The following is a 144,179-nucleotide window of genomic DNA, read 5'->3' as shown; positions in this document are numbered from 1 at the left end:
CTTCTAGGATTTTTATGGTTTCAGGCCTCACATTTATGTCTTTAATACATTTTGAGTTTATTTCTGTGTACGGTGTAAGAAAGTGGATCAGTTTCATTCTTTTGCATGTAGTTGTCCAGTTTTCCCAGCACCATTAATTGAAAAGACTGTCTTTTCTCTATTGTATATTCTTGCTTCCTTTGAAATAGATTAATTGACCACGGAAGCATGGGTTTGTTTCTGGGTTCTCTATTATATTCTAATGATCTATGTGCTTATTTTGTGCCAGTACTATACTGTTTTGATTACTACAGCTTTGTAGTATGTCTTAAAATGCAGAATTGTGATATTTTGTTCTTCTTTCTCAAGATTGCTTTGGCTATTCAGGGGTTTTTTGTGTTTCTATACAAATTTTGGTATGATCTGTTCTAGTTTTATGAAAAATGCAGCTGGTATTTTGATAAGGATTGCACTGAATTTGTAGATCACTTTGGGTAGTATGTAAATTTTAACAATATTGGTTCATTCAGTCCATGAGCATGGATTATCTTTCCATTTGTTCATGTGGTCTTCAATTTCTTTCATTAATGCTTCATAGTTTTCAGAGTACAGATTTTAACCTGCTGTTTAAGTTTATTCCTAGGTATTTTATTCTTTTTGGTACAACAGTAAATGGAATTGTTCTTTCAATTTCTCTTTTTCCTACTTCACCATTAGTGTATGGAAATGCTCCTGTTTTATGGGTATTGATTTTTTTACCCTGCAGCCTTACTGAATTCACCTATCAGTTCTAGTAGGTTTGGGGAGAAGTCTTTAGGGTTTTCTATATGCAGTATCATGTCATCTGCAAATAGAGACAGTTTAACTTCTTCCTTACCAATACAGATACCTTTTATTTCTTTTTCTAGTCTGACTGCTGTGGCTAGGATTTCCAGTCCTATGTTGAATAAAAGTGGTGAGAGCAGACATCCTTGACTTTTTCCTGATTTTATAGATAAAGCTTTCAGTTTTTTACCATTGAGTATGATGTAAAGTGTGGGCTTTTCTTATGTGGGCTTTTTCTTTTGTGGGCTTTTATTATGTTGTTGTATGTTCCCTCTAAACCCACTTTTTGAGAGTTTTTGTCATAAATTGATGTTGAATTTTATCAAATGCTTTTTCTGTAGCTATTGAGATGATCATATGATTTTTACCCATTGTTCTCTTGATATGATGTATCATATAGATTAGCAAATATTGAACCATCCTTACATCCTCAGAATAAATCTTACTTGAATGTGGTGAATGATACTTTTAATATACTGTTGAATGTGGTTTGCTTATATTTTGTTGAGGATTTTTGTATCTATATTCATCAGAAATATTGGCTGGTAGTTTTGTGTGTATGTGTGTGGTGTCTTTTTCTGGTTTTGGTATGATAGTAATACTGACCTCATAAAATGCATTTGGAAGCCTTCTTTCTCATTCTATATTCGGAATAGTTTGAGTAGAATAGGTATTAACTGTTCTTTAAATGTTTGGTAGAATTCATCTGTGAAGGCATCTGGTCTTGGAATTTTTTTTGGTAGTTTTTTGACTACAAGTTCAATTTTATTACAAGTAATTGGTCTGTTCAGGCTTTCTATATTTTCTTAATTCACTTTTAGAACATTGTACATTTTCTAGGAATGAATCCATTTCTTCTAGGTTATCCAGTTGTTGACATACAATTTTTCATAGTATCTATGTATATAATCTTTGTGGTATTAGTCATTACTTCTCCTCTTTCATTTCTGATTTTATTTATTTTTGTCCTTTGTCTTTTTTCTTGATGCATCTGGATAATGGTTTATCAATTTTGTTTACCTTTTAAAAGAACCAGCTCTTGGCTTCACTAATCTTTTCTATTGTTTTTTAGTCTCTATTGTCATTTATTTCTGTTCTGATCTTTAATATTTCCTTCCGTCTACTCACCTTGTCTTTGTTCTTTTTCTAATTCCTTTATAAAGTTAGATTTTTTTATAAAGTTAGATTTTTTTATTTGAGTTTTATCTTATTTCTTGAGGTAGGCCCATATCACCATATACTTCCCTCTTAGAATTGCTTTCACTATGTTATAACTATTTTGGACCACTGTGTTTTCATTTTCATTTGTCTCCAGGTGTTTTTTATTTCTACTGTGATTTCATCATTAACCCCCTGGTTACTTAGCAGCATGCTGTTCAGCCTCCATGTATTTGTTTCTTTTCCAGGTTTTCTCTGTGACTGATTTCTTGTTTCATACCATTGTAGTCAGGAAACAATGCATAATATGATTTCAATCTCAAATTTATTGAGACTTGTTTTGTGACCTAACATGCGATCAATTCAGGAGATTGTTCCATGTGCACTTGAAAAGAATGTGTATTCTGTTGTTCTTGAATGGAATGTTTTGTATATAAAAGTTATGTCCATTTGGTCTAATGTGTCATTCAAAGACACTGTTGCATTATTGATATTCTGCCTGGATGATCTACCCATTAATGTAAGTGGGGTGTTAAAGTTCCCTATTATTATTGTAACCACCAATTTCACCCTTTATGTCCATTAATATGCGCCTTATGTATTTAGTTGCTCCAATGTTGGGTGCATAGATATTTATAATTATTATATCCTCTTGTTGGATTGATCCCTGACACTACAATTTTTTTAACATGATATAGTTCAGAACATTTAAAAATCAGAGAATTTCACATAAAAGTTCAGATGCATAGCTTTCCTTGAAAAATAAGCCTAGGGGAGCATGGGTGGCTCAGCCTGGCTCGGCTCAGGTCATGAATCCATAGTTCGTGAGACTGAGCCCAGTGTTGGTCTCTGTGCTGACAGCATAGAACCTGCTTGGGATTCTCTTTCTCTCTCTCTCTCTGCTCCTCCCCCTTGCTCACTCGTGCTCTCTGTCTCTGTCTCTCTCTCTCTCAAAATAAACTTAAAAACAAAAAGGAAAAATAAGCTTAAATAACGAGAAAAAAAATCAGTAACAAAACACCAAAAAATGACAGTGGCTACTCAGTGGGCATCCCATTTCAGTCATGCATGTCCTATTATATTTGTTGATATCTACTCCGGACCTCCCTGCCTCACTTACTATAGTGCTTGCCTGACCTTGCAAAGCATTTTGCCTACAGGACTCAACCAAAGGGAATATAAACCATAACAAGAGTTAAATTGGACTTAGAACATATCACTTTTCCCTGGTATAAAGGTGAGTCACTGACTTAAGAGTGTCCCTTTCTCATCAGGAGAAACAGATTTATTTTTGAGGCAACTCTGACTCTTTAAGCCAACTTAAGAGCCAACTCTGACTCTTTAAGACTGAAGTAGACTGGGAAGGTCTGTACTCCCAGAAACAAAGCTTCAGTCTTCAAAATTTCTTCTGACTCTCAAAGTAGGCATGCCCTCCACAGGAGCTCTCCTTACCTGCCAGCCTATCAATGATCTCTAAGATGATACTCATACTAACCCCATAGATAAGGCAACTGTATCAGGCTTGTCCTCATGCTTGGGATGATACTAACTTGCATGATAAGAAGACAAACCAAGATCCCCCAGTGCTCCAGTGCCCTTAATGCAAAGGTGTGAAGTATTAGGAGCTTACCAAGTTTGTACTGTGAGGCAGAGAAAAAAACCCAAACTCCTTATGATTGAGAACATAGAAAAACACACAGAGAGAATTCAGTGTAAAATTCAGAACAGAAGAGACAATAATGGATAACTTGGTGTATTAGTCACCAGTTTGGACCGCTATAATAACAAATTAGTACAGACTGAGTGGCTTAAACATTTATTTCTTACAGTTCTGAAGAGTGGGAAGCCCAAGATCAAGGTGAACCAGATCTGGTGTCTGGTGAGAGCCTGCTTCTTGATTTGCAGATAAGTATTTCTGGTTCTATCTTCACATGGCAGAGGGCAATGAGGGAGCAAGAAAGCTCTCTTATAAGGGCACTAATCTCATTCATGAGGGCTCTACCATCATGACCTAATTACCTCCCAAAGGCCTCACCTCCTAATATCATCACATTGCAGGTTAGGATTTCAACATATGAATTTGGAAAGGACACAAACATTCAGTCCATAACAATGGGTGACAGATCTGATCATTGTATCTGGTGATGATAAATGTCCTGATCACAGACAAACATTAAGGACAGAGGGCCGAAGTAAATGAGATCATTATCTCCAGCTGACTCAGAATAGAAACACTGTTGTCCCAAGACAGGGGCTAAGCACTGAGGAATCACTGCAGGTAATACCTAAGGGGAGGCTGAGTCAGATTTCATGGACAACATGTTCTTCTGAGCCACAGGGCTAAACATTTCTATCTGGCTCCCTATAAAAATCTTAAGATTCAGAGCGAATAGAAAAAAAATATTTTTATTGATTTGAAATTCATCCATGTATGGAGACCCAAAACATTGTTTAAGGCAAAGAAAAAAAGAATATTCTGTTTTTGAATAATTCAATTATACTTTTATACTCCTTTGTTCACTGATAACCTGACTTCTGATTTTAAATTTGCTATTTTATAGGTAAGGTTTTTTTAAATTTTGTGATGGCTTTAATATATTTTAATAATTTAAAAAATTTTTATGTTAGAGAGAAAGAGAGAGAGTGAGAAAGAGAGCAGGGGAGCGAGGCAAAGGGAGAGACAGAGATTCCCAAGCAGACTCTGGGCTCAGCACAGAGCCCAATGTCATGCTTGATTCCACAGCCATGATGAGATCATGACCTGAGCTAAAATAAAGAGTCAGATGCTCAACCAACTTAGCCACTCAAGTGCCTCTAACAACTTTTTAAAAAGCAAACCTACAAGAAAGAAATCACAAGTGTCACTTAGTCACATTCCCAGGAATGAAACAGTCTAACCAAATAAAACCTAAGTATACCACCACCACCTCTCTATCCTCAGCTTTCCCCAACTCACAAGTTACATTTCTATCTGTATTTGTTAATTATAGGTATGAGGCACACAGCGCCATGTAATTTTGAGTATAATTAATTCTATCTTTTTATGAGTGAAATATGTAAAACATTTTATATTAAAACAGAGATTTGCCATACTCATGATGAGTAAAAATGTTAATTTACCTTAATCAGTATGCCTGAATCCTTATTCTTCTCTCTCATCTTAGAAATAAAGATAATATAAAATTTCTTTTAAGTAGTTGTGGATTCTTTGCCTAATCTGCATCTCCACCATTTCCCAATCAGATTACTCTTTCCTTTCCTCTTCACACACATACTCTAATCTCATAATTTTAATTTTATGTAGCAATAAGTTTTACACATACTAGGTATCAGCATAATAAAAACTAGGCATATAGAGAAAAATAAAACACCATATATTCCTCAAGAACTTCATAATCTGGTAAAAGAGATATTTAAGTTAAAACATTTTGTGCATTCATTTATTTATTTTCTCAACAACCAATAACTGAATGCCTTAAACATATCTCTCATTGTGCTGGAGATGGGGGAAAAACACCATGGGTTGACACCATGGTGCTTATAATCTAGCTGGAGTGGGGGTGTGACAGACAGCAAATACATAGATATAATTGTGTAATTAAAGTTGAGTAAAGTTTTTTGAAAGTAAATAGCATGTTCTAAAGACAATATAGTGACTCATTCAGAAATGGACATCAAAAGAGGTCAAGAAGACACACACACAAACACACACACAAAAAAAAATCAAAAGAAAATCAGGAGAGCCAAGGGAAGAGAGAGTTTCAATGAAGAGAAGTCAATTCTGGCAAAAAGTATTTTGCACAACTGAGAAGTGTTTTTTCACATGTCTCTCTGGATAGGAGACTGGGGAGTGTCATGGAAGACGTCTCAGAGGAGGATATTCTTGAATAGAACCTTAATGCATGTAGGAGTCTGTCAAAGTGAAAAGTGATATATACTGCATTCCCAGAAAGGAGAAGACATATAAAAGCATGGAAGTATGAATAAGCATGACACAGTTAGGTAATAGAAGTTCTTTCCACAAAGCTGAGACATAAGTTCTATAGTGAGAAGAGGCAGTATCCTAAATAATGACAATGAATAGGAGGTCTTGAATGCCATGGAAAGGAATTTGAACTTTATCTGATAGACAATCAAGTAATTTCATTTCATATGGACAAATATCTGACCAGATTTGTACTTTAAAAATGTCACTCTGATTATAAAGGAGTAATAAGAAGGGTGAGAATTTGGGCAAAAGAAAACATAGGAGGACATTGCACTCATAACTTAGTAACAATATGTAGGATGACAAAAGCCTGGTATGATCCATTAGAGTAATTCATACGTGAATTTATAAAGTTTAAAGTTATGGTGGTGGCAGTTAAACCAGAAGGAAACAAAAGACCCAATAATAGAATATGCTCAAGATATTTCAGAAAAATTTAAAAAGGGGCAGAGCAAAGATGGCTATAGGACTTATGATAGGATTCCATTTATTTGGACCAGAAATTCCTTTTATTTAAAATGAATAAATCAAATGGAGATATAGAAGAAATATTTACATCTTCAAAACTGGGGCTTGAGAAAGAAAATAAGCTTGAGGTTCCTATTTTTAGAACCATCCATTTAGCAAGTTCAGTTGGAATCTTTAAAAGTGCATGAAGGAAAGCAATGTAGAAGCCTTCCTAAGTAAAAACTTTAGAGCTACAAATGCAGAAAATTCAATACTAGTCTATAGCTACAGCCTACATTTTGAGGCAAGGAAGACAAGACTACTAAGGAATACTGTATGTTGAAACGACATACAAGAAAGGACTAGATCCAGAACACTAACATGCCATGAAAAACATCTGGGTCATTTCAGAGTTGGTTTATTAGTTTCAGGTTGGCATATCATGGAAACTCCAGATTCTGTTATTCCCTGCAGAGTGTTGCATTTTTGGTTTGTGTTTTGCTTTTCCAGTTTCCTTGGCTACTACAAAGTAGTAAGCTGAGGTAGTTTCCTTGGTTAAACTCAAACTGCAAACTCTGTCTCTTGGTTAACATCTCAAATCTAGTTCAGATCTTTTGTCCTTAGCTGACCTATTTGGAATATGTCCATTGCATGAATATTTCAGGGGTCATCCAGAGATCTTGCAGAGAGTTTACACATGAAGCTCCTCGTTTCTGACTCTCCATTTTCCAGGATTCCTTTGTCATTTTTCAGCAGCAGTGACTGCCTTGAATTCTGTATTCTAATTCTTCAGTTCCAGCCTCTCAGACATCTCCAAAATTAGATGATTTCTAGGTTTCTCCTCACTTTTACAGTGATATTCTGAACACAGCTTAGTAAAAATGACCTAATTTAAATACCATTCTTGGGATACCTGGGTAGTTCAGACTGTTGAGCATCCGACTCTTGATTTCAGCTTAAGTCATGATCCAGTGTCGTGGGACCAAGCCCTATGTTGGGCTCTGTGCTGAGCATGGAGACTGCTGAAGATTCTCTCTCTCCCTCTGCTCCTCTCCCCTGCTTGTTCTCTCTCTCTCTGTCTCTCTCTCTCTGTCTCTCTCATAAAATAAGAATAAAAAACACCATTCTTAAGAAAATTTCTGATTAATACAAAACATAATGAGCTATTACCTCCCTTACACACAACAGACTATTTTAATTCATGCTACTCAAGACCGTATTCACATTTAAGTACCCATTGGTTCCTTTTAAGCTTCAGATCAATTAAAATCATATTTTCCTTTTGTTTTTGTTCTTCACAAAGCAGTTCATAAATTAAGACTTGTCAGTTGAAAGAACATCAACATAAGCTTCCTCTACTATCTAAATATGTAATTTACTTAGCACATGACCTAAAACAATCCACATAATTTCAATGTTTTTGTTATAGACTTATTTATTCATTCATATTTATTCTTGCAGCAAATATTTTTAAAATATATTTTTTTTCAACGTTTTTTAATTTATTTTTGGGACAGAGAGAGACAGAGCATGAACGGGGGAGGGGCAGAGAGAGAGGGGGACACAGAATCGGAAACAGGCTCCAGGCTCCGAGCCATCAGCCCAGAGCCTGACGCGGGGCTCGAACTCACGGACCGCGAGATCGTGACCTGGCTGAAGTCGGACGCTTAACCGACTGCGCCACCCAGGCGCCCCTAAAATATTTTTTATGTTTATTTATTTTTGAGAGAGAGAGAGAGAGACAAAGCATGAGCAAGAGCAGGGGAGGAGCAGACAGAGAGGGAGACATAGAATTCGAAGCAGGCTCCAGGCTCTAGGCTGTCAGCACACAGCTCGATGCGGGGCTCTGACTCTCAAACCGTGAGATCACGACTTGAACCTAAATCAGATGCTTAACCAACTGAGCCACCCAGGTGCCCCCATTCTTGCAGCAAATATTTATTGAAATCCTCTCAGGCACTTGAGAAACAGTAAACATTACTGATAAATTACTCTTCTTATTTGGGATGCTAAATTATACATAGGTAAACAAGTGATAACATGAGATAACACATCTACAAAATATACTAATTCAAAGGAATATATGCACATTTATGTGCATGATTATCTACAGTAGCCAAATTATGAAAATAGCCCGTGTCCACTGACTGATAAATGGATTAAAATATTATATATATATAATATTCCATTATATTTCATTATATATAATTCCATATATATGACATTATATATTACATATAAATATATTATGTAATAGATAGATAGATAGATGAAATGGGATAGTAGTCAGCCACAAAAATGAAAGAATGAAATCTTGCCATTTGCATCAACATAGATGGAGCTAAAGAGTATTATTCTTTTTGTTTGTTTGTTTTATTTTATTATATTTATTGATGATTGTATTTCTTTTTTTTTAATATATGAAATTTATTGTCAAATTGGTTTCCATACAACACCCAGTGCTCATCCCAAAAGGTGCCCTCCTCATACCCATCACCCACCCTCCCCTCCCTCCCACCTCCCATCAACCTTCAGTTTGTTCTCAGTTTTTAACAGTCTCTTATGCTTTGGCTCTCTCCCACTCTAACCTTTTTTTTTTTTCCTTCCCCTCCCCCATGGGTTTCTGTTAAGTTTCTCAGGATCCACATAAGAGTGAAACCATATGGTATCTGTCTTTCTCTGTATGGCTTATTTCCCTTAGCATCACACTCTCCAGTTTCATCCATGTTGCTACAAAGGGCCATATTTCGTTCTTTCTCATTGCCATGTAGTATTCCATTGTGTATATAAACCACAATTTCTTTATCCATTCATCAGTTGATGGACATTTAGGCTCTTTCCATAATTTGGCTATTGTTGAGAGTGCTGCTATAAACATTGGGGTACAAGTGCCCCTATGCATCAGTACTCCTGTATCCCTTGGATAAATTCCTAGCAGTGCTATTGCTGGGTCATAGGATAGGTCTATTTTTAATTTTCTGAGGAACTTCCACACTGCTTTCCAGAGTGGCTGCACCAATTTGCATTCCCACCAACAGTGCAAGAGGGGTCCCGTTTCTCCACATCCTCTCCAGCATCTATAGTCTCCTGATTTGTTCATTTTGGCCACTCTGACTGGCGTGAGGTGATATCTGAGTGTGGTTTTGATTTGTATTTCCCTGATAAGGAGCGACGTTGAGAATCTTTTCATGTGCCTGTTGGCCATCTGGATGTCTTCTTTAGAGAAGTGTCTATTCATGTTTTCTGCCCATTTCTTCACTGGGTTATTTGTTTTTCGGGTGTGGAGTTTGGTGAGCTCTTTATAGATTTTGGCTACTAGCCCTTTGTCCGATATGTCATTTGTGAATATCTTTTCCCATTCCGTTGGTTGCCTTTTAGTTTTGTTGATTGTTTCCTTTGCAATGTAGAAGCTTTTTATCTTCATGAAGTCCCAATAGTTCATTTTTGCTTTTAATTACCTTGCCTTTGGAGATGTGTCAAGTAAGAAATTGCTGCAGCTGAGGTCAGAGAGGTTTTTTTCCTGCTTTCTCCTCTAGGGTTTTGATGGTTTCCTGTCTCACATTCAGGTCCTTTATCCATTTTGAGTTTATTTTTGTGAATGGTGTGAGAAAGTGGTCTAGTTTCAACCTTCTGCATGTTGCTGTCCAGTTCTCCCAGCACCATTTGTTAAAGAGACTGTCTTTTTTCCATTGGATGTTCTTTCCTGCTTTGTCAAAGATTAGTTGGCCATAAGTTTGTGGGTCTAGTTCTGGGGTTTCTATTCTATTGCATTGGTCTATGTGTCTGTTTTTGTGCCAATACCGTGCTGTCTTGATGATTACAGCTTTGTAGTAGAGGCTAAAGTCTGGGATTGTGATGCCTCCTGCTTTGGTCTTCTTCTTCAAAATTACTCTGGCTATTCGGGGCCTTTTGTGGTTCCATATGAATTTTAGAATTGCTTGTTCTAGTTTCGAGAAGAATGCTGGTGCAATTTTGATTGGGATTGCATTGAATGTGTAGATAGCTTTGGGTAGTATTGACATTTTGACAATATTTATTCTTCCAATCCATGAGCAGGGAATGTCTTTCCATTTCTTTATATCTTCTTCAATTACCTTCATAAGCTTTCTATAGTTTTCAGCATACAGATCTTTTACATCTTTGGTTAGATTTATTCCTAGGTATTTTATGCTTCTTGGTGCAATTGTGAATGGGATCAGTTTCTTTATTTGTCTTTCTGTTGCTTCATTGTTAGTGTATAAGAATGCAACTGATTTCTGTACATTGGTTTTGTATCCTGCAACTTTGCTGAATTCATGTATCAGTTCTAGCAGACTTTTGGTGGAGTCTATCAGATTTTCCATGTATAATATCATGTCATCTGTGAAAAGTGAAAGCTTGACTTCATCTTTGCCAATTTTGATGCCTTTGATTTCCTTTTGTTGTCTGATTGTTGATGCTAGAACTTCCAACACTATGTTAAACAACAGCGGTGAGAGTGGGCATCCCTGTCGTGTTCCTGATCTCGGGGAAAAAGCTCTCAGTTTTTCCCCATTGAGGATGATGTTAGCTGTGGGCTTTTCATAAATGGCTTTTATGATGTGTAAGTATGTTCCTTCTATCCCGACTTTCTCAAGGGTTTTTATTAAGAAAGGGTGCTGGATTTTGTCAAAGGCCTTTTCTGCATCGATTGACAGGATCATATGGTTCTTATCTTTTCTTTTATTAATGTGATGTATCACGTTGATTGATTTGCAAATGTTGAACCAGCCCTGCATCCCAGGAATGAATCCCACTTTAGCATGGTGGATAATTCTTTTTATATGCCGTTGAATTCGATTTGCTAGTATCTTATTGAGAATTTTTGCATCCATATTCATCAGGGATATTGGCCTATAGTTCTCTTTTTTTTACTGGGTCTCTGTCTGGTTTAGGAATCAAAGTAATACTGGCTTCATAGAATGAGTCTGGAAGTTTTCCTTCCCTTTCTATTTCTTGGAATAGCTTGAGAAGGATAGGTATTATCTCTGCTTTAAACGTCTGGTAGAACTCCCCTGAGAAGCCATCTGGTCCTGGACTCTTATTTGTTGGGAGATTTTTGATAACCGATTTAATTTCTTCGCTGGTTATGGGTCTGTTCAAGCTTTCTATTTCCTCCTGATTGAGTTTTGGAAGAGTGTGGGTGTTTAGGAATTTGTCCATTTCTTCCAGGTTGTCCAATTTGTTGGCATATAATTTTTCATAGTATTCCCTGATAATTGTTTGTATCTCTGAGGGATTGGTTGTAATAATTCCATTTTCATTCATGATTTTATCTATTTGGGTCAAAATAAGTCAGAGAAAGACAAATGCCATATGATTTCACTCATATGAAAGGGACAAAAAAGAGAGAGAGATGCAAACCAAGCAACAGACTCAATTATAGAAAACTAACTGATGGTTATCAGAGGGGAGGGTTATCAGAGGGGAGTGGGTAGGAGAATGGGTTAAATAGGTGATGGAGATTAAGGGGTTCATTTGTTGTGACGAGCACAGGGTGTTGTATGGAAGTGTTGAATCATTGTACTGTACACTTGAAACAAAGATTAGAAATACTAAAAAGTTCAGGGGCCCCTGAGTGGCTCAGTCAGTTAAGTGACTTTGGCTCAGGCCATGATCTCACACTTTGTTAGTTCGAGCCCCGCATCGGGCTCTGTGCTGCCAGCTCAGAGCCTGGAACCTGCTTCAGATTCTGTGTTTCCTTCTGTCTCTGCCTGCCCCCTGCTCACACTCTGTCTCTCTCTGTCTCTCAATAACAAATAAACGTTAACAATTTTTTTTAAAAGAAATACTGAAAAATTCAAAGTTAGAAAAAAAATCATGTGTCACTTTAGTAAATTCCTTCAATCTGCCAGAATGCACTAGGAACCCAATTGTTTGGGTATTTTAAATCATGAAAAAATCAACCCATTTAATTTTTGCGTCATAGACAATGTTTTTTCATCTCACCATAATTATATCATCAGAGAATTTATTCAATAATATTGTCTACTTGTTGAAATATTTTCTCCATGTTTTAACCAAAGAAATTTCCACTGCTTTGAGGTTTATCTCATTGAATTTCCCTTATTTATCTTTTCTATCTCCCCTTAATCTAAGTGACAACACACACATATATATGTACGCATACTAGTAAAGTAGATGAAAAATCCCCAGGAGTGGGCGCATAATAGTCATTCTCCGCCCATCCCCCAAGGTACCAAGTGTTAAAAACATCTCACACATAATAGGGAGGCAATAAATGTTAGTTGAATTATTAAATAACATGATTAAGCAATTCTTTAAAAAATGTGCAAAATTCAAATGGCCAAGGAAGAAGGAATTAATTTTAAAACATCAGATAAATGAAAGCATTTTAGCAAACTGTTAGCATCCTGTACAGCTGGAGTGCTTTCTACATGAGTAATAGCCACAACATTATCATTCCTTAAAAATACAATGTATAACATCAAATTCTTGGTGGGGAGACATCCATTACAGATCTCAGTGATACAATTTATTTCATGATGCATATGATAGTTCTTTGGATAGTATCTAGTAAGCATATATCTTTATATACTTGCCCATTAAATTTTACCTACGGGAAAGGAAATAATTCTGTATAGAAGAGAAAGATCCTCTTACTAAGCCCTCATTTACTCCTTGCCAGAGATGCCAAGAGGTCAATTTAAAGAACAGACCTTCCTAAGATGCTTCTTGATGCCATACATTTTAACCAGTTTATCACATCTTCATAATAAATAACATGCTATTTTATATCATCCTCTAATCATTAGTTGTAGAGATACACCATTTGAGAAAGAAAACATTTCCATTCTGTTTGAATTTGTCTCTGTTAAATGTCATTTTTAAATACAAGCATACATATACACAGTTCATCCTAAAAGAGAACAATATTCAGTAAGCAAAATGAAGAAATTTTATAGCTACTTACCACATTTCGAAGAAATGCACCCTAGGTGAAGAGAGAGAGAGAAAGAGAGGGAAACCATAAGAGATTCATAATGATAGAGAACAAAAGGAGGGTTGAGAGAGGGAGGTGAGTGGGGGGATGGGCTAGATGGGCAATAGGGTTTAAGGAGAGCATTTGTTATGATGAGTTCTGGGTGTTATACATAAGTGATGAACCACCGAATTCAACTCCTGAAACCAATATTGCACTGTATGTTAACTAACTACAATTTAAATAAAAATTTGAAGAAAAAAGGAAGGAAAAAGGAAATGCACCCATTTGATACAATAAACAGCGCATAAGATAGGCATTCCCTAGATAGAGAACATGGCACACTTCATTATATATTTTAGTAAATGATAAAAGTAAAAGTGCTTGGATATATGCCCGTTAGGTTGGTTACCTTTTTACCTTTTCTCTGTGTCGACTAAATAATCCCTATTCTTCTCTCTTTTCCTACCATAATATTTTAATCTTCTTAGTACACCTCATGTCTAAATTTCTTAAATCTTTAGAATTATGGTGTCAAACTGGGCACAGAGCTTCAGTAACAGGTGTTTGCTAAGTGCTGGCTTTCCTGAGACGATTATCATACTGTGCTTACATGCTGTTCTCAAGTCCACGAATCCCAAGTTTATACTCACTTATAAATGAAAGTAATGCAAAAATTTCTACTTCTTCTAGTAGGAAGGAAAATCAATGAAAATATTTCACAATCTCTTAGCTTCCTTAACAGACTGAAATAAAATGTTTGCCACAACAATATTCATAAGAAGCACTGTCATTTTAGAAAATACATATGCAAACATCAAGCACTCTTAGGCCAGGCCCATATGCCTGCAGCTTTGGACATTTGCACATTAATTCTAGGGCACATCACTAAGGACTAAGATTATATTTTTATCATCATGGCTGAATTCTCATGATGGTTATAGGAGAGGAAGAAAACAACCTCCAAAGAGTCATTCTGACACATTCTGAGAAGCATATATTTTACTCACTAAAGTAAAAATATTATTTCAGTGTCTGTAAAATATTTGGGGGAAGCTCTGAGAGGAAAATCAGTCATGTTGTAACCAAAAAATAAGGTTAGAGGGTAAGAAAATAAAGATAACACATGAATAAAGAAAATGTATCTTTTTGCCTATTATCTCTAAGCTGGGTCTAACAAAAAGGCAATGATTCAATTGAGAAAATAAATTATTGTTTTAATAAGGCATGATCATTGACTTATGAGAGATTAAATTTGACCCTCTATGACCCAGTGTCATAGGCAATCATTTAACAAAATCCTTTCCCCTGCTCCATAAGAATTTGACCTTGTTTAGCTTTCTAGCTTTGTTTCCCTAGGAGCCAGATAAGGGTAGGCTATAAACTCTGTTACCAGTCAATATTGATTAGAGCAGAAATGGTCCCTGATTGGTAGATCTCATGTGGACTAGGAGGAACTGCAAAGAAATGATCATTCCAGATGCAGACACCCCATGAAGACACACGATTTGGGCTCCCTTGAGTATAGTGACTCTTCTGTGCATACATGGCTCTCTAACTGACCCTGGAAGCCAGCCCTTGGAGATAATACAAGATATTTTGGCTCTTGAGGAAAATGAAACTTCTAAGTACAGAAGGCTCTGGAACTTTAACCAACGTGAATCTTATCTCCTTGTATGTGACCTGGAGAAAATGACTTCTGGTTGTGTCCATGAATGTTTTCTTTAGAAATGTCTAACTCTGCTCTATTAGCAATATGTGATTCCTTTCCTATATCATTTTCATTAGATTGGTGCCAAATATGGTATATGGAATGGTCCTAGGAATCTCAATGTTTATTCAAGTAACCCCTCAAACTTATATATGCAATTATAATCACTGTACACTGAAAAATGTCATAGATATAATGTGCTCAGGTCTCCAACTTTGAATAAATGTGCCATTTTAAAAGATCTAATATGATACATCTCTTTCCTTACATATATTTTTGTAACTTGTCACTAGTAGCATACCAATGGTGAGTACATTGTCTTTAGAGAATTAAAATACAATGATAAAATCAGCTCGTTTGCTTTTTATGATCACCATGTATCCAGAAATCTAAACAATTTTAATGACAAAATATTGCCTACAGACACTAATTGCTCCCACTTTGATACCTTTGGTACATGTCATGAAAGTGGCATTTAGCTTTCAAGGGGATTTTTATAAATCTAACAAGAGTCAGAATCCAGGATCCTAGGTAGGCTTATATTGCCAAGTGATTAGCGACCAAAAGGATAATCACTAGAAGAGTCATTTCCTTCTTGCAATTACACCCTTTTCTCTTTCCATCCCTTTGCATGAAGCACTTTCCAAGGAGTCTAAAACAAATACCAAAGTGCAATGACTTGCCCCTCCATCAACACTACCAACACTAGTACTTTATAGATGAGGTAAGCCAGAGAAGAGACCAGCCAGTGTGGTTTAGGCAGGTCTTAGAAAACGAGGAAACACTCACTCTTTAAAATGTGTTGGCCTATACTTGGCATTTAATGAAAAAAAAAATAATAATCACAAGAAAATGGTACATATGCTAAGTAATCCAAAAATCACCTAGGTATGCATGCAATCACCTAGCCAAGGTATAAAGGTAAAGTTCTCTAACTGCCACCTACACATTATCTGCCTTTAACTGCCTAATCCATGAATTGCCTTCAATTCTAATGTAAACACAGCAGGAAAATCAAAACAACACATATTAGTTAGAGCAATGGGGTCCCCTCAAAAACTCTCCAAAGAGGAAGGAAAAAACATTGCTTACAATTTAAAACAAAACCTCTTTATGTCTACCCAGATTGGTTTGACCACTGTGCCAGTGAGCTATGGAGCCCACTTCCACTATCTATAACTCCAGGCTGATATCTATGACATTCAGTGGGATTTGGTCAAAATGCTCTCAGGATCCCTCCCTGTCTCTCAAAGTCAGTGGTGTTTTAACTCATTTGAATTGTTGGCTATAAGTAGAAGCTTGAAAACTAAAGAACTCTTTAGTAAATTCATCCCTAATCTTGGAAAAACAAATCACAAATCATACCATGGTTTGGTAATTGTTTTTCTATCTTTTTTTTTTCATGTTTATTTATTTTTGAGAGAGACAGAGCGTGAGTGGGGCAGGGGCAGAGAGAAAGGGAGACAGAATCCAGAGCAGGCTCCAGGCTCTGAGCAAGCTGTCAGCACAGAGCCTGATGCGGGGCTCGAACTCAAAAACCATGAGATCATGACCTGAGCCGAAGTTGGATGCTTAACCAACTGAGCCACCCAGGTGCCCCGTTTTTCTTTCTAACTTTAAAAATGCTTTTTGCATTGTGAATATGCCCTCTCCAAGCTTACTCTTCTCAATTTTTTTAAGAAGCCACTGAAATCTCTTATCCCACAACTTAATTATGCTTCTGTAAGCAATATAAGTAAGTTAGAAATTCCCTTTCTCTCCATTTAACTTAATCAAAAGTTACTTCTTCAATAAAGATTCCCAGTGTTATGGTAAGCAGCTTTATGAATCAAAGAAAAGTTGAGAGAAATCCAACCACTTCTTGGATACAATCAGCAAGGGGCACTGTCAATAAGTGTCAAGCTAATAGAATTGCTTTAAATCTTGGATAAATTAAGGTAAAGCCACATAATTTCAGATATACAAGTGATTCCCTAGTGGGATGAAATTTTTTGTAGGCAAGATCAGAGATCAATGACAACCAGCTACTTTAAATACAATTTCATTCCATTCTCATTAAATGTTCCTATAAATGCCTTTTCACCAATGGTGAAAATTAGTTTCTGGGAGATCCTAATTCCATATGTAAGTGTTTATTTAAAGTACAATTCCTTTTATTTATAATTTGTAAAACCGAGAAGAATTTTCTGTTCCTGGGAGGAAACATTACCTAATATATTATGCTTCTAAGCAACCAGCTCAAAAAAGAAACAAAAAGCTTTGAAACAAGATGATATATTAGACTGTAGTCACCAAGAAAAAAATGCCATTGTAACATTCAAGGAAAATATATAATTATCACACATTAGCAGCAGGATCGAAGTGTATATTACAGTTCTCTACATATGATAGGACATTTGTATTCCTGTGAGCTTGATGGGAAATGGAAGGAGGAATGGGAATCGTGCCTAAAAAATATTAAAAATCAGTGAAGAAAATATAATTTGTACTTAAAAAAAAGAAACTTCAAGATAAAATTGAATATGTAAAATAGAGAAACAGTGCAAGGAACACACTCTGAGACCTGTCTTTACCTAAATGTTTGGTATCCAGAATATTCTGTTAGGTTCCATAATTGGGACTGATGAAGAATGCTTCACATTATGAACATGGTATAGTTCTCTTGAGTCTATTATTCATTCCTGATGCCCTAATATGAATGTATCTAGAATAGCAGAGAGGGTATATAGGCTTTGGAGCCAGATAGAAATGAGTTTAAATTATGCCTCGAGCATTTACTATACATGAGAACATAAGCGATCCCTTAACTTCTCTGAGCTTTTGTCGCTTCTCATTTTTAGACCTAATTTCATTCAGAAGGTGTCAAGGCAGAATTAAATATAATAGTATATTCAAGGGGCACCTGGGTGGCTCAATTTGTTGAGGGTCCAACTCTTGATTTTGGCTCAGGTCATGATCCCAGGGTCATGGATCGAGCCCTGCATTGGGATCCCTCACTGAGCATGGAGCCTGCTGAAGATTCTCTCTCTCTCTTTCTCAATCTGCCCCTCTCCCCAGCTCACACACACTCTCTCGCTAAAATTAAAAAAAAGAAAGAAAGAAAAAGAAAATTAGTATATTCAAATATCTATGAAGGGACTCATATTAAATGCTAGGGCAGTCACAACTGGATAGAAATAAACTAGAAATCTATTGTCTCACAGTTCTGGAGACAAAAAGTCCATAATTGAGGTATCAGCAGGGCTGCACCTCTCCTCCCCCTGACCCCACTACAGGCTCTTGATCTTCTAGCTTCTTTCTGTAGCTTCCTTCTGGCAGCTTCAGGTGTTCCTTGGTTTGTGACTACATCACTCCAAATTCTGCCTCCTTGTAAACATGACCTTCTACTCTATATCTTCCAGGCTGGTCTCTTTTGAGGGCATTTGTGATTGGATATAGGGCCCACCTGAATAATCCAGGATGCTCTCATCTTGATATCTTTAACTTTATTACATCTGCAATGACCTTATTTTGAAATAAGGTCACGTTCACAACTTTTGGAACATAGACATATCTTTTGGTGGACCACCCTATAGCCTACTATGAGACCCAAAACATAAAAATGCTCAATAAATGTCAGATTTTTCCTAAAAATATATATAATGCATAAATTTACAGATTTGTAAGATAAGCTTGAGCAAGATAAGGAGGGATGAATAGGACTCTGGTATTAAAATTAGTCCTCATATGATGAAGATCACTGTTTTTCTAAGATTAAAATATTTATATAATTTGTAAAATTTTTTTTTATATCCACCCATCTAAGTTCACTTTTCTCCAGAATAGTTCTAGAGGAGCCATGCCTTCCCATTTACTATTACATCTCAAAGCCCTAACCGAATGCCTGGCACTTAGTAGGAATGCAATAAATATTAATACATAAATAAATGAAAAGAAACCAAGGCCTGTCTTACAAGTAGCTGGGGTAGAGCCAGGTTTACAAAGTTGTTGTTCTAATCACTGCTACTATCACTGAAAGAATGTTTTGTTGATGTTAGTTTGTTTTTATTACAAACAAATTGAACCACACATTAGCACTGTAAGAAAGTATCCAGAGGAATTCATTCTGTGGTTTGACTTGGAACCAGAATGTGGCTTATCAGTCATTGATGGATCCTGATCACTGACAAAGCCTTATGGTTTTGAGTAGGTATACTGAATAAATCAAAAGATTTCTTGCAAGATAAGGCTGGTGTTCAAAATATGTCATGAGCCCTTGCAGACAGGATTATTTCAAAAAGGAGCTTATGTGGTAGGATTTGGGAAGCATCCTACCAAAATGTATCTTCTGCCTTCTAGAAGTTTCACTGGAACTTAGTCCTTTAGGTTAAGATGACATTATATCTTTTTTAAAATCTCCATTAAAATGCAAATACTCCTTGGGAGGGCATCATATTTTAAGTTATTTATTAGTATATACAAGTATATTAATATAAACTATTGTGGCATTTTGCTAGATATTGTGAAGTCTATGGTGATAAACCAAGGCCTTGCACTGAAGAAGTCTGTGGTCCCGTGGGAGAGACAAGATCTGTACAACTAAATCTAATTCAAGACATAAAGCATTAAGATCCAAAGTAAAAGTACCAGTTGTTACAGGAACACAGGGTAGCAAGCTATTAATTCGAGAGAAGGAAGGAAGGAAGGAAGGAAGGAAGGAAGGAAGGAAGGAAGGAAGGAAGGAAGGAAAGAAAGAAAGAAAGAAAGAAAGAAAGAAAGAAAGAAAGAAAGAAAGAAAGAAAGAAAAGTAGAATTTGAATGGGATTTCAAAAAAACTGGGTGGGTATTGACAAGGAAAAATGTAGGAAAGGCCATTAAGAGGCTGGGCAAAGTAGGAAGAAGAGAATGTTCCAAATACCAAGAAAAATGGGGACAGGGAGAAACTGCACAGAGGGGCACACAGTTTTCTAGGCATCCCCATCTCAAGTATTTATCATGCTTCCAGCATTGCCTATAATTTCTTAAGCAGAATGATATTGGATTTGGGGGTGGAGGTCCCTGAGGGATAGTCAGAGAAAGAATGTTTGGAAGAGAGAGGTTCAGGAAGACCAACTCAAAGCTGAATATTGTGACCAAGAAGGCAATCCTCTAAACACATTTCCATTCATTCCTAGACTTCTGAACTGATCTTAGAAGCCACCCAGGGGATAGGGCCTGGCATGAGTACCCTCTACTGAGTGGCTTCTCCTCAGCCAGCCAGCTCAGAACCTCACCTAGCCTCTTCTCTCTTTTCTCATGGCCACCTATTCTCTTGAAAGATGCTCCTCCAAGCCACTCTCCAGATCCAGCAATACCTCCACCCCACCATTTTTTCTCTTTCTCTTTTCTTGCTCCTCTTCATGCTACTGCCCAAGACCTTTCTTCTTCATTTTCCTTCATACTCTTGTGCTAAGTTGATTTATCTGTATTTGGTCCAGGAGGTAGGAAGACACTGCTATTAAAAGTCCTTAAAAAAAGACCAAGTCAGTTGCTCCCAAATATTTACATAGGAAAAATGGTGTATTTAACTGACTTGGTGAGGAAAAAAAAATTATGTTTGCTTAACTGGGGAAATTGCTTCTTCAGTGCAATGCATTTCCATGGCCTAATAAAGGATTAACAGCACACCTACTGTGGAAGTACCTTTTAAAAGCCTCAACCTATGCCTGTAAACTCTAAATTGCTGTTTTCAAGTGTCTACTTCCTGCTGAGCTGCTTTTGTTCTTTTCATGAAGCTTCCCTGATCTATTATGACTGCTGCGTGCTTCTAATTTTCCTGAGCATACAGTCATTTCTAAGGATGACTTCATACATCTTATATAGGGCTTTTAAAACCATTTGTGAAGAAAAGTGAGTATTTAAGAGCAAAATGCATTTCTGAGGGTCTCCAATAATGGGAGTGATCTCTTAATTAGACATTTCCTTTGCTATTAGGGATAAGATTCTTTTGTAAGCCTGTCTTTTCCCATTGTTGTTCAAGTTCAAAGATGGAAATTAGTGATTTCCTGAAGATTCATGCTACCCCTCATTAAATAGGAGATTATTGAGAGGTAGGCATATTTTGGGCCTTGATCATTTTGGACATTTTTGACCAACATGAGTACATCGATGTAACAATGAGTTTACTTTTTCCAGTTCATAAAAACTTGAAATAGTTATATATTTAAAAAATGTTATTTTCCTACCCTAAATGAAACCTTATTTTTTTCTTTTACTTCAGGAGAATTTTAGGTAACCAAAAAAAAGCTCCTTCACCTTCACTTTTAGAGTCTCTTTTCCCTAACAGTTTTCTTTCATTAATAACATTAGAATAATTTTTATCCCTACCTTTGTCCAGCAATAAAACAAAGAATTAAGAATAGCTCTTTTTAAAAGTATAGTTGACACCCATGTGACATCAGTCTCAGGTGTACAACAGGGATTAAATGCTGTATGTTACGCTATGCTTACCACAAGGGTAGCTACAGTATCATGGACTGTATTCCCTATGCTGTGCCTTTTATCTCCATGACTTATTCACTCCATAACTGAACGTCTGTATCTCTCACTCCCTTTCACCCAGCCCCCAGCCCCCTTCCCTCTGGCAACCATCAGCTTGAACTCAGTATTTATGGAAGAATAGCTTCTGTATTTTGTTTTCTTTTGTTTCAAAGGTGTAGCAGTTGCTAGAACTGCCTCTGCCATTACGGTCTGTATTATAATTTATATTGTAATGTTCTTTGTTAAAGGAGGAAGGCAAGGTTAAGCTTCTCCTGGAAAGGAGAATTGAAACAACAAGGACTGCTTACATGCAGCTTGTGAGAGATGATATAGAAAAGATAATTTTTCTTTTCTTTATATCTCAGTCTAAATTTCATTCTTACAAATGAAATCCCAAAATGCTTAGCAAATGGAAACTTCCCAGCTGTAAGGCTTGAGTTAAACTTATCCAAATTCATGGCCTTCTAAGATAATTCAAAAATAAACAGTCACCTCACTGATCTATTATGACCTATACCACTTCACAAATCCAGGCACTTGATCCACCAATGGATGAACTTTGCCCGATCTATAGTCCTGGCTAGAAGGCCAAAGGTAATAAAGAAATCTGTATGACACTACCATTTTGCCCCTGTGTGAGATAACAATGAAAGCTTCTAAATATTTATTTCTCCTAAATTAAAAAATTAAAGATGAAAATACTGCAAGATAATATCAAAGGCAATGAAGCAGTCAGGTAATGGCCTGGGCCAGATTTGGGGTAAACATTTATTCATCGCTACTCTCACAGAAAATGTGCCTGGTGCCTGAACTCCCTGAGCCATGTGGGCCTGACCATCTGAACAAGCCTCTTCAGTCATAAGGTCAGAACTTAACCTGATTACACCTTTAGGCTAATTTCTTTTTAATGTGGTTATAGAACAGGCTTTTGGAAAAATTAGTCCATTTGTTGGCCACTGAGTACAGAAGATGTGCATTGGCAGAGTTAGAAGGAGACAGCTCAAGGGTGTTCCAAGACTGGTTTTGCCATGTTCTAAGTCTGTGACCTTGGGAAAGATAATTTTAAAAAGTCACATGCAGAAGTTAATTCATGGTATTCTCTGCATTACTAAAGATACCAACTATTGAATTGTATTCAAGTCATTTAATTATTCAGTGTACCCAAAATAATACTGCTCAGAGTCATTCTGAGCATTAAACAGGGAAGAATAGATGAGGAGGTGACTGGTAAAATACACAGGAGCATACATGGGTCGATATGGCCCTCATATTGCCCATTAACAAATAAACATTTCACATGAGAAACCATTTTTTCCACCTCAGTAAGGTAAACAGTATGGTCCTAAAATGTGTATTTGGAAAACCACTAGGGAATTATTTTTAAAGCAAATCATTCTTTTACAACATCACAAATACCTTCCTACTACTCAAGCTATTATATTAAAATGGACAAGTCTGAAATAAAAGTACACATGCCAGGCCCTTGCTGTACAACTTTGTAATACCTCTGACTAAATGTTAGAGTATATTTTCCAACGACTTTGGGCTTGGCCATGTTTCTGCTTTGTAAATAACACACAATACCACTTAATATTCCCTTCACCTACACATGAGAGCATCTGTTTCTCTGTGGCCTTATCAAAACTTGACATATCACATTCATTAATTTTAACAAATCTGGTAAATAGAAAATCATGTTATTTTAACTTGCCTTGACTTTCATATACATATTGAACATGTGTATTTATGCTTCCATTGAAAATCTTTTTCATATCATTTCCCCTATACTTTACTGGATGCAATCTTTTTGTTTATATCTACAAAAATTATATTTTAAATACTCTTTACTATAACAACTCAACTGTTGTTCAATTTATCCCACTGAAAATTACATTCTTGAGAATGTAAAGATTATATATATATATATATATATATATATATATGTACAAGTTGTTCACAATAGTATAATTTAAAATAATTCGAAAAAATTCTTTGAGGGAGAAGTAATGGGAGGAAGTCCTGTATTTTCTTGCTCTTATCACAATGATAAACATATTCTTTCACAGTTTTTAAACTTAAAAGTTTAGACTGGCAAAAGAAAACTAAAACAACACAATCAGAAAGAAAAAAACACTACTAGCATTTCTACTGTTGAACAGCCTTTCTATTCTACCCATATGTGTATCAGTATGTATTTTTATACTGCATCATTTTGCAACCTACATGTTTCATTTAACAATATATAATGATAATTTTTCTGATGTTAATAGTCTTCTACAACATCATTTTTAAAGGATTTTCTTTATTTTATTATTATTATTTTTTTAATGTTCACTTCTGAGAGAGAGACCGAGAGAGTGTGAGCAGGGGAGGGCAGAGAGAGTGAGACAGCTCTCACAGAGCCCAACACTGGACTGGAACTCATAAACCGCAAGATCATGACCTGAGCCGAAGTTGGACGCTTAACTAACTGAGCCACCCAGGTGCCCCTACAACATTATTTTCAATGTCTATAAAATTTTCCTTTGTACTGTAATGTATTTAGCTAATCCTTTCTTTCAGGCATTTATGTTTTTCCTACTTTTTCACTATACTAAATAGTGCTTTAATAAATATTTATATTGCCATAGCTTTATGTACTTATTTAATTGTTCTTTTTACTAACCTTTACTTTCAAATATATTATTGTAAATAAAAGAATCATCAAAGCTTCATCCACAATATCAATTGTTTCCCTCATACTTTGGGCACAAACCTGAGGCTAATGGGATGATTTTTGATGCTCTACTTATTACAGGAAAAAAATTAACGGTGAAAAAAGAAATACATACACATTTCCCAGGACTTCCATCCAAATTATCCTAAAAAGTACATTCCCAAATCAGGCAGGCAAGGTTATTATTAAATACATTTCAAACCCATGTTTGAGCTAATATACTGGTTGTGGCCAAATTTATAACCTACCAAAATTCTGCTTTGTGAACTTCATGTAAATTATATATAATAGGTTAAACCATAAGAAATTGCCATTTTTTGACAATTACAGGCCTATGAAATGAAAATATATTGCTAGCTCTTGTATGTAATATAATAATCTATTTCTTTTTCTAAAAATGAAAGTCATTTATTGAATATTTATAGTGATGGTTAGCTATCCCTGATTTTATGTTTTGGGTTTAATTTATAGGTTTATATATTACTGAAACCTGAATAAGAAATATGATTTTGAACTCTAATATTGTTTATGGGAAAACAGGTTTCACAGCATTATTGATTTCTAGGAACACATTCCAGCAAAATGGTAATTTCTAGAAGCTATAGAAGAAGAAATGATCAAAATTGGGTCATTTTTCTCATTTGGTAAAACTATACAAAATTTAAGAATTATAGGACAAAGGATATTTGGGATCCTTTGTCCAATGTGGCTGAGCAGAAACTTTGTAAATATTGACTGATATGACTATTATATTTCACCTATGAGCTTTTCTCATTTTATAGGAAAAACTAATTAATAGAACTAAAATATTTATCTTAACTGGGTATTCTGTGCTTCTTTCACCAGAATTCTGAAATAGGACAACAAGCTTTCCCTTTTAACTGCTGTCTTCAGAGCATAATTTTATAAATGTGAATGATTTTAATATATATCTATATCTATATATTCTTTACTTGCACAGTACAGTTACCAAGGTAGAGACCAGCTCCTTGCATTTTAATTAAAAGAGAGAATAAAAGGAATGAATGCTGGAAAGAGAGTCACAAAGCAATATTACTTGGGTTCTCAAAGCACCACCATCCTAGAGTGGTAAGAGTTCTTGATTTCACCTCCAGAGCTCACTGGGGCAAAAATGACCAGCTTCCTGTAGAGATGAAGCAGAAACCCAGCTAGTCTATGTTCATGCTATTGCTGACACCAAAGCCTCCGTATCACTTCTTTCTGAAATGAGAGTATCCCAACCTAACAGAGTGACCAACTCACCTCATCCAGATATCTTTTGTTATACTTCTTGGTGTCCTCGCTTCCATTACAAGGTCTCTTCCAATTTTCCCAGGCCAAAGTAGATCCTCAAGTTGGCAGAGATGTCACATCTTGTCAGTGTTCTGCTTAGTCAGGGGGTGTCGACTTCAAACTTAGCCTGAACTCCAATTATTACACCAAAATTCCACAATATATGGGATCTAGAACTTAATATCAGAGTACAAGCTGAAAATCTCATATAGTCAATGTACAAACCTTTAAATACTAGCTCTCCTTCCATGTGGAGAGATGCTCACACTATCAGAGGCATGTGTGAGCCAAATTCAAAAAGGAATACAAAAGATAAAGTCTTCCATTGCGCACCGTGGTACATGCTCTTTGAATTTTAGTGATAGTGAATCTAGAAAGATCCATAAAAATTAAATTCTAAGTTTGACTTTCTAGTTTCTGTCATGTATGTGTAGTTGAATTTGAAAGTTTAATTTCTGTATTAATTAAGCGAGTCCCATGTCCTCACACAGATACATCCCAGGGGCAAAATTTAGCATATGAGCCACACAGTGTCTTCAGCCTCTAGTCCTCCATGCAAGAGTCAACCCTAACTGAGAATCTTGCTCCTCTCAAAGCAGATTCTTGGGATTATTTTTCTTCAAGATGGACTGGTAAAAGCCACTCCAGTCCACAAGATTAGCTTTAACAAATTTGAATTTCAAAAGAGAAGTCCCAGATCTTTTCCTCATTTAAATTTGTTGGTAGAAATAGAAGTGGTACAATTCCTGAACTTAAAACTATATAAGATCATCCAAGCTCCACATAGAGAAGAAAACGACTACCTAGATATTGAGTCTTCATTTGGGTCATTTTACTCTCATATAGAGAGTAACTGCTACATATAAATGTCATTCCATTTGTTTTCTTCCTCTAGGTGCTGTTCTGAAAAGGTATGAAAGTATGAACAGGAGCATGTCTGATGTCTAGAGGAGGGAACTGTATTAGCATTAATCACCACTATTTCTTCTTTGACAGTCTTATTTCCTACATACAAATCTATGTGAGAAATGATAAGAATCATTCCTATACTCAAACGGAAAACAACAAACAAGAAAACCAACAAATTTCTCCAAAGTTATTCTCTTTAATTTAAAAATAACCTATATTAGGGCACCTGGGTGGTTCAGTCGGTTGAACATCCGACTTTGGCTCAGGTCATGATCTCGCGGTTTGTGGGTTCGAGCCCTGTGTCAGGCTCTGTGTTGACAGCTTGCAGCCTGGAGCCTGCTTCAGATTCTGTGTCTCCCTCTCTCTCTGTCCCTCCCCCACTTGTGCTCTGTCTCTCTCTCTCTCTCTCTCTCTCTCTCTCAAAAATGCATAAACATTAAAAAAAATTTTAAATAATCTATATTAAACGGTTTCCACTACTTTGGGGACTCAAATGGTAATAATCTCAAACCGATGTCAGAGAAATGAGAAAATATTTGAGTTAGTAGAAGTATTTAGAGTGTCTTCTAACAATGGACATTATTTTGTTCTTTGTTTTAGTAATTTAAACTTAATAATTCAACCATCTTTGGATCGCCCATGATAATGATAATCTGAAAACCAATTCCCACATGGACAGCATTATTTTCCCAGTCTTACAGAATTCTTTACAGAAAATAAAAAAAGATATATGGAAACTTGTGCTACAATTGTATATTCAGCTACTTATCACTTTGTTCACAAGGTATTAGAAAAAGAAAATTTTTTTGAAATGCATCTTTTTACACTATTTACTCATCAGTAGGTTATTCCTTAACAAAGTACATGGCCATAACCCACATAACCTCCAGAAAAGCACAGAGTTGGAAGGTCGTATCATTGCTAAACTAAAACTATTCAATATATCAGTTTCAAATTTTAAAAATCTCAAAGAATATTCAAAAGAATCAATAAAACATAAAGTAGTAGAATTATGGAGCTATGAGAAGCCTTACATTTTTCTAAGAAAAATGTAAAAGCACTTAGTAAACTGTAAAGTACCATACAAATCTATAAAATGTGTGCTGTCCTCATCTATGTAAAGCCCCTCATTTTACAAGTAACAGAATAGAGAGATTGAGAGATTTAAAAGATTCTTCAAAAGCCTTTGCAATGCTATTCAGAAATCATTAGGACTATCAACACTCGTCCCCAGGCAAATTCCCATTAACTTTAATCCACAATTACTGGTCAAGCGTCAGCAGTTTTTCTAGCCATTTTCTTTTAAGTCAACAGCTGCATATATCACTAAACGAATCCAGAGAATATAAGAATGTGTATGTAATAGGCATTTTCCAAATTCCCCACAACTGCATATTTTCTCAAAAAGGCAATGAAAGACAAAACTTAAAGCATATTCTGTTTTTCTTAATGTAGCTCACCAAATTCTTTCAGGTTCTAATATATTATTTTCTTTTGTAACTGATAACATTTAGCTATTTAAACATACAGATACAACATTAACCTCTCACCCTGCAAGCTATTAAGAAAAGCTGTTTAGAGACAAAAAGGCAGCAGATTTTACCTTAAGAGTTCAACAAAAGCTGAGTTTAAGTAGTAAATGAAATTGTTGCTGTACTCCCTGGAGCAATGGCTTTCAAATATTTTATTCATGCATTTCTCTCTTTAAAAGAAGGCTTTCCATAAACCCAAGGAACATGAATGAACAAGGAACCTCTCTGAAATAGGAGTGGGAAGTCCTTAGCAGTGCAACCTTTGACAGGAGCTCCAGAGTATGAAAATCAACTTAGGAAATAAAGCCCCAACTCCCTAAACTGGCACTTTTGGTCCAGTCTAATTCAACTTTAACCCTGAGATTTAATAAACAAAGGATAAGACAGCAAGGTTTATCAGTCTCTCTGTGGGCAAATTAGCATATTAAAAATGTACAAACGCAACTGGGTGGTAACTAGGAATGGTAGAAAAAAAAATGTTAGGAAACAGAAGACTTTCTTTCTAGTTTATTCTATGTAACCTAGAGGGCGTGTCCAAATTTCTAGACCTCAGGTGACCCATTTGTCAAACATGAGGAGAGTATCATACTTTATCACGATACTGGATAAAATCATTTCTTCGTGTTATTTCACACCCTAAGATATATGAATCAATTCAACAAATATTTTTTTGAATGACTGTTTCATGCTAAGGCACAAAAGATATAATGATAGACAAGACAGACAAAATCTTTACATTCAAAGAGAACAAAGTCTAATGAAAGAGAAATTATAATAATTGATACTTGGTAATTCACTTGGGTCAGGACTGCAATGCTAGTGACAATCTGAAATTAGACTGATATATGGACTAGGCCATCTTCCTTACATTTCTCTGACCAGAGAACAATGGTCTTAGATTTTTAAGTGTCACAAAGCCACCCTCGCTGTGGGAATGGATCAATTTAGGCCACTGGAGTTGATTTTCCTACAAGGGAATAGGGATACTAAGCAATCAAAGCAATGTATAATCCATAGGCAGCTAATAAAGAAAGCCTGCCTGGAAGAAGTGATATCTAAACTGAAACCTAAAATATGAGAAGGAGGTACCTAACTGGGGTAGGGGCAGGAGCAGCTGGGCAAGAAGAGTCCTCAGCCCAGGCATAAGAAATAGTTTCAGCAAAGACCCAGAAGTGACAGAAAAGGAAGCATGCGGTAGGGGATAAGGTCACAGAAGAAAGCAGAGGCCAGATTATTCAGACTTCTGTGGACCTTGTCAGAGACAGTGGAGAGGTAAAGATGAGAGTGGAAATGTTTTAAGCATGAACAATATTCAATTTGATTTGCATTTTTAAAATATAGTTCTGTATTTAGTGTAAAGAGTAGAGATGAAGTATATATTGCAGACAGTGAAGCTCTATCTAGGAGGTTACTGCAGTAATACAGGATTGTGCAGTGGCATTGGGAAAAAAGAGGTGAAATTCAGATGAGTAGGAAGTAGTATTCATGGGAGGTGACTGGAGGTTCAGGGGGAACGAACTGAGAATGATACTGAGGTTTCTAGCTTGAGCCACTGGGTAAATGTGGTGTCATTTAAAAGTTAGAGAACTTCAAGGGAATAAACTTTCAAAAATAATAACTAACATATATATAGTTTTTACAATGTAAAATCACACATATTAACTCATTCATCCTCATCAACTCTATGAGACAGTTGTTATCTTTATCCCTCTTTATAGATGAGGAAACTGAGACACATAAAAGCTAAGTGACCTCCCCAAGCCCCACACCAGTAAGTAACCAAGTCTGAATTTGAACAATTTGGGAGCCAGGGAGTAGAAATAATCAGTTTTAGTCATGTGAATTTGAGTGATCTATGGGACATGCCAGAAGGAATTTGAACATATGGGTTTGAAGCTCTGGAGGGAGATTTGCAAGATTGGGAAGTAACTAAAACCATGGTAATGGACTATACAGCCCCATGCAAAAGAACCAAGAATAGCCCATTTAGGTTACATAAAAAATTAACAATAAGCATTTTATAGAGGTTAATGAAAGCAAAAGAGTAACATTAAGCAAATTAAACCTTGAGCCCATGCGTAAGCAGAAAAGAAAAACAAGGACTTTGAAATAAGAGTTCAACCCAGAATGGCTTGGGCATAAGACCACGGGCAGTACGGCCATATGTCAATGGAATCAGATCTAATGTCCATCCTCTCTGCAATAATTGGAGAGGATACAGAGGACTAAAAGTCCTCACCAAGCTAATAGGAGAAATTGTAAGTTTATATCAAGTCCCGATACATCAGCAGTACTGCACATAAATGATAGCTTAAGTTCATTATGTACTATTTTCATTTACTCACAACTACTGCATTTGGTCACTCCAAACTAATTGTTTTTCTGCCTCCCTAAAGTTCTAATTAAATAAATTCTGTTTTTTGATAGGGAGACCATAGCAGACAAGATTTTGTCCTCAGAGTGGAGAAATGCAGATTAACAGCACCCTTTAGCAATTATTGCTTATTGCATCAGTAATGCCCATTTTTATTTGTATATTCCAGGCACTAATTAGCACCATCCTATGCACTGAATAAGTTTTCACTAATTGCTTAGTTATAGCAGAACAGCTAGTAACTGCTACTGTGGATTTAGCCAGTCAAAATGCTAAGCATTTTACATTCTCAATTTGCAAAGATTGAAACACTGTCAGCACAAAAATGATAAAAATGTAGTAAGCAAAAAGAGTCAAACTAATCATCTGTATACCTGCCTTCCTTTTTCACATATTTTTTGCAGCTGTAGAGTTGACTAGAATTCTCTCCCCAACAGAAAATGTCATTATAAACCAAGGTTAGATAAGGAATCGAAAAGGTATCATATGAAGAGAACATAAAAGGAAAGAAAACCTGGTTTTGCTATCTCTTCCACAACTCCTACTGGAATTTGTCTCCTTGGAGCCCCAGCTATCAAGTGAATTAACCCCTGATAATTTTGAACACAGGTACTGCATGTCTGACATGTGTTTATAGAAGGTGATGGTTTCTCCTGCCCACACATCAGCAGAGCAGAGGAAGGCAAATAGTATTCATTGAGTTCATCCTCTGTGTCCTTTCACTTCCAGTATCTCAGGTGATCTTCCAATTAGTCCATTAATCTTTGCAGAGAGTCATATGGCAGACACTCGCTCTGTACTAGGGATGCCATGGTGAATAGGAAGACATGCCCCTTTTGATTATGATCTGAGTTTTTCCCAGCTATGAAGTGTGGGGTTGAGAATTAGTCAAATATTTGTTTCTTAAACCTCTTGCTTTCTACTATAGCCACCTTTCCTCCCGGGCATTTCAACTCATTCTGGGCAACACAACCACAAAATGTCTATGTCCCTCAAAAGAGGTTAAGAATCAGAGACAGAGGGGCGCCTGGGTGACTCAGTCAGTTGAGCATCTGACTTTGGCTCAGGTCATGATCTCATGGCTCATGAGTTCTAGCCCCGCGTCGGGCTCTGTGCTGACAGCTCAGAGCCTGGAGCCTGCTTCCGATTCTGTGTATCCTTCTCTCCCTACCCCTTCTCTGCTCATGCTCTTTCTCGCTCAAAAATAAATAAACATTCAAAAAAATTTTTTTAAAGAATCAAAGACACAAATAGGAATAATAGCAAAGTTCTTATTTATACTTTAAGGAACTTGTGAGAAAGTAGAATAATTAAAATGGGCTATTTGTTGGCTGTCATGGTCCAAAGAACAATGGGTAAGGAGTTTTCCAAGATAGGTGCAAAGAAACTATGAGGTAAAAGAGAAGGCACGCCTCCTCTAAGCTCAGTAATGGGCCTGGCGAACATGAAGAGAGATCCATGATTTATTTCTCTACGTCTGCTGTACACTCCATAAGCCCAAAAACGTATCTAATGTTAAATTAGAAAATGACAAAATTCTCCTTCCATTCTTATGCTTTTCTTTTGTTCACAAAGTGGCCATGTAAGGAGTAAGTTGGCAATGAGTTGCCACAAAGTGTTGTATCAGGTCAGTTCACTCCTTGATAAAATTACTATAATATGATGCAATCATAGTCCAAGTGACTAAAACTAGAAGATTGCCAAATATAATTTGCTGAATCGCTGCTTCAGAAAATCAAGGGGCTTCTTTCTGAGGACAAAAATCACTAGTGATCTTCCAATTTGACTAAAAAGTATATGAGGCTTACCCCGGTGAAAAGAGCATTGTGAAGCTCCATAGAGGACAAGCCTCCATCCCCAGCCTTGGCTATAAAGTCAGGATCCTCATCCTGCTGGCTCTTCCTTCCTTCAACTCATTTCAGCTTGGGTGAGAATTCCTTTTTGTGCTAACTTCTAACATGCAATCAACTTAATGTAGCAGATGAGAACCTACTCCCTCACTATTTGTATATTCTTTCATTTACTATGTAACATTAAAAGTGCAATAAATGTTTACTAATTTGCCAACCACAATTTTTATCACCATTATAAAGTCCTTAAAGTAAAGCAATGCCTGCTGACAATGGTAATTCTTATTTCAAAGATACGTCTTCCCTCAGCGGCAAGATGACACAATGGGTATTATTCTCTCATTTCTCAGATTAGGCCTTCTCCTCTGGTGAGGACCATCTACCGAGAGTATTATACTTCTAACACTGCTCAGAGTACGTAAATGTCCTCTCAACTGTGAGCCCGGGCTTTGGAGAGAGAAAGGGATGAGGCAGAACAGGGTAGTATAGGCATAGCTCCCTTGGCCCAAATATGCTCTATCATGGAAAGCAGCAATTTCACTTAAGCATGTCCCATTTCAAAATGCAGACCAGGTAAAGGGCTTGGGCAAGGAGTCTGTGGCAGCACTGTGCCCACAGAAAGGAGATGGGCCTTCTCCAAGGTGCTGAATTCAAGCAGTGGAAGAAAAACCTTTCCCCACAGCTCTTCCCGTATAATACTATATTCTTATGCTGACTGACATGCCAGAAAGGAAGGTTTTCTGCTTCTAGACTGGTGTCTAGACTGAACACAAAGCAAGGTAGAAAAATTCCTAAAGAAATCCACCACCAGAAGAACTTCCTCAGGCAATTGGTCTGGCTTCCTTTATCTCTTCCTGAATTCAGGAAAAGTAGCAAGTGACAATATAGCCACAGACCACCAAGCAAAAGTTTGATTATTCCCAGTTGGTTCAGATCTCACCTACAAAGGATCTATTGTCCTATTAAGGACAATCTGAACTAGGGCCTTAATTTATAGCCCTTTTCAGTTATAAACAAAATACCTTCAGTAAACTGTCTACACCACAGATGACTGAGTTAAAAACTACATAGGAATAGCTTAAAAGTTACTTTAATACAAGACCCATTAAATGGAATAAAGATTCACGCCTGGATTGTCCTTTAATAAAGTTTTATTATTTCTTCATATTTATGGGGACCACAGTTACAGAAAGGGCTGACAGCTCTGGAGTTTTAACAAACTACTGCTCAATTCCTAAGGAAAATGAGGACCTCAGAGTCCTTTCTCCAGTCTCAGAGTGAATTATGAATAGGCTGACCTACACTAGTACAGCCTTAAAAAAAAATTAAAAAGGCAGGAGAACTTGGGAATAAATCAGCTGTCCCCTGAGGACACAAGACAGAGATGAAAACTAGCTGACTTCTTTGAGTTCTCCCAGAGTGACAACTAGGACAAGGAAGCTAAAAAGAACAAAGACTGTACGAGGTAATAAAAATGTCTACTCTGAATTTTAGGCTGTCACCCCACAAAGCAAATCTGATATTTGAGAGTAATCTGGTTTGATTTTTGTTATCCCAAAGGTTCTAAATTGCCAGGCAAGTCCTATAGAGCAATTGTTTTTAACCAGTTGTGTGAGGCAGAGTCACCTTTAGATCTTTTTTTAAGATATTTTCTGCCCTTGTATTGTTGAAAGGTCAGTGGGTTTAAGGTGGAATCAAGGTAATTTTTCAGAGTTCCTTAGAAGATTTGGAGGCACTCCATTGATTAAAAACCACTGTTAGGGAGACTGACAATTTCCAGGAAAACAGTGCTTCTCCAACTAATGTGCTCGTGAATCATCCCATTACCATCCCCCAACCCCAGGATATTAAAATGCAGATTCTGACTCAGTGAGTCTGAGATGGGACTGAGTGTCTACATATCTAACAAGCTCCCTGGTGATGTCCATGATGCTGGTGTGGGGACCCCACTCTGTGCGATGAGTAAGTAAGCTTTACACATCAACTTCAGAAGGCTGCCCTCAGGTGAATGAGCATGGGGTGGAGGCTAGGAGCCTGGTGCTGGTTCATGTGTGGTGTGTGGATCAGTCACTACAAAATCAGTACCTGAGGTACTTATTAAAATTAGGATTCTGGGCCCTCACCTCAAGATCCCCAATCAGAGTCGGTTAAACAAACTTCCTGAGTAATGCTTTTGTACACACTAAAATTTAAGAACCACTAAAAGTTAGAGAATTATCAGCCATGGATAATTAAAAGAATTATGAGTCCTAAAATCATTCAATGATGAATTATATATTTAAATTCATTATTAATTTAACGTATTTCAGCCTTCTCTATTTTCTAGTTAAAACTGTGAGATTGAAGACAATACAGTCACCTTGATACATAACTTTAAAATATATACAGAAAGAACAAAACCAGAAATATCATTAATATTGCTTGTCTCTACATTGACTATCCTTTCACCCCTGAGACTGTCCCCAGAAGTGTTATACTATGGGATCACTTATCAGCTATGGTAGTCTATTTTCCCCACTGCTTTTCCTTTACCAACACCTGCTCACACTCACCTTCTTTCTCTCACCTATATATTCCATGTATTCTCTATCCCTGTCAGAGAAAATCACTTTTAATTTTACCCAGAAAATATTGTGGCTGATACTGTGAATTCCAAATCCCCAAATGTCATTTCTGACACTGAAATATAAATCCAAAAAATGGAACAACCAAAAGTCTTTTCTTCTCCAAAGTGATCAGAAGTAAACGCCATTTGCCTGCATATGAAAAAATAGAGAAAATCTACATCTACAAGAAGTTGAGTAGATATAGAATTTTAAATGAAGGCTGTTCATGGAAGCTACATTTGTAGTGAACATAGCATTATGTGTAAACTGGTTGAATCATTAGTTGCACACCTGAAATTAATGTAAAATTGTGTGTCAACTATATTCAAATAAAAACAAAATTAAAGCTGTACCCAGGCATTATAAACTTGGGACCTGAAAACTGCATATTTAATTGGATACTCAGGCCTTAAAATATTTTATTCCTCCATACACAAGCCAGAATTTTTAGTCATATTTACATGAAATTGCATCCTTTTAAATGTATTAAATTAAATATATAATTCTGTATAATACATTATGCAAAATGTTCTGTACATCTTTAGAGTACTTTCATGTGATTAACTATTACAGATTTGACAAATATCTTCTAGCAGATCATTTCTCACAATTTAGTCTGGAAAATGTTTGATGGGACTATATGCCATGCTCACACATTTGTTCTTACTTTATTTTCATAGTCATACTTCCTGTGTTTATATATTTTGTTGATAATAACAGCAGAGATTGCTATGAACAAGCAAGGATCAGAAAGGAATGGACCCATTGTACCAGAAAGAGTGGCATGATTATTTGAGTTTCCTAAGATTGCTATAACAAATTACCATAACTTTGGTAGCTTAATACAACATATTTATGATCTTACATTTCTGGAGCTAAGGAGTCCAATACGGGTCTTACAAGCTAAAATCAAAGAGTTGCATTTCTTCTGGAATAAATTAAATTAAATTAAAAAGTAAATAAATAAAGCACACTTTGCATATCATAGTCTTTAAACAGGAAGCCTCTAGATGCAAAGAAAAGTTTAGAAGATGTAGTCCTAACTCAAGAATTCATGGTTTCATTGGAAACTATTATATGAGGTACTGATACCAACACAACACAATTCTTCAAAAGTGTTGCTCATCCTTTAATAAACACAGAAGTATTCCCCCTTAGGATTCCTTAGCACAGCTAGGTCAAACTTGGAACATTAAAGCTGATTTTATCAAATGTTTAAGGGTTTAAAAAATATTAAAAACAAAGAACATCTAAATGTCTATATAACCTGGCTTAGGCAATCTTACTTGATTTCTAAAGTTTATATCAGAGGTTTGGTTTTCTTCGCCTCCTAGATCCTCATGACTATGCAGTAGGCAGAATCATCATGGCCATCACTCAAGAGCTCACATCCGGACATTGACTCTTCTCAAAGTATATACCCCAAACAATGAGGTCACCATTGCCAAAATCCCTATGAAAAGTCCTCTTTCAAGTTCCCTACTTAAAGCCACACCTTCACAAGATGACAGACACCCGAAATATTATTCTCAGCTTTCTTACCTTCTAGCTCCATGGCTCCTCCATCACTATTCATACATGAGTCTCTCACCTCCATCAAAGTGTTAGTCTTACAAACTGACATCAAGATCAAGGGCTTAGTCTTGAAGAGGTTTGGCTAGGGGAGGATAATCAAGATTTCAATACAAAATAAATGATAGGATTTTAGAGCAACCTCTATAGAGAATGTTCAATTTTTTTTTTCAGATTCCTTTTCTTTTTTTATGTTTCCTTAGAGAAGGTGCAAAAGTTCCCACAAATATGAAGTGCTATAATAAAACTCCTGCCTCTCTCTCTAACTACTTATATCATCAATGGAGATGAGGACCAATTGGAATTTGTGAGGGCACAAATTCCCTAGGAAAGCAGATCTCTACCTTGGTTGTACATTGGAATCATGTAGGGAGCTTAAAACAATATCCTACTCTCCGAGGTCTTGATATAATTGTAAGGTTCCTTCCCAAATCATTCTAATCTTCAGCCAAGGCAGAGAGTTACTAACCTAGAACAGGATTCCTCTAACTTTAGACTGGATAATAATTGTGAAGGCTTATTCTTACACATTGTTCAGTGTTTAGCAGCATCTCTTTCCTCTACTCAGTAGATACTCTATTCCAAGTCTTGACAATCAAAAATGTCTCTAGATATTGCTAAATGTTCCCTGAGGGGCAAAATTGCCTCCAGGTGAGAACCACTACCCTGGAGGGAAGAAAGCTACTGCTCAATGTGGTTCAAACTCTTCAGTCTTTATTCTCATGAGTTAAGATGTAGGTAGTAAGCATCTGGTAGGGAGTAAGAGTGCTGTCCAGGTTTGAATCTAGGTTTGACAACCTACCAGTTGTGTGACCTGGTGCAAGTTTCTTAACCTCTTTGTGCCAGCTGTGAAATCAAGCTAGGAAGTTCACATATCTTGAAAGATTACTATGGGAGGAGCTGATACAAGTAAAACCCTTAAAGAATACCTATCATATCATAAGTGCTGGATAAATGTTAACTTCTATTATTGCTGTTAATTGTCTCTCCCAACATTCCAAATCCATGAAGAAAATGAGTAATGCAGGACTCTCACTATAGTTTCTTTCAGTGATTTAGATAGTGTGAGGCAAGTCAGAGCCTTAGGAGGTGACCTAATACCAAGTTTGCTTTGTCTGACAGCCCAGACAATGGGAATTTTTGACCAAGTGAATCCATCAATAAAATCTATCAGTCCCTATTTGACTATCAGTTCCTTAAAACTAGAGGAAAGGCAAGGACTCTCCTACCCCACTTACTACACATGCATACACAAAAACACATACACATACACAAAGTCTCCAACATATCATATTCCTTTCTTTGACTATGACTTATTAACACTGTCAATTCATTCTTCCATTTAACCAAAATTTATTGAACATCTACTAACTATCAAGGAGGTGATACATATGTACATACATATACATATCCAATACAATCTAATCTCATGCCCTTTCTTTCCATGGAAATTGGAATTTAGGATTTAATGAAGAAAATCCCGAGATTCATCTGGACAAAGTTGTTAAGTATCTATTCACTCACACATGATAATGAATATTAGTGATCATATGTATATAAACCTCCATTTTCCCACAGACTTCTGAGTTTTAAAATCTAAAATATACTTTTTAAAAATTTTTTTAAGTTTATTTATTTATTTTTGAAAGAGAGACAGAGAGAGTGAGTGGGGGAGGGGCAGAGAGAGGAAGAGAGAAAGAGAATCCCAAGCAGGCTCTGAGCTATCAGTATGGAGCCTGATGTGGGGCTCAAACTCACATACCGTGAGATCATGACCTGAGCCGAAACTAAGAGTCAGACTCTTAACCGACTGAGCCACTCAGGTGCCCCAAAATCTAAAATATACTTATGTTCACATTCTAAACAATGAATAATTTGAACACATCGTTACCTGACTACATCTTTAAAATCGCAATCCTGACTGAGATTTAAATTGAAAATTATAAAGGAAAACTCCTCCTGGGTTTTTTAATTCAAAACACACATACTTCACTTCTGGTCATCAAATGTATGTAGTTTTCCCACACCAAGCAATTCTCTGATTCTCCAGATACTAGCTGACTGTCTCACAATTTAACTCAACTCTGGCACTACCTATCTAGAGATAGTGTCAGATCCCACAGGTTAAGGGGTCAGTCCCACAAGACTGCTCCCTCAACTCCAGACACCAATCAAAACACATTATCACCTGTACTTCTAGCTGACAGGCTATAGATTGATGATTCCTATCACCCCATCCTGGATTTGATCATTTGCTAAGATGGCTCACAGAGCTCAGGAAAATAATTTACTTACTAGGTTACTGGTTTATGATAAAAGAACATAACTCAGGAACATCAAAATGGAAGAGATTCACAAGGCAGGGTATGGAGAAAGGTATGTGGAGCCGCCATGCTCTCTCTGGGCATGTTACCCTCTCATCACCAACACTTGTTTACCAATCCAGGAAGTATTCCAACCCCATTCTTTTGGGTTACTATGAAAGCATCATTACACAGGTACGATTTACTAAATAAGTGGCTACTGATTCAAGCCCAACAATTGTAACAATAATTATCCATGGAAAACTATCAGAGGAAAAACAAAACAGTGAATAACAATTGCATATAAATACCACAGTTTGAAAAATTATAAGATTCTTGTATTATTCTGGAGGAAAATAAAAATACTGATTAACTTTAGACTTTTATAAATATGCATGCTAAAACATCAAGGTAATCACTTAAAAAATGATATGGAGCATATACTTCCAAATAGAGGAAAGAAACTAGTGGGAAAACAATACAAGAAGCTTCAATCAATGAAATAATGATGAGAAAAAAGAACTAGAATGCATCATACATAAAGAAGGCAAGTAAATCAAAGGGAACTCATGATCAAAATCTATCTTTAAACTACAATCCAAGAAGATTTTTAGAAAGGATATTTCTTCAGGGAAAGGATGAAAAGAAAAAAATTACCCAGAAAACATGACTTATGATGAATCGTTTTCTGATCCCCACCTCCAGAAACTCTCAAGAGGGGAAAGTGGGCAGAGAAAGAAAGGGAGGTGAGAAGCCATGAAGCTGCACATTTAAGGACACCCTAGGTGATTTGATGCTGACAATCTAAAGTGCTGATTAGATTAGTAGCATCAGCATCACTTGGAGCTTGTTAAAAATGTAGAATCTCAGGCTCCACCTCAGACCTTCTGAGTCAGAATCTAGATTTTATTCTCCAACACAATCTCCAACACAATGTGGGTGGTTTATACCCACATTGAAGACTGAGAAGCAATGCACCAAGCACCTCTTAGGGAGTTCGTGCTGTAATTTAGATTTGAACTAGAAAGTATTTTTAAGGTGTGATGACTTTTAAAAATTAATTTCTTGGAAGAATATTCTTAAGCAGAAATTTGTATACATTTCAAAGCAAAATTTAAATCATTTTGTCTAACTATAAATGACATGGGGACAGTGCCCTGACTGTAATTAAATTGTGACTTGGGAGCTTGTAACAGGAATAGGTTTGGCTGTAACAGAGACTTAGAAAATAGAGGATTACCCAAGACACAAGTTTATTTCTCTCTCAAGTAAAGGTTGTCCATATATGGGCAGACCAGAGTTGGTATTTTGGCTTCACACTGCCATCAAAAACCCTGGCTTTTATCTTTCTGCCTCATCTTTTTTTTTTTTTAATTTTTTAATGTTTATTTATTTTTGAGAGAGAGAGAGAAAGACAGAGAAAGACAGAGTGTGAGTGGGGGGAGGGGCAGGGAGAGAGGGAGACACAGAATCAAAGCAGGCTCCAGGCTCTGTGCTGACAGAGCCTGATGCAAGCTTCAAACCCACAAACCGAGAGATCATGACCTGACCCAAAGTCAGACACTTAACTGACTGAGCCACCCAGGTGCCCCTCTTTCTGCGTTATCTTGATGATTCCTTTATCTCCAGCCATCAGCTCTCAGTTCCCAGCCAGTAGGCAGAAGAAAAGGACAAAGAGGCATCTCTTCTCTCTTAAAGTGTATTTCTGGAAAATTCATGCAACACTTTTGCTTACATGTTGGTGGCCAGATCTTAGACACATGCCTGCAATCTATTATTAACAAAGAATGATGGGAAAAAGAAGCTTCTAGCTAGACATACTGCCACTCCCAACATATCTGGGTTCTGTTAATTAGGGAGGAAGGAGAGAATGGATATTGGGGTGAGCAGCTGGCAGCCTCTGCTGCAGACCTGCTGAGGAGTCCCAGCATGTCTAGAGGCAGCCCCCAATTTAAAATATCTGACTTTTAAAACAACCTCCATTTACAAGGGACCTACTCTATTGTTTGAGAAGACATTGCAAAATGTAATGCTTTGGAGAAATCTGTGAGGTATAACATGAAAAAAAGCAAGAAAATGTGTCATGGATTTACCCTAGTCATGGCCACTGAGTGACTCAGCTCCAGGGGCACCTTCCATCTAGTGGCACTTTCTGCAAATACAAAGAACACAGCTTGCATGCTTTGTAGTGGCCCTAACCAGGAACCCACTACTTAGCTCATCTGTGCAAAATCCTTCCCAATATAGCCCGATGTTTTGCTTTGTCCCTCCCCCTTTTTGTTAGCCACAGTGTGTAAAATTCCCCAATTAGCAATCAAGCGTCCTCCTTTAAAAATATTAATAGCCATGGAATGGTTATAGGTCATCAGTCATTTGCTGATGTGATTTGGCTTAATTATAGTAATCTAATGGCCGACAAAGATCAGCTGCTTTGTGGAAGGAGCCCATAGTTTTCAGCCAAGGGAGGTCAGGAAATCACTTTAGAGAACCAAACCTTTCTTCTGCCCCTCAGCTGAAATGCTACAAAGGCTGAGCCTGAAATCAGTGGAGGCCAGAAGAAGGGGGGCATGAGAGTAATGGAGTGGAGGGCAGAAAGACTGATAGAAAATTAAATTCTAACTATTTCCAAAATGTGCTTGGAATTATCAAAGTACCAGGAGTTGGTAAGACAAAAAAATTTTCCTTCTCTCTCTAGCACATTACTCTCAGCTACCAGGGAAGATAACATAATGTGCTCAGGTGAGTATTAGCACACAGTGTGAGTCCATGGTGGGTTCTGTATATTGTGAAGGGTAGCTTAGAGAAGAGCTACCATGTACTGTGTTTGAGAGAAAGTGCACAGAGATGCAAATAACTAACTGATAGGGAAATAAATTTTGGTCCTTATTGTGTACCTAAATTAGGAATTGCCAAACCCGGGACATTTCTAAGCCAATATATCATTGTTGTCGAGGAACACTTTTACATACACAATAATACATAGGAGAACAAATGTAAAACAGAAATCGAGAATACCTGTGCTGCTTAAACCCAGACTCAGCAAACTTGACCTCCTTCTGGGCCCCAAAGACAGGGCAGACCTTCAGAACCACCATTCTGAACCAAGACAGAACAGTGTCTCAAAATAATGCAAGAGCTCAGATTTCTTTATCAGGAAACCTAAGTACTGCCCTCACCTCTGCAATGTCTTACAGCACGTTGTATGTGGAACAGAGGCATGGTTATTGGGTGGTTGGTGTTCATTTAAGAATAAACTACTGGGAGGGGCGCCTGGGTGGCTCAGTCAGTTAAGCATCTGACTCTTGGTTTCAGCCCAGGTCATGATCTCACAATTCCTGGGTTCCAGCTCCGTGTCAGGCTCTGTGCTGACAGAGCGGAGCCTGCTTGGGATTCTCTCTCTCTGCCCCTCCCCCACTTGACCTGTCTCTGTCTCTCTCAAAATAAATAAATAAACTTAAAAAAATAAACTACTGGGATACAGATTATATCAAATTCACATTTTCAAAGATTTTTTCACATATATGACCTTTGTATAACATATCAACTCTATGAGGAAGATAGTACAAGTACTATTGTGATCATTTAATCAATAAGAAAATAAAAGTTCAAATAATTTAAGTGAATTTAAAGAGTAACACTGCCCAAAATAGAGAAAGGATTCAAAGCTTCTGACTTGTCAACTCTGGTGGTGTTGTATTATCACCAGGGAGATTTGTGGGGGAAAAAAAAGTATCAAGGATTTGGAGACAGTGGAAGGGGAATCCTTGATTCTTAAACATCTCAGAACCCCTGTTCCCTCTAACCAAATCTGACAGAACAAATTTTAACACCCATGGCTACAACAAAATAGGAGTGTACACAAACCCAAAAACATGAGCAAGAAAGTGGGGAAAACCAGCATCAGTAAATACACACATTATCCACTTCTGCCTGGGAGAAACAGAAAGAAAGCACAGAAGCTTCCAAAGGCTCTGAGAACCAGAGAGCGCCTCACCCCCGGTGTAAAAACACTCACCGAAAAGTGTGATGCCAGTGTGAAAACAGCTGCAGAACTTAGGAAGGCTTTTCCTGGCAGGGTGTTAATGTTGGGAGGGGGTGGGCACTATGAATTTTCCAAAGGAAGAAAGGGAAGCTCCCATGAAAGATAAAACCACACCCCGGGGGCACCTGGGTGGCTCTTCAGTTAAGCATCTGACTTAGGCTCACGGTATATGATCTCCCAGTTCAGAGCCTCTGGACCCCTTCATCAGGCTCTCTGCTGTCAGCACAGAGCCTGCTTTGGATCCTCTGTCCTCCCCATCCTCCCTTTCTGCCCCTACCCTGCTCGTGCATGTGCACTCTCACTCTCTCTTGAAAATAATCATCATTTGTAATTCAAAACAAAACAAAACAAAAAAAAACACCTTGAGGAAAATACCAATTGAGCAGCACAGGTACAACAGACCAAAGGAGAAAGAAAATCCAGATAAAAGAAGTGGGGGTAAGGTACAGAGGAGTTGGATTTCAGAAATGACTATACTTTTTTTTTTTTTTTTTTAATCATTTCATGATAATAACACTAACGGTAGTTCTAAAGCCCTGAATCTAGAAAAGCTATCCTGGATAATCCTCCCTAAAACATGGGGAAACTTACTTCTGTAACATGAGCAATATAAACACATATATATTATAATAACTTTGTTAATACATATATAATATATATAGCAGAATACAATTAAGGCTCTTCAGAAATATATGTCCACAAAACTCTACCTTTCAGAAAAAGAAAAGTGAAAATATTTATAAGAAATTATAGAAGCTATGAAAGCACAGCATAAACAGAATTAGAAACCCACAGAAATGAGGTTATTAGAAAATGGATGCTTTTATGAAAGGATAGGGGACAAGACTCAGGAAAGAACATAACCAGGAAAAAATCACTTTAGAAATGAAGACTCAACTCGAAATCCCTCAAAAGCAAATGAACACGATGGATAATGCCTTAAAAGAAACAGAAAGTGGAAACAAGGAAAGTTTTACAATAAAAAACATACAAAGATTTAACATATTTTTGAGAAAAAGATAGCACAGCTGTAACATATTCTTGTAAAATAATTGTATTTCAGAAAAAACAAAAATAAAAAAAAGAGAGAGTCAGGTAGGTATGAAGCATGCCTCCTCTCTTCTCCAAAGTCACTTGTTAAGAAAAAGAAATTTTTAAAAAAATTTTTTTTTAATGTTTATTTATTTCTGAAACAGAGAGAGACAGAGCATGAGTCGGGGAGGGGCAGAGAGAGAGGGAGACACAGAATCCGAAGCAGGCTCCAGGCTCTGAGCCGTCAGCCCAGAGCCCAACGCGGGCCTCAAACTCACAGACCGTGAGATCATGACCTGAGCCGAAGTCGGACGCTCAACTCACTGAGCCACCCGGGCGCCCCAAGAAAAAGAAATTTTTAAATCAGGTGGTCATCAGACATTCTGATTTCATGTCAGCAGAAAATGAAGCAACACATGTAGGATACTTTTGGAAAAGAAAATGTGGAATCATGGTGTGCTAACTGTCCAGGCAAACATAACTCCAAGTGAAAAGGGCACAACCATTATTTTATTTTTTAATTTTCTTTAGTGTTTATTTATTTTTGAGAAAGAGACAGAGCGAGTGGGGGAGGAACAGAGAGAAGGGGGGAGACACAGAGTCCGAAGCTGGCTTCAGACTCTGAACTGTCAGCACAGAGCCCCAGGCGGGGCTGGAACCCACAAACCGCGGGATCATGACCTGAGCCAAAATTGGACACTTAACCGACTGAGCCACCCGGGCGCCCCAAGGGCACAACTGTTATTAATTAACCTGCCAAAACAAGCAAACAGTTACAACAACCCTCAAGAACACAGAGAAAACTGTTTCTCTACTAAAGAAAGCTTCAGATAACCAAAGGGACTAGAGAAATACTGATGTAAGATATGGTGGTAAACATTATATACTCATCTGTAGAATGTAGAATATACTCATCTGAGATGAGGTGATGATCATGGCAGAAAATTATAAGGTGATGGTTACAGTCTCTGATTATAATAAAATGGGGGGACCAAAACAGGGACTCTCCTATGAAAAGGAGAGTGAGCACACTGATTGCTTTTAGGTAAAATCTAGGAGTAAAATAATATTTCAAATAGATCCTGGAAGAGACGGAGGAGAGAGGGAAGAAATTACTAGGAAACTTCATAATTTCTGGTAGTAAGGAACAAATAGAAAGTAGCCAGAGAGAGAAATGAGAAGGAATGAACTATTGGTAGACACTTAGAACATGAAGGAATCTTAAAATAAAAATACTGATGGAAAGAAGCCAGGAAAAAAAAAGTACAGAATGTACTCAATTAGTATAAAATTCTAGAAAATTCTGCTAATGTATAATAACAGGAAGCCAATGAGTGGTTGCCTGGAGACAGAGAGGGGTTGGGAGCAGGAGTGTCAGCAGGTACGGATTACACAGATCACAAAGGAGCAGGAGGAAAGGCTTAGGTTGACAGGTTTATTCTCTTGATTGTACCGATGGGTTCATAGTGTATGCATATGTCAAAACTTACTGAATTGTACACTTTAAATTGTTTTTTATATGTCAATTATATTTTAACAAAACTATTAAATTAAAAAGATAAGAGAAAGGGCCATACTTAAAAGCAACAAGGCATGAGTAATTTAATACCAATAAAATGACATTTACTTTGCTTCTGAACTGAGTATTTGGGCAGCTTATGATGGAAACAACTTCTCTGCTCCAATCTTTTTCAGCTGGGAAAGTGTGATCATCGAAAGGCTCCCTCACTCACAGGTCTGGTGGTTGACACTGTCTGCTGAGACCATATCTGGGGCTGTTGGTCAGAGCACCTACAGGTGATCTCTCTCTGGAACCTTTGATTACAACAGCGGCTGGTTCCCAGAGTGAGCATCCTGAGAGAAAGCCCAACAGAAGTTCCATCACCTTTTATGATCTACCCACCAGAAGTCATGCAGGGTCATTTCTGTCACATTCTGTTCATTGAAGCTTACAGTTTCAATGGAAAGAAAATAGATTCCTTCTGATGAGAAGTGTGAGCACACGTGGGATTGGAAATATTTTTGTGGCCATTTGCATTTGGAAAATGCAATGTGCCATATGAGATATTAAATGAGCTCTTATGTTAATGAGGAACTAGATTTTTGGCATGGAAGAAAGGAGATTCAGATGTTAAAGTGAGGAAATTAAAGAAAAACACTGCATTCCTGAATTTTAAAATATATACATATTTCTCAGCTCTGTCTACTGGAAAGGCCTAGAAAATGAGCAATGCTGTAACAATGAGCATGCCTAGCAATCAGATTTGTGTCTCTAAATAGATTTCTCCGTAAAAACCTAGGACTCCTTGGAGAAATGGCTGTTTCCAGGAATGTTCAAGATGAGCTTTCATACCAGAAAGTAAGAATGCTATCAGAGGCTACTAGGACTATGTCTGAGGGTCTCAGAATCCAAAATTAAGAGGCTTCTCTGGCCATTGTTGAGGCAATTTAAGCATAAATAAGGAAAATAATTGTAAGATATTAAAGTAAATCGGGGCGCCTGGGTGGCGCAGTCGGTTAAGCGTCCGACTTCAGCCAGGTCACGATCTCGCGGTCCGTGAGTTCGAGCCCCGCGTCGGGCTCTGGGCTGATGGCTCGGAGCCTGGAGCCTGTTTCCGATTCTGTGTCTCCCTCTCTCTCTGCCCCTTCCCCGTTCATGCTCTGTCTCTCTCTGTCCCAAAAATAAAATAAAAAACGTTGAAAAAAAAAAAATAAAATAAAGTAAATCAAATATTTCTTAATTCATGCTTTCATAATAATGCCATTTAAAAAACTCTTCATTAGAACAAATGGGAACCATGTCATTATTTGAAACCTGATAAATGACGGGAAAGAACCAAGCATTTTTTTTCTTTGCTATATAAACTATTTCTTGGGGTAATCAAAGAGTTGATAAAGGAAAGGTTCTCATTATAGAAGTACTCCAGCTAGTAGGTAAAGAATCACTGAACTCAAATATCACCATCTTGTAAACCTTAATAAAAAAAACAATGAGTTTATCAGAGAATGCTAATATCACAAAAAGAGAAACAATCAGAAATGTTTTGCCTAATGATGTCTGTGCTCAAAAAATTTATTAAATAGCCTTTCCAGAGTGATCCCATCTAAATCCTATCAAGCTTATAGCTCTACCTACCAATTTATAGGAAATAAAGGAAACCTGTTTAATGATGTCACAGAAATTCAGTCACTGGTAACCCTTTAGAAAACTCCATAATACAAATGACCCAGTCCCCCTTTTTTTTAAGTTGATTTATTTACTTTTGAGAGAGAGAGAGAGAGAGAGAGAGCATGAATGGGGGAGAGGCAGAAAGAGGGTGAGAGAGAATTCAAGCAGGCTCCACACTGACAGTGTGGAGCCTGACATGGCACTCGAACTCACAAAGTGTGTGATCACAACCTGAGCCACAACTAAGATCTGATGCTTAACCAACTAGGCACTCAGGCACCCCTGACCCACTCCCTTTTTTAAATTGCGAGAAAGGAAAAGAGATGGAGGTAATCTATAGATTGAAAGAGACATTAAGAGACACATTAAAAAATCTCATGAATTCCCCTCACTTGAATCCTAATTTGAGCCATCAAACAATGAAAAATTGGGAACAACTGAGGAGGCGTAAACACTAACAGGGTATCTTGATTATATAAAGGAATTAATTAAGTTATTAAGATTTTAGGGTCCTGATGATATTGATTCTTTTAATGAGTTATCTTTTAGTCACACATATACATATACAAAAATATGTACAAATGAAATGATATGATATCCAGGACTCATGTCTAAAAAATCCAAGAGAAGGAGGCAGTGAAAGTAGGAACGACTGGGGGATAGATGAACAAATTGAACAATGAATTGGTAGAAGCTGGGGGGTAGCTACATTATCCTGTGGGTACATTATATTATTTTCCCACTTTGTATATATGTTAAAGATGTTCCATAATGGAAAGTTTTAGAATAAACAGTAAGTAATTAGATCCTCACCCCACCTCCAGACATTCTGATTTAATTGTTCTGTTAATACCCAGGTTTGTTGTCTTTTTTAATTTCTGGGGAATTTTAATGAGCAACTGCGAATGAGAACCACCTCACTGAGTCGCACACACAGATATACAGCTCATAACATGGGAGAAAAACATAGCCTGTCACCTAGGTGACTGATAGATCTCAGAAGCCACAAATAATAGAAACAAGCAGAGCCTTCACATATATGAATACACTATACACACAAATATAAATATGCTAAAATAGTACATATTGCTATTTGATAGGAAGAACAGCCAGAAGGCAGTGAAGTGTCTTCTGAGGGGCTCTCCTTCTGTGCTTGATTGTTTACAGAGCTGGCTGGAGCAGGGCGGATTAGGGCAGAGCTAAGGTGCAAAGTCAGTGACAAGGTGGCTGAGACACTTGCTTGAAGCAAGAATGCGACAGACTTGTATCTGAGCATTTTTGGTTACAAATAACTCAGCTAAAGTACTCTTTATCACTTTCCATGGTCAGTGCATTTGGTTAATACCACAGTGTGCTATTTTCAAGTCCATCTTGATTAAATGCCTTCCATGACAGTCAAAACTGAGCAACACTTGAGATGTGGAATGACTCAATACATCACACCCATGGAAAACATAAACACACCCTGGTTTTCTTATTGTGCAATTTTAAGACATATTAATATTGCTCTCTCTACTAACTGAAATGAATAAAACCCTGAATCTCAACAAGCCACCTTTTATTAACACTATTATTCAAAATCGCTATAGCAGGTTATAGCACAAGAGCAATTTTTCCAAAAAGGGTCTGAAATATAGTACTGAGAAGACAGTCCTCAAAACATAGAATACCGTTATACACTGGAGTCCTCAGTAAGCTAGCTATAAGGTTTCTTTTTTCCTTAGAAACTTATTCCTGTAAATTGTTCTACGTAGAGGACATTTCAGGAAAATGAAATCTTTAAAGAATTTATCAACTATTGCCGGTGCGTGTGGTAAAGACTGCTTGAGTACTTACTTTTAAGAGAAAATTCAAAGCAGTGCAATTTCTACCAAAATCGCACAAGAAGGCACATATTCAGCCAGAATCTAAGTGATGTAGTCAGAGCATTAGCAAAACCCAGGACCCATTTCTTTTCAGGAAGTAAGGGTGGTCATCACCTCCCAAAAGGCTGAGGGTACTGGAGCCTGGCATCTGGTTCAGCTCCCACTCTTCACCCCCAGCGTCAGTGTCCCCAACTATAAAAATACTGCTGCCTCTCTGCCCAACATACAATATTCAAAACCTTACTTGGAGACATGAATAGGCTCTTTAATTTTCCTCCAAGGGCCTCTCCAGAACCCTTTCATGAAAGTTGTACTTTTCAAGTAAAAAGTACAAAATGCTGTCATCAGCAGTTTTGTTTTTCAGGCTTCAGCACAGGAGAGTGCAAAGGTCCTAGGGCTTGGGTTTCATAGGTCAGTTGGGGGTCTACGGACATTATTTCACTTCTTTGAACTCCAGTATCTGCATCAGCAACATGGAAGTCAGATTCCGTGTCATATAGGGGTAATTAAAGGTTAAAAAGAATTACTGTGTGGGGCTCCTGAATGGCTCAGTTGGTTAAGCATCCAGCTCTTGGTTTCGGCTCAGGTCATGATTCAGTTCATGAATTCAAGCCCCACATCAGGCTCTGCACTGAGAGTGCACAGCCTGCCTGGGATTCTCTCTCTCCCTCTCTCTATGCCCCTTCCCTGCTCTCTCTCTCTCTCAAAATAAATAAACATTTTGTTTAATCTAACTTAAAAGAAAAAAGGAGTCACTGTGCAGTGTCTTACACATCACGTGTGCTTGGTCAATGTGTATTCCCCAATTTACCCACCCCAATTAGAAGAACTGCCCAAAGGAAATGAACACAACCCTTGTCATCAAAAGTCTTGCTAATCTAGACAGTACATCTCCAAATGCATTCCAGGATGATTACTTTCTTGAGACCCTGTTAGGTGACCTACTGAGTCGCTGAGGGAAAAAGGGAGTGTTTGTGGTCAAATAAGTTTGGGAAATGCTGGGTTAAACCCCTTCATGAGTTTTTCACCTGCTAGTGGAAACTGTGGCTGTGAAGGGGAAGACAAAGTGTGCTACATTTCCCAACATTCTGGGCACTAGAAACCTTTTTGTCAGGAACACTGACCAACACCCGAAGGAGCTGATCTTTGTGGCAAATACAGGTCCTGGGAACTGAATTGACAAGAGCAGAGGGCAGTATTTGTCACCTGAGGAGATAACAATGCTTTTCTGGTATCTTTTCTGTGCATGGGATTGCTCATCTGCATCATGAGGACCAAATACCCTCAGCAATTCACTGTGTAGCTACTGGGTGATTTTTTTTAAACATGTGAATGCAAAAAATGCTAGAAGTAAGTTGTTCATTCTTGTGAGCAATTCAGTAAATAATTACAGTTCCTGCTCCTTGGCAAATGAGCAGGATTTCTAAAGGTGCAGGGGTCACTTCAGTCAGAAATATAATTAGCTGGACAAAAAGAAATTTGACGTTTTTATACTTTTAGTAGACTTTTCAAAGTAGTTTGGGGGAACAGGGGTCACGGAAATTCAAATTTTGTATGCACTGGTCAGATACATAATAAACAACCATTCTTAAAAGGAAACTTTGATTTTGTTTAACAAATATCTGCTCGTATCTGCATACCTTCTATATACAGTATATAACATACTGGCTAGCAAACCAATAGTGGTGTTAGAAGGCATGCATCCCTTTGAACAACAAATGAAAACGAGTCTATATTGTGAACTTACGTATGGCACAAAGGCTCACGCTGGCTCTTCAGGTAATCACTGGATTTGAATGTCTGCCACATCTGGGGTTTTAGCACGCTGTGACATTTTAGTTCCAACTCTGCGTAGCGATGCCATTGCAGAAACCATTTTAACTAGCGCTCAAATGGGACAGAATATGTGTTGGTTGCCAAAGCAACTGCACAGTGTGTGGTCTTGCAGATCAGTTCCAGAGCAGCTGTGGTCTACTTTAGGGGAAGGTGAAAAGGAGGTCACTTGGATTGCAGTGGCTTCCAATCTACATATTCAAATGAGTGACATTCAAATTAACCATGACAATCACAAGTACATGAGGAGGCTGAAGCCATCCCAGCTTGGTAGGTGCCTGGTCTCTGTAGCAGACAGAATTCCAAGGTAGCCCCTGAGATTCTCACTCCTTGTCCACAGCCTATCTCCTCTCCTCCTATTGAATACAAGTCTGTGAATAGAGCCAGTCTCATTCTCATGATTAGGTTACATTATATGACAAAGGTGAAGGGATTCTATAGATGTAATGTAGGTCCTAAATAAGTTAACAATGAGTTATCAAAAGAGAGATTATCCTGGGTAGGTGAGCCCATGAAACAAACTGGATCCATCCTAGAGGATGAGATTGGAAGTGAGACAGATTCTCCTGCCAGTCCCAGAGAAGCAAACTACCATGTTGTGGAGAGGGCCAAGGGCAGGGAATGGCGAGTGATTTCAAGGATCTGAGAATGACCCCCTAGCTGACAGCCAGCAAGAAAGAGGGGACCTCAGTCCTAGAATTACAGGGAATTGAATTCTGCCTACAACCAATGAGCATGGAAAAGGACTCCGACTGTCAAAAGAGACCTAGGTGGCAGCCTGGTGAGACCCTGACCTGACCATAGGATACAGATAACCATGCCTGGACTCCTGACCCAGAGAATCTGTGAAATCATATATGGGTATTGTTTCTATAGTGGCTTGTTACACAGCAATAGAAAACTAATACAGTCTCATAGACTTCCATCAACAATGGTCTCCACACTTCTTAAATATTTTCAGCAAGAAACGAGAAAGAAATCATACAATATTTGACCTGTATGAGACCATCCAAGTCTTCTCCTTAAAATTTTCACATCAGTGAAAAAAATATCTCAGATGTAAAATGATGATATAACCCGTTAAGGGTCATATGTCAAGCTAAAAGTACCAAGTCCGGAACAGAGGTCACCTGCCTTTCAGTCTACTGTTGTGTAAGCAAATCTTACCTGTCACCTAAGAATTACAAAGCAGCACACAGAGAATCCGGTGTGTACTTTAAACCCCTCTGTTAAGTGAGTTTAATTGTCCATATTTTCAGGTGGGAAATTCCTCCAGTGGGTTTGCTCAGAATACGGAGCTTGATTTCAGGAGGCACAAATCAGAACAGGTGTGCCAGACATATCAAACCTGAAGTCAAGCCTAGGGTTATAATATCAGTATTCCTAAAATTCCATACACAAGCATTCTGGAAGTATCCTCCCTGCCCAGGGGTTTATAAACACACATGGCTTATCCACCAGGGTGCCAGTAAGAAACAAAAACCATGTGAGTTATCTGAGTGGGAGAATTTAGTATAAAGATGTGATAGCTAGATAAATAGCTATTAACTAGGTAACTGAAAGGATAAGAGGACATTTCTATAGTACAACAGGTGTAGTGCCTGCAAGAGACAGCTGTCATCCCAACAGCCAGGGAACAAAAGGGAGAGACTAGAGCATTACAACTTACAAGGAATCCTGGGAAGCTGAATCTCAGACATCTCAGGAAGGACTGAGCATTGGTGGGTGTATCTGAGCTTGGAGGAGGGCCCGTGAGACTGAGACCAAGACCCCTCTAAGGAGGGGGCTCAGTGGGGCAAAGAAGCCTTATTCTTCAAAGGCTGGCGAAGTTTGAACTGGATTCAGCTGCTGCTGTAGGCAGGTGTGGTTGTTGCCAGGGTGAAAAGTGAGGCTGAGGCAGCCCCTCTGAGAACAGCCAGCAGACAGAGAGTTTGAGGGAAGCAAACACAAAGGAGCATGTCTACATTCTCCATCAACTCTGCAGTCTCCCCATAGTGGCTTACTGGCGGAGCCTACCATGGAACCATCCAGGGGCCGACATGGTTTCAGAGTCCTTGTCCAGCACCACAAGATGAGTATAAAAGGGTGAACTTGGAACTGGAAAAAAAAAAAAAAAGTTAACAACTGACATACATGGTTCATGTTACTTTCCCTCTACCTTGTTCCATTACCCCACATCGTCTGCCAAACCTGAAAATCCATGCTGAAGTTTTCCTCTGAATGATATAAGGTTGACACAGAGCCCATGGAGCAGTTACAAAACATGCTGCCATCACCAATCCAAGTGTCTCCATGATCTGCTACCACTAAACTCACAAAGCATCCAAAAGCAGAGAGCCTTCTTCTCTGCACCAGACGATGTGCCTGAGCCTTGCAGACCAGGGGGAGCCACACCGTGGACCCAGCAGAAATGAGTAGACACCTTCCTCTGTGTGACACTAGCTATAGGGGTTCTCCCAGCCACACTGCCTTGTATTTCTGCTGTCTTGGAGACAGCATGGAGAAGCTGGCTTCTCCCTCTCCATCACTAGGGCTGGAACTCAGGGTACTGGTTGGAAAATTACAAGATGAACAGATATTGCTGTGAGACCTCATGTGCATTCTGACTCTCTTTCCCCCTATGGCGGATCAGATCTCATCCTTCAGTGCAATCAGCTCTGCGATAGACTTATGGGCAAATCATGAGCACCCTTGAATGTAGCCTGAATCCATAACCTTTACCACTTGAGACAGTACACCATCCTAAATGCAAAGTGCATTTTAAGGGGTAAAAGAGCATCACAGCTTTGTACAAGCTCTACAGCCAGATTGCTTGAGTTTGAATCTTGCCTCCATGTGTAACCTTGGGCAAGTTAGTTACCTTCTCAGGACCTTGGGTTCCTCAACAATAAAATGGGGTGACTATGGTAGTGCCTGCCATGTAAGATTGTTGTGAGAATTATATATGTGACTGTAGGTGGAACCCTTGGAAGAGTGACTGCCATAGCAATTGCTTTATAAATGAAAAGTGTTCTTATTATTTATTCCTAAGTGTCATTGTGAAAATGTAACCAGATATTATGTCACTATACCAGGGGAATTCTGACTCTAGTACCAAGATATTCTATCATCCACCTGAAATCTTAATTTTGGATTTCCTCAGGACTCTGTGAAAGGTGTGCTTTTACACCTGATTATTTTCTTCCCTAAACGATTTCATCCTTTACTAGGACTGTATATCATTTATGTGTCATCAACTACAAAATTTACTCTTCATACACAGATCACTGCTCTCATCTTTAAACATACACATATCCCATTACCTCCCTGAAATAGCCACTTCAATAGCTTATAGATATCTCAAACACAACATGCTCAAAACTGAATCCTCAGTGGCCCCACTCTCTTCCAATTTCTTCTTCTGGGTAAATGGTATCAGCAACCATCCAGATGCTCAATCCAGAAATCTGAGAGTCATCCAAGATTTACTTCTCTCCATAACATCTCCTATTCAATTCATTAATATTTTAATCATTTTCCTCAAAAATATGACTTAATCCATGAATTTGTCTTCCCACCATACTTTTATTATTTCTTCTATAAACTACTGTTTCCACTCTTTCCCTCACCAAAATTCTTCCCCATAAGTCAGCCAGGAGATAATTCTTAAGTGTGGATCAGGTCCTGAGTCTCCTCTTAAACTCTTTGACGGCTTCCCATTACACTGAAAATAAAATTCATGCTTCTTTCCACGTGGCTACCTATGGATACTGGTGATATGACACGTTTCCTCTGCAACCTTTCCAATCTTTCTGGGCATCTTTCAGGCTCTTGTACCCACCAAACCCTGTCTTGCCTTAGGATCTTCATGCATGATGTTCCCTTTGCCTGTAATGCTCTTTCTTCTTTCTTCTAGCTTCTCTCTCTTAACCTGAGGTCTTAGCCAAAGTGTCAACTCCTTGGAAAGATCTTTCCAATCACTCTGTCTAAAGTGAGTTCCCTCACCTACCACATCACTCTTGTTCTGTGATTCTCTTCTATGGTTTCTCATTCCCTTTAAAGCATTTATAAAAATATGCAATCATTTAGTTATTTCTGTCATGTACCATTGTCTGTCTTCGCCTGCAAGACTGTTCTGAATCCTTTTGTCTGACCAGTTTCTATTTTGCTACTAGCAAAGTGCCAATCCCACAGTATATATTAAAAAACATTTGCTGAATGAATGAACAAGCATATCACAGGTCTTCCTCTATGAATGTGTTTTTGTGAGGACAACAGAATTAGCCACCCAGATTGAAAGTGGAAATTGCAAAATTCCTTGTGATGAAATGGCACAGTAACATATTTAGAATATTATCATCACAAAAAGCTCAAAATTCATATTTTCTCACCTTTCAATTCCAGGTATAAGCAGATAATTGATAAGCTGAATCACAGAGCTTAACACTGAATGTAGTTCTCTATTGCCATCCCCAGTAGCTACTATGTTTTGAATCCTCTCTTCTTGGGAACAACCATACCTGCTAGTTCTAATTATACTATGCAAATTTCCAGTACTTAGAACAAAGGCACAAATTCTAGCTCTGGATCAATCAATAGTCACATCCTTTGTGTTAGTGTGAGATACCATTCCAGATCCTAAAATGATCGTTCCCAATATCCTGTGCCAAACTCATGTCCCCCCTTTAGCTCATGCCCAGCATGTGACCCAGGTTTCTATGTTTGACCTTCATTATTCTACTTGCTGAGGTAGGCTTCCTCGCAAATATGTTGAAAAACACCTTTAAGTAAAGAGTTGAAAGTGTTAAGTCTACGTGTATCATACTTAAACCCAAACCAAGAAACAAGGCAGGGCTTACACTAGATTATTTTCACGGGGAGACATCTGTGCCTCTGGAAAAACCTCCTCCCTAGAAGCACCCATCCCGCCAAGCTTCTCCATCTCAACAGGACCATGCCTGAGCTTCTTCTGCTGAAGACAGAATGTTCCATGCATCCCTCATTGTCCTCTAGCTAACCATTCTATCCCCCTTTCCCCAATAAGCTAAATTGTAAGTAAAAGTATCCATTTTCACACATTCTACTCTGTTCTCAAAACACCTCCCTTCCAAAGCAACAAAACTCCAGTGTCTGACTGAGATGAACTATAAAGACCTGGCCCCTCATCCCAACTTCAGGCAACTCCGAGGTGTTCTCCTACCTTCGGGGCTCTCCTAATGTCAGCTGAAGTCTTCAATGAGCCTACATCACAATCCAATCTGATGTCTCCTGCTCTCTTTCCTTCCACAGGTGATGCCCTCAAGAATACTCTTTAATAAATGTTCTCGGGGCACCTGGGTGGCTCAGTCGGTAAAGTGTCTGACTTTGGGTCAGGTCATGATCTCGCAGTTCATGAGTTCGAGCCTTGCATCAGGCTCTGTGCTGACAGCTCAGAGCCTGGAGCCTGCTTCGCATTGTGTCTCCCTCTCTCTCTGCCCCTCCCCCAATCGAGCTTTCTCTCTCTCTCTCTCTCTCTCTCTCTCTCTCAAAAATAAACAATAAAATTTTAAAAAAATAATAAAATGAAATAAATAAATGTCCTCTACTCTGTGAACCCAACCTGTGACCAGACTTCAATATTATATAGTATCCTTTAGTTCTCTTTCAGATCACTTTCAACAATTGGATTTTCACATGTAATTATGTGACTATTTGATTAATGCCTATTTCCTCCTCAAGTTCTATGCTCCATGAAACCAAGGGCCATGCCATTTTCTTTTTTTTTTTTTTTGCTCACTATTGTTTCTCCAGTACTCAGGACAGTATATTTGGCACATATTTGTGCCATATTTGGTGAATAGTTCTTGCATTAGTATGTAAAACAATTCACCATTTGGAATTCATTTCTTCACATTAAGTTACAGTTTCTTAATTAAAACACAACTGGCCCTTTTATTTAGTCAGTGCAACCGAGGCCAAGCACATAGTTTCCTGGGGAGCAAAGTCTTGCAAAATAGACTGAGACAGGATGCTGAGTTGAAGAAAAGAGCTAAATGCTAATGGAAGACCAACCATCAGCATAATGTACCTGAAAGTTTGAAAAGGCATGGCTTTTGGACTCAGTCAAGCATGGCTCTGAGGTCAGACTGTCACTAGCTACCCGTGTGATCTGTCATAAAAATTAAAAGAATTCCAGGTAGAAAACACCACACATAAAGCAAACTCAAAAACTTCTTCTCCATATGGTATCTTCTCCATATACGTCTCCATCCTCCTGCTCCTACTTTATGACTTTTTCTCAGGAGAGGGCTGCCAGGGAAATTGCCTTAGCTGAATATCCACAGAGGAAGAAAGCCAGCATGGAGATATAGTTTTGGCTCCTTCAGATCTTTTGCTCTTTCTTCTTAATTCTTCCTAGTTTCAGGTTTATTTTGGTGAGCCAGTCATCACAGAATCCTTGAGATGATTCCTGTTGGATCTGGTTAAAAGCAATGAACTGAAACAAAGTATCATGGCAAAACTATGCAAATTGACCCAAACCTAAATCAAACTAATAGGCATACCTCTTACCCACTGCCAGCTAATTTACTTCATGCTACTGGATATTGATTCTACTTGGAGTAGTGGGAAATCTGTCATGCTTAAGATGCCATCTGCTCCAACTGCCAATGGAAGTCACTTCTCCCTTCCAAGGTCTGTTGGCCAAGAACTCATCCCTTATTTCCTGCAGGCTTTTGAAAGCTTCATTAGGTTTCAAGTCAACAATGGGCCAGGAATCCAATCTATTTATTTTCATTACTTCTAACAATTAACTAATTTTATACTTTTAGTTAGGAGCTTCCCCTCAACCACAGACCCAAAAATCAAATGGAGGAAGAAAGACTTGTGGCAAAAGGATATGAGTGCTTTCTGGGAAAAGACCTCAGAACTGTAGACAGCTCAATGAGAGTTAATTTTATAAGATTCCATGAGGATACACAGAAAGGATTGCACAGCAGATATCAGTTTGTTAGAGGAAACGGCCAGCAAACTTTCAAAGAGAAGTATGCGTCTGGATAAATTCGAGCAAGAAAGAGTCTTTCCCAAAATTATGGAAATTGTACTTTCTGGAACACCAGAAACAACTCAAATGCTGTGGCAGATACTGTAGTAACAGACCCCCATTTGTACTGACCCAAACATGAGTGAGTGATGTATTTTTCATACTATATTATGAGAGAACCAAATGAGAGAGGAGTTTGAACACCTCAACCAGGAAGGAAACAGGTCTAACAATGAACAGTGAAATCTAATAAACATTTTAGTGTTTAGAGAGGTCTAAAATTATGTCAATGTTATCTCTTCTCAAAGGTATATTTCTGGGGCACCTGGGTGGCTCAGTCAGTTAAGCATTCAACTCTTGATTTTGGCTCAGGTCATGATCTCATGGTTTGTGAGTTTGAGCCCTACACTGGACTCTGCACTGACAGCGTGGAGCCTCCTTGGGATTCTCTCTCTCCATCTCTCTCTCTGCTCCCCCCCCCCATTCTCTTTCACTCACTCTCTCTCTCTCTCTCAAAAATGAGCAAACTTTTTTTAAAAAGACTTAAATTCTTTTTAAAAAGTATATTTCTTTGAAGTAAACTTACTCAGTTTAAGAAACTGTCACTATTCAAAACTCAACTGATATTCCAGTTCTGAACATTCCTAAATATAGCATTCACTGATTTTTCAGAAGCCAAAGCAAAATAAAACAAGGTTCTGATCCATGGGTTGATACCCTATCCCACTTTTATCTAGTATCTATCAACCTAAAGTTGGCAGTATAATTAGTGAGTAACTCCTACTTTAACTGAAGTTGGTGAATTTTTTGCATAGCTGTATTTAGAAGTGAAAACAGTTTACGTAATGTTAAGGCTTTGGGGGTTTTTTGTTTGTTTCTTTGGTTTGTTTTCGTTTGGGGGTTTTGTTCTTTTTTTAAACCCTGGTGAAAACAGGAAGAAGCAGATTTGAGGCATGAATAATATATCCAAAGTTTAGACATACAAATAGCCTACCCATTTACTTAAACAGTTAAGTTTGTAATCTTGTCAAAAGGCAACTTAATGTGGAGTGAGTGAATTTCTAGATTTAAAAAGCCTTAAATTATTAAAATTACATCTTTTAAAGAGGTTTGAATTATGAGAGATCTAGTGATATGCTAAAGAAGAGGGGACAATCGCACACAATATGGCAACTCAGCCTGCGTTCATACTTGGCAGTAGATGTTCTAGAACGGCTTCTCTGGCCACAAGCCTACGATTCCAAGTCCCTGAACTCTGGGCACTGTAATGTTCCCGTGTTACAAACGTATAATAGAGAGGGGTGCCTGGGTGGGTCACTTGGTTAAATGCCTGACTTCAACTCAGGTCATGATCTCATGGTTTGTGGGCTCAAGCTTCACATCATGAGTTCAAGCCCCACATCAGGTTCTCTGCTGTCAGCATGAAGCCTGCTTTAGATCCTCTGTCTCCCTCTCTTTATACCCCTCCCATTTTTGTTCTTTTTCACTCTCTCTCAAAAATAAGTAAACATTAAAAAAAAGAAACAAATGTATCCAAGAGGGACTAAGTTGAAGACCCCTGTCAGTTATACAACTTTTGCAGGGAAATTTATTCCCTGTATTTTAGTAATATTTTTGGTCTATTTATAATAAACATTAGGGGCACCTGGCTGGCTCAGTGGTTTAAGTGTCTGACTTCGGTTCAGATCATGATCTCATGGGTTCGTAAGTATAAGCCCCGTGTCAGGGTCTGTGCTGATAGCTCAGATTCCGGAGCCTGCTTTGGAGTCTGTGTCTCCCTCTCTCTTTGCCCCTCCCCCACTCATGCTCTGTCTCTGTCTCTCTCAAAAATAAACATTAAAAAAATTTATAATAAACAGTAACTGTAGAGGGTTGAAGAAAATTAAAACCACTCACATTCTTCCTTATAGTAAAAGACCTTGGTGAATACACATTCATCCTTTTCTGTATATGCAGACATATATACATAAAATTTATTTAAAAAATTGAGAATATTTAAGGGAATGGTATTATAATATGTATTTTTTTAATTTACGTAGCTTGAGAGTTTTTCTGACATAATATTTTTAATATTCTGTATATTTTCATAAACCCATCAACAAATATTTATTGTCAGACGGTGAAAAGTACTAATAAGAATATAGACCAAAGTAAGGAGGATAGGGAGAGAGTAGGATTGGGGGGGGGGAATGACACTGTTATTTAGGGGGCTCAAGTAGGACATCACTGATCATGTGACATTTGGGAAGGCATGAGCAGCATGTGCTGCAGCCCTGAGCAGGAGAGTGGCTAGCAGGTTCAAGGAACTGCTGGGAAGTCAACGGGGCATTGAAATGAAGTGAGCCATGGAAAGCATCAGGAAGTGAGTGAGAGTAGAAAATGAAAGATGTCAGATGTTGGAGGTAGAGATGCTAAGTAGGTGGGCAGACCGTGTTGAGTCTTTGGTCTTTGGAAGGACTTTAGCTTTTACTTGGAGCAAAATAGGAAGTCAAAGAAAGCTTTTAAGCAGAAAAGTAACATAAGTAGATTTACATTTTATTTATAATTTGTTTGTTTGTTTGTTTCTTTAGAGCCCACACTAGCAGGAGAGGGACAGAGGGAGAGGGAAAGAGAGAGTCTTAAGCGAGCTCCACGCCAAGGATGGTACCCAATGTGAGGTGCTCAATCTCAAAACCTTGAGATCATGACCTGACCCAAAATCAAGAGTTGGACATGTAACCCACTGAGCCACCCAGGTGCCGCCACCCCCACACAATAGATTTCTGTTTTGAACAAACCAGCTTTTCCTGTCTATGTTTAGTACAGTGCAGAGTGACAGTCCAGAGAACAAACAAACATAAAACATGGAGTAATCTATAGGAATAATGCAGTTAAAAGTGAATGGTGGCCTCCATCAGAAGGATAGCTATGGGGATAGTGAGAAACAATCAGGCCCTGGACATATTTTTAAGGTACAGCCAATACATTTGCCAATAGATTAGATACAGAGCATGAGAGAGAGAGAAGTCAAGGATGACTCCAAAACATTTTATCTGAAAACTGACCCTGAAAAAAAAAGTCAAAGGTGAACTAACCTTTCCTGTAAAGGGCCATATAGTAGGTATTTTAGGCTTGTAAGCATACAGGCTCTATCATAACTACTCAACTTTGATGTTACTGCATGAAAACAGCCAGACAATAAATAAACCAACAAATGTGGCTGTTTTCCAACAAAACTTTATTTACAAAAACAGACTGGCTAAATTGAGCCAGAGACCATAGTTTGGTGACCCTTTAATCTGTTGTCAAGTTTGTGGACATACAGTTTACAGTATTTCCTTATTGTCCAGAAAGACAGGAATCACTTGCGGTTTTAGCCACCCGCACTATCATGCACTTGAGCCCTACTTATTTAATGGTCATTAATTTTGCTCCCTTCCTAATCAGCCTGATGCTATTTACCCCACAGTCTTCATGTAGGGGTGTGTATGTGAGTGTGAGTGTGTGTGTGTGTGTGTGTGTGTGTGTGTGTCTTCCCTCCAGAGTTTTTAAAGTGTCAGTGACAGAGATAGACTATAATCAACTTCAACTTGGCTGAGACTGAAACCTTGATTGATTTTTGAATATTGCTATCCTGCATTCTTTGGATAAATCCCACTTGGTTATGGTATATTTTCCTTTTTTTTTTTTACATATCACTGGATTTAGTTAATATTTTATTAAGGACTACTACATTAATGTCCACGAAGGATATGGCTATGTCATTTTCTTTTTCTGTAATGTCTTTACATCTTCTGGTTTAGCAATAAGGTAATATTGGTATGAGTTAGGAAGCTTGCTCTCCTCATTAATTTTCTGAAAGAATTTGTATAATTTCTGCCTTAAGTGTTTGATACCAATTACCTATGAAGCCATTTGGCCTTGGAGATATTTTCTAATATATAGTCATTCAATTTATTCTTGAGTCAATTTTGTTCACTTGTTATTTTCAAAGTATTTGGCTATTTTTATCTGTTTTTTAATGTACTGCATAAAATGTTTAATAATATTCTTTATTATTCTTTTAATGTATGTAGGCTCTATAGCTGTGTCTTTTATGCCTGACATTGCGTTATAGGTCTTCTGTTTTTTTCTTGTTCAATGTAACTAGATGTTAATAAATTTTATTGATATTTTCAAAAAACCAGGTGTAGGTTTTATTGATTTCTCCCATCACTTTTGACTGATTTTCATACTTATCTTCATTTTTTCCTTTCTTTTACTTATTTTTTAATGTTTATTTATTTTTGTGAGAGAGAGAGAGAGAGAGATGGAGCATGAGTGGGGGAAGGTCAGAGAGAGAGGGAGACACAGAATCCAAAGCAGGCTCTAGGTTCTGAGCTGTCAGCAAGCCAGACATGGGGTCTGAACCCATGATCTGAGCTGAAGTCAGACACCTAACGGACTGAGCTATCCAGGCATCCCTCTTTCACTTATTTTGAATCTAACTTGTTCTTCTTTTTTCTAGCCTCTTAAGTTGCAAACTTAGATAATTGATTTTGGACCCTTCTGATTTTTTCATAAAAGCATTTGTAACTATAGACTTCCATCTAATCTGCTTTTGGTGCTTTCCAAAGACTTTCGGATGTTGTGTTTTCTTTTTCATTACTTCCAATTTCAATTATTTGGTGTACTGGCTGTTTAAAACTGTGTGGCTCAATTATTAAATATTTTTGTATTTTCCAGATATTCTTCTGTTAATGACATTTATTTTAATTTTACTATGCTAAGAGAATATGCTCTGTGTTATTTCAGTACTTTTAAGTTTATTGAGACTTGTTTTATGGAAAGAAATATAGTTTATCTTAGCAAATATTTCAAGTGTTTTTTAAAAAATAGAAAAAATAGTATTCTGTATTTGGGGATGGAGTCTTTAATAAATGCAATTAGTTCAAGTCAGATGATAGTGTTGTGCAAAGTCTTACAGCTTTTATTGATTTTCTGTTTGCTTACAATATTAATTATGGAGAAAAAAGTTTTGCAATCTTCAACTGTAATTCTGAAATTGCCTGATTCTCCTTTTAGATCTATCAGTTTTTCCTTCATAAATTTTTATGTTCAGTTATTGAGGACATAAACATATGGTTGTGATGTATTATTAACTTTCATTATTATGCAATGCCCCCCTTTATTCTTGATAACATTATTCATACTTCTTTACTAATAATACAGCCACTCCAACTTTATTATGATTAGCGTTTGTATGGAATACTGTTTTCTATCCTTTTTCTTGTAACCTATGTTTTTATATTGAAAGTGGCTGTCTCAGCAGATAGCATGTAATTAAGTCTTGACTTTTACTAATCCAGTCTGATAACCTCTGACTCTATTAGAAATATTTAGTCCATATTCATTTAATATAACTACTGAATATAAAGTAAGACCAGTCAGTATTTCCTTTCTTTTTTTTTAAGCTACATTTAATTGGGAAACGCAGGCTCAGTATAGTTAGAAATATGATTTTTATCCATAGCCTCAAAGTTGAAGCTTTTTCAGGAAGTGTGATGAATTGAGAATGGGGCAAAATACTGAGGGCATGTACAAGAAATATATAAGGAAGGAAGAAAGTACAAGCAAGCCTAACGGTAATGAAAGACTTGTACGAACAATGGATTATGGGACCTGACAATGTGAATACATTGTTGGAGTCCAACTACTTGAGGGAATAAACTTCAAAGTTAAAAGTAACTGTACAAAGTTTTAGAAAAAGTATAGTGGTGATGAAGTTTTCTCATTGGAAGTTCAAATACATGCAAATAATGTAATTTTCATCATGTTATAAATATTAAAAGTTTAAAGTAAAACTGTTATATCATTTTAATAATGTAACATATGAAGCATTCTTCCTATAGCAATTTTTAAAAATACTTCTGTTTTTATTTTTTTAATGTTTATTTATTTGTAAGAGAGAGAGAAAGAGAGAGAGAGAGAGAGAGAGAGAGAGAGAGAGAGAGAGGTAGGGGCAGAAAGAGAGGGAGACACAGAATCCAAAACAGGCTCCAGGCTCTGAACTGTCAGCACAGAGCCCAACATGGGGCTCAAACCCACGAGATGTGAGATCATGACCTGAGCTGAAGTCAGACACTCAACCAACTGAGCCACCTAGGCGCCCCATCACAGGTGTCCTTTTAAAAGGGAGGCAAAGGGCGCCTGGGTGGCTCAGTCAGTTAAGCGTCCGACTTCGGCTCAGGTCACGATCTCACAGTCTGTGAGTTCAAGCCCCGCGTCGGGCTCTGGGCTGATGGCTCAGAGCCTGGAGCCTGCTTCCGATTCTGTGTCTCCCTCTCTCTCTGCCCCTCCCCCATTCATGCTCTGTCTCTCTCTGTCTCAAAAATAAATAAAAACGTTAAAAAAATTAAAAAAAAAATAAAAATAAAAATAAAAGGGAGACAAGAGTTTCAGATCAAAGGAAGCAATGGAAGATGTTATGTTGCTGGCACTGAAGTTGAAGAAAGAGGCTAGGAGCCAAGGAAAGTGGCCAGCCCACACAAAATGACAAAGGCAAAGAAACAGCTTCTTCCATAGAGGCTCCAGAAGGAACTCGGCTCCATTAATACCTTCATTTTGGCCTCATAAGACCCATTTTCAGAATTCTGACCTCCAGAACTATAAGATGACAAATTTCTGGTGCTTTAAATCTCCACATTTGTAGTAATTTGTTCTAGCACCAATAAGAGATTAACACAGGTAGTAAAACAGGAGAAGGGCAATTGAGGAAATGGAAACAGAAAAGGATAACTGACATGACGCTCACCACCAGCTCATTCTCAAGCTTATCTATTTCAGGAAAGGGGACTTCTGAATCCTGGGAATTTGGAAAGTGATTTCCTTAAGTTACCCAAAAATTCCTTAAGAAAGTCTTTTGTGTTTCAAAGCACAGGCACTCTAATTTGAAAACTACTGTTGGTAGGAGTTGACTGTGACAACGTGTTGCTTAAGTGTTGAAGTACTATAGCAGAAAAGATCACTGGAGGAGACATCAAGGAATTGAGAATCCAGGGTCAGAATGATCATCTAAATGTACAGAGTTAAAAAATATATAAAGGAAATATATTCAGGAGAATAACTGAGAGTCACGAAGTAAGACCACAAAGAATGAGAGTTGGTGATAAGGGAGCTTATCAATGACTACAACAAGAATGAGAGTAGGTGATGGGCACCTGGGTGGCTCAGTTGGCTAAGCGTCTGTCCGATTCTTGATTTCTTGAGCCCCACATAGGGCTCCACATTAAACATGGGCCTACTGAAGATTCTCTCTCTCCCTCTTCCTCTGCCCCTCCCCCATTTGCACTTGCTCTGTCAAACATAAATAAATAAATAAAATGAAAAAGAATGAGAGTAGATGATATCCACTGAATACATGATGCATTTTATTATTGGTTACATAAATGGTTCTCTTATTCATTTGCAATTACTTCTAATATTAAAGTTAATATACTTACACATTCATCTTGCATGTTTCGTATTTTCTCATAGTTAAAATTCCCAGAAACTTAATTACTCTGCAAAAGTGCCCACACATGTTCAAGACTTTTATTTCTTACAAATTGCCATTCAGAAATGTTTATAAATTTGCACTTCTACCAGCATTGTGTGAGGGCCTGAGATATCCTGACACCCTAGAAATAATAAATTTAAAATATTCGCTAATTGTGTGGCAAAATTTATCTTCCTACTGATTTGATATGAATTTTTGTTACTAATTATCTATCTATCTATCTATCTATCTATCTATCTATTTACTCTACATTTAGGTCTCTCTATTTTATAAACTGTATCACTATATACTTTAATTAACACTACAAATGCATTATCTTGGCAGTGTCCTTTTTTATTTTTAATTGAGTGATAATAAATCATATTCTATTATATTTAGTTTTCAAGGTGTTTGAATCTTACAGCCATCTGTTGGAGTTGGAAAAAAGAGTACATTATCCTACTTACAGATGAACAACCTGTGACTTAGCAAAAAGAGTTCTGTTCAAGTTTAAACTCATAAATGAAGACCCAAGACCAGATCCTGGATGTTCTAAATCCCAGTCCAGTGTTTATTCTACATTCCCCATCTTAATATATTATAAATGTTAGGCATGGAACAAATATTTATCTATAATCCTTGGTTTTCCAGGTCCTGCTTCTTATAAAAATGTCTCGCTCAGGACAAAATTGTAACCCATGTCAATACATTCTATTCTACATTTCTCTCCTCAGTCTCAAGGGAAGAGAAATGATGGAAAAAATATAAAAGGAATACTGAAGAAGGCAAAAGAGATTTTGCACTCAGTCTAGTAAACTTCACAAATCAAGCCAAATGCTTTTTTCACTCAGGAAAAGATTTACATTTCTAAAATAACAAAGATTTACTTTTCAAGAAAGGCCATGAATAGCAGAAACTTCTGAGTAACAACCATGAGTTACAAAGGAATCCACACAAAGAAGTAGCCATGGATGGAAGAAACCTTTCCCAAAGCACTGTTGCCTGAGAAAACAAGAAAGATTGTGGTATTTGATGTTATAGATAGGAACTCATGGTTTCTGTCAGAACTGTGCCAAGTTATCCAATCAGAAATGGGACTGCTATGTAGTAAAGTAAGCTCTGAACACTGTTTATTCTGTTACGGGCCCCTTTTTAAAGTTTAGATCACTTGCATACAAATAAAAATTCTCTCCCCAACCCCAGATTTTTTTCTAAAATATTTTAACAGTTTTCTAGAAGTCCTTCTAAGACCTAAACCACTGGAGTTGATTAACCTGCATTCTTGAAAAGTGACAACCATCCCTTAGACCCAAGCTGCTGTCAGTGTCTCCATTGGTAAGTCTTGCCTCATTGCTATAGCACATCTATCCCTGAGGGTGCGACTAGATTGTTTCTAGCTCATGGCTTTCTGATTTTCTGGATTATTTTATCTCTTGGCTATGTGGTTCTCTCCACCAGAAACAAGTGTTGAGAGGTGGTACCTATCTTTGCTCTGGTCATGTGTCTGAATTGGATGATAGGAATCCAGGAAACCTCTGACTCAGGCTTTCTAACAACCAGGTCACAGAGGCTACAGTCTTAACAATATGCTTGAGAAGAAAAGTTGTCCTATGTCCTATGTCCACAGATACTACTATATTTTGCTGATGAAAAAATCTCCAAATCTCTTGTGTTGACAGATATCTTTGTTTTTGTGTGTTTGTAGAAGTAACTAATTATAAGATACACCCCCTTCCCCCCATCTTATCTTAAAACCTCTGCTTCTTCACATAGGGAAAGGCAAAATCTTTTTCTTCTACCCTTTTAAGTTCTTAGCTGGGACACCTATAATAAAAGACAGATTAACAAGAGAAAAACATACAAGCTTATTTAATGTAAGTTTTATGTGACAACGGAACATTCATAAGGAAATGAGGACCAGAAGAAACAGTTAAATTTGGATGATTTCACACTAGGTTTGATGAAGGGTGGAAAGTAATGAAAAGATAATGATAAGACAAAGGGTATGAGTTAATCATGGCAAACTGCAAGAAACTTAGCAAGACACATTTATTCAGACTCCTCTCTATGTCCCTTCGTCTTCAGAGACAAGGATGCTCCTTTCTTCTAGGGATGTAAAAGGCACCTCTCATATGAGGGTTTTAGGACCTGCTTTCCAGGGGAGGCCACAAAGGCCTTCCTGCCACACACGCTGTTTCTCAAATTCCTTCATCTTAAAATATTCAATATGCTAAGGTGCCATATTTGGGGGTAGAGTGTCCATCATTTAATATACTCTCATTATAATCACAAGTATGTATTTGACTAAGTGGCATTCCTTCATTTAAGACCATCCAAATTTTCTGTGACCCATAGTTAGTAATTGTGCCTTTAACATAATCCTTCACTTATGGGGAGAATTTGAACTCAAGACAAAAATCTCAATAGCCTAATGGGCTGCTTTCTTTGATTGCTACACTGAATCCTCTCTATATCAACTTGAGTATCATGTAGCTTTTTTTTTTTCTTTTCACAAGATTCCCTGTTCAATGTAACAATGAAAATGCAGGAAAAAAACAAACATGCGTTCCTTCTCCTTCCTTTGACATTTGCTGAGGATAAAAGCTCTTATGAAGAAAACTTGAAATTATTTCACAGCTTCCTTACCCATAGCAGTTTCAAGGGACACTTCACCCATTGTTCCTTTTCCACTCTCACAAAATCTCATATCCTTTCTAATAGCTGAGCCCACCCTTAGCAAAAAAGAGCTTTCTCTTCAATACCCAGTAAAAACTTGCTCACCTCTTCAACTCCATGCTAAGGTTCACAACATAGTTAAATACTGTCACAAATTTATAGAATACAGGCAAAAAATACAGAGAAATTTAGAATAATGTTATATTTCTATACCCTAGAATGCCAAATTTCCATCAGTTTAATCAATTCTTGGTTAAGAATATCAGAGAGAGAGAAAAAAGACTAGCCAAAGTAGATACCAGAGGATACCAGTAGATACCATACCAGAGGATGGGTATATAACAAATAATTAGCTTCAGAAGAAAATTATTGTAGGCCATTCATAATGTCATCCTTATTAAGACTGGATAAGTATCCAAAACTATAGGTAAAAGGTTCTTGAATCAATGAGTACTTTTAAAAAAAGTCTTGCTGATACCTTTAAATAATATTCTGGTACACATACGGATTAGAAACAGAAATAAGAAAATTACTGGGAGATTTGAGATTGGCAAGTGGCTCATCTGGAAAAATTACCACAAATAGCTAAGCACTATCAAGACTCTTAAAGAAGAACAAAAGAAGAGGGAAAAAAATCTCACAGCATTACAAATCAAACAATTGAATGAAGATGGCCAAGATCGTTGGAAACAACAAACTTCCTTTTCAAAATCAGTCCTCCTTGCTCTATAAATTTTAATACTTAACAAGAAACTTGTGAAAGAAACCAGAAAGAATTTGGGCATCAGAAAAGAGAAAGCCCTGTGATGGCTCAAAAAAGATTAAAAAGGCTAACCACAGGTCCCACATGGGACCCCAAGATAGGTTCCTTAACAAGAATACTTAACAAGAAACTTGTGAAAGAAACCAGAAAGAATTTGGGCATCAGAAAAGAGAAAGCCCTGTGATGGCTCAAAAAAGATTAAAAAGGCTAACCACATGTCCCACATGGGACCCCAAGATAGGTTCCTCCAGGGTACACATTCACAAATAGCTTTTTCAGTAATGATGTTAGCCACCCAAAATAAGCTTAGCATAAAGTTTAAGGTAAACCTTGACACCTCTATTAAATACAAGTTTCATTATTTTCACATAAAACCCTTCCACTTTACTTTAGTTGGTCTCCCAGAGTAAACTGTCTTTCAGTAAAGCTAGACTATAATCACACTATAAAGCTAGGTTGTAATTTCTGTACCTTTACATTACCTTCCTCTTAAGAACCCATAGATAGATAAGTTCTCTCTAGCCTGTAAACAAACAGTTCAATAGATATATGCTGTATATTCTAAACAAAAACAATAAAAATGCAGATAAAGACCCATAAACCCATTCCACAAACTTTCCTAATACCCACTAAAACCAGAATCTATGACATGCATGAAACCAAAAATTAATTCTCCAACCTATACTATGCTCTTACATATTTCCTGTTTTCCTGAGTTGGGAAATATAATTATTAGTGTAATTACAGATTCTCAGCACAATGAATCTAAGCTTGCTTTCCAAAAGAAAGCCCAATAAACGCCTTCCATGATTTTTAACCTAGTGATTGGGCCTATTAGAAAACACATCAGCATATATTTATATAGCTTTGAGGTATGATTTTACTAATTTTAATTACTCTTATTGTTGTTAAACTTCAAGGAAATAGGCCTAATACAAGATAAAGTCTCTTCCCAATGAGTTTCTACCCATTAGGGATTGCAATGGAAGCTAACTAAAAAGCCTCAAGAAGAATATGATCCATAAGAGTAGACAGTTACAGTATCTACCACAGAGGTACCATTTAAGCCAGGATTTCCAGTTCTAGATATATATTCAAGAGAAATGAAAACATACATCCATACAAAAACTTGTAATGAACAGCAAGCAGCATTATTCATAATAGCCAAAAGGTGAAAATAATGGAAATGTCTATAAATTAATAAATGGATAAATAAAAGGTGATATGTCCATACAATGGAATGTTATTTGGCCACAAAAAGCAATGAAATACTGACACATGTTACAACATGGATGAATCTTGAAAACATGCTAAATGAAAAAAAAAAGCCAATTACAAAAGACAACATATTATAGGAGTCCATTTATGTGAAATCCAAGAATATAAAAATTTATTGAGATATAAAATAAATTATTGGTTGCCTAAAACTGGAGTGGATGGAGGATTTAGGAGGTGATGGCTAAGGGGTATAAGGCTTCTTTTAGTGATGATGAAAGTGTCCTAAAATTGTGGTGATAGTTCAACTATTTGGTAAATGTACTAAAAATTATCAAGTTATACCCTTTAAATAGGTAAACTGTATGACTGATGCATGAACTATATCTCAGTAAAGCTGTGACTGAAAAAAAAAATCACAGTGCTAGAAATACTTCTGGTCTCTCAAGGAGGAACCCATGATGTACATGGAGAGAAAGACCATCCTAATATCCCTGCTAGTCTGACCACTCTCTCTCTAGAAAAGTGAACATATCACGGGTCAGGTAACCACAGGACAACCTAGCATCACCTAAGATCCCTGCCTTTGGTTTACAAGTTATTTCATTGAGTGGGAAGTGGAGCCAGTTAGAGAATAACAATGCTAAATACAAGGTTTGCTCGAGTCCAATATCCATGCTTATGCACTAGAGCTAAAAGTGGGAAAATCACATGCCTCAAACCCATTATGAAATCAAATTAACAATACTGAATGGGAAAATCACAAAGCAAACTTATTTAGTCAAATCTTCACCTCAAATGAATGGCTGACCAAAAGAAGGGACTTAAAGGGGGAAAAAAAATCTAATTTTGCACAATATTTCCACAGCCTGCCTGGAAAAGCTTTGCATTTCTCAATTAAAGAGACTGTTTTCCAAGATGGGCTGTGGGTGAAGGGCTTTCCTAATACCATCTATGAACAAGAAAATATCCAAAAGAACATATGCTTTTGCAAGCAGATGAAAGGGGAATCTCAAAAATGGTGAGATTATTTGCTATTATTTTATCTGCCATAGGCCAATTAGGTTATGCACATAGCAAGTGTTTAATACATATTTGCTGAACTGGAAAGAGATTTTGAAACCATGTAAAACAAGGAGACCTGTAATTTTTTGTTTATCAAAACCTATTGGTTTCTGTCAAACCTGAACAAAACATTTTATAAACTGGAGTTGGGACTGCCATTTAATAATCTGAGCTCAAAATATCATGTATTGTCCCTTTTCATGGTCCCCTGCTTTTTAAAAGCTTGGCCCCTTGCATGTAAATAAAACTCCTTTATTTTTTCCCAAAAATTGTGTATGAGTTTAAGTAAGGGCAAAATATTCACTTCTCACTGCATTTTAAAATACAATAAAAATATGCTTCCCAACTCAATAGTTGCTATGTCAGTTTTGAACATTCTTCTCTTATGCAGTCAATCTGATGTGAAAATGATTAGCAAGATTTAGAACATGAGAAGACAAACCTGGAAAGGGAAGAGGATTACAGAGGCTCAATTCAATTTTAAATTTTATTTTTGAAAAGAGACTTTTAAAATTGAAAACATTAACAGAAATAAAAGTTTGAATTTAGTCGATAATTGCCTGTCTGAACTTCTTTTTTTTTAGTTTTTTTTTAATGTTTATTTATTTTTGAAAGAGAGAAACACAGAGTGCGAGTTGGGGGGAGGGGCAGAGAGGGAGAGGGAGACACAGAATCCAAAGCAGGCTCCAGGCTCTGAGCTGTCACCACAGTACCCAACAAGGGGACTTGAACCCATGAGCTATGAGACCATGACCCGAGCCAAAGTCTGTGGCTTAACTGACTGAGCTACCCAAGTAACCCCGAACTTTTTTCTTGATGTTGCTGATGTTATTTTATTTTTCATTCTTCACCTCTTTTTTTTTTCTTTTCAAAGGTTCTTTACGTATTCATACAATATAGCTCTCTCTTGACAACCATATTTAATTAGTCACCAATTTCTAATGATGTCCCCCACCTGGGAGCCTTCTCTTCCAGCATCACTCTGACCATCCTGGTTCAGGCTCTCAGCACTGGTTTTCATCATCCTGTGTATATCTGGGGGTTTCATTTTCCCAACCACTTCCGTAAAACCAGAGATTTTGTTATTATTTTATCAACTGCAAATCCAAATAGCTATGCATGTATTAAGTGTTTAATATGTATTTGTTGAACTGGAGGTGGAAGAGACTGGGAAATCAATCACACTAAATTGAAGATGAAAACACTAAAAATATAGAAAATCCACTCTATGGCCAGTCACCAAGAAGAATGCTCAGGTCCACGTCTTCCAGTTGCATGTTTCCATTACTTAATGTCTAAATACAATCTTAAACACAGATATGATACATTAAATTGCTGAGTATACCAGAATCTTGGTTACTTAAAGAAGACTCAGAAATGTTTGCAGTAGTCCAAGTTGTTATTTCAGTCAGGCAATTAAAAATGTCATCCAGAAGGGGCGCCTGGGTGGCTCAGTCAGTTAAGCATCTAACTTCGGTTCAGGTCATGATCTCAGGCTTCGTGATTTCAAGCCCCATGTTGGGCTCTGTGTTGACAGTTCAGAGCCTGGAGCCTGCTTTGGATTCTGTGTCTCCCTCTCTCTCTGCCTCTCTCCTGTTCATTCTCTTTCTCTCAAAAATAAAATAAACATTAAATTTTAATTTAAAAATGTCATCCAGAAAATGAATACAGTAGTTCCCTCTTATCCATGGGAGATACATTCCAAGACTCCCAGTGGATGCCTAAAGTCATGGACAGTACCAAGCCTTATATACTATGCTTTTTCCTATAATTACATACCATGGTAAGCTAATTTATCAATGAGGTACAGTAAGAGTTTAAGAATAACACCTAATAATAAAATAGAATAATTATAGCCATATCTTAGAATAAAATTTATGTGAGGGGGGTCTCTTGCTCTCAAAATATCTTACTATACTGCATTCACCCTTCTTCTTGTGATGATGCGAGATGAGAAAATGCCTATGTGATGAGGTCAAGAGAAGTGAATGGCATAGGCAGTGTGACAGTGTTAGGTTACTATTAACCTTCTGACAATTTGTCAGAAGAAGTAACAACTGTTTCCCAACCATAGTTAACCATGGGTAACTGAAACTATGGAAAGTGAAACTATAGATAAGAGGGAATTACTGTAACATGCAAATTTTAGTCTTCATTGATCCAAACTGCCTTTCCCCCAAGCAATCAAGCAATCATGTCATTAAAAAATTAAGCACTTATGTTGCACCCAATTAATAACCAGAGCAAACAGTAATCATGCTAATGATAGAATATACAGTTCAAGAACTAACTGAAATTGGCATAAGCAATTGGGTAGGCATTTATTTTATTTAATTTGTTTACATGATGATTACTCATGGCCACATCCCATAGACTTTAGAGTCAAAATCCTTATGTTCAATTGCTTGCTCCACCACTTAGTCTCTGGGTGATCTTGAGTAAGATAAAATTATATATAGTTTTTGTGAGGAATTTTGTCTGTTTGTTTAAGTAGGCTTCACGCCCAGCACAGAGTCCAGTGTGGGACTTGAACTCATGACCCTGAGATCAAGATCTGAGATAGGAACAAGATGCTTAACCAGCTGAGCCGCCCAGGCACCCCTTCTTGTAAGGATTAAATAAACTATAAATATAAATTACTTAGAGTATCTGGGCCAAAGATTTCATTAAATAGTAACAATTTTTATTAAAACTTATTTTTTATTTGTTTCAGTGTTTGTTTTTGCTTCTCAACTTTACTTCTTCCTTGACTATCATCTGGCCTCGCCTCAAACTGCAATTCTAAGAAATAAACTTCTAGATAATACACTGGCCTCCCTAGACAATCGTTTCTCCACAGTTAGGATTATTACTACTTAGAGAATCAGACACATTACTACAAAATTATAATGCGAAACATGGTACTGTGAAGAAGAAAAAGTAGTTGGTATGGATCATTCTTTTGAGCAGCTTAGCAGTTAAGAAAAAAATTGTGTTAGGATAGAGATGTATTATTCATAGAGGGAAAGGAGCAAACGGAGAGGGTAGGAAAGGGAGAAAATGGAAGATTACAAAAGAGGAGAAAAATTAAAGTGCAAAATGGAGGAAATACTGATAGAGTAAGCTTCTAGAAAAAATAGAAATGAATGGAATCAAGAGTGCATATCAATGGATCAGTCCTAGAAAGAAAGTGTAACATCTTCCGAGAAATGACAAAAAAGGAGCTAATGGGTGAAGATATAGAGAAAGCATTAGCTGAGAAAGAAGCTGAAGAAGTAAGTTGTCAACTAAAACATGGGACACCTAGTTACATTTACATTTCAGATATATAATGCATACTTTTTTAGTATAAGTATCTTCCTAATGTTGCCTGGGAAATACCTATACTTAAAAAATGGATAGTTTATATGCAATTCAAATTTAACTGGGCTCCTGTATTTTTCCTTGCCTAATCTAGCAACTCTATGAGGAAATTCACTTTTTATGATCCCTTTATATTCAGAGAAGCCAGCTATATGAAAACCTACTTGGGGAAGAGATGGAGACATGAAAGTGGGAAGGAGTGTTAACGGCCATGGTGAAGCTATGCATCATGGTCTACTTACTCAGCATAGAATTTTCAAATAATTAGGTGAGAGACACTGACTTTCTAGGCCAAATGTTCTCTGGTGTTAAGGAATCAATTCAAATATTGAGGGTTCTTTGCACATCATCTTCCAGTAGGTCAACATCTAGCACTATTTTTCATTCTCATTTTCCACATTTAATTTCCTTCAATATTGAGACCAGAATTAGTTTCCTCAGTGTCCTTGGTGCCTAAGAAAATAAAATTCTTTTGATCTCAACTCAGGTCTAAGAAGTTCTTTTTAACTACCCTTCAGAGTATCCCAGACACTGAATTAAAGACTTCCCAGGATCCTTCTAAGAATGACTTTTTGCAATGTCTCTTAATGCCTTGTTTTGTTCTGCCTGGAAAAGTTCCTTTCTTAGTGGCTGGCCACTTGGAAATCTCCCTTCACCACCTGCTTGATTCTGCTCAGTTAATAATTCCTCATCTGGCTACTTCCAGGCATCTCTGATCCTGAGTATTCCCTCACCCACTGTATCGCACATTCTGAAAGCCCCAGGGTTTCTAAAGTCATACCCCCTCACATCTCCACCCCTGGGGTCACCACCTGGATGCCTGGCACACAGAATAGTTTCTTCAGTATTTGGGGGCTGACTACTTGGTCACCATACCCCAGGAGGTCAAAACACCATTCAGTTACAGCCTTATCATATGTTAAAGTTGTATTTAACTTCAATGGAAAAATACTTAATAAGTAACTTTCAGAAATTATAGATGCAGGATGAGGAGATACACTGAAACTCTCAAACAACATGGTAGGCTATCTCTCTCCTGGAATGACTTGTCATGTAACACCCTAACTCTAAGTGCAATAGCTAGAAAAGTCTCCCTTACGAGGTTAAATTCCAGGAAGAATTTGTTCTAAGAGCACCTGATGCAACCTACCTAAGGGTTCATTTTTATCTTGATGCTTCTGGTAACTCTCTATTAATGTTTATGATACTCAACCCCACAACATATAATTGAACTATTCATGAAGCTTTAATCTTCTTTTTAGATTAGGAGGAAGTGCTAATTCATCAGAAAGAATGTCAGTTTTGTAGTACACCAGACTTAAAAAAAAAAAATCCCCAGTTTTCTGGTCACTTGAACACTGTCCTCTGAATCTTTAAACTTTTCAACTGAAGGCCAAACTCTGAGATGGGCTGTTGAAGAAGATATTTTTAGAATGTATTCTAAAATCTCTCACCAGATGTCAAAACTCCATTTTTGAAGATTTCTGAGAGGAAATAAAATAATTATTTTTTGATTGCATAAAACACATGTGATTTTAAATATACAAAATATTAATTATAACTCTTTGAGGCAGAGCCTTAAAAAATATGGGAGGAAGACAACAGGGACTGTCACCAGGTTCTCAAATTCTGCATCTGTGTCTATGAATTTGGTATTTCTCCAGTTACACTTAGGTACCCTGCCACTAAAATGGTATTGTTCCAACTTGAGGGAGGCAATTGTGAGGAAAAAAATAATTTTTTTTAATTTCAAATTATTTTTGTGCATGTATATGCATGTGAGAGACAGAGACAGAGTATTTGGTATTAGCTTCTATTCATATATACTAGAATATAATATAGATTATTTGACTAACATGAAATTCTATTTGAATTTAAGTAAAACAAGCCATCACAGCCTTTTCTGTTTCTCTGCAAAGAACTTCAAGAGTCCAATGATCTCTGCTATCTGCTTGTAAAAAGACTGAAAAGAACATAGTCAGGGGCTAGGCTGACTCCTAGTTTTGCACTATTTCACTATGTGGCCTTAAGCAAGTTCATGTATTTCTATAGACCCTAATTTCCCCAAATATAAAATAAGGATTAGGGTTAGGTCAGCGAATTTTGAACTTTTTTTTTTTAATTTAAGAAAGCAATTTTAAAATAAAATCGTACCAAGAAATATAAGATAAAAGCAAAACATCTTTGAAAGGTAGGGGTAAAAAGGAAGAGTCCAAAATCACCCGAAACTTTGTCTTGATAAAGACAAACTCTCATTCCCAGAAAATCCCACACAACCATTGTTATTACATATTATTTATGCCTATTTTAATCATGTGGCTAAATAAACTTTAAAATCTTCTCCAGTTTTATCAAGAAACTATTTTATTAAATGCAAATATACACCCTCTTGCACTGTTGGTGGGAATGCAAATTGGTGCAGCCGCTCTGGAAAGCAGTGTGGAGGTTCCTCAGAAAATTAAAAATAGACCTACCCTATAACCCAGCAATAGCACTGCTAGGAATTTATCCAAGGGATACAGGAGTACTGATGCATAGGGGCACTTGTACCCCAATGTTTATAGCAGCACTCTCAACAATAGCCAAATTATGGAAAGAGCCTAAATGTCCATCAACTGATGAATGGATACAGAAATTGTGGTTTATATACACAATGGAATACTACGTAGCAATGAGAAAGAATGAAATATGGCCTTTTGTAGCAACGTGGATGGAACTGGAGAGTGTGATGCTAAGTGAAATAAGCCATACAGAGAAAGACAGATACCATATGGTTTCACTCTTATGTGGATCCTGAGAAACTTAACAGAAACCCATGGGGGAGGGGAAGGAAAAAAAAAAAAAAGAGGTTAGAGTGGGAGAGAGCCAAAGCATAAGAGACTGTTAAAAACTGAGAACAAACTGAGGGTTGATGGGGGGTGGGAGGGAGGGGAGGGTGGGTGATGGGTATTGAGGAGGGCACCTTTTGGGATGACCACTGGGTGTTGTATGGAAACCAATTTGACAATAAATTTCATATATTGAAAAAATAAAATAAAATTTTCATTAAGAAAATGCAAATATACTATAATAAAGATACTATATGTGGTCTATTGAGTCAATACAATTAAGCAAGACTGTAAATAAAATCCCACACATCACATGTCTGAATATTTAAGACTTAGTAATCAACATTTTTAGTCAAAATTATACAAATAGCTATTTTTTCCCTATAGGTGGGAATTTTCTCAACAAATGCTGAAAATGACAGCAATTCTAATAACACCCACATAATTGTGACCTTTTGGCTACAGCCTCCCTCACCATTATTCCCATAAGTCTGTCTACATTTATAAACCCTAGCTCTTATATTAAACCCCTTCATTCCCCTCCTATTTGAATCAAGATTGGAATGATGTTGGTATGGGAAAATGAAAATGTTCTAAGAATAAGGATCTGAATTGGTTCTCTGATTGATTAAATCTAAAAACAGCAATGATGCCACAAAGGTTATGTAACTTTGGAGAATTGAATAGACTCTTAAGAGTACACTCATCTAAAGTATATTTAAGGCAAAGCATATGGCAGAGAAAAAAAAGAAGCAAACACAGGAAGCATTGGGGGCCAACAGACTTGCAGGCTCAGCCACTCAGGTTCCTTTCTGAACCACCCAGGATGAGCCTCATTTCTGGACTATGAGCCACCATACGTCTGGATATGTATGAGAATTCTCAGTTCAGGAGAGCTCTGGCAAAAATTTCCAGAGGGGTCTTCTATGCCCTATTTATCCTAGAGACAAACCCAGGTTATGTAACTGGTTAAACCAGCCATAAGTCATCCAACCTGCAAGTCCCTAAAGAACATTAAAAAACTGGCCCTGGCCTCTACCAAGGAAATTTTGCACTTTTAACAGCACATTAAAAAATCACTACCTAGCCTATCTCATCCTTATCTTGCCTAAGTGTCAATACCAGACTTCAGATTTCCCAGAGATAAGCAGAGATCTGTCCCTGTCCAAAAGCAAGATAATTGTATTTTACAAAAACCTCATTGGCACAGGAAAATAAGACATGGGTAGCCTTTGACATGGACTGGTAAAACAAACAAACAAAATACTGCATTCTGGAGAACTACGGAGATTAATGCCACTGTCAAGGACACGAAAAATGGCGGCGAGGTTATGTCTATCAAACTCCACATCAACTCACCTCTCTGGACTATGCAGAAGCCAGATGAATCTTAGAGAATTACAATGGATTATCATAAATTAATCAAGGAGTGACTCCAATAGCAGCTACTGTTCCAGCAAATCAGCACAACCCGTAACACCTGATGTGAAGTTAGTGATTTGGTACAATTTTTTCTCTCTCTATTCCTTTAAGAAATGAAGGAATTGCAACAAACTTCCTCTGCCTTCATTCAGGAATACATTAACTTTCCAGTCTACAGTTTCAATATAGGCTGTATGGAAGTTGACCATCTGGCCATTTCACAGATTATGACGTAAATTCACTAAATTGAATGCAGACCAACCTGGTGAGCAAAAAATAACAAATACCCTAGATCAGTATAACTCAAAGTGTAGTCTGCAGACCAATTTGTCGCTAATATGCAATAGGTTAATTATAAAAATTTACAGTAAGATATAAAAATTTAGAGGGGCGCCTGGGTGGCTCAGTTGATTAAGCGTCCGACTTTGGCTCAGGTCATGATCTCACAGTCCATGGGTTCAAGCCCTGCATCAGGCTCTGTGCTGACAGCTCAGAGTTATCAGCTCCCTCTATCTCTACCCCTCCCCCACTCATGTTCTGTCTCTCTCTGACTCTCAAAAATAATTAAAAATTTAAATGAAGTATTTAGAAATTATATAGAAATTTGATAGCATAATTTCTTGGACCTAATATTAAAAAATTTAAACTTGTATGCCCTATGTGTTTATAATTTTATTCTTTAGCTATTCATTTTTTGCTGTATTTTACAAAAGTAGCAGTCTTGAAATGGAGTGGAAATTTTATTTTTTTTTTTATTTTTTTTTTTTTTAATTTTTTTTTCAATGTTTTTTATTTATTTTTGGGACAGAGAGAGACAGAGCATGAACGGGGAAGGGGCAGAGAGAGAGGGAGACACACAGAATTGGAAACAGGCTCCAGGCTCCGAGCCATCAGCCCAGAGCCTGACGCGGGGCTCAAACTCACAGACCGCGAGATCGTGACCTGGCTGAAGTCGGACGCTTAACTGCGCCACCCAGGCGCCCCATGGAGTGGAAATTTTAAAAGAAAAAAAAAAAGTTGGAGAAATATTGCCCAAAGCAGGGATCAACAAACTATTGGGAGCCTGTTTTTACATGGCCCATGAGCCAAGAACGATTGTTTATATTTTAAAGAATTGTTAGAAGGAGAAGGAAAAGAAGGAGGGGGAAGAAGAGGAGAAGAAGAAGGAGGAATAGTAGTAGTGCTATTGTGACAAAGAATGTTATATATGTTATATGATCTACTAAGCTTAAAATATTTAATATCTGGCCCTTCACAGAAAAACTATTTCCAATCCCTACCCTAGATACCTTGGTAAGAAACATGTATGACAAAGCATAAGAAATAAACCCCTCAGTAACTCAGAGTTCTGTAACTTGAGTAAGGTTTCTAGAGTTCCAATGCACGTCAACATATCAGATCTGAGGTGAGGGACAAGCTGGTGTATCTGGAACCTACTACCACTAAGAAAGAAACACCATGCCTACTAGGCCTCTTGTTTCTTTTTTTTTTTTCTTTTTAGTTTATTTATTTATTTAGTTAGTTAGTTTATTTATTTATTTATTTAGTTAGTTAGTTTATTTTATTGAGAGAGAGAGAGCAAGCACATGCAAAAGAGTTGGGGAGAGGCAGAGAGAGAGAGAGAGATGGAGAGAGAGAATCCCAAGCAGACTCCACTCTGTCAGCTCAGAGCCTGACACAGGGCTCAAATTCATAAACCACGAGATCATGACCTGAGCCAAAATCAAGAGTCAGACACTTAAGCAACTGAGCCACGCACGCACCCCAAGGACTCCTTGAATTTTGAAGACAACATATGTCAGATTTGGGCATGAAAGTTGTTTGGACATATTTACCAAGTAACTTACACGATTTCTACTTTTTAGTGGAGTCCAGAGAGCAGGCCCTGCCATGGGTCCACACCCATGCAAGCCTCTCTGCTTCTTGTGCCTTATAATGAAGCTGTTCCCATGGTACATGAGGTATCTGTGATGGATATGGTGCATGGAGTCCTTGGCATGGCACTATTGATGAATCATCATGCAGACCCTTGGGATTCTAGAGTAACTCATGCCCTCTTCTGCGGAAGGCAGAACCATCCTCCTCTGAAACACAGCTTCTTTTGTACTTGGGGCCCTGAATAACTGATATGAGCCACAGAGTTACTATGGAACCCAACATGTTCATCACATGCAGTGGTATCTGAATCACGAAGCCATAAACACTGATGAGGGTGGCAGCAGTCCATCACCAAGTGTTAGTGGCATATGAGAAACTGGGCTCCAGATGGTCCTGAAGGCACACATAAGCTGCATGAGCATGTCTCTCAGGGTGCCTACTTCTGTTTCATTGCCTCTTCTCCCTCACCTTACATGTGGCTTCATGGAGACTCCCCTATTACCAGTTCACCAAGACAAAACAGTTGGGCACAGTTCACAAATGGTCCCAAAAGATAATCTAAAACCACCCAAAAATGGAAGGCAGTAGTGGCCTTTGAAGGGTCGTTGTTTCATGGATATCTTCCCTGTACATAGAATTTTGAGTTGTTATTTGGTTTGTCCGGAAGACACGATTGCCTAGGAAATGGAAATATAAATCCACACTTTTATGTGTGCAGACACCGACAATTTAGCTGAGTGAGTGGTCAGGGATTTGAAAAGAGCCAGATTCAAAAATTGAAAATATGCTTAGGAGAAAAGGTATGTGGACAGATCTTTCAAGAAGGTCACAGAGTTTGAGGGGTATTGTGTCTCATGTAACCACAGCAGCACAAACAGCAGAGGAGACTTCAACAATCAGATGTATGAAACGTTCCATTTTGTGAGTAGTATCATGGCTGGAGTTATGGACATTATGTAGAGTCTCAAACATAAGAATTTGCATTCACCACGGCTAATGTGGCTATATCCACTGCTAAGGGAACAATTTATCACTTCATCAGTTCTGAGTCCCCAGTAGGTAGGAAACTATGATAAACTTGCTTAGGGCAAAGGGGACTATCAGTAATGGAAGTCAGAAGTTGTGAGTATCAAGAATGGCCATGCAACAAGTTGTAGAAAAAGGGCTAGTAACTGTCTATATTTTCTTTATTCTTTGATATATATACATTTGCATAAATTAACCTTCTTCTCCATCCTCCATTGTTAAATATAAAATATGTTCCTATGGGTTGACTCTACATTTCAATATTCAAGTCATAGAATAACAGAAGTGGATAAAATGGCATAGGAGCCTTTGTACATTCCCTTACAGGAGAATGAATGTGTCTGCACTTGAATCAAGGTTAGTTGTATTAGACTAGTTAGAAATGAGACATTATATTTGTCATCATTCAGAAATTAAATGAAGGGGCTGCTTGGGTGGCTCAGTCGGTTGACTTCGAATCTTGGTTTTCAGCTCAGGTAATGATATCATGGGGCCTTGCACTGGACTCTGCCCTGACAGAGCAGAGCCTGCTTGGGATTCTATCTCTGCCCCTCCCTCACTCCCATGCACACGCTCGCTCTCTCTCTCTCTCAAAACAAATAAACTTAAAAAAAAAGAAATTAAATACAGGGAGAAGTGCTGAGTTGGTAAAGGGGTCAATTTTGTTGAATTGCTTTTTGTTAACTTAGTACAGCACTATCCCCTCCTTTGCAATGCAGAAGATTAGCCAAGAACTATATTTTTGAAGATCTCCTATTTTGTATGGCTTTGGGATAGAGCTGGCCAATGAGGGAAACTCTCGTGATATTTTGCAGGCAGACTAGAGAAGAAATTCTTGAGATCTCTTAGAAGTTCATAGAAACCCAATTCATGATATTCTTGGGACTTCATGATAACCAGATTGATGGCTGGATGAGGGATATTCAGGACTTCCCAGGCATCCCAGATGCACCCACATTTTTGTGATTGTCTGACAGTTGGTAGGAGCTTTCCCAAAGATGCCGAGGTTGCAGCAGTTTCCTGGCTGCAATCACACACTTTTAAGAATCACACACTTTAGTGCTTCAGGCTGAGGTCATAGTGACTATTCCTGCTGTAGACTCCCCAGCACTCACTCTCTCCACTCTTGCCACAATCATGTAAACTCGAATTCCTTTGATTGATATTTTCTTCCCCATAATACCTAAAGTGGCTCTGTTTTCCTCACTAAATCCAGATAGATACAAAATTATTTGCCTTTCCTTTTATCTGTGTACCTTTTCCCCTCAAATTCTCTCTGATTTCCAAAAGCACAGTCCATCTGTGATGACACTGGCGGAAGCATGACTCACAAACTTTTATGGCATTTGGATATGGCTACTTTTTGTTTTGAAAATATAGGGCAAGATATGGAGAGGTACTTCTCCGAGACCTAAACAGTATTATGCCATGAGAACGAATGTTCATAGTTTTTCAGACTGCACTGTGCCCGTGCTGAGTCCTGAATCCCAAGCAACAAAAATTATCACATGTTCTTAAATGAATATAGTCTCTGTGTGTTTGTGTCACACAGGGACCTCTAAAGTTCAGGGCCTCCAATGGTGGGTCTGTCTTGTCCCAATCTAAAGGCAGTTCTAAGAGTGAAGGTCATCAGTCCAGGAAGACTGCAAAGGAACATATATAGATGTTATGTCTTCTAGTCTATATGTTGCCATCATTTTAAAAGCTGCCACGGTGAGAAAGTGGAATGTATTGCTTACACATTTATGTAAAGCCACTGAAATACATGGAGTGATTCATTCATGTTGTTGCATAAATAAAAGCAACTGACATGAAATTAGTCACAAGAGCACTAAGTCACACTTTCCCTTTATTACTTACATCAGAGCCCCAAAGGTATATATACCCTCAGGGTGATTCACTGGTGGTAAAAAAGCCCACCAACTATTTTAGGCCTTTTAGAATTCTACATCAAAAATGCTTATAATAAATATGCTTAAAGTAGCCAGTGGAGAAACCAACCAAGCTACATAAATGCTGCAGTGCATTTGTGGGACTTTTCCTACTGAATCTGTGTTATCTAAGCCCATACAGAAGACATCAATTTCTGTCCCAGCAGTAAAGAAGATTTCAGGTTCATTTTAATCCTAAGATTAAAGGGATAGAGGAGATGCTGAGAGATCTTCAAGTTCATCAAGATTAGACTTAAATTGTTCCAAGGAGAACAGAATCCAATCTCTTTAGACTCTCTAGGGAAGGGATATTCAACTTCCTCTGCTACTATTCTCACTGTTGGGTATCATTTGAATGCTTCCTTGTAACTCTAACATAAATCAATTCTGTTGCTATTTCCTGTCCTTTGTCCCACACCAGATAGGACAGTTTACATCCTCTTTGTCAATGAATGCTTTGAGATTAATTTATATGTATATAAAATGCAAATGTGACCCTGAAGCCTAGATTCATTTCTGCAACACCCATCTTATGAGCACCTCCTACGTTACTGTTGCTGTGCTAAGCACTGGGAAAGAAACAAAAGAAGTTCATAACCTAAACTGTGAACCTAAAACCACATTTAACCTTTGTAGCTCTTTATGGTTTATAAAGTGCTTTCATTCTCTTGATAACATTTGAACTTTGTAAAACTCATCTAACATTTTCCAGGATTACTCTCTCAGTAATACAACCCAAGACATAACAAAGAAGTGAGGGATCTTGGCTGTTATCCCATATCTTTCAATTCTTTGTCCAAGGCTCTTTCTATTATGCTTGTTTTATGAATACTCTTCTCAGTGAAATGAAGGCTGAAGCCATCACCCAGCACATCTGAGATGCAAGTCTGGACCCCATTGCTGCAATCAGTCAATCCAGGTATCAATCTTGCCATCCAACTTATTCATCCTACATGTTCAGTATAAGAAGACATACGTATCCAAAGTATAGTGAATGGTATGTTTTCTGAACATTTCGTGGGAAATGAAGGAGAGGGTACAGATAATCTACTAGGACTTAGTAGAAATTAGAAGAGACTATTTTTCCCCAGTTTTTTTTTTTTTTTTTGTGGCCACTTAGCCAATCAGTGGTCCATTTTTCCTTGCTCTCCTTTAGTTTCTTCTGTTTTGTTGCAGCAGTATCTATACTGCCCACAAGTGATCCTCACTACTCCATGAAACAATCCTGGCAGGTATACTCAAATACCCATTTTGACCGGGGTGCTGTAATTAGAGATCATTTGGTTGTGAGTAACAAAAAATAGTCTTAAACTTCCTTAAACAAAAATCGTAATTATGACCACTTCATTCCCACCACATACCAAAACAGGAAGTGGAAAAGCCGGTCACAAGGTTACTTTACAATTTCTCCAAGCACTGACTCAGTGGATGCCACATTACTATCACCCTCTGCAGAATAGTTTTCTCTGCTTCTCCCAGCAGAATTAAGATGCTTCATGAAAGCCAGACAGCAACTTTAACTTTAAGCACCTACCAGAAACTGCCAACAGTTCTCACATCCTGTGAGAAAAAAATCTGGTTGACTCAGCATGTGCCAGCCAAGTCAGATGCCCAATAAACCATGGCCCAAATTATATAACCCATTTCTACCTGGCAAAAGTGATGCAGTTGTATCAAGATACAATTGTCTCAAAAAAGGGGCCTTGGAATCTGACTTCAGCTCAGGTCATGATCTCACAGTTTATGAGGTCAAGTCCCACACTGGGTGAGCTCAAGCCCTGCTTTGGGTAAAACACAAGTCCTGGATGAGCCTTGCTTCTCTCTCAATCCCTCTCTCTCTCTGCCCCTCGTTCACTTGCACCCTCTCTCTCCCCCCCCCCTGCAAAAAAATAAACAAAAATAAACTTGGATACAACTGACAAATGGGCAAAACATATACATAAGCCAAACATTTAAAGCCTATACTTCTGGGGCACCTGGGTGGCTCAGTCAGTTAAATGTCCAACTCTGGCTCAGGTCATGATCTCATGGTTCATGAGTTCGAGTCTCGCATCAGGCTCTGTGTTCACAGCTCAGAGCCTGGAGACTGCTTTGGATTCTGTGTCTCCCTCTCTGTCTCTATGTCTCTCTGCCTTTCCTCCACTCATGCTCTCTCTCTCTCTCTCTCTCTCTCTCTCTCTCTTTCTCAAAAATAAATATTTAAAAAAATTTAAAGCCTATACTTCTGAATTTGAGAGATCAATATCTATTCAATCAGTTAGCTCTTCAGTCAACAAATAGAAGTTTTTGCTCTGCAGAAGGCTCCATGGTGAAGAAATAAAGACTCAAACATGTATCCTGCACAAAGACAATCTGTCTAGTAAAGCGTACAGACAAATAAGACAGAATGCCGTGTTTCTCTAATGAGACCATCTCAGTGTTCCAGCGATTCCATGGAAGTTCTTTATGACAGTTTTAAAATACTGCCTTTGAAAAAAAATAAAAAATAAAAATAAAATAAAATAAAATACTGCCTTTGTATTTTGTTGGGAGTCTGAAAACATAATCTATTCTGGATTACCTAGATAAATACCTAGTAAACCATGTTTTGCCACAGACTTTCATTGGTTAAGTCTGATTAGTGTCTATTTATTTACGAGGTAAATAAATAAAAATAAAATAAAATGATCACCTTAAGTAACCACTTTAACTTTGAACTATTTAATCAAACATTTCTTACATTGGGATCCAGATATATTTTGGGGGCCTTGAGGTTCCTCAAGTTTAAGAAGCACTGATATAAGGAGAAAGTTAGTAAAGTGTTGCCAGTTAGTGAACCTCTTGTATGAATTATATATTTTTAGAAAGATTTTATAAAATTTCATACTTAACCTTAAAGTAATCACTTGAAGTTGGTTATTATCCTTATTGTGTAGGTAAGGAAACTAAAGTCTGTAAAAGCTAAGCAGTTTTTCCAAAGGTCACAGAGATGGCCAAGTAGGAGCTATAATGATAATCCAAGTATACCTCATAGTATCTCATCTATATCTTTTCTTCTACATCATGTTGGCTAAGGAGAGGGAACATTCATATACTATACTCCATACTTTTATATGGTATCTAGGTACTGAGAAGGTAATTCTGGCAAAATCAGAAAAGCTAAAAACCATAGGGGCATCTAGAGAACAAAGATTATTTGAATCTGGCAAATGTAGTGGGCATGAAAGTAGGGTTGCCAGATTTAGCAAATAAAAATATAGGACACTCAGTCTCAGTTACATTTAAATTTCAGATAAACAATGAGTCATTTTTATAGTATGAATGTTTTCCATATACATATATATATGTGCGTGTATATATATGTGTGTATATATATGTGTGTGTATATATATATATATATATATATATATATATATATATATATATGATACATTCATACCAAAAAATGACTCATTGCTTATCTGAAATTCAAATTAACTGGATATCCTATATACTAATCTGGCAATCGTCCATGAAAGGAGGTAGGTGGGTGTAAGCAGGAGTGGTAGAGATAAATGGAGCTGAAGACTGTCAAATGGCTAAGATTAGACTTTATTCTCCAAACAAAGGGGAATCAATTGGAATATCTGAGGGAAACAGCAACATGATCAGATTTGTGTTTCAGGAAGATTAATCTGTCTCGAAAAGGTAAAACAAATTAGAAACATGAAGTGTTAGAGGTAGCAGTTCAGAGGAGAGGAATGAAAACCTGAATTATGAGAGTGGCAGTAGGATAGAGGTGCTGAGGTAGATCTGAGTGACGTAACAGAGGTAGCATCATCACATTAGGTAAGCCCAAAGTGGCCAGCAAAATGTGCCTATCTGGATTTGTAGAACTAACAAACTCCTTTGGAAAAAAAAAAATAGGTACCATTGTCAATATTTCTATTTTAAAACACGTGCTTGAAATGCCTCTTGGATTGTTTCCCCCACATTTGGGTGTCATTTTCCCCAGAAGCTATGTAAACAGCTCAGACTCAATCCTGAGTTCCTACACTAAATTCATGAAGTAGTTTTTCATCATGACAGTGAACCCAGAGCACACACTCAAGAGGCATATGATGGATTGAGGACAGCTTTGAGCTGCCAGTGGGAATGAAAAACAGAAGACTGAAGACTGCAGCACACCAGAGAGAAACTTTACCTTTTAGTTGTTTTTTATCAAGCATGAAGTTTGTCTTTTGCCCCAGGACTGCAGTGTTTTCCACACGGGCATAGTGGTTTATGGTCACAGTGTGGGTACCCTCCAGAGGTTACTTAAGTCATCCATCAGAGCCAGTCTTCAGCTGTCACATGGCCATCAAACAGACACCACACATACTGAAAAAGAACAGAATGTGGAGGCAGTCTTAGAATCTTTTAAAATTCTTTTTTTTTTCATTTATTCAGATAATATTTATCACTATGCTCTAGAGCAGCGTCATCAAACTAAAGCCCACAAGCCAAATGTGACCTCTAGGCTGTTTTTATAAATAAAGTTTTATTGGAACACAGCCAAATCCATTTGTTTAGCTGCTTTTAAGCCCCAATGACAGAAATCTCACATCTTGCAAAGTCAGGAAACTTTCCTAAATAGACAGTAAACATTTGAGGCTTTCTGGGACCATTCAGTTGGTGTCAGAACTACTCTAGTCTGCATAAAAGAGTAAAAGCAACCATAGACAATGTGTAAATAAATGGCCATGGCTGTATTCCAATATAATTTTATTTACAAAAGCAGGAGGTCAACCTGCAGCCATAATTTGTTACTCCCTAGTCTATACCATAGAGTGTCTCTGGTTTATGCCTCTAGAAAATGCAGTAATAATTTCCCTCAAGAACTAACCAATGCTGGCTCAGTATTTTCTTTCTCTCTACTAGTATAGACATAGAAGTTTGACAAAACATATTTTATTTGTTTTGGTTTCTCCATTTGATGACTTATCTCTCTCGGAAATACAATTTCAACATATCACAATTAAATCTCAAGTTCATTTTATTCTCATTCAAATATTTGTTTAATTAGTATGTGTTGCCAAGAAAAGAAAACATCATTTTCATACACTTCTCAAACTCATTTGACCGGAGACATTTTATGATGTTTTTTTCAACATATACCTGGGTAAATTGGGTTATTTGAGTTTGGATGTAGAGTCTACCACATGATGACCTATTGCTGGCAGTTGGAAAGGAAAATAAATGACCATTTAGTAGGCACACTCTGAATGCACCCATTGCTACATCTTGAGTGCTATCCATTTTATGTGGAATAATAAGTTACTAGTAATAATCCAATCACAGAAACCACAGTGGTAATTTGATCAGGGAAACTTGAGTATCAGGAATTATTAACGAGTATGCAGGGAATGAGTATTTTACTAGTAAAACATAAGAGAATACTAAAGAATACAGTAAAAGTAGACACAGGAGCAGCCACTACCAATGGGGCTAAAGGAGAGTACCCAAGGAAGAAACCACCTCACAATGGGGCTCCATCAGGGCTGAGATTCAGATTTCCTTGGAGGGTATGGCTGTGGCCTACCGGATGACTGGTTTGTTGAGTGCCTGCAGGCTGGGACTGACAAGCAAAAAACCAACCACTCACTGAGGTGCCAAGATTTTCATGGAAGGCACCCACTGGGGTACCCACAGGACTTGCTAGGAAGCTCCCCAGTGAGATACCTGCAGATTCACTCAGGAACCACCCACTAGGATCCTGGAGAAACTACCTAGGAAGCCACCAGCTGGCCACTATGCCCTAGGAGCAAGAGAAAAGGCAAGGTGCTGAAACTGGAAGAGATGTCCCTCCAGCGCCCTCTACTGACAAGGCCTAGCATTGTGCAAGGTGATGAATGTATTACAGAGTTCAGCTCATGTATCAAAAAGCAAGGCAAGGAAGCATGGATTCTAAGCTAAAAGTTAATAATTGATGATTGACATGAAAAACAATTGCAATTCACAAATATGGCCTGCAAAAGCATTAATTAATCAATATACTATATTCTAGTAAAAATCCATTCATGTACCTTAATATCCCCCATATGCCAGGAACTACCCCTAAGCTCTGAATGTACACTCTCCTCTGGACTTAGTGTAGATGTCTGTTATCCACTGTGTGTTTGGCCCTAAAATTAATATATTGAACCCTCTAACCTCCATGCTGTAGTGTGACACAAAAGCACGTCATTATTTCCAGGGTTTGTCCCATGATTTCTAAATTTGTACCTTTGCTAATGCTTTTTTCTCCAACCCTTCAAAATAAAAGATTTGATGAAATGCTACCTATTATTTAAGGTCTGGTTCAAAGTCACTGCCTTCACTGTCTGCCTTAAATTTTCCATCTGAAACTTTTATCTCTATTCTGGGGCCCATGGTACCATGTGACAGGTTCTGTTATAGGTGCTCGGTATATAGTTGATTAAGACAAAACTCTCCATATAGGGATTCACTGGAAGTGGATGAAACAGACAATAAAGAAAGAAATAGGAGAAAAACTCAGACAGTATTACCCCAGAAGCCAGTGAGAAAGTGCAAAATAGAAGGAATGATCATCAATGCCAAATGCTACTGAGAAATTTGATAATAGAAAAACTGAAAAGAGACCACTGAGCCTGGAAAAATGGAAAAACGGAAGTATCCTTTATAAGAGTTATTTTGGCAGAATAGTGAAAACAAAAGCCTAATTGGAGTGGATCAAAGAGACAATGAGAGATGAGGAAGAAACAGTCAGTGGGTAGAGACAGTTTTTGTTTTGCTGTAAGAGGGAGCAAATGGGATGACTGCTTGATCTAAGGTGAATGCTTTCCTATATTTTTAAGGGGAAAGACTTTATAGCATGATTTTATATTTACAGAAGAGATCTACAAGAGAAAAACTAGTAAGATGCAAAGAGAAGCCCTTAAAGAAGTAATATATCTAATAGGCAACTACAGAAACTATAGGTTAGAATGGTGCTAGTTTAATCATGAAACAAGAAGAAAAAGAGAGGAGATAAGGATGCAAGCATAGAAAGAGATCTGGGGAGGGAAAAGAAGTCTAATCTGATAGATTCTAGTTTTTCAGGGAAGTAAGGAATAAAATTTGGGGGAGGGTTGTTAGAGTTTGGAAGACAAGGAGGTATAAACGGGTCATCTCAGAAAATAAGGTGAATTTGCTCGGCTGGCCATGAGGCGTTGCTGATGTATTTGAGAATTTAACATTGACTAGGCAGCGTGGTTGTGTCTTTTTCTCCAACTACACTCTGATGCTTGAGTGCAGAGGTGAGGTATCTGGAGAGTTGTGTTTAATCAATATAGAGATATTGTAAAGTAAGTATGACAGGAAAAGGGAAGGGAAAGGAGTTGAAGATATATTTAAGGGAATATTTAGTGTAATGGAGCATGTGTTCTGATCTAGATGATCAGGGAAGAGAGTACATGAGGAAAGGAATGAATAATGTAAGAGCTACTTAGTAACAGAACTCCCAGCGGGGTCAAAGAATGGATTAAAACAGGACACTGGAATGGTACGGTTATTCCTTACAACAAGGTGTAAAATATAATGATGGAATTGGGTAGCTGGAGTGGGATGGTGAAAAAGATTCTTGAGACTGGGGGTTAAAGAAATTTTATCCTATCTAATGGCATTAAATACTGCCCAGTCCTAGAGAGACAGGTATACATGTATATTTTCCAAAATTTAAGTTTATAGCACCTTAATGTATCAGTAATTTTTCTCACATCACTCAGGGGTCAAAAAATTAAAAATTAAAGGTAAATAAATTATCTAACTGTTCTGTTTATTAAGTAGTTAGGTCCAAATAACTTAATAAATGTTTAAGTCTTTTTTTAATTAAAAAAAATTTTTTTTAATGTTTATTTATTTTTTGAGAGACAGATGGAGTGTGAGCAGGGGAGGAGCAGAGAGAGAGGGAGACACAGAATCTAAAGCAGGCTCCAGGCTGCACAGACCCCGACATGGGGCTCGAACTCATGAACCATGAGATCGTGATGTGAGCTGAAGTCAGTTGCTTAACTGACTGAGCCACCCAGAAGCCCCAATAAATATTTAAGTCTTAACAACTTAGTATTTGTTTGAAAAAATACCCATAAATTAAAAGAGAAAATAATATTTGGGCTAACTGAATAGATACATAAATTATCCCAATGAAGAGAGTGTAATGTCTTGGGAAAAACTGATCTCTTGACTAACTTGGAAATGTGATAATGCACTGCTGGCATCCACTCTTCCTTAGTACTGTGGCCAGAGCCTGGGAACCCAGGTTTCCAGTCCAAGAATTGATCCCATTTGGTGTGTCCACATCTGGCATGGAGAGCCGGTTGTTGTTGTTAATTTTCTGCTTGGGATAAGTATCAAGAAGAAAGGGTTCAAGAAGAAAAGCAATGTAAATAGGTTCACACAGGAAGATTTTTACTAGTTCTGGTTTCCTTTTCCTATTGGTAATAATAATAGCAATAAAATCAACTATTTGCTGACTCACTGTAGTCTTTACTTTCCCTTACACTCTCCCCATCCAATTGATTGCCCAGACCCACATGGATTTAGTCTGTTATTACTGCCTCCTAATTGAGCTCTCCTTTTGCAATCTCATCTAACATTTTAGAACTTCTTGGCTTTCTGCTTAAAGATTCCTATAAAACTGTCTGATTTCCTTTTTGCACAGGTGATTCTGTCTGAGTTCTTCCTTTCTTCTGGAATGTTCCCAGCCCTATTCCTACCTGTCAAAATTGTTTCATTTCTTAGAAGCCAATTTCATATACAGCCTTTCCCATGAAGATTTTCTTGTTGCTTCATTAAATAAATATATTCATTCCCTATTCCGATCTCCTCCTCCTCCTCCTCCATTTCATACTTCCCTAATATCAATAACCATGCCCAGCAGTATTATATTCCTTTGTCTACTATACTGAGAAAACAACCAGCTGATAAGCAATTCATAGACTGTGACCATATTTTAGGGAATGAGTCTAGTACAGAGATGATATATTAGACCTGAAGGTGGGGGATGATGCCTAGATGCTCTCCTTGATAAAGGTCATCTTCAGGCCTTAATTTCTGATTCAGTGAACTGCCTCACATACAAAATGACTAACATAGTGTTTAGCTCATAATAGGTGCCAAATAAATATCAGTTGTTGTTTTTTTTTAATAACATCTTCAGAATCCTCCTGGCCCCTCACACACAGAATGCACAGCATTTTTCATTCAACAGAAACCCATGGGGGAGGGGAAGGAAAAAAAAAAAAAGAGGTTAGAGTGGGAGAGAGCCAAAGCCTAAGAGACTGTCAAAAACTGAGAACAAACTGAGGGTTGATGGGGGGTGGGAGGGAGGGGAGGGTGGGTGATGGGTATTGAGGAGGGCACCTTTTGGGATGAGCACTGGGTGTTGTATGGAAACCAATTTGACAATAAACTTCATATATTGAGAAAAAAAAAAAAAGTTGCCATACTAGGAACTCAGTATAATCAACTGAATGATCCTATTTGAATCTCTAGTATGGCAAAATCTTTAAAGGATTAAATTTCCAAATCTCAGTGTCTCCCATAAGGGAGACATAATGAACCTAGTGTGTCCCAACTTGAGGAGGGAATAGTGAGAGAGACAGTATGTGTAAAAGAGAGAGAGAAAGAGAAAGGGGCATGTTGGGGAGAGGGATTCCTTTTCTAAACCGTAAATTCTAAAATCAGACCATTATTTTGATTTTGTATTTCTGTTTCTTAGTCTGTTCAGTATTTTTTCTTAATCTGTTCAGATTTTAGGTGGAACCATATTTGTTCTTTTTTTGTTTTGGTTTGCTTTATACTAACCTTTATTAGTTTTCTCTTGGTTTTATTTGTCCTCTCATTTTCCATTATTTCCAAATCCAATGTAATTACTACTGTCAAATAGAAATTCTACTTATGCTTTCATTTAAAAAATCAGAAGTTACTTAAACACCACAAATTGACCTAATTAAACAAGAAATGAAATTATAAAAATTGTGCATAAGTTGAATCTGTGTTAATTGAATGAATGAATAAATATTGGGTTAAGTGTTCTCTAATTTAATCCTTGAGGAATAAATACATTCCTAAACATCTGGGCAAAGTGAATAATTTTTACATTGATATATCTTTTTCTTTCTAATGCAGGTTTTCACACATCAGATTTGTTTCATGCGGGATAAATCTTTTATCTCATTCCTTCCTACTTGAAATTCATTTCCATAATGACAAAATATATGCGCTGGCTTCTGAAAAAATAAAAACCATGTTTAATGAAACAAATAAAGGAGATAAATCATGAGCTGCATGAATAAATTCAGTCTACAGTTTAGAAAGGGCAGCCAAATCAAGTGCCCATCTCATATCCATTTGGAAAAGCCTTCTCTGAACACAGAAAAGAAATATAACTCTATTAAAACCTCAGACACAGGCTGCTAACCAGTTGAATACAATTTTATAGATTTTTTTATACTTGAATATGGAGAGGCTTTTGACTGTCATTTCTTCTACAAGATTTGTATAAATGAGGGATGACCGGTTACATTGTGATATACAAATGCATTGTTCAATCTACTACTTCAGCAGTTTTGCTATGATGATGTAAAACTTACCATGACATTTCCCTTGACATAAATGCAGATCTATAAACCAGAGATTACATCTTCAAGATCACAGAGGGTTGGAGCTAACGGGATCAGAGAGACGGCTTAGTGTAATCTTTCCTTTTGTATTTTAGGATATCAAGACCCAGAGAAGTAATGACACATCCAAGATCATCCATGGTTGTTGATGTCTACACCACAGTAACTTTAGGACTCTGTCTCTTCCTCTGTCCCACAGCTGAAAACAGAAAAGGAAAATTCTAGTGCTTTCAAAATCCAACATTGAAGCTATTTTTTCCCATAATGTTACTTGAGCTACTTTGGGGTAGTTTTTGCTTGTTTGTTGTTACATAAAGCATCTTATTTTCTCAAACAAACAAACAAAAACTAAGGTGTTGTCTCAGGAACGTTTTCAAAAATAAGTGGGAAAATATATGTTGAGCATTAATATATACCGAACAGATTGCAAAGACACTGAGGAAAATCTAAAAAGAAATCATAATTTTAATAACTCCTTTTATGGAGCTTAAAATTAAAAGAAACAACTAAAATGATTATCATCTTGTAAGTGGAATAACCAGGCATTTGGGTACCCTGCAACCACAGGCTCCAAGCATCGTCCTGACCAAACCTCCTAAAAGAGTCCTCTCGGATGGAGATGGAAACCAATGCTTCCCATGATTTACCAGTTCACACTTTGTTCTTCAGTGAACTAAGCAACAGGAGTGTTGTCACTGTGATTTGCAGCAAAATATGTTCTCAAGATGAATACAGATACCTAGGTCAAGAATTTAATACTTACAGATTGTTTCCCTCTTGAGATCCACTCAGATTAGAAGGAATGAGGTCCTCATGTCAAGGTTTTATTTCCTTGTAACCGGCAGCCCCCACATGCTTCCCTGACTGCCATGGTACTCACCTGTCAGCCCCACTCTACACTTGTCAGCCCCTCTCTGACAGGTATACAGGAGCAAGCAAAACCCCGGGATGACTCATGCAGCCTCTCCCTGGAGTCAGTGGTAAGTAGTTCTTTGTTGATTCTGCTCACTGGCCTGTTATTTCCCTTCTGTTCAGATCCCTAGCTCCTGTTACCTTACCTCAACCACTCTTATCCTTGATTCTCATTCTTTTTTAGCACAAGCATTTATACCTCTAGAGTTTTACTAAAACTGTTCCCTTTAATTAAGAGAACTCACGTAGCTCTTTCTCCTCCATATAAGTTCAATGTTTTAACAGGTCCAGTTAGACAGTCCCATCTCTTCAAGAAAACCCATCTCTTGATTTCTTAAAAATAAGAAAGTCCTTATTATTTGGCTCTAGCATATACTCTCTTACATTGATTCCTCCTGAAGGCAAAAGCTTTCCCTTGCCTCTATTGTTGTTGTTTTTTGAACATTTACAGTAAGTGTTGGGTAGTAATTATGAGGCTCTTCCTCACTTCCTTTGTCCTTTTCATCATTTCCCTACCAGAGCTTCACTACTGTCTTACAAATGTAGAGCCAACTCTTCCCTACTTGTTTACGCCCTGAGCTATTCTAAAAATTCCAGCCTTCATTCTTCTAGTGAATGGTGTTAACTCACAAGATGGCCCTTCCAGCAGAAGTTTGAGAATCACTGATCCGCTATCAGCTGGCTTCTGGCTCTTCTCACTGCGTCCTAGACCCAGCTTTGTCTGGTATTTTAGTACAATTACCACTTGTCCTTCTGCTCGCCCGTATTCCAAAGGTTTCCTGCTTTCTTTGTTACTCTGTATTTATGACTTTTTAAAGAATCACTTTGTGGGGAACCTGGCTGGCTCAGTTGCTAGACTATCAAGTCCCACGTTGGGAGTGAAGCCAACTTAAATAAATAAATAATCACTTTGTTATTGTATTACTAGTATTTGGGTGGAAAGCATTTCAATCTGCTAGTTTACTCATCTGTTGGGATACTGTGACAAACAAAAACCTTGGCAGGTCAGCATACTCTGAGGGACATGAGTACTGGAGGCAGCAAGGTCAGGCAGAAGGATGAAAACCTTTGGAGGCAGAGAAACCAGGATCAAATCCTAGCTTTGCCATTACCAGCCAGCTAATTTGGGCCAAGTTAAAGTATCCAAGCTTCAGCTTTCTCATCTGTAAAACAGACATAGTATGCATTTTTCAGATTCCTTAGAAAACTGGGTGAAACAATATCTGTAAATTTCCTGGAGCTTTTGAACTTGAGTTCTGACTCACAAATGTTAATTTCATTTTATTTTCTTGAAAGCACATCTAAAGCTATGGTACTCAAAAGGTTTGTGGACAAGCAGCATCTGTATCACCCAGGAGCTTATTTTAAATATAAAATTTCAGGTCCCACCCTAGACCTGTTGAATCAGAATCTACATTTTATCAAGATCCCTAGGACATTTGTATGCATATTTTTACACATATGAAAGTCTAAGAAGCCCTGTTCTAGAGGCATTCTTATGAACTGGCAGCTGTTGGGATGAGACAGAATTGGAGGCAATAGGGAGGTCTATTAACACAGCTCTGGAACATTCTGGGCAAGATTCAAAAGTTCTGGTGACAAAATTGTGGGTAGTACCCTTATCATTTAAAAGCATAATCTTCTTCCAGGTTTTACTCTGTCCCATTAATAAGTTCAATTGCAGATCATAGAGCCTACTAAGTCTTGTGACAGACATATTGACTAGATGCAGTCCCAGTGCTCCACCGCCATGCAATTCATAGGGATGGCTCCATGGCAGGTGAGTAACATCCAACCAGTATTGTGTCTCAAAAAACCCTTTCCTTTGGCACCTGCAAAACGAATTGTTAGATCTACAGCAGCCCATGAGTGTAATTCTTTGTGCCTGAGCCCAACATACACATAGGCAGAGGATTCCTAGGTCTATTGACCCTGTTTGGAAGATGACCTAGCCCTTGTGCTACAGTCAGAATTTATCCCTAAAGCTGTACTTTCAATTTCCAGGGTCTTGTAATGATGCATTCTCACAGGCTCAAGTATTTTGAGAGCTGCTAGAAATATCAAATGTGGATCAGTCAAGAAATAGTGTTGGAGGAAGCAACCACACACTATACATAAAAGAAAATCCCACAACTCGCCTTCTAAGAAATCTATGAAATTTTAGTGCTCAAGGCTGCTGATTCCATTTAAGAATGTTGGCATACAATGCTGTATAGTGGTTTCAGGTGTACAACACAGTGATTGAAGAGTTCAATACATTAAGCTACACTCACAATGGTAAGTATAATTACCACTTGTCACTGTACGTTATTACTACAATGTTATTGACTATATTCCCATGCTGTACTTTTCATCCCTGTGACTTATTTATTCTATACCTGGAAGTTTGCACCTGCTATTCCCCTTAACCTATTTTTCTATTACTCCCAACACCCACTCCCTCCCACCAACCACCAAAGTTCTCTGTATTTATGATTCTGTTTCTGTTTTTTGTTTGTTCATTTTTTTAGATTGCACATAGAAGTGAAATCATATGGTTTGTCTTTCTGTGTCTTTCTTATTTGTCTTTCTCTGTCTGACTTATTTCACTTAGCGTAATACTCAATAGGCCCATCTGTGTCATCCCACATGGCAAGATCTCATTCTTTTTATAGCTGAGTAATATTTCGTTGCGCATATACACCACCTCTTCTTTATCTGTTCATCTACTGATGGACAGCTTCCATATCCTGGCTATTGTAAATAATGCTGCAATAAAGATAGGGGTGGATATATCTTTTCAAAGTAGTGTTTTCACTTTCTTTGGGTAAATAGTAGTGGAATTACTGGATCAGAGGGTGATCCTATTTTTAATTTTTTGAGGAATCTCCATACTGTTTTCCACAGTGGCTGTACCAATTTACATTCCCAACAGTGCACAAGGGTTTCTTTTTTTCCACATTCTCACCAATACTTATTATTTCTTGTCTTTTTTATATTAGCCATTTAGACAAGAAGAAGATGATCTCTCATTATGGTTTTGATTTGCATTTCATTGATGATTATTGATGCTGATCATTTTTTTATGTGTCTTTTGACCATCTGTACATCTTCTTTGGAAAAAAAAAATGCCTAAAGACTCCACCAAAAACTATTAGTACTAATAAATGAATTCAGTAAAGTTACAAGATACAAAATTAATACATAAAAATATGTTGTGTTTCTAGACACTACTAATAATGTAGCAGAAAGAGAAATTAAGAAAATAATCCCACTTACAGCTGAGACAAAGGGAATAAAATACTTACGAATTAATTTAACCAAAGAGGTGAAAGACCCGTGCTCTGAAAACTATAAAGCATTAATAAAAGAAATTGAAGATGACACAAACAAATGAAAAGACATATCATGCTCATTAATTGGAAGAACTAATATCATCAAAATGTCCATACTACCCAAAGAAATCCAAAGATTCAAATAATCCCTAACAAAATACCAATATTATTTTTTCAAAGAACTAAAATAAATAATCCTCACATTTGTATGGAACCACAAAAGACCCTAAATAACCAAAGCAATCTTGAGAAAGAGGAAAAATTGGAGGTATCACAATCCCAGATTTCAAGATACCCTACAATGCTATAATAAACAAAACAGTATTGTATTGGCAGACAAAAATAGACATATAAATCAATGCATCAGGATAGAAAGCCCAGAATAAACCTACACTTATATGGTCAATTAATCTATGACAAAAGAGACAAAAACATACAGTGGAAAAAAGACACTCTCTTCAAATGGTCTCAGGAGAACTAGACAGGTATATGCAAAAGAATGAAACTGGACCACAGTCTTAAACCAAACACAAAATACTTAAAATGGATTAAAGACCTAAATGTGAGACCTGAAGCCACAGAACCTATTTTAAAAAAACATAGGCAGTAATCTCTTGGATGTGGGCCTTAGCAAAAGCTTTTCTAGGTATGTCTCCTCAGGCAAGGGGGAAAAAGCAAAAGTAAACTACTGAGATCACATCAAAATAAAAATATTTTGCATAGGAAATAACCAACAAAACAATAAGGCAATCTACTGAAAGAAATTCTTTCTTAAGCACAGCCTTAGGTAGAAAGAAAAAAATTAGGAAAGTAATTATCAGCTCTTGAACCAAATAGATCTTAATAATTTCAAAACTACTTTCAGTTAATGCCCACCTTTAAATCACTGTATCCAGGAACTCAAATGTTAATTGGAGACCAAAGGAACCAACATTTTGTGACAATACTCCACCAGGACATCTAGAAAAGCCTTTATCCTTAACATCTTGTTTGGCTAACCACTCATCTAGTAGATCCTCCCAGATCTCATCAGTAAGTGCAAATGTTATCTCTTTGCATGAAAGAAATACTCAGTCAGTTAAGTTGACAAGTATATCCATGGAGATATTTCACTGTCAAGAAAAGCAGCTAGATGTGAGAAATTTTCATTATGTACACATTTCCATTAAAAAAAATTTACATGATCAGAACCATCTCTCCAAAAGAAAGTCATTACTATCAACCTGGAATAGACTATTGCTGTTGCTGTCATTTTAATGGAGTTGTTCTTTTCTTTTTTTTTTTTCAATGAAATTTGCTAGCAGAAGTTTTAGTTGATGGAATTTTGCCAAAGTATTTGTTAACAGGATTTTACTTCTTAGATGTGTTGGGAAGCTTTGAAAAAGTTTTTATTTCTTTCTTTTTTTTTCCCCCAACTAGAACTCTCCAGAGAATGTCTGGAGGCATAAGTATTAAATAGTGACTATTCTAAAATATATTATATATTAAATTTGAAATTCCCAGGACTCCATTGGGTATTAGCACATGCAAATGTATGAGCATGACACCACATGAATGCATGCATGGTTAAAGATTTCATGACTAAAAAACAATGCCAGTTTAAATAAAATTGAACATATTCTTTTTTTCTTAGGAAATGGATAAAGAAGACCAGAAACATTGAAGTTTATTGAGTTTGATGATGATGATAAGACAGTATAATTTATAGATTAAATTTCCAATCCTGATCTGTCTCTTCATGCCATACCATGCTTCATTAACTGACTGCCTCAACTACAACAGGGTAGAACATCCAGCTCTTTTTACTGAGAGAACAAATCTATTTGCCTTGATGTAGAAATTGAATTTGATTCAAAGAAGAAGAGTATAGTTCACTGCAACACATTCACCTGAATGTGCTAGTTTCTAGCTGCATTATCCTGACTCTCAGAACTTTACATCTCTCAATTCAAAAATGTAGAAAATACCTAACTCTCTCACAGGGTTACTATGCTTACAGTAATAGCATTTGTAACTAACAGACATTCAATAAATGTTCATTGCCTTCCCTTGCCTTCCCTCCGCAACCTCAAGCCATGAATAGAAAATGCCTACTGGCCTAGAGACTTCCTAGGCTTCACTCAATCATTTACCTAATCAATGGCAATCGTTATCATCTACTGGCAGAAAGTCATATACGACATGTGTCATGTATCATATATTGACTTGGCTCATAGGCTCAGGATCTGTGGCTGCTTATGTGATAACAAACTTTGAAACTGCAGATAAGACAATATGAAGACCTGGGATGCTTTAGGAGAAAGTTCTGTACCAAAAATTAGATCTGTGTCCCAGTCTTGTTTTCATCCCCAAGTGACTTGGTGACTTTTGGTATTGCTTTATCTTTTGAGACTCCACTCCCTCACCTGAAACACATGATAGTAAATCTGTCTTTGTTAATCTATCATTTTATAAGGATCCAATGAAGTATGTAAAGATAGAAATCTATACAACTACATGGCAGTGGTCATAGTAGAACCACAGACATCTTTCTACTCTGAGCAATTCTGTTTTTATCAACCAACACGTAAAGAGAAGATGTTCTAAGTGGATTACTCATGACCCTGAGGTTTTCCTCATGCTGAGAATCAATATTTCCAAAGGGGTGGATGGGGGACGGGATAGACAAATGTTCTCTGGGTGAGACCAAAGGGGAAGTCAAAAATTAAGAGTTAGACGGTTGGGAAAATGAATAAAGTTTTACACCATAAGATGGCCGACAGGACTAAAACAAGCTCTGGTCTCTAGCTTGGAGACCCCCTCTTCCCGGTTCTTTTCGCCCTGTTTGCCATGCGTGCGAAAACCCGCTAAAGATATGGAAGCTGACAACTATAAATTACCCTTACCCCTTCATTTGGGGCTCAGATCTTTGGAGAAATGGTCTCCTCTGAGCCAGCCAGTGTTAAATAAATCTCCAATCCACCAAGATGTCCCAGTGCCACTTGGTTTTTCCACCAGTGTTCCAGCCTGGTTCCATAACACTAACAATATTTTGGAACAAATATCCAACTTACCACTCAGCAATCTCAGGTTGGACCTAGCTGCTAATAATTTGCTCTGTGATCCTGAGCTACTCTGCATGGAAGGGATTAATCAGAACAGGTTCCATGCAGCCCAAACATTCTGTTTCATTTAAACAACCAGTAGAAAAAAAAAAAAAAATCAGCATAACTTGCAGTAGAAAGAGACTGTATTATGTCTTCATGCTGACCCTTTCTTAACCTTCATTTCTGGATCCACTTTGCAATGATGGCAAAATTGCAAACACTTTCACTTAGTAATTCTTGCAGCACCTAGAACAGTATCTAACACACATTAGGCCCTCGGTATGTGTTGGTTAAATGCATGAATGCAAGGAAACTATAATCAGAAAGGCTCAACAATTATATTAACTCCACCCAAATGCTATAAAATCTAAGACTAGAAACTTATAAATTGGAAGTTACAAGAATTAACCAGCATTCTAAGATATGCCATTACTTATGAATGTATTTCTTTGGGACAACCTATAGCTAGAACGTAATTCCAACTAAACGGATTTTATTCAAATCTAAATTAATTTGTCCCTTCAAATCTAAGCTGCATAGTGGAGATTTCACATATGATAGGTAATTAGGTAAATTTCTGGTCAGTATTTCATTATTGGCTAATTATTAAAGGCAGACCACAGCTCTAATTTAAGTGTTCTATTTATTTCTGAAACTCTGCTATGGTTGACTTTGAAGTGCTATTGCAAGGGAGAGAGAAAGGAATAGCTATGCGTCAACGGAAAGTTCAGATCCTGGCTCTTCATCTACAGTGATTTAACCCATCCTTGTTCTTAGTTTTCAAGTGTAGAATGGTGCCAATTAAATTTTCTCCTATAGGGGTGCCTGAGTGGCTCAGTCAGTTAAATGTCTGACTTAGGCTCAGGTCACGATCTCGTGGTCTGTGAGTTCCAGCCACATGTCAGGCTGTGCTGACAGCTCGGGGTCTGGAGCCTGCTTTGGATTCGGTGTCTCCCTCTCTCTCTGCCCCTCTCCTGCTTTCTCTCTCTTTCTCTCAAAAATAAATAAACATTAAAAAAAATTAAATTTTCTCCTATATACCTACTTCATAGATCTTAACGGGTACCATCGTTTTTAACATAGAAAAATAGTAAAAGGATATATCTAGTCCAAAAATAGGAAAAATAAGGGATAAGAACAGAAGCAGAACAGCAGAAAAGAAAAGATGATCCTTTGGGCCTATATTGGATATTCTATTTGCATCATTTTTGCTTCTTCTAAGGGATTCCAGAAGCTAGAACAATGAACACCAAAAAACAGGGCAGGGGGGAATAGGATTGGGGAAGAACCATAGAGTGGCATTTGGCAAAGGGAAAAGAGAAGTGAAACACCATCTGTGGAATGCCCAATAATCAGTGTTGTTGGTGATAAGATATTCCAACTGCTTTTGACCATTTGTACATGCATAGCTCTATTTATAAGCTTTAATAGTTAATTCACTCAGAAAATACCTAGGGATACAGTTGCTGTGATTGAAATACCATACTTGAAAGAATTACACATATCTTTAAGAAATGAACAATGTATTTCTAGAGGAAGTAGGTAGGAAAGAAGATAAAATTGTTGAAAGGGATGTGTAGCAAATGGACAGCCTTTGAGCCAGACTCAAAGTCTGCTGAGTGACTGGGGAAAAGATAAAGAGGAGGGAGGTTGTATTAAAAAATAAATAAATGGGGACCATGAAGGCATTGTTACGTGTTGCAGAATTCCATCTTTGCCAGAGACAGCAGTTATGTATGCACATAAGTTAGCCCTCCCCTAAAAAGGGCTAGCATGGGGCATATATTAAGCCAGTAAGTACAGTGTGGAGCTGACGGGAGTGGAGGAGAGAGGCAGCAACATTCTACCTACACATATGCACTGAAAGGTAAGGATTCTAATCACCGAGGAAAGAGTAAAATGGGAGGAGTAAAGGAACCAGCCTACATTTTGTTTTCAAGTTTTATTTATTTATTTATTTTGAGAGAGAGTAAGCAAAAGTGGGAGAGGGGCAGAAAAAGAGAATCCCAAGCAGGCTCCACACCATTAGCACAGAGCCCGAAGCAGAACTCGAACTCACCAACTGCAAGAGCACAACCTGAGCTGAAATCAAGAGTCAGAAGCTTAATGGACTGAGCCATCCAGGTGCCCTGGAACCAGGCTACATTTAATTTCTACCTAGAATAAGAATAATTATTAATTTTACTCAAACATTGGCCATAGAAAAAAATCTATAATTTAATATAGATAAGTGCTTAATATACATAGATTTGAATGTCAATGTTATGGGACCTTTGAAGATAAAAATATTGACAGAACATCTTACTTAGACTAACCCTGCAACCTTAGAGCTTACACCCTTTCTCCTTGAAGAACATAATTTAAAAATTTGAGAACAATGAGAATCAATCAGACATTTGCAGAAGTTAAAAGTTGAAGTGAATCCCCCTCTGGTTATTTTTCCCCTGCTAAATTTAATACAATTCTCAACTGTACCGTTAAGGATTCCCAATTTTAGAAATCACATCTTGGCTATACCCAGCTGCTTATGCAGAAAAAACTCTGGCACCTCTTGGTGAGCTGTCAGATCTGGTGATTCACTAAATTTTAAAAATAATAATAAATAGATAAACAAACAAATAAATAAAAATGAAACTCCAACTCATTTGTATCCGAAAGAGCTAAGTTCTCCAGAACAGTGCAGAGAGAACTCGTTTTAATAAACTGCAAGAAAATTTTCAGACAAATGATGGCTACTAGGACAAAAATGAAAATGAATCCACAACTTCATAAGAATCCAAAGAACTCATTTCCCTTCTAAAAGAACTACGTCTGAGGCACCTGGGTGGCTCAGTGGGTTAAGCACCCGACTTAGGTTCAAGTCATGATCTCACAGTTTGGGAGTTCGAGCCCCGAGCCAGGATCTGTGCTGACAGTTCACAGTCTGGAGGCTGCTTCGAATTCTGTGTCTCCCTCTCTGTCTGACCCTCCCCCGTTCACACTCTGTCTCCTGTCTCTCTCTCTCTCTCTCTCTCAAAAATAAATAAACATTTAAAAAATTTAAAAAAAAGAATTATGTCTTTCTGGCAGCACCTCTACTATAGTAAAGATGTATAAAAAGATGTAATTATATTTAGCAATTTGGGAAGGTTAAAACTAAACCTTTCGTTCTGACTCACATCTGTATACTAAGCGCCTAGCAGAGCACCTAACAAGAAGTTTACCCAACTAAGCCTTCAGGGCACGTGGCAGCACAGCAGGCTGAGCTAAAAGCGGATTTCCAAAGGACAGCCCCATAATGGAATTCCTGGTGGGACAATCAAAGAGGTGGAACCATCAGCCAAGCATGACTGCACATAACAAATCCATCAAGACCTATGATATCCCTGGCAAGACAAATAGCAAGGAGCACAGAGACTTAAGTGGTATTTGAGGAAATTTACTATCCCCCAGCCTCCAGCAGGGTTGAGAAACAACGCCATTCAAATTCCCATCTATTCCAACAATACAATCAAAATACTCTTTTCCCTTAGCCCGTTGGATTTACTGCCTAATTTTTATTTATTTTTAACTGCATCTATGTGTAGCTATAAAAATAAAAATATATTTGTATGTATTTTTACATATCTCTGTTACCACATAAGCAGAATCGGCCTGACAGATTTTTATGAAATTTGGAGGGAATGTGTTGAGCAACACGATTCTAAATATAGGCTACGTGGCGTACCTGAAATTTGCTTTGGGGTCCTCAGGGGGGGCAGGCAGGCAGTCATTTACCAGAGAAGCTGAAACAGAAGTGAAATAAGAGGCCCATAAGACTGCCAAAGGGAGTAATGAGCCATAAGTATGAAGATGCATTAATATGCCAAGGACAAAGAAAACAATCAGTAGTTTTAAACATGAGTCCCAAATTGATCGTCATGAAGGCAGGTGTGGTCTGCAATCCAGCCACTTCTCACTTGGGTAACTCTAAGCAGAACAATTCAGGTTAAATAGCATCAGTGACTTAGTTAATTATGATTAACACATTTTTCATCAGCAGCACTGGGGAGGCATTTCTGGCAAGACTCATTAACGTGGGGCGAATCCTGCCCCAACTCTGAGTCAAGTAAGGAAATGCCAGCCAGTCACCTCACACTGGTGAGAGGGGCTTCCACGGGATACTCAGGGCGCTGTCTCCCTGTTACAGAGCCTTGGGCCTGGTGTCTTACTCCCTCCTGCAAATGTAATGGTCCAGAAGCAAGCTGACCAACCACTAAGGATAGGTCAAAGGAACAGTGGCTGAGCTGGGTTCAGCCAGAACTCCTAGAGTTTGTTGGCACAAAAGATACTGAAGTGTTTCCCACGGGCCAGTTGTGTGCCAGGCAGGAGAGAGTGAGCCTGGATGTTGTTGAGTCCTGTCCAAGAGGAAAACAGACTTGAGAAGAAAGAAACTAGGCCATACCTGGTTTCTAAGTGGCTGTGGAAAGACTTAAGTTACCAGCCAGGATAAAGACATATTTGCTCTTACCAAAGGGGCTACAGTTAGAGATCCCCAGGAATCTGAGAGAAGAAGGAGGGAATTTCCTTCAAAGAATACTTGGGCATCTCATGAGGGGAAGAATCAATTTGAAACACCTGCCAGGTCCAGGTGACAAAGCCAGCTTTTGATAGTGCCAATAATGTAGCACTTACTGAAGCAGTCATGGACCACTTAGATTCTCATCCAGAGGCAAGAGAAGAACTAGCTCTGACAAATATTTCTGGACAGGGACAGGAGAATAAATATCTTGTTGCTTAACGATTATGCCCCAAGAAGCATGTTGGTGCAAGATACCAGAAATACTAGACACACACACCGGCAACAAGGGAACGGCACACTCACGGAGACACAGTAAGTATGATCAAATAAGGCGACTTCAAAGAAGAAAAGATGTGCTTGGTGTCAGAGAGTTGTATTACTCAGGGACTTAGCAGAGCTCCCAAATGTCTAGCAAATCATGTGCTTGCCCTATCAAGGTTCTATGATTCTCAAAACTGGCTACATATTAAAAGTACCTGAGGGGTGCCTGGGTGGCTCAGTCGGTTAAGCATCTGACTATCTCAGGTCAGGCCTTGATCTTAAGGTCATGAGTTCAAGCCCCACACTGGGCCCTCCAGGCTAGGCATGAAGCCTACTTAAGGAGAAAAAAATAAAATTTACCTGAGCCCTTTAAAAACGATATCACCGGCTGGGGTAACAGTTGAATCAGAATCTCTAGAGGTTGGTGTCAGGCAGAAATGGGGTTTTTTTTGTTTGATTTGTTTTGTTTTGTTTTGTTTTGAAGTTCCCGAAGTAATTCTAATGTGCAGCTGGGAATGGAGTCTATACTGGCTCAGGTACAACACAGCTAATCAATTTCTTAATATGAAAGAATTTATAGGTTTTCTAAGCTGCCCCCCACCACCCCTCTACCCACCCCACTGAGAAATTTTGAAAAAATGTCAGCTGGCTGTGGAGGTTTCAGTATTCTATGACAGGTGAGAGTGGAATTACACATAGCTGTGAATAAAACGCTAGGGCCGAGAAAACAGAAAATAGACTGAAAGAGAAGCTAATGGTTGTATGAGAACAGTGGTTCTCAACACTGAATACACAGTGCTTTCACTGGGCACCTAAATCATAGCTATGTTGGGCCTCAGCCCCCACAGATTATGAGTTCATTGATTTGGTGGGCTCAGGCACCATGTGGTTTTTAAACACTCCCTAACTGACTCTAATGTATGGCTAGAATTGAGGATCGCTGCCCTGAAAAGCAAATGAGGGTAGTGTCGCCCGACACCGGGGCTATGCATTGAAGCAGATTCTTGTATGAAGGGTGGTTCCTTCAAGAGAACAAACACAGACACTGGTCTATGTAAATGTTGTTCAGGGGACTTCATGCTCAAGTCTGGGCCCCATATCTCCATCATTTGCTCACAGGGTGTCGAGGCTGTCCACAGAAGCATGCTGTTCAGTTAGTTAGGTACATGTATGGAAAAGAAAGAGACAAGGAGACCTGAAGAGGTTTTCTTTGCCTGTTTCTAGTAGACAGAAGTTCTTTGATAAAAGATAAGTCATTATAATATTCTCCCTTTCTTGTGGTAGATTCTAGTTCAGAGGTATTCACTCCTCTCCAAAACTTCATGGCCTGAAAACACTTTCCCTCATCTTGCCTTAGGCTTCGCCACGTGACTTACTTTAGCCAATGTCAGCAGGCAAGATATGGGCCTGACAAGCACTTGAGGAATGGGGGTTGCTCCGCTAGAGACATGAGAAGTTCACATCTTGATCATCTTGCTCATGCAAGGAAAGTGAGTGACATATAGACTGAAGCTGCCTCAGTCTACCCACAGACCTGTAATGGGATACTCCCAACTCCTGGGATATGAAGCAGAACTGCCTAGTAAAGACCTGCCAAGGTCAGGTGAGCCTGGCCATCTGCATTTGGACAAGCTAGATAAATGCTTGCTTTGCATGTGGCTATGACTTTTTGGTTGTTTGCTATCTAGCCATATTGTGGCCAAAGCTAATTGACATACTTGCTTTCCACATCTTTCTTAACTTAGAATGTGCTTCCATAGTTAACATGGTTTTCCAAATTAGCTCAAAATCTACTCTTAACTTTAAGCTTTGTGATATGTGGGAGGTGATTTTATTATCACCTTTCCTTACTGTCCCTTCAAACAAACATGGTATTAGGTTTTATCTTTTGAGGATGCTTCATGAAACACTTCCAGCAACAAAAAGGATTGTTAAGTCTAGCCCAGGATTGTAAGGTCGAGGCCTTACCTACTAATTACTGCTGTTCATCACAGGGCTATTTATAATCATTTTAATTTAGAAGCAATCGATGTGACTAATGTTAGCAGAATAGTTAAGTAACATTTGTAATTTTCGTAAAATAGATTTTTATCCCACATTTTAAAAATATGCTTAATGAAATGTAAGTATGAAACAGTATCTATATAAACAAAGCAAGACCTAAAGTTGCCTATAAGGTATGGCTTCAATGACATACAATACAATACAATACAGTACAATACAATACAATGACATAATCTATATATAATATATATAGTCTAAATATATATATTATATATGTAAATATATAATATAAATATATATAATATAAATACTATATATATATAATATATATATATACAGTCTGAAATAAAATATACCAAAATTTTAATGCAAGTTGTCCCTGAACAAGGGCATTAACTATGATTATTTCCATTTTTTAAATGTTTATTTATTTTTGAGAGAGAGAGAGAAACAGAGAATGAGCAGGGGAGGGGCAGAGAGGGAGAGGAAGACACAGAATCCAAAGCAGGCGCCAGGCTCTGAGCTGTCAGCACAGAGCCATATGCGGGGCTAGAACCCATAAACTGTGAGATCATGACCTGAGCCGAAGTTAGAAGCTTAACCAACTGAGCCACCCAAGCATCCCCATTATTTCCATTTTTTAAAGCTTCCCTGTACTTTCTAAGTTTTCTTCGATGAGCAAATTTTACTCTTATATTCAGGAAAAAAAACTCTAAAAGGGGTAAGAAAGAAAACATTCCTTGAGGGACTTGGAATTCTGGACAATGCATAATTCAAGGTGGGGGGAAAAAGCTGGCAAAGGTCCTACTTTTTTAAAACTCCTCAATCAGAAAAATGAGAAGAGACTGGCCTCCTCATGTTGGTGAAAGTCTTCTACTTCTAAGGAAATGTCATTTCTTCTTGGGGCTTCCTATCTGCCTTGCCTCCACTTGAAATAGATTTCCATTTTAATCTCTCAAATCCTGCAAGTTCTTCTGCACAATGAGTTGCGTCCTCCTTAGAATCAGTTGCAGTTCCATATTAACAAATAAGGTTTTTGGTTTATTTTTGTTTGGTTTCATTTCACTTTTCCAATCTCACTAATCTGCATGAAGCCAAAATTTTAAAGGTAGCCAATATATAATGAAGTTAAAGTCTCAATACATAAATAAATTTTACATTAAGCTTTGGATTTCAAAGACCACTATTTCCTTCTACTGTAATATTCATGTTTTTGAATGATTGCTGCCAATTATATTTTACATAACTGAAACCATTCCTTATGGCCAATTTTATGTCTTGCTTTGTTAATATGGATACTGCCCTTTATTTCAACTTCACAAGCATGTTATTAAGCCAGTGGATGAGGAGTTCCTGAAATGTATTTGAAGGGCATCTGGGTGGCTCAGTCAGTTAAGCGCCCGACTTCAGCTCAGGTCATGATCTCGCGGTCCGTGAGTTCGAGCCCCGCATCGGGCTCTGTGATGATAGCTTGGAGCCTAGAACCTGTTTCGGATTCTGTGTCTCCGTCTCTCTCTGACCCTCCCCCATTCATGTTCTGTCTCTCTCTGTCTCAAAAATAAATAAACGTTTTTGTTTTTTTTTAAAGATAAATATGTATTTGAAAACCCCTTTTCTCTGGGATACTGAGATTCCAAGGTCCTGTGCAGACATGACCCCTTTTACTGGAGTGGTGAATTTATAAACCAATTAGTAAGTTAGGTGATTGGCTGAATTTAGTGGTTGTTAATGGATTCATTACCAATTAATCTAGACAAAATGATCAAATCACTTGTTTATTTCAGGCTTAGTAGCAATAAAAAGTCTATTACTCCTTTAAAAAAACATGGTGCATATAAGCACCCCTACATTCAGTAACTAAATTGGGCACAATTATGTATTTCAGGGTCTGTCTCCAGCTGCCTTGGCATCTGTTCCAACTCCCTGCCTTCCCCTTCCCCTCAAATCTTTGAGTTCTTTGGGTAGAGGTAGGTCTCAGCAATGCCAAATCCTGCATTCACTTTTAGAAACTGTAACAGCAGGAGCTCGCTGAATTTCACCTTCAGGGGTGTCATAGACTTTTGCAGCTTCTCAGGTCTGCTCATCATCTCCTCTGCGGGGCCCTTGCTTAGACTGCCTGGGAAAGCTCCAGAAAGGAAGTGTTTAATCCTAGCACACAACCAGAGTAATGAAAGCTACTCTATTATTGTTTAAATACCTCAGTGATTCAAATTAAAACCACAGAAGGTCCGGCTGTATTAACAGGTATTGTACAACAAAGAGTTTAAAGAAAAAGCTCCAACCAAAGTCTAAAGTAGGACACAATCTGAAACAGCCTAGCACAGTGGTTCTCGAGGGTAGGAAAGGACTAGATCAGTCTTCCTGGATTCTAACCACTTCAATAAAAGGAAACCTATGTTGGGGTACCTGGGTGGCTTAGTCAGTTAAGCATCCAACTTCGGCCTAGGTCATGGGTCAGAGCCCTGTGTCCGTCTCTGTGCTGACAGCTCAGAGCCGGAGCCTGCTACAGATTCTGCGTCTCCCTCGCTCTCTGCCCCTTCCCCGCTCACACTCTGTCTCTCTCTCTCTCTCTCTCTCTCCCCCCCCCCCTCTCTCTCAAAAATAAATAACAAAAAAAATTTTAGGGGGCCTGCGTGGCTCAGTCGATTAAACATCTGACTTCAGCTCAGGTCATGATCTTGTGGTTTGTGAGTTCAAGCTCTGTATCAGGTTCTGTGCTGACAGCTCAGAGCCTGGAGCCTGCTTTGGATTCTATGTCTCCCTCTCTCTCTCTGACCCTCCCCTGCTTGCTCTCTCTCTGTCTCTCTATCTCTCTCTCAACAGTAAACAAACATTAAAAAGTGTTTTTAAGGGAATCTTTCATATGATAATGCATTCTGTGTGTGTGTGTACACACACGTGTGTTTAAGGATTAAAATACTTTTTACTATATTTTTTCAACAAATGAGTGGGTTACACAGCATCAAATACATTCATTTAATGTATTTTTCCAAAATGAGAAGTGCATATTCAATCATTGTGTCTTTTCTATCAGGATTCAGGTAGTTTCCTGAAAAGGAGGACAATAAGAATTTGATAAATGTATTCATTGGTTTAGAAAGCTCAGTCTTTTATTTAAGTCTTATTCAAAAACAAAAAGACCTTTACAACTAAATTTTCTTATGTGCCTGTGAGTTAAATTAAGGAAAAATATGTATCTTATTTAGCTACTGTTCCTCTTCTGTCTCCCCACCTTTTGATGAGGGAGCATAAGGCAAGCTGAGGACAAAGCAGGGGCTAACACCTGCCCCCAGGTGGGATACGTGTGACATTCCTCAGGCACTCCTGGTATAATAGGGAAAGATAGGATAAAATAGGCAGAGAGGGAAAGGATAGGACCTGAGATCCTGGGAGGGAAAAACACAAATTTTGGGACAATGCTGGGAGTGTCTGACCACAGCAAACCCCCTCAGGCTTAAAATTCCCCTTAAGAATGTAACAGATACCACCTACTCCCCTTCAGGTTTCTCTCCAGAATTTGACCAAAGACCTGACTAAAAAAAAGTAGACCATAAAACCTATATGACCCACAAGGAATGGTATGGCCATAGACCACCCCTCATACAATGGAAATGAGCCAGTCAAGAATGGACAACCCAGCACCTAGTTATCCAGCCAATAAGGTAGAATCTGAGATGAAACAAAAAAGGGAAGGGAAGGTGAGGGGGAGGTGACCAGAACCTTATAAAACAAGGACCTTTGCCTACTGTCATGGGCATTCACTTTCAAATGTCCCCTCTCTGTAAAGAAAAACTTTCCTACTATTCTTCCTTTCTAATCTTGTACTCTAACAAACTTTTCCCTTCTGCTCATTCTGTGTCCACCTCTTTATTCTTTGAAGCTGTGAGACAACAAATCCTGCAACACCTGTTGCCCAAGAACAAAGGAAAGGAAAGACAACAAATGTGACTAACAGAGATCACAGTCATGCAAGACATGAGTCTCCATCAGTTCATAAATATCTTAGTAAATTACCAGAAAAAGGCAATCTTATCAACAGCCTAATCTCCAGAAACCTATAACCCCGACATCACATTCTATAGTGATATGGGGAACAAAGGCAAGAAGGAAATGGCAAGTAAAATTAAATTTCTTTATAACCTGCAGCCCATTGACAAATATTTGAGGCAAATAGAAGAATAGAGGGGCACCTGAGTGGCTCAGTCGGTTAAGCGTCTGACTTTGGCTCAGGTCATGATCTCGCAGTCTGTGAGTTCGAGCCCCGCGTTGGGCTCTGTGCTGACAGCTCAGAGCCTGGAGCCTGTTTCGGATTCTGTGTCACCCTCTCTCTCCGACCCTCCCCCATTCATGCTCTGTCTCTCTCTGTCTCAAAAATAAATAAACATTAAAAAAAAAAGAATAGAACATTTTTCCAGGAACCCCCTACTATCCTAATGTTAATGCCTTACTAGAGGGAAAACAACCTTAGCTTCACAATAGCTAGGCCTCCAGTATCCCCTGAATGTTCTTTAGCATATAAAAATCCATTTGGAGGGCGCCTGGGTGGCTCAGTTGGTTGAGCGTCCGACTTCAGCTCAGGTCATGATCTTGCGGTCCGTGAGTTCGAGCCCCGCGTCAGGCTCTGGGCAGATGGCTCAGAGCCTGGAGCCTGCTTCCGATTCTGTGTCTCCCTCTCTCTCTGCCCCTCCCCCATTCATGCTCTGTCTCTCTCTGTCTCAAAAATAAACAAATGTTAAAAAAAAAACTTTTTAAAAATCCCTTTGGAAACTTCCCCAACTCCCAAGTATGTATATATATACATATACATATGATATATGTATATATATCATCAGTCTCTCCTCAGGGTCCTGGGGCAGCTCTTTCTGCCCATGGGTCCTGTCCCATTGCTTTAATAAAATCACCTTTTTTGCACCAAAGACGTCTTAAGAATTCTTTCTTGGCCATTGGCTCCGAACTCCTATCAACTCCAAACCTCATCAGGTTTCCTTTTGGAAATTTATCTCTGTCCCCATTAGTGATTCACCTTCTTTTCTCAGGTGGTTTTCCAAGTTTCCAGCAGACAAAGAATAGCATTAAAGACTCAATTAGACAATTAAGGCCAGAAATACCCTAGTTGTTAAAGACTGGGGATGTGTGCACTAAGAAGGAAACAACCAACCCAACACAACTCTGTGACTTCACAGAAAAGCCAAGCCTTTGGAACTCCAACACTCCTCACCCTACCATTGTCTCAAGCACACAGAGGATTTGATTCAAGTCAGCAAAGTTACACTGAGTGCCGACTACATATACTTACACTATTTCTCTCACTCTTCCTTCTCAATTTACCAGCAAAAGTCTACTCAAAATAATATGTGCAGTAATAAGTTTCAATATATTACCTACACACACATACACCCCAAAATGGTGCATGCTAAAAAACTTCACACTCCCACTATTAAAAATGCTATATATTGTATTTTTGTGTGTGCCAGTCCGTTTAGCAGCAAATGAAGGTACATTTAGAAAAGAATTAGGCTGGATTTCATAGGGACTTTTTCAATCGAGTAGAAAGGTACATTGTCACTGGATGCTCATCTGATTTCCGAGTTCTGTGTGCTGTAGTTAGCTAAGATTTTAAATCAACAATGATAACTACAAGGAACCCCTGATAATAATGGCAGCATATGTTACAGGTCATCTCACTCCGAGTGCAAAAGCCATCTTGTGGGAGATGAAACACAATATTGTAATTAGAATTAGATGGATTCAATAAATATTAAGCAGTGAAAAGTATTATTCGTTTAGCCATTTCCTTCTCAGCAGAACCTGCAATTCAGGCTCATCCTAATATCTGACCCATGAAATTAAGATGATAAGGAGTTACTGCGAGAGAAGATGGAGAGAATTTAACAGTCATGGCTTTTTGAAATTCCAAGATGCTTTTTTGCAAATGCAAGTTGATGCTGTCCACCCCTCCCCACCTCAGTGATAAACAAGATAAGTGATAACGGGCAGAGGGGCAAATGAATGCATTTCAATGAGTCCGGTTTATAATTCTATGAGTTACATGTTTCATTTTGATAGAATCAGGCTTTAAGATCATGTGTTCCAGATAATCCCAACAAGCACAAATTTTAAACTATTTTGCCTAAATTTCCTGGTGATTTGCAACCTGTTTCACCAATTGGAGTGTTTCTGTGAACTGACTTGACCAATCTGGTCTGGTCAATTCAGTGCAGTCCCCTCCCTGGGCCACCCCCTGCTTTTTCCTTTTATAAAGGACTTCTCACCCTCCATCCCAAGCAAAGCAACTGCAATAAACTCTCTCTCTGATCAAGCCCATCTAGTCCTCTGCCAGGCTCAATTCTGCCTCCAGGCAGCCTGAAGCAGCAGCAAGTGGGCCAGACTAGCTCTCTGCTGGCTAATCTGATAAACTAATCTGACAGAGATGAATGTTTTTAGGGAGATTGCCAGTTTTGCCTTTTGGAAAAGGGATGCTAAAAGCAGCTCGGATATCAGAAAATGATCAGGTTTGGATATTCAAATTACTTAGATCCCTTCTCATTGAAAAGGTGGCCTTATATGACTCTCCTGTGTTCTTTAAACACTTTTCAATTAATAATAATGACACCAATAATAATAATAGTGACAATTCATAGCTCTATTTTTTTTTTAACTCCACCAAAACTAGGCATTGTGCATATTCCCTAAACTGGTAGTCAACGTCTAATCCAGCTTTCTAGAATTTGGCTGATAGAAAGAAAGAAGCTGTTATTAACCTGATAAATCACCAGATTTTTTTCCCAAGGTTTGGTTTAGGAAATTGCTTCCATCTGTGAGGGGCAAACTTATTCCCTCCTAGAAAATTCTCCCTTCTTCTAAAATACTAAAAGCATCCCTAGAGTACTTTAAGGACAGTTGGCCTCAGGATTTCTAATGGTTTTCTGTTTAAGCTCTAACTCTCTTCAGGAGGCCCTAGGGCCTGGTGCACTTGTGACTTGCAGCCTCACTAGTCATCATTCCACCTGCTCAAACCCAGGCAAGTGCAGGCACTTCTCACCCTGCTTATCAGCCCTTCTGGCCCTCTTTGTTGTAGGGCCTTGGGGTATGTGTTCAGAAGATAACAGTTTATGGATATATGCAGGTCCCCAGTGTCTGACGAGGCATCACACAAGACCAAAATAGCTAAAAAATCTGGAGCAGGTGAACAAAGGTAAAGTCCAGGTTCAAAAGAAAAGAGTATGTCAAGGGAGAGACAGGGATTTCAGCCTGAGTCAAGACTGAATCACAAATCAACAGGTAACCAGGGATCATGAAGAAATGAAAGCCAGATGAGACCATGGGCTCAAGGACATGGGGAAAGATGGGCATGAAGGTAAGAACACCTGGCCTTTCATTTCTTTCCACTCTGGGTCTCAATTTCCCTTCTACAAAATTAGGTTTTGAAATGCAATTACTTCAACAATTTAGATACTATGAGTCTATGAAGGCCACACAGTCATAACCAGAAACTTTGCACTACTGAGGAACCAGAGCAGGACAATGAGTTGGAGCCAATTAAGTAGTCAGATTGAATACAGAGAAAACGACACTTCAAAACCAAGAAAAATCTGCCCCCGAAAGAAAATGTCTCATCTGAGTCCTGTTACCTGAATCCTTCTACAACCTCCACTAGGCATTATAGAAAATCCTAGAAATAAAAATCATGCTCCCTTCCCTCTAGGAGGTTGGATCTTTGATGGAAAGAGAAGGTTCACTTGTATATGACTAGATAACAAGATCATACATATTATAATTCAGAAAAGCAATAACTGAAATGGCAAAAGAGTCAGTGGCATTCATAGGAGAGAGCCCAGGGCTTCTCTGAATATGGCGGCTAGGCCCACATGGTCCATCTGCTCTAGATGGGTTGCTTTCCAAGGATGCCCAGCAGGTGCTCACTCCCAATCTTAGCAAAGTCAAGTAGAAGCTTGGGTTTGTTTGGCATTTTCCACTGCCAGAAGCTTAAAGTCCTTTTATCATCCTTTGTAGCCCCTGCTAGTCTCCAAATACACTGTATTGAGTAAATCGTATTTGAAAAAAATCTAAGCCGGACTTTAGTCTCAGGTATTATGTCTGCGCAACAGCAAGTTACCATTAGGGAAACACCTTAGGTCTAGGTCAGAACTGGGTCCTGTCCAGTCGAAGGCAATCATTACCATAGACTTAGAAAGACATTTATCCCTCCACTACAGTTAATCAACAAACTATTGAGAGTATACTCCACTAAGAGTGGGAACAAGCAGAAGCCGAAGTTCACATTTCAGGCAGGATTGAGAGCTGAGAGGCCAGAGATAGACTTTGGTTCTTCTAGTGGGCAGATGGAGCTCTGAGGAGGGATAATGTCTATTGTCCACTTGGCTTTGATCCTAAGCCTGCCGTGCTGATTACGACGACAAGACTGTCAGAGGCCTGCAAATTAATTCTGCTCCTGACTGGCTTGGAAAAAAACCCTCAGATTTCCTGACATCAGTTCAATGGGGAGAATTTTGCTTTTCTTCCCCTTCATGGCATCCCCGTCTTAAGGCAAATAAGAAGTTATTCCCTGGTGCAAAAGGCAACAAAACCCTAGTATCACAAATACATACAGAACTAACTATTCCAGTTACTTTTTAAGTTCATCGTATTTCTGTCAATTCAAGATCCCATTCGGAATCCTGGAAAACATCTCCACTGGAAACCAAATCAGCTTTCACAAACTGCCTCCTTGCAAGCTTGTCAGCCACAACATATGACAAGGAAGTTTTTAGAAAGGATTTCTTTTACTTAGCTTTTGAACCAAGCAAGAAATTTCATATCATGAAACCAAAAAATCATGTTGGTTTAAAGTTAATAGTGCTTTACAATAAGCAATCTCCAGCATCATTGACAGCTGTCTGGGTTAAAGAATTTTCCATTTTGAGGGTCTGCCATCTATTGAATACCTCTTTCCCAATACGTCCATGATACTGCCTTCAGAAGAGGATAATAATCTCATATAGTATGCTTTCTCTTAGCTGCAAGTGTGGCCATTGTCAGCTACCTGCTTTCTGCTGGTCTGGAGCTTTCTACCAATAAGTTGTACCTTTTGTTTCTTGTTGGAGCCACCGGTCCTCTGGTCCAATGGTTTTGCATATCATAAAGAGAGGTTTATAGCTCTTCTCATTCCTGCCCACCCCCACCCCCACCCCCGCAAAATCCTGGGCATTGAAGATTGGTATTGAGAGTCTGGGGACTTCCTGTCCAACCTTTAGTTAGGCAATGTCATAAACTGCATCCACCCTATTTGAAGTTAGCCAATGCCTTTAATTCCACACAAGATACAGTCACTGAATTCTTACAACTGTACTAGAGATGTCAAAGGTGCCATCTATTCCACTATACCTCTTGTTGGAGAACTTGCTCACCTCACAACTTCAGTATCATGGCATATCTCTTTCCCTACCATATCATGGCAAAGCTAATTAGAACTAGAAGTGATCACCTGACCCATGCTTAACCAACCAAATTCTTTCAGTGGGAACTTGGAACTGGGATACAGAGTCTCTAGCCAGTCTGTTCTGTTCTGGGTGCTTGAATGTGATGGGCATGTAGACCACTTTCTACATTCCAAGATTAAATAACTCTGAAGAGAAACAAGGAAATTGGTGGACACAGAGCTGAGATGCAATGCAAAGTGCAAGAGAAGGAGAAATCAACATTAACTAAGTTCTTAACCTTTGGCTCATACTACACACTCAGTGTGGGTCACCTAGAAGGTTGTATTCATTGCAGTCTTTCAAGCACACAGGCTAACAGAAGATTTATTCTGACATATGCTTTCCAGATCACTGAGACAGGGAAAGGAAAGGTAGAAAAATGCACACCAGTTCTAGTTTCCAGCTCTAAGTGACAATGTCACATCTTACATTTCATTAGCAACACCAAGTCACATAGCTCTAACTTCAAAGGGTATGAGAAAGTAAAACCCTACCATGTGCCCAAAGGAAGGAAAAATTGAATATGACTTCATGCCAACCTTAGGCTCTTTTCCTTCCAAATATAAATATATAACCGTCTTTTCTTGGCTTCCAGTTCGTCTCTGAAATTGTTCTTACCATGGCCACTGGTGACTGATGTATTATTAAATTCAATTAACACTTTTCAGTACTTATTTTACTTTCCCTCTCGCTCTCTCTCATTTGCTGCTACACATTATTCCTTAACCTCATCATTTTCTCCAACTTTGGCTTTTAGTGGCATCACTGCACCCTTACCATCTTTTAATACATTATTTCTCCTTTCCCTTCTGCTTATTACATCCACATATCAAAGCTCTCCCTATGTCCCACTAAAATCTGCTCCTCATTCCTTATTGAATTATACCTCCATTTCCCAGTCACCCAAACCTAGGAGTCATATGTAGCTTCCTCCTTCCCTTCTTCTTACTGGTCTCCAAGTCCTCACTAAGACTTCTCACTTGGTTCACTACCATAGCCTCCAGCACTAGCTCTGGGTCTTATTCTATACAGACATCTAGGGTCTTCTTTCTAAACATAATTCGGCCATTCCCTTGCTCAAAAGCCTTCAATGGTTTCCATATGCCTTTAGGCCACAGTCAAAAATCTCTCTAGTGGTTTATAAGGTCTTCAAGATCTGGCCATGATTACTTTGCTAGTAATATTTATTGCCTTGTCACTCTCCAGCTCTATTACCCTCTGATGGCCCCTGATAATTCCAATCTCCATGTCTTGAGCATGTGGTACTTAATAGACATCTTTCCTTCTTATTTTTTGTCTATTTTTTGTAACTCCTTTGAGACTTACTTCATTTATCATTTCTTCCAGGAAGTCTTCTTTGATCCTCCTAGTCTTGATCAGGACCCCCTGCTAATTCTAAGAGCAACTTGACCTTACCTCAATCTTGATAGTCAGTAATCAGAATTATGTTTTTCTATTTAACATTTCATCTTTCTTCCCTACTCTAAGTTCCATAACAAAAGACTCAGTTTTGCTGATATTTGCATAGGGTCTAATACATTGCCTGACACATATTAGCCTAATAAGTACCATTAAATGAACAAATTAACTAATGAAGTACCATCTTCTTATGACCACCAAATTCTAGAACTGTGGTCAGAGAGGCAGAAAGCAAGGAGGAAAAATATGGCTCATATATATATCATCTTAGGCTAATATATGTATATTTGGCTTATGTACTTACCTGCACAAGGTAATGACCCAGCAATGATGCCCTCTCCTGGATCTCTGGATGGCTGATGATGCACTTTGCCCTATTATGATACCTCTATTTGTTTTACCTTTGAGATTCAGTTTGAAGGACAAGTGACTTAACTTGTACTCACTGTTCATATTCCTTAGAATTATGTGTTCACTTGTTCTTGTAACCTAAATACATGTCTATTGAGGGCCTACTTGGAGGTGGGGGAGTGCTGGTTTCCCTGGTGATATAAGATTCCTGCCTTCAATGAGTTATAGCCTAAGCAGGAAACTAAGTTCTCAGCTGAATGAAAGGAGCTGTTAAGTTAGTATAAAGAAACACCATTACAGTATAGGAAAGAGCTTGACAGTTGAAGTCTGCATATCTCTCTGAGTCTCAGCTCTTACCTAATGTTACAGAACATGTGACCAGCATTTACCTCTTTTTTCTGTGACTTCCTCATTTGCAAAATGTGTAAATAATATTAAAAGATAAAAATTAGGTTATAGTAATGATAATTCTGACACAAATTTAATTGGTATAAAAATAATTTACACTAGTAGCTATCCTTTACTGCACAATCACTTAGGTGAGAGATAGTATAAATTTTAGTCTTGATTTTCTTCCTTACAACAACCCAATGTAGTGACATAATTTCTTTTTTAAATTTTTTTTAGCATTTATTCATTTTTTGAGAGGCAGAGAGAGACAGTATGAGTAGGGAAAAACCAGAGAGAGAGGGAGCCACAATCCGAAACAGGTTCCAGGCTCTGAGCTGTCAGCACAAAGCCTGACACAGGGCTTGAACTCATGAACAGTGAGATCATGACCTGAGTCAAAGTCAGATGCTTAACCAACTGAGCCACCCAGGTGCCCCACAAAATAATCTCTTTGACATGAATGGAGAAATAGTGGTTCAGAGAGGTTAAGTAACATACCCAATATCACACAGCTGGAGAATAGCAGAACCAAGATTTAAGCCCAGATTTGTATCCCCCAAAGACCAGGGTTTCTAACTATTAGACTATACTGCCTACTTTAAAACTCATATGCATGCAATTTATGTATTCAATTATTCCTATTGAAGCACTCTGATGAGATAGAGCCCATGCTACCAGTAAAAGTGAGCATTTTGAAAGTTAACAATTAACCAAATTTTTCCATCTGTAAAATGAATGATTTTGATCACATTAAACAAGACATTGCATATCAAGCACTCTTCACAGTCCGTAAGACAGAGTGAGTATTTAAAAATGCTAGCTATCGTTACTGTTATTAGATTGCTACTAAGTTCCTTTCTCCATCAACTTCCTAGAATTCTGATACATTTCTTCCATACAAAATTTTGTCAAAGAGCTATGGTAATAATACAGCATGAGATTCATCTCAGAAGAAACAAACCTATAAGGTGGGCATTTATTTATGGAAACCCTGAAGATAGAAGCAGCATTTTGGGACTCTAAGGAACTCATGTTCAGATGAGTAACCACAATTATCCAGGAAACTAGTATCATTTTGTGGGTGCTGAGGATCTGCTCCCAATTCTTTTAAGGAGCCTGGGATCAGAATTCATTCTATAGCTAATTTAGAGCACAAACATGCTCATGTTTTTCCCCCCCATGGACTCAAAACTACTGGAAGGGTAATTATGCATTCTGTTTATCTCTTCGGTGGAGGCCTATATCCTGGTGAGACTACCCTATTCGAAGAACACCAAAGAACTTTGAAAAATACCAGCTTCAAAATTTCCATTTGCTGAAAGCTGGTGGCCACCACTATCCTTCTTGTTTAATGAGCTCAGCCCATGGGCTACAATAAACCAATTGTTGTCTACTTGGAAAGCCAGGTGGACAACAAGTTAAGAATCCAGAGTAAGGTAAGGTAAGACTTTATGGCCTGACATGTATCAAAAGCTAGGGCATCTAGGATAAGTCATGATGAATGTTACAGCTGTGTAGGGAGAATCAGTAAAGTCAGGAGTTAAAACATCACTCAGGGGTTCTTTCAAACACAAGTCTAGTGAATCCTCACAACATTGAGGGGAGAGGGCACAGGTATGACTAACCCCAGTTTACAGATGAGGAAACTGAGCTTCAGAGGATTCAAGTGGCTTGTCAGAGGTTACAAACTTAGTAAGAGAATTAAAAGAAGGGAGACAGATAATTAAACGTGGACAACTATTGTTTTAGATTTTAAGATATACTTAAACAAAGTGACTTAAGAGAGCAATCAAGGGAGAGGTTAGGGTAACATTGGCTAGATGGAATATCTATCAGTTATGTACTGCTGCACAACAAATTACCACAAATTTAGCAGCCTAAAATAATAAATATTTATTGTCTCAGTTTCTGTAGGCTGGGCACCTGGGTACAGCTTAGCTGGGTCCTCTTCTTAGAGAACCATCCTCTTCAGGATGTCAGCTAGACTGTATTCTCATCTCAGTCGGGGGGATAATCCACTTCCAAACTCACTCAGGTTGCTGGCAGAATTCACTTTCTTGCAGCTGTAAAACTGAGGGTCAGGCTTCTTCTTGGCCACTGGAGGGGAGCCTAAGTTCCTTACCACATGGGCTTTCCCAACATGGTTGCTTGATTCATCAAGTCAATAAGTCAATAAGGAAATTCTCAAGCAAGACAGATTCTTACACAATGTCACATATTTGTGTGAGTCATACTCTATTACCTTTGCCATATTATATTGGTTAGAAGTAAGTCACAGGTCTATCCATAATCAGAGGTGTGAACATTAGCAAGCAAGAATCATGGAAGCCATCTTAGTCTTAAAGATTCTATCTAGTAATTTTACATAGCTTCAATCTAAGCAAAATGTACTAACCTAAGCAGGGTTCTACAATTCATGCAAAAAACTGACACGTCTGATAAGACAGAAATCTGTTATTTGTTGCCACATACACAACCAAACCATTAAAGACAGTCCTTTGACACATTCATTTATTCACATGTTTTTCATTTTCTTGCAGGCTATGCTGAGATTAGGAACATCCTGAAGGATGTTCTGTGGTAATATCAGCACTATGATCACCTTTTACTTTTGCTCTTGTAGAATTTTGCTGATTTCACCATTTCAATCAAACTCAGATAGAATGCTGGTTCCACAGCACTAGCCCTCCTCTAGAATTATGCTGTAAAACAAACTTCGAAATTCTAATTTCTAAATCATCTTAGAATTTTACATACCAACCAGTGTATTTAGATTATGGTAGCCTCATAACAATCTGACTATACAATGGTTATTTCCTTTTTTAATCTCAACATAAATCAACTTTATATGCTAACATATAGGCTTCTAAGATGACAATCCTATGTAGTAACTAAAGCTCACAAGGTCATGTAGAGCTCTGCAACTGAGGGACTCCTTAGCCTAATGTCTACTATTCTGTTATCACCCTCAGATAATTTGGTAATTAAATTATTTTAATGGTATACCAAAGTACTTTGAATCTCCAAGGAAAGATTTTTATTCCAATAAATGCATTCTGAAGAATATTTCTTTGACAAAAATAGCTTTTAAACGGGAATTTGGGCTTTTAAAAATATCACTACATTGATTTTCTTCCAATTTCCTAGGTACAGAAATAATAATGGTCAAGATATTGAGAATTTAAGGGAGAAAGCCTAAGATTTGGGATTATATCAGCCCTAAGATCTACCCCCAAATTTTCTGAATGTGTTCAGTTTCCTTTTTTGTGATATTTGGATAATACCTTCCATAGGATTTTTATGAGAAGTTAGGAGATTTTCATGAGAATTTAATGTTATAAATACAACAAATATAATAAAAAATAAATACAGAAATAATAACAAATATAACAATAACAAATATATAAAGTATGTAAGACTTTGACTGGTGCTACCTAAAATTTTTTCAAAACATAATTATGGCTTTTCATAACTTGAAGCTGAACAGGACTAGCCAGGAAGACCTCATCTGAAGATGGGGTTTTTTCTATTCAACTGCTTGTTATCCTCAACTCCAACTGGCAATTTCTGACTCTCTCATAACTGGTCTCGCTACATCCTTGACTAGATTCCTCTTTCTCCCACCTTTCACGATTTCTGGTAAGCCTTCCCACCACTATTCACCCTTCTCTCTACTCACACTAAATACAGTAAAACCTTGGATGGCAAGTAACTTGTTCTGTAAGTGTTCTGCAAGACGAGCAAACATTTCTAATAAATTTTAACTTGATAAACGAGTGATGTCTTGCAATTTGAGTAGTACATGATGATGAATGTCACATGACCACAACTGAGCCAATGGTTCTTCTCTCTCTCTCTCTTGCTGTGGGATTGTGGGTGATCATCTCCCATGCTTGGAGGCTCAATCTCAGGTCATAGCATTTGACAGAAATCAGTTATTTTTTAGGATGTTGGAAAGTGCCCACAACTGGCACTAGTGTATTTTTTGTCACTTCAAAACACCTATGGACTGTCCTTTGCTTTTCCATACAAGAATAAGGAATGTTTGGCTTCATTCTAGGTCAGACTGCATGTAGATATAGACCCTTTCCTCTGCTGCCTTATTGCCAGTTACATTAAATACAGTATATGACAAGAGTTTATACATACTGTACTATAGTCAACATCCATGCAAACATAAACAATGGCCCCCATGCAGAAAAAAGATTCCATTGAGCCAAGAGATGTCAGTGATTCTGTTAGTGATAGTGAAAGACATCATACACAATAACCCTCCTTTCTCTTGTCTCCCTCACACCAGCCATGAAGGTTTTCAAAGGTAAATGCAGGTTAACTTGTTTTTCTTTATATTTTGGTTTTAAATTGTATTTGTAAAAATTTATACATTTGTATTAATCTGTTTTTCTTTATATTTAGTATTTTTATTATTTTGTATTATAGTATTGTAATCATTTTTTTTATTTTTATTTTTTAATACTTATTTATTTTTGAGAGAGACAGAGCGTGAGCAGGGGAGGGGCAGAGAGAGAGGGAGACACAGAATCCAAAGCAGGCTCCAGGCTCTGAGCTGTCAGCACAGAGCCCAACGCAGGGCTCAAATTCACAAACCATGAGATCATGACCTGAGCTGAAGTCAGACGCTCAACAGACTGAGCCACCCAGGTGCCCCTGTAATCATTTTTATATGAATATTTTTGGGTTGTGGAATGAGTCATCTGACTTTCCACTATGTCTTATGGTGAAATTCATTTTGATATACAAACGCTCTGGATTACAAGCATGTTTCCAGAGCAAATTATACTTGCAAACCAAGGTTTTACTGTATACTCAAGGGAAATTTTTCTCACCTGGCCTCAGTCATGCTCAGTTGGAAAGCCCTCTGCTACCCCCATCAGTCTTTGTGAGACAATGCACACAATGTCCAGAGAAAGTTTGCTCCCTCCCAATAAACCATAAAAAGTTGGTTTGTGCTGGGTTCCAGTAGAAGGAAAATTAATCTAACCCTCACAGTATCAAAAATAAAGAAAAGCTGTTGTATTTTACAAATTTTTATGGGTCAACTTCCATATCATCCTAATGTATGTTTTTAGGGTGGTAGCAGGGAGTGGCAGAAAGATTCCTAATTCAAGCAAACCCTGTAATCACAAAGCCAGCAGAGCATATTGAAGAATTCCAAGAACAGATGCTAGAATGGCCTTGTGTCATAGGCCTTACAGGCTACTATAACAAAATACCATAGACTGAGTGGCTTAAACAACAAATATTTATTTCTCATAATTGTGGAGGCTGGAAAGTCCAAGATCAAGGTGCCAGTAGATCTGGCATCTAGAGAGAGCCTGCTTCCTAGTTCACAGATAGCCGCTTCCTGCTGTGTCCTCACATGGTAGAAGAGACAAGGGAGCTCCCTGGATCTCTTTTAAAGGGCCATTAATTCCATTCATGAGGGCTCCATCCTCATGGCCTAATCACTTCCCACCTCCACATACCATCACAGTGAGGCTTATGTTCCAAAATTTGAATTTGTGGGGAACACAATCATTCACTCTATAGCACCTTTTGACTAAGTGAGATAATGCTAAGTGAGGGCAATGTGAAGCCTGCTGAATTTGTAGCTCAGTCCTCCACAAACAAAAAAGAGCAAAAGAGACAATGAGAGAAATATGTAAAACAGTTATTAAGAACTTTGAAGTCAAAAGAGACTTGACTTTGATGTCCTTGATAATAGCAATTTGGGGCAAGATACTTAAACTCTATAAATTGGAAATTCCTCTAGGAAATGATATAAAGGATAGGACCTGCTTAATTGCAAATATTAAATGTGATAATATATTGTATAACCTTCATCAAAGTGCCAGGACATAGTTCAACTATTATTTTAAATGATCTTCAGGAAATCTTATCTGGCTGTTATGGAATTTGATAGGCAGGTAAAAACCAAAGAAATTTATGGTTATATTGAGCAAGGTCTATCAGACACTGCTATACCTAGAAGCCATAGTATCTGAACAAAAAGCAAATAAATATGAAATGTTTTGAGATATTACCTTACAATATTCTACTTGACTTTTAAGCTTATTATTCATTTAAAACCTTGCTAAGGTAATGAAAAGCCCTTAGCATTACAAACAGCATGATCTTTTTATTGTGATCATATCACAATTTCTGGCTTCTTTATGAAGAAACTAAACCAATTTTGAGACAGATGTTTTGTGTGAGTGTTTATTATGTTTACATACATCTTAGTTATAAAGCAACAAAGCCAGGAAACCACTGTGAATAAACAGGATGGCCGGGTTTATACAGCTAATGCAGTGATTACAGCCACACTAACAGAGTCGCAAGAGGAACTGGATGTAGCTAATGTGCTTTAAACGCTTTTCCAACACACTTCTGTCTCTTTACGCCAGATTCACTCATCTTTTCACTGTATCCATGCCAGATAATTTTTTTCAAGTGTCCAAGTGGAGGGGCCAAGGCATACCAAGGCATATCCAAAGCATACCTAGGATATTTGCTGGACTGTTTTTCTCCCCTTTATCCTATTCCCAGATTCCATACTCCTGGTTCTTTATTGGAATCCAATCACCACACCCCTCTACCAATAATTTATAGAATAGACACAAAGAAGTTAGGATTTAGATATGAATAACACTATCAGCCAACTTGATCTAACTAGTATTTATGGACCAAACAATAGCAGAATACATATGCAAGTGGACACTGAACATTTACCTATCCCATTTTCTGGGCAATAAAATAAGTTTTAATGTAACTATAACTGGATTCAAGTCATACAAGTATGTTATTTAATCACAACATAGTTAAATTAAAAAATCAATAACAGGTCAATAAATAGGAATTAAAGAAAGATCTCTAGAAAATCCCCAAGTATTTGGAAACTAAAAAACATATTTCCAAATATCATGTGGATCAAAAAGATATCAAAGAGGATTTTAGAAAGGATTGCAAACTGGATGAAATGAAAACACAACAAATCAATATTCAAAATTTGTGGTACAGTAATGAGTGAGAAACTTATGGCACTAAATCCCTATGTGAGAAAAGATTCAAATCAGTCGCTTCAGTTCCAACTTAAACATCTAGGAAAACAAGAAGCAATTACGTTCAAAGTAAGTAGAAAGAAAGCAATCATAAATCTAAGTACAAAAATGAATGAAATAGAAAAAAAAGAAACAATAGAAAATAAAACTGACCCAAAACTGGTTGAAAATATCATTTAAATTGAGAAACCTCTAGTCAAACATATCATGGGGGGAAAAAAAGGAAAAACAAATTAGCAACAGCAGGAATGAAGGAAGTGACAACACTACAGATTCTACAGGTATTAAATGATGATAAGGAAATACTATGAAAAATTTTATGTCAATAAATTAAATAGACTAATCCTTGAAAAACACAAACTACTAAATCTCATACAAAAAGAAACAGATAATTCAACTAGCTCATACCTATTACAGAAATTGACATTATATTTAAAAACTGTTCTATAAAGTAAATTCAAAGCCCAGATCACGTCACTGGTTATTTCCACCAAACATCTAAGGAAGAAATCATATCAATTCTGTAAATACCCTTCCATAAAATTGGAGAAGGAATACATTCCAACTCTTTCTCTGAGGCCACTGTTAGTCTGAAATCAAAACATAACAAAGTCATTACAAGAAAAAAAAACTAATGACCAATATCCTTCATGAATATTGGTGCAACTATTGTAAACAAAAATTTAACCAATAGAATATAATAATATATAGTAAGGATACTATATCATGACCAAATGGGGTTTATCCCAGGAATGATAGGTTAGTATGACATTCAAAAACAAATCAGTATCATTCATCATCTTAACAAGCAAAAAAATGAAAAAATATATATAATTATTTTAATAGATATAGAAAAAGCATTTGCTAAAATCCAACACCCATTCCTGATTTAAAACACAAAACAAAACAAAACAAAACAACCTCTCAGCCAACTTTCAACAGAAGTAGACTTCCTCAATTCTAATAAAAGGCATCTATCAAAAACGTACAGCTAATACACTTAATGGTGATAAAATACACTCTTCTTAAGATCAGGAAAAACACTCCAGGCACTTCCATTATACATTGTATTAAACGTTGTTATTTACTATGATAAAACAAAGAAAAACAAACAAAATAAATGCAAATTGAGAAGAAAAAAAGTAAAACCGTCTTTATTCATAGTAGATATAATTCTATATGTAGAAAATCCCAAAATTCACACAAAAAAGCTAATATAACTGGGGTGCCTGGGTGGCTCAGTCAGTTAGGCATCCAACTCTTGGATTCAGGTCAGGTCATGATCTCATGGTCATGAGATCTAGCCCTGCCTTGGGCTCCATACTGACAGCATGGAACCTGCTTGGAATTCTCTCTCTCCCTCTCTATCTCTGCCCCTCCCCCAGCACCCACTTGCTCTCTATCTCTCAAAATAAACAATAGTAAATAAACATTTTTTTAAAAGCTAATAGAACTAATAAGTGAATTTAGCATTTATTTAAGAAACAAGATTAACATAAAAAATCAGTTATATTTGTATATCATAGCAAAAATTAGAAATTATTTTTTAAGGGACTCCTAGGTGGCTCAGTCAGTTAAGTGTCCGACTTCGACTCACGTCATGATCTCATGGTTTGTGAGTTCAAGCTCCACACTGGGCTCTGTACGGACAGCTCAGAGCTTGGAGCCTGCTTCGGATTCTGTGTCTCATTCTCTCTCTGCCCCTCCCCTTCTTGGGCTCTGTCTCTGTCTCTCAAAAATAAATAAATGTAAAAACAAACTTTTTTAAAGAAATTATTTTTTAAATATCACTTCTAGAACCACAAAAAATATCTGCAATACTTGGGATGAGTATGAATCAAGATGTGCAAGACATGTACAGTGAAAAACTGTAAAATATTTTTGAGAGAAATTAAAACAAAAATAAATGAAAAAATATGTGTTCATGGGTCAGACAGTTAAAATTGTTAAAATGTTGTGATAAATTTAAAAGTGTCCCCACAAAATTTATGTCCACCCAGAACCAAGTAAATGTGACCTTATTTGGCAATAGGGCTTTCACAGATATAATCAAGATGAGGCTGTAGTGGAATAGGGTAGGCCCTCATTCAACGACTGCTACCCTTATAAAAAGAGGGAAATTAGGACGCAGACACACAGGGGAGAAAGTCATGTGAAGACTGAGGCAGAGATCACAGTAAAGCACCTATAACCCAAGGAACACCAACGATGGCTGGCAACCACCATCTGTTTATGGCATGATCTCTGTAGTTATTCAAGGGCAAATCTGAAGTGTAAAAGCAGCAAATCAATAGAGATTTAATGAAACTGTATGCCAAGCACTTTACACACTACATATTTAATTTTCTTAGTGATTCAGTGAAGTAATATAATCAACCCATTTTACAGATGAGGAGACTGAACCTCAAAGGAATGAAGTAATTCTCAAGAATTGTTCAGTGAATGAGAAGGTGAATTCAAACCCAGGTTTGTCTGGACAGATCATTCTGTTCTTACTCAATAACACACCATATTGGATTATTCTGATTTCTGTGTACTCATTTAAACACCTGTCCACTGTAAGAGTATGGGAGATATGACAGAGGATACACTATTAGATAAATAAATGTCCATTGACTCATCACTCATTTATAACAGAATTTTTATCAAACAACTATTTATAAAGACCCGACAAGGTTCCCTGTACTAAGCTCTCATCAGCAATAGATATTTATTTTTAAAGCCAAAGACACAGTTTCTGAGTTGTAAGGAAATACATGATTCTTTAGCACAATGCCTTAATACTTAAGAAGTGTAACCCCCAGAAAGATGAGATGGTCTGTCCAAACTCAACAGAGATAAACAACTCAAGTCTCTTCTGTGCTACACTGAATTCATGAATGGACATTGTGCAAAACTCTGGGAGACAGTGTAAGACTCAAAAGTATGTGAAATATTACCATTTCTCTACAACCCCTATGTACATGAAAGGAAAATAAACAAATAAAAAAATGTTACATAATAGAAAATTAAGTGTAAAAAACCTCTAAGAAGTTAGAATTTACTAGTTTTCAGGAAGATGCATCAAGTCTTTTGTAGTCCTGCTTATTACCCATCTTTTCATTCAGCAAGACAAGTAGACAGCATTATACACACAAAGCAGTGGCTTCTTAATATCTCCACTCAGTAGAGACAGTTATTATGTTATAGATATTGCTTTTCCACTGATGTCTCTATTGAAAATCACCCCAAAATGGACTAAAGACTTAAACATAAGACTCAAAACCATAAAATTCCTAAGAGATGCAAAGGGAAAAAAAAATCCTTGGCATTGGCCTTGGCAATGAATTCTTACAGATGACACCAAAACCCAGGCAACAAAATAAAAAAACAGGCAAGTGGAATTGTATTAAAAAACAAAACAAAACAAAAACAAAAACAAAAACAAACTTCCACACAGCAAAGGAAACAGCCAACAAAGTGAATAGAGAACCTATGGAATAGGAGAAAATATCTGTAAGCCATGTATCTGATAAAGGGTTCGTATCCAAAATCTATAAGGAACTCCTACAACTCAATAGCAAACAAGCAAATAAACCAATTTTTTAAAGTTCAAAGGGGTAGAATAGACATTTCTTTAATGAAGACTTACAGATGGTCAACAGGTATATGGAAAGGTGCTCAATATCACCACTCATCAGAGAAATGCAGATCAAAACCATAATGAGATATCACTTCATACCTGTTAAGATGGCTATGATCATAAAAACAAATCAAAAGAAGCATTGTTGAGGATGTGGAGAAAAGGGAACTCTCATACACCATTGGTGAGAATGTACATCAGTGCAGTCACTATGGAAGGCAGTATGCAGGTTCCTCAAAAAATACAAAGAGAACTACCGTATAATCCAGAAATCTCATCTGGATATGTATATATTCAAAGAAATTGAAAACAGGATCCCAGAGTACCGCATTCCCATGCTCACGGCAGCATTATTCATGATGGCCAAGGCATGAAAGCAACCTGAATGTCTGCTGAAAGATGAATGGATTAAAAATATACTATTGGGGTACCTGGGTGGCTCAGTCAGTTAAATGTCTACTCTTGGTTTTGGCTCATGCCATGATCTCAGTTTGTGGGTTCAAGCCCCATATTGGGCTCTGTACTTTTGGTAAGAAGTCTGCTTGGGATTTTCTCTCTCCCTCTCTCTCTGCCCCTCCCATGCTCTTTATAAATAAATAAATAAATAAATAAATAAATAAATAAATAAAAATTTTTATTAAAAAAATAAAATAAAATTTTATTTTAAAAATAAATAAATAAATAAAAATTTTAAAATGTACTATACATACAGTGGAGTATTAGCCTTAAATAATAAAATCTTGCCATTTGTAACAACATGGATGAACCTGGAGGACACTATGCTAAGTGAAATAAGCCAGACACTGAAGGACAAATACTACATGATCCCACTTACATGAGGAAACTAAATGCCCAATTCAGAAGCAGAGAATAGAATGGTGGATTCCAGGGACCCAGGTAAGGGGAGAGCCAGGTGGTATTGGTCAAATGGTATAAAGTTTCAGTTACACAAGACAAATAACTTATAGAGATCTACTATACAGCATAATGCCTAGAGTTAACAATACTGTATTGTATACTTAAAAATGTTCCAAGATGGCAGATCTTACGTTAAGTATTATTATCAAGGGAAGAGAGGAGAAGGGATGGGAAGGGAAGGGGAGAGGAAGGGATGGGAAGAGAAGGGGATAGGAGAGGGGGAGGGAAGGAGAGGGGAGGGGAAGAGAAAGAAAGAAAGAAAGAAAGAAAGAAAGAAAGAAAGAAAGAAAGAAAGAAAGAAAGAAAGAAAAGAAAAGAAAAGAAAAGAAAAGAAAAGAAAAGAAAAGAAAAGAAAAGAAAAGAAAAGAAAAGAAAAGAAAAGAAAAGAAAAGAAAAGAAAGAAGGAAGGAAAGAAAAGGAAAATAGGGTAGGAAGAAACTTTGGGAGGTGATGGATGTGTTTATTGCATAGATTATGCTGATGATTTTACAGGTAAATTCTTATCACAAAACTCATTATGTAAAACTTTCTGAATCTGAATGCTAGTAATACTTCAATGAAGTATTTTCTTATTTTATTATCTTCTTTCTTTCTTTCTTTCTTTCTTTCTTTCTTTCTTTCTTTCTCTCTTTCTTTCTTTCTTTCTTTCTTTCTTTCTTTCTTTCTTTCTTTCTTTCTTTTGAGAGAGAGAGCAAGAGTGGGATAGGGGCATAGAGAGAAAGAGGGAGAGAGAGAATTTTAAGCAGCCTCCACACTCAGTATGAGCCTGACACAGGGCTCAATCCCACAATCCTGGGATCATGACCTGAGCCAAAATCAAGAGTCGGATGCTTAACCAACTGAGCCACCCAGGCCCGCACCCCCCTACCTTATGCATATTTCAAAAATACTTTAAGGGAGCCTGGGTGGCTTAGTTGGTTAAACGTCGTACTCTTGATTTCATCTCAGGTCATGATCTCATGGCTTGTGGGATCAAGGCCTGTGTTAGGCTCTATGCTGACAGTGCTCCCATGCACAAATGTGCACGTGCTCATGCATGCTCTCTCTCTCTCAAAATAAATAAACTTTAAAAAATGCATAAAGTAGTATGCTAAATAGTAACACTAATAATAATGAATACTTTTGTGTTACTCCTTCTCCTGCCCCAGCAAAGTATTTTTGTTCTAAAAAAGAAAAAGATAAGTACAGAAATAAGTTTCTTCTTGCTTCTTAAATTAAAAATAGGCATTGTGTAATGAAAGGGTCATCTGGCTGGGGTCTGAACACCTAGATTATAAACGTGGTTTTGTCAACAAAACCTCTACTACTTTGGGAAAAATCCCTAAAACTACTCTGCATCTCTTTATTGATCTATAAATTATGGTGGTTGGATTAAAGGACCTCTATGGTGTCTTCTGACTCTAAAATTCCAAAAATTTTAGAAACTTAGAAGTTAGAAATGCTATAAGCTCCCCTCTGGCAAGAAAGGAAGTGAACACTTACTAATCACCAATATGCTACAATTCTTCATTTATTACACATGCACACATACACCACGGAAACATGTTAGCATTTCTCTTCTGAGCATCAGCAGAGAAAAATTCTATATCCCAAGCCCAGGGACAGAGGCAGAAGTGCTGTCTGAGATGAAGACAATTTCTTCTTACGTGGATTTTCAGCCCCCACATACCACCTGACCAACTGAGTATGTTCCCCGGGCCCCTGATGACAAAAACCAGAAGGTGCAAAGTGGTTTACCCACTACCCAGGCTCCGGCGATCCCCTTCAGTTGTTAACACTGTAAGTGTTCAGATTGCTAGCAGAGGAAGGGCAATCCCCCAGTTCTGCACAAAAGAATTAAGTAGAGCCACACAAAGGCGCCCAAAGCAAGGACTAGACCCATGAGGTCATCTCACCGAGAGGCCCTCTGATTCCCTTTCCTGGTTTGTCGTCGCTTGCTGACCTCGATCAGACTGTGCAGCCACAAAAGGTACGGAGCACCCGTGAAGCCGCACACAGGCAGCCCAGCTTCAGAACCCTTATCTGCAGGTGACACTCACAACCCCCCACCACCACAAGTATTTCCTGGCTACGATTAACAAATATTTTGTCTAAAGGAGAGGTAGCTGGGCTGTTACTTTTGCTTTTATCAAACCCATAGGAGAAAACAAATGTCTAGAATGCCTAACTAGTGATACAAGGAAAAATCCTGTCCCAGAAGCTCAGCAGTCGGATAGGTAGAGACACCTAGCTCCCTGAGTAAGCAGAGTGGCGGCTGGTAATTTCTGTGCTGAAGATTCATTACAGTACTGACCATGGGGGCCGAGCTGTCCAGCAGTCAGAGAAGGAAGCTTACATTAAAATACTATCAGATATTTTAATAGCTAAATACAAGTGAATGGGGCCCAATCTACTCCACCTTGTGGTAAATTCTGTTTTATTGCTGTGTCCCACTGTGCCTCCGGTATGGATGGATAGAATGTCACCACTGGAAAAAAAAAATTTTTTAAAACTTCAAGGAGCAAATGATCTCTGCTGTATACTCAGTGTGATGACTAGAGTCCTCTCTAGGAGACATGTCATGCATAAAGACGCCAAGGCATTCAACAGTCCACGGATAATCTCTTCAGGCATATAGCTACTTCTGAATTTAGGATGATAGACCCAAAATCCTGCTGTCGTGCCTTGTTACAGAAAGCCAAAGTGATGTGCACATAGAGTCTCCTCCCAAATCTACGTGGACAGGGGCCGCCAGGATGCATACAAAGAAAACCACTGTGCCATCTGTAATTGGCACAACACAGAAATGAATGTGGATAAAAGCTCTCTGGAAAAGGGCAGGATTCTAATAATCTCCCATTATTCAGGGATGCCTTGCCAGCTGGCAGAACCAAATCCGGGCGCATTCTCAGCCAGTTCTCATCTTTGGGATGCAGTGAGGTGAAAACAAAGTGATCAACCTGGATTTCAGATTTATTCGAATTTGCAGTTCACGTTCAGCGTTCCCAGACCTGCCATGGGCCCCCACCACTTCAGAGACCTGTAACTAGTGAAGCTGGGCCAAGGCGGTAAACTCACTTTGCTGCCAGAATGAAAACATCCCAAATCGGAGCAAAAATGTCTGAGGATATAACCTGCAAAAATATTCTACACATACAAAAAGTTTTATGCAAAAAATATTTATTGCAACACTAAAATGGCCAAAACTTCGAAACATTAATATCCCCAAACAATGGTTAATAAACTATGCAATATCCGTCTCATGGAATATTATGAATCCTTTGAAAACATTTACATTGACTTTACAATAGTATAGAAAACCCATAGATAAAAAAGATACAGAATTGTAAATATACAACATTACATCAAGTAAATGAGAGAACACAGATGTTGAGAAATGAAACACAAAGCCCGGAAAGAAAACAATACCAAAATGGTAGAATTAGCAGTGTTTTTCTTTGGTGGTAAGATTCTGAATTGACTTTTATTCCTCATCCCATTTTCCTTTAATTTCTAAGTGTTTCTAGTAAAATACCCCTTGTTTTGATAATGGAAAAGAAGTAAAAAGACTTTTAAAATGAAGTTTTCAACCAAGTTCTAAGCTAAACACTAATTAAACTTTATATTTTTGTATGTATCTTGAGCTGGCCTACACACTCTCAAGGTGCCTGACATGAGGCTTCTTCCTAGAGCTATAGCTCCTCCCTCCCCCCAACAGCTTAGGGGAAGTTGAAGAAGTTCAGGTTGCTCTTCAAATACCAAAAGAATATTCAATTGTCTAGGGATACTTTAGCCCTGCTGGTGAACCTTGGATTTCAGACTGTGAGTGCTTCTAAAATAGCCCTATTTGGTGAAGTGTGCTTTTTGATCAGACTGCTTTTAAGAAGACAGGCCAATGGCTGAGTTACAAGCATAGATAACCACAACAGCATTTTAAGGAAAGATCAGCAAGCTGTGTGAATCCAAATGTACCTGCCTATAGCTCACAGGGGTGACTCAGTGAGCCACTAGAAATCCAAATGACTAAAGCTTTCAGTTGCTTTTAATTTTGCACTATTGTATCATATTGACCAGTCAATAAGGGCCTGGTCCTTAAACCAGATCTAATGTGGTAGTTGAGCTAGATAATAAAGGGTCTGTTCTTGACTTCACATGGTGACCCTACAGTTGAAAAAACTCTGAGGGGCAAGAAAGGATAATCTAATCTGATTTTCCTCGCTCTTTTTTAGCTGGGTAGACTTATGAGAGCATAGAGGGTATGGGTTGGTTTATTTAGTATAGTTTCAAATAGCAGAAACCTATTTACGTAAAATAGGTGAATGTGCTATAAGGTTATAAACATGTCTCACAGGAACAAGCAGCCAGGCCTGAAGAACAAACTGGAAGGATAAACTAGAATCTGTAAAGAAGGTCTTCAGCCTCATGTAGCTGTGCATCTCTCTGTGTTCTTCCTATTTATTTCTCTCTGTTTTCCCCATGTACTGGCTACCAACCTGACCATCAACAACCTTATTTAGAAGTCCAGCCACCCAGAGAAAGATGGCTCTCACGCACGCTCTCTCATTCTCTCTAGCTCTCTCCTTCTGTCAGTCATCTCCATCTCCATCTCTAGCTCCCCTCCCACAAGTCTCTATATCTGGGAGTCCGATTGGCTGCATTTGGGTGTAGCACCTACTCTGGACCACTCAGCTGTGGTCAAAGGATATACAGTCACTTTGCAGAAATAAGGCTTCTGAGAGCCCCGCACTTACACAACCAGACAGATAGCAAGAGGCAGGGAAGGCCAGGAACAAAGGAAGAAGAAAAAAAAAAAACAACCATCTACTGAATGCATCATTCATGTTTCCTCTTTGGTAGTTCAATCTTTTTGTCAAAAGATAAAAATCAAGTTTGAAAAGATATTAAGAACAGCAAGGACATGAAGAATATCATTCCCCTAAGCCTTCTGGATGAATCTCCTAGAAGCTCTCACCAAAGCTCTGACTGGAGACAAAGTGACAGAAGAAATATCTGCAAATATTACATGTGTGTAATAGAAGGACTGAGACAAACAAGATGGAGATTTTGTTGACGGAAGAGGATGTTCCAACTCTCAATAGTGTATAAGCAAAATGTTAGCAGGAAAGGTTTAATAAGGATAGCAAGTAACGTAAGGATGTGGGCTTTCTCGCTTTTAATAGTTGAAGGTCAAAAATAGGGAAATCTGGAAAAACCAATAATAGAGGAAGAAGCTTATTGGATGTAAAAAGAAAAAAAAGTAAATACTAGGAAACATCACATAGTTAACTAAAATTAGAACATAGGAGGCAAAAAAGGAAAGAAGAAACTCATACTCATTTCATCATTAATCATAGAAAATTAATAAATATTGTCTAAAGAAAGAATTAAGGTTATCATATAAAATTACAGTTTTATTGGAAACAACCACAACAAAAATATAAACTTTACTAATTACCAGAAGGAACACAAACATAAAGCAGAGAAAGCAGGGCAGGCCATGAAATATTTTTAAAAGCTATCAGAAATAAAGCATAAAATAAAATAATATGACAAAACGAAGACCAAACATATTTTTATTGCAGCAGGAATAAAAGAATTATATTTATCTATTAAAAGGAAAAGGCTTCTATATTTAATTACAAAGCAAAACCAAATATATACTATAAATGTAAGTTGAACCTAAACTGTTAATTTAGAAATCAATTTAGAAATTCAATTTGAAATTGATAAACAAATTAAATTACTTTCTTACTACAAAGAGAAGTCCAAAATCATGATATTAATATCACACTGATTGACCGAAAGACGAGACATATAAGATGAAAAAAGAAGAAAGCTTTAAAATGATAAAGGATACAGTTGTCAGTAAAACCATAACAGAACTATCTATACATTATAAAACACAGTATCAATATTAACAAATGAAACTAGCAAATATTGAAAGGAGAAATAGAAGCAATTAGGGGTAGAAAATACAGACCCAGACAATCTAAATAATATAAATAATAAAGTACCTCTAATGACATACTTTAAAATCCCTACCATGGAAACAGACTATGCTTTCTTTCAAGGATCCAAGAAAATGTCACAAAAATTATTAGGCCACACACACACACACACACACACACACACACACACACACACAATACTCCATGAATTCTAGAAAGCAGAAATAGTCCAGACAAATTCGCTGGTCATAATACAATAAAATTAGGAATAAAAATAAAAAGCTCATATAATCTGAAAATAAAATAAAGAACCCTCTCTTCAACTAACTTGTGTCAAACACAAAATGATAACCGAAATTACAGAGTATCTTCACAGATTATAATAAAAACATGCCATACCATCTAAATCCATTCAGATTTTTTGAGTATGGTGTGCCGGCTCAGGAAACACAGCCCCTTTCCTGCCTGGCAGCAAGGGGAAGCTCCAGCCAGGTCCTGACTTCAGGTGTCTTAAGGCCTGACCAGCTACTCTCCCCCACAAACGAAAGGGGATAATGCCAGGTTTTCCCAGAAAATGTATCATGTTCCCTTCTCCCAACAATATCATGGATTTCATGGCCTTTTCCATCTGTCATTTCTCTCCTATTTGTCCCTGCCCCAAACTGTTCAGTTCAGTAGGGTATAAAGCCAGCCAGTTCCAGTGAGTAAAATATTCTTACTGCAATTCAGCAAACATTGGGGGAACTTTTGTATGCCACAATGCACTTCTGGAAAACACTCCCCAGTCTCTCAGAGGGACTCTCTTGCCCCCTGGCATTTATTGGTGGTTCTCTCCCCCAGTTGGATTCTGTCCCCTAGATGAGGGGATCACAAACATCTCCAGTGTTGTGGAATTTCAGCCACGAGTCTCCCGTCAGGGGAATCTCTAGACTTCTCTTGGAGCTCCAAGTGAAAGATGTGAATAGAGAGCTGACTGTCCAGTTTGGCTGCATCTTTTGAAATCTTATGAAAACTTGTCTAGAAACTCCTTTAGAAATGACCATAGTCATCACCCGATGTCCTCAGCTCTGAGCATTGATTAATTTCCAACAAAAGGATATATCCCATTCCTCATCCTGTTATACTGGCTTTTATTGTCTCCTATTATTCCACGGACATCAGCTTTGCCTGTCCCTCACTAAATACAAGCTATTACATACCAGAGAACAGACCTGATCATTCTTCTGTATCCCTAATCTACTCAAAGCAACTACCACAGACCTGAGTGAAAATCACTAGATTAATTAATACATAATTAATTGTCATATTACAGATTCATAGCTTGTGAGGCTTATAGATTACTTGATTAATAAATTACTTGATTAATAAATTACTTGAGCAATAAACATGTAATTACTTGTCATATCATAGATTCATAACTTGAAGCATGATGATAGCAGACTGAATTCATCCCCACGGTGCCCCACTTATACTCCCAGACACCAATCCATTCCCTACATAGTTTTAGAGAAGGACCAGATATGTCTGGCAGAACTCTGGACTTTTCTACCATCTGAGGTCCTATTTTTGCTTCAGGGATACTTCTGTGAGACAACCCATTAATGACTGGTTCTTCTGATACCTCTAGAAGACCTCTGTGCACATCTGTTATACTCTCAATTCCACCTGCTAAGTGGTTAGCAACCCTTCCTTCAGTCAACTTCAATTAATAGATAGATACTGAGGACTTCCTACATGCCTGTCCCTGAATCCATAAAATAAAGAAGATTGAAATCTGAACAAAGGAATTCAAGTCAGGGGAAATACAGACGTGTAAGGAAATCATTGCTCTGCATTCTAGTGAATGCAGAATGTTGCACAAGTGAAGATGTAATCAATTCTGGTGGGTGGATGGTCTAGAGGCTTCATTGAGGGAAGCAATATCCAAAGTAGGCTTTGAATTAGCCTGTAAGATAAAGAAAGGGATTCTCGCAAACAAGAGAAAGGAATGTGTAAAACCCCAGAGACAAATATCACAACCACTCCAATTTATGCTCCCCAATTTCCTCTCAAAAGAATAAGAAAGTTAAACTTGAAATGCTCCATATAGAAGCTACACATGAAAAGATGATACCAAATCTGCTCTATGTTGGTATATACCTATTTGTCTTTCTGCCTATGTTTTAATCAAATCCAGTTTCTTTTTTAAAATAACACCCAAATGTTAATATGGAAGCATATATCTAGGTTTTGGCAAATCTATAAAACTGGGAAAAAACATATAGTATATTCTCTAAGAATTATGTATTTCAGAATTGAAAATTTGCCAAACTCTTTTATTCATAGTAAATAAGGAAATCAAGCTATTTACCAAAAGAAATGCAAAGCATATTATATTTCAGCGTCTCTGAAAACATCTTAGTTTGCCATTTTCAGAAGTAATCTGAGTTGACAGTGTTTTCGCTTACTTAAAACAGCAAGATGCTGGGAACATTTCTCAGTTGAAGTGCTAAGTTAAAACATGTCAAGTTTCTTCCCAAATCCAGAAAATCATTTTAGGATTTGCACAGACAAATCCATGTAATCCTCTTGATTTTCAATCTACTGAAATCAGTGGTTAAACAAGCAGTGCCTTTGCTTCTGCACCTTACAACTGCAGCTACGGCTCTGGCCATCGAGGAACCATAGGCTGCAGAAATGAATGGACGCATATTCCCTGGCTCCAGAGCCGTAGTCTGAGCCTTCGCCCCACCCTCCAAGGACAGCCTATTTCTTTGAAGGCTTCTCCTTATCCAAAAAATTCAAAAGGGTGTTTTTAAACTCTATGTTAAAATATAAAAATGTAGTAAATATCAACAAAACATACACTTCAGGAAGACATCCTACATTCATCTGTGGCTTCTAGTACACTCTGGCATACTGCCACCTACCCCCAGTTGTAGCAGTATGAGAAGCCGAATTTTTGATTGCAAAGAGACTCAAAAGCACTCATAATAATGGCTAATATGAACCAGTGCTTCCTGCTTCAAAAGTATAGCCTGATTTAATTCTCTCAACTACCCTACAAGGAAGGTACTACTATTTACTATCATTAATATCCCTCTTATGACAGATAAGGAGATTGAGACTTAAAAATGGAAAATATATGCCCAAGTGAACTGCTCATGGTAAACTCAAGAAGTCTCATTCCAATGTCTGTGGTCTTGACCACGCTTCCACTGCCTTTCACAGGCATGATTTAGATATCTTCAATTTGGGGGGCCTGGGTGGCTCAGTCAGTTAAGCGTCCCACTTCGGCTAAGGTCATGATCTCACGGTCTGAGAGTTCAAGCCCGTGTCAGGCTTTGTGCTGTCAGCTCAGAGCCTGGAGCCTGCTTCAGATTCTATGTCTCCCTCTCTCTCTGCCCCTCCCCCACTCATGCTCTGTGTCTCTCTGTCTCTCAAAAAATGAATAAATGCCCAAAAAAATTTAGATATTTTCAATTTAAACTATAAATTTTAATTTTTTGACGATACCAGTAATGTGTACATAATACCATATGAAAAAACATCTGTCATGAGTTGAACACTCTGAACCTCTCTCAGTAAATCCTGTAGTACTCATTGGCCATCATGATAAATAAAATGTGTATGGTATTTCATACCTCAAATGTACAAGGGCACGAAGGCACTTCCAGAGTAATCCTCAAATATCTAGTGCCATATCCTCCCTACCATCTCAGAGTATAAAAGAAGAGCATTCTTGGGGCGCCTGGGTGGCGCAGTCGGTTGAGCGTCCCACTTCAGCCAGGTCACGATCTCGCGGTCTGTGAGTTCGAGCCCCGCGTCAGGCTCTGGGCTGATGGCTCGGAGCCTGGAGCCTGTTTCCGATTCTGTGTCTCCCTCTCTCTCTGACCCTCCCCCGTTTATGATCTGTCTCTCTCTGTCCCAAAAATAAATAAAAAACGTTGAAAAAAAAAATTTAAAAAAAAAGAAGAGCATTCTTCTCCAGACATCTTCCCTGCATTTTATGGGTTTTTTTTGCATTTATTTCTCTTATGTGTGTGCCTGCTCCACCACTGTCCATTTCAGGACAGTACAAACCCAGTCAATTTCAGTACACATTATTTCCTTATTGCAATGCAAGGCAACATCAAGAAAGAGGCAGCCCTTGCTGTTCACTGCCCTCTGTGTACTTGAAATGGTCTCATAAACCCATGGCCCCACTGTTAAGTAGACTGTAATTCTCATGGTAAAAGAATATTCTAATGGAAAGACAAAGACATAAATAAATAATAGCTATTACCAGCAATATATCATTGAGCAAATAACACTATGACTGTAAATTTCTATTATTTAAATACCAAAATTATTATTCAAGTCCTACCTAAAAAGCACACATTTCTGAACCATTAATTATACAAGAGACTTCCACAGACAGTCACACACAAAAGTTCCACTGCATCTATCATATCTCTTCTGCTGCCTTACTTCTCCCTTCCCTACATAGCCAAGTATCTTCAAAGAGATGACTCCACTTTTTTTTTTAACTTCCACTCACTTCCCCATTCAATCCCTCCTGAATAGCTACTTCACTAACACAGTTTTCTCTTGAGTCACCAATGATCTCCACATTACTGAAATCAATTAAGGTTTCTATTGCTCATATTCCCAGACCTCTTAACAGCATTTGACAATGTTGGCTATTACCTCATTCTACAAATGCTGCCTTTGCTTGGTTTCCAAGAAAAACATTCACCTGGCATTTTCTCCCTACATCTCATATTTCCTCTGCAAATGCATGCTTTTCTAACCATCATTAAAATTTAGAGTTCTTAAGGCTTACTCCTACATGTTCTTCTAAGGGAGTCTCATTCAAAACTAAATATCCTGAGACAAATTCACATCTCTAGGATCAACCTACCCTTTGAGCTCCAGACTCATATATTTCACTACCTACTTGATATATTACTTGGTTATGTCAGAGGCACCTCCATACCCAACAAGTCCATTATCATACTTGTCATCTTTCCCACCAAACCCAGTCTTTTACCAGTGGTTCCAACTTCATTGAATGTTTTCATCAATCAGCCTTTTATACGGGTACAGGCTAGAAGTCAACTTGACACCACCTTCTCCCTCCCCCTATTTATATGTAATCCATTACAAAATAATGTCTATTTTATCGCTAAATGTCCCATAAATTTACCCACTTCTTTCTGTCTCCATTGACACCACCATGTGCAAGCTGCCATCTCTCCTACCAGAACCTTTGCAGTAGCTTCCCACTATTCTTCCTCCATGCACGCTAGCTCCTCTGATCTTTTCCATACAATAGAGCCAGCAAGAATTTTGCAAAAACCCACATCTGATTACATTATGCCCTATAAAAATATTTTAATGGTTTTTCATTGTTCTTAAGAAAAAGCCAAATTCCTGTCATGATTTTAATGTCGTGCATCGTTTGGCCTCTTTCTCCACCTCCATCCTCACCATGCATCAAGCTTTCCTTTGTTCTCACTGCAGCCACCCTAATTTTCTACCCATGTTTTCTGGTTTGGACAACAGGATTTTTGACAATTGTGTTTTCTTTCCATGAAACATTTTTTCACCTGTCCTTTCATCTCCTTCCACCAGGATCTCTTAGCCATGCTTGGACCTTGGCTCTGGGATCACTTCCTCTAAGAAGCCTCCCCTGGCCATCTTATCCTCCCTTCAATACACATAAATCTATATCAGCTTCCATCATTAAATTGCACCCAGGAACATTAACTTCCATCTTATGTATCATTTCAAACAACATGAGCATTATGATTAACCCATACCTGACTGAAGCTTCAGTAGAGTACAGATTATACCCTTGTTTATCAATATAATCCTAAACCTTGGTACATAACTGAGCACATATTCAATTCTTAAATATATCTGTTGGATGAATGACTGAATGAAACCTAAAGCTATATATTAAAATCAAATAAATATCTTCAAATAATTTTTCCCACATCCTGAGCATTTCAGAAGATTGATTTAGGTGATCTAAATCAGTTTTTAAAAATTTTCAATCTTGGTAATTTCTGCTATAAAAACAGGATACAGTCAAAGTTATTTCAATGAGGTTAGAACTGAATTTAAAATGTAAGTACTGTGGGCTAAGGATATACAGAGGTTTTACCAAATGTGTTCAGATTATTTCAAATTTCACATTTCTGCATGCCTGTGTCTCAGTTCCTCAGGGAAATCTGTCATTGCCTGTCCCTATTCCCAATTTAGTAGGGAACTATTAGAAAGCATGGCAATTTCATTAATTGTGCACTGGCTCTCTTCAGTGTAAGTAGACTCTGCATAAGAAATAAACCTCAAGGAACTCCTCAAGGAACTCCTAATCTAGGAAGGCAGGTATAATTCTGAGTTCATATCCCCAGTACCAAACAGCATATAAAAATATGTACATTTAAAAAGAAAAAGAGAGGGACTCCTGGATGACTCAGTCAGTTGAGTCCGACTCTTGGTTTTGGCTCAGGTCATGATCTCAAGTTCATGAGTTAGAGTCCCACATCAGGCCCTGCACTGAGAGCATGGAGTCTGCTTGGAATTTCTCTCTCCCTCTCTCTCTGCTCCTCCTTGGCTTGTTCTCACTCCCTCTCTCAAAAATAAATAAAAAACATTTTTAAAAAATCTTAAAAAAAAAAAAAAAAAAGCAAACAAAACCTTAGTTTAAAAAAGAAAAAAAAAGAGGGGCACCTGGATGGCTCCGATGGTTAAGCGTCCAACTTCAGGTCAGGTCATGATCTCACAGTTTGTGAGTTTAAGCCCCACATTGGGCTCTGTGCTGACAGCTTGGAACCTGGAGCCTGCTTCAGATTCTGTGTCTCCCTCTCTCTCTGGCCCTTCCCCTCTTGAGCTCTGTCTCTCTCTCTCTCCTCAAAAATAAATAAACATTAAAAACATTAAAAAAAAGAAAAAGAGGGATGCCTGGGTGACGCAGTCCACTAAGCATCTGACTCTTGATTT

At 37.8% G+C, this 144,179-nt stretch overlaps 1 long non-coding RNA gene across 1 annotated transcript; it reads right to left on the bottom strand.

The window, feature by feature from the left end:
- Positions 1-25,552: 25,552 nt before the first annotated feature.
- Positions 25,553-94,112, bottom strand: LOC131484611 (uncharacterized). Its single transcript, XR_009248337.1, has 4 exons — positions 93,897-94,112; positions 87,467-87,642; positions 36,390-36,504; positions 25,553-25,752 (listed from the first exon to the last, which is right to left on the bottom strand). It is a non-coding gene; the product is annotated as an uncharacterized LOC131484611 (long non-coding RNA).
- Positions 94,113-144,179: the final 50,067 nt, after the last annotated feature.

The sequence above is a fragment of the Neofelis nebulosa genome, chromosome 9 (assembly GCF_028018385.1).
Source record: "Neofelis nebulosa isolate mNeoNeb1 chromosome 9, mNeoNeb1.pri, whole genome shotgun sequence".
Lineage (NCBI taxonomy): Eukaryota > Metazoa > Chordata > Mammalia > Carnivora > Felidae > Neofelis > Neofelis nebulosa.
The sequence above is the reverse complement of the archived record's forward strand: the minus strand, read 5'-3'. Positions and strand labels throughout refer to the sequence as shown.